The sequence below is a fragment of the Chelonia mydas genome, chromosome 5 (assembly GCF_015237465.2).
Source record: "Chelonia mydas isolate rCheMyd1 chromosome 5, rCheMyd1.pri.v2, whole genome shotgun sequence".
In the NCBI taxonomy this organism is placed as follows: Eukaryota; Metazoa; Chordata; order Testudines; family Cheloniidae; genus Chelonia; species Chelonia mydas.
This window is the reverse complement of record NC_051245.2, coordinates 78,246,616-78,368,511: the sequence shown is the minus strand read 5'-3', so window position 1 is coordinate 78,368,511 and position 121,896 is coordinate 78,246,616. Positions and strand designations below refer to the sequence as shown.

Genomic DNA, 121,896 nt, shown 5'->3' with positions numbered 1-121,896 from the left:
AATCTGCAGAATAACATGCACATTTCACACCCTCCATGTGTCTGTCCATATGTAGGGTCAAGCAGGCACACGTATGAACCACAACAAAATCCACATAAAGTGAATAGGGTGTAATGTATAATTAAGTTGTTTTATTATAGGGGGAACTGAACTTTATATTCTGTGTTTTAACCTTTTTACATACAAAAAAGTACATTTCTGGATTTGGGGGGGATGGTAGCAAAACTCCTCTACTGCTAACAAAAAGACAAAAAAATTATACCAAGGTACCCAGAAACAAATCTGTCCTCCTCAACAAAGAAAATTCAGGATATGCTAATAGCTAATTCAAGAAATAGGAACTGAGTGATTAAGAACTAAAGGGGAGGAAAAAAAAAAAACCAGGTAAATAGAGGCAGTGAAATGATTGAAGTACTGTGCTTAGTGTTAAATGAACAAATTAATAACTAGTCACTCACAACGACCAAAGCCATCAACTGGGGAGTGTTGAGAATGTGATCATGGTTTCATACGGGAGAACACTATACTGTTCTTAACCTCACATATTCATAAAACTATGCTAATATTATACTTGTTATGGCAGACATTCTTCAGATTTAGATATTAAAGGGCTGTGGTCAGTGTTTTAATCTGGTTTCTGATGGTGAGAAGCAATATAACACAAGGTCTTGCCTCTTGTGGAAAAAAAAATTATACATTATCCTCAGCTTCACATCTTATGAGGGCCTGATTCCTGGACTATAAACAATAGAAGAGTAATGAGCAGAGTTGTGTCGGCAGCATGATTTTAGAGCTCAGTACCACCAGAAATCAGTCTGAAATGATTACATATCTCCATTTCTACATGGAATGAAGTTCTATAATTAAATAGGGAATAAAAAAAGAATAATTGCAGAGCAGTTTTTTTAAAAATTTGCTATGCCAAAACTTTCCAAATCATTTCCACTTACTAGAGGCTGTGGTTGAGTAGTTCCACAGTTAATACAAATAACAGAGGATAGGAGAGAATAGTCTAATACAGCAGTTACTATAAGAGCATTTACTGTTGGTCTCTAAAAAGTGGCTGGCCAAATTATGCTGAATATCTTGTTTTCATTTATTGCATGACATTAAAAGATTGGAATGCATTTAATGTGTTTTTAGCTAACATAACCATCCTCTGGGTCCCAAAGAGATGTTAGGAAGTTGCAAATGCAAAAGTAGTTTGTGTAATTGTGAATGGGAGGAGAGCTGGCATAGACATGCTTTTTATGAAGATGTAGTTCACATTTGTGAGCCTCCCCTATTTAATAGTATCTGTGTTCTACCACTTGAATGCTTAGAAAAGCTGAACATCTACAAATAAACTATACATCATGATTAAAGACTACTGAGAATTGTTTCTGAAGGGAAAAAAAACACCACATCTGAGGCGATACCAAAAGATTTGGTGAAAGCAAATGTAGGCTTGGTTTTCAATAGAAGACATGAGAGCAGTTCTGGCAATTACTTTCCCATAAGACTAACTTCCATTGCTACCAACATAATAAAACAAGTTTTGAGGAAAAGTTTGAAGAGTAATGCTGGTAGAAATGGGGACTTGAGTGGAGCTGGATTTGCTTACACCAATAGTGCATTTGGTATCACTTTTTTGAACTTTTAGGGTGAAATCCTGAGTACTGTTGAAGTCAATGACAAAACTCCCATTGACTGTAATAGGGCCATGATTTCAATCTGAGGCCTTTTCTTCACTAGAAAAAGGTAGCGTGTGTATATGTGTGGAGGCTAATACCTGTTAGCTAACACAAAATAAAATCCTAGTGAAGGCAAGGCCAGTGTAGTGTTCACATGTTATCTCTTTGAGGTAAATCTGGGCTCTCCCCTACTGTGTACCTCAACTGACTAACACTCATGAAAATGACAAACTATATTGTCTACATGAAGATGTTACCAAATATAAGCTAATGTGGTAAAACTGCCGCCATCCTTTTGGAGCGCTCAGAAAATAAGGGCTTATCTGCATGGGGAAGTTGACTGACAGCTATTTTCCCCATGCAGGCAAGCCTTAAAAGAACCACAGGTGTAAAGCAGCATGGCTTTATAAAGACCAAACTTCAGCCAGCTAACTGGATAGCTTTTTTGATAGAATTAGTAAATTAGTTAATAAAGGGGAGACAATAGATTTAATATTTTGATGTCAGTAAAGCATTTGATGAAATCCCACTTAAAGTAATTCAAATTGGATGGCATGGAAACACTGGGATGTAGATCAGTAAACTGGCTAAAGGGTGAACACAAGGGGTAATGATAAATGGTAAAGTATCTGTTGGGAAAGGTGTCTAGTGGAGTACTACAAGGATCAGCGGTAGGTTTCGTCTTAAAATGTGGGTAACTTGTCAGTACCATGCTCTGTTTCAAGTTGGATACCATGTAGTGATTGTTTTAGACGTAGTTGTTCACATGAGAATCATGAGCCAGTGTCACAAACTGCATTCCATGAGAAAAAGTCAACAGTTCATCACAGACGTGTTGGAATTAAACATTGGTACAAAGTGACTTCCCTCAGCTCCAGCTTTTGTACAGAACAAGAAGACACTGGAGGATTAGCATAGTCCTTCAAAGTCATGGGCTCTACCATGCTGGTGGAACAGTTCCAGAGCCGTGTTTTGCACCATATACCAGGAACCAGGTACAGCATGTGTAGCTGTAATGAACTGGTTAAGCCACCTGTTAATTCTTTACTTTGGAAAGAACACTTAGTGCTATCTGCAGATGTATAGATAAGAGCTAGTTTTTAATTTTGCACTTGGCAGCACATCCAAATGATTGCTCTCTAATCTGCTACTAAGTACTGGTAAAGTGCCTTCTCAATGGAAAATTACCTCATCAGTATCATTATGTATGAAATGCAGTTGAAGGGCCCCTTCAATCTACAGTCCTATTTCCATGCTACCTACGTTGCCAAAGACCAGGAAACTTGTTTATAAACAACTAATGGAGTTTAATATGGACACTTCCATTTCGTCATGACTTGAGTAACTGAGGGACAGCCTTTCACTGGGCTTCCTGTATGACCAACAAGGGTGGGTTTTTAACTTCTCTGAAATAAATGAGTATGTGACTAGTAACCAGATCAATTCAACACAGTGGAAGACAAAGTGTCATGAACATAGGAAAAAGATAACTGCCATTAAACACAATACACAAGATGATTATGCACACTATTGTTTTTGTTTTGCTATTGTTACTTAAATAGGTACCTGAATATTAAGTGAAAGTTGTTCTGGGAAGGAGAGAGAGAATAGAAAAAGTGAGATGTATAGGTGGGAGAGATGTGCATAGCTACACCTTGGGAGGAGATACCTATAGGCTATATGACGTCTTGTAGTAGCTCCTTGTTCTTTCCATGATATATAGGAATAAACTCTCTATGGCAGGGCAACCTCAATGGAAGGTAGTGGTGTCACGTCTTTAAAACCTCTTCTCTGGTGGTCTTCCTAAGCTAGAATTTGGAGTGTTTCAGGGTGCACCATGTATGATCTAGTTATTTAGTAAAGCTTTTGCCTGTTTTTTAGTAAGAGGAGGTTTGCAGGGATGGGGAGGGAGGTTGTTAGTAAGCAACCTACTAATAGGCTATCATCTATTCCCACAATTTTGTGAAACCCTGATTTTACCAAAGTTCGTTCTTCCCTGCATTATAAAATTTCTGCTACAGGTATAGCAGCCAGCAGGAATTTGGGAGGAGCTCACTGATTTCAAGCCACAAATTTGAGAGGCAATAAGTAAGATTAGCCATTCTATGTATGCTAGTAAATTAAGAGTGTTAAATAAGGGTTCTGCTATTTCTCACCTGGCAAACTGCAATTAATGTGTAGCTGGTGAAATCCTTCCAAATAAAGAAGTCATTGTTACGTTTATAAAAAGCATATGACAGAGTGATAAAAGGCCCAGTTTGTTTGCTTCAGTTTCACTTCTAAATAGCCGTCCTTCTTTCATTATCTTTATTGCAGGCTATTCCTCCTTAATAACTTCAAACTCTCAATGCTCTTAAGTGCAGCAGGTCACCAGTAACTGCAGCTGACACGTCAGGTGATAAACTAATAACCGTGCCGAACTAAAGGTTCATCTAGAGATTATCAGATGACTACAAAATCTATAGCTATAAAGGTATGTCTACACAGCAGGTGGAAAGTGTAATGCCTAAAAATAATAACATACACAGCAGTACTGGCAGTGGCTTGGGCTAGTGGCTTGAGTACGTACTCAAAACAGTTGTTCTACAACCTGTCCCCTCTCAGATGTAGAAGGAATGTGATGAATATTCTCTTTCTCTCTCGCTCTCTCACACAGTCATTTCATGAGCAACTCTGATAGAGATGTAAGGCCCAAGGCAAGGGCAGAAGGGTCCCAACAGGTGGACAAAACCCAGATGGAACAGACAGGTGAAACTCAAGTATTCTGCCTTAACATACCTGGCAATAATCCCACATGTTTTACTGCAGCAGGGGATGATCTGATCTTTATTGACTTGACCAGGTTCAGAGCTGTGAGATAGAGGGCCTACATGTTCTTACTAAATGAACCTTGCAGAGATTTTATGGGCCCTTTCCCAGCAGCTCTCTATTTCCCAGTCTGGGGAGAGCATTGCACCGTAATTGGCACTTACACAACACCTTTTGGCTCTAATCCCATAGTGCTATTGAAACATTTATAACGCACTCTGGAATAATGGTGGATTACTTCACAATTTACCAGAAACTGAGACACAAATGATTTGCTGAAGGCAGTGTGCAAGTGACACTCCCAGGATCAGAAGACAAGTATGAGTTCTGACCTTCACCCACAGCAGAGCAGTGCAGCGCAGCACTTACTTCTCCTGCATTAGAAAGAAATTAGGTTACTTGGATTCACCTTACCTTGAATTGTGCCATCTGGGTTAAAGAGACAAGAGCTACCCAGAGATCCTCTTCACCCACCTTGTATCTCTCTAATACAGCCACAACAACACTACAAACAACATGTAGGTTAAAGGGCAGCTAGCAGCCCAAAGACCTATTAAAATAAATTTGGATTACTCCTTTACTGCTGCAACTGTTTGTTCTGGTCACTGTTATCTCATATATGTGCTTAGGGAACAGTATGGTTAGTGATAAATCTTTAGCTTACCTGCTCTCCTTCCTAGTCTTCTGTAAGACTTCATTCAGCATATTATAAATAGCCCCACAGAGCTTTTTCATAGCAAAAACATGGCATACTTGCAGTTATCAGGGAGTAATAGATCTGCTGTGTTCAGTGAGTGGCAGTAGTTGCTAGGAAGTTCTCTTGATTTTATAGTACCCAATCATCAGTTTTTAAAGGCACAGTTCTTCTATTAACTGATACCGAAAACACTACTACAACTTCAGAGTAAACAGATCTGTCTGGTGGGCATGAGGCAGGTGTTGGGGGATATAGAGCCCATTTTCATGTTATGTCAAAACAACAAAACAAAGCAGAAACTGTTCCAGGCTGTTGTGGAACTAGCATAGGGGAGGGGAAAGAGAATCAATCTTGCCCAATTACCCCATCAGTTCTGTAGATGAAAGCTATGGAAATTCTTTCAGTCCTAATGTACCTGAGGAGGGGATAGACACAGGCCCTAGGAAAGTCCAATAGGCCAGTTTGCATTTATAACTAGAACTCCAGAAGAAGTGAGGGCTTGTGTATGCATGAGAGAGCGTGCTGGGAAGCTGCTCTGTGTTAGGCTGGTATAATGTGAGAGCAAAGGGTTATGTCTAGCTAGGCACTTATGTAAAATTAATATTGACAGCTCTGTACTATGGATCAACCTATTCTTTACTTTACATATTCTTTACTTTACATAAATAATTGATGTCATCTTACTTCTTAGCTATTGTTATATTAGCTTTGACTTTTTGTGAGTTTCCTGCCCCAAGTACTGTAAATCGTTAGCAATTGTTACTTGCTTTAGGGTTATGCATCCTTTTCAAGGGGCACCATTTCCCCCACCTGCATGGGTGTGAAGTTGACACCACATTGAATCCTTATGGACCATCCTCAATCCTCATGCTGTACATTATTTCATCCCCAGGGTGAGGATAACAAGTCCTTGCTAGAAGAGTACAGTAGGCAGTCAAAATTTTTAAAAGTGGCTGATGGTTTTGGGAATGCAGCTTGTGACATCTTTAGGGGTGTCTGATTTTCATAGGAAGTTCAACACTTTCTGAAAAGCCCCTTTTAAAGGTGCTTCAAGTTGGACTCCTAAAATCACTAGTCACTTCTGAAAACTTGGGCTTCTCCATTACATTTTTCCCCATGAAATTTGTAGGAAACAAAATTACTCTGTAGAGAATTCCAGCAAGTGCATTTTGTATCCATTTGTTTGGTAAGTAGTGTAGTCCTTCTTCCTTGTCCAACTAGTTTGATTTTAAAATCTAAAAGACACCATAAAAACCTCCTGATTAGCAGTTCGTCATCACTAAGTTCAGTAAAGATCTCTTCCAAAGTGGGTGTAATCAGAGCTTGCCTAGTATAAAACCCCTCCCCACCGCACTTGCTGCTAATTGGTAGAACTATTTGGTATGGTCTTCAAAATAAAATCAGTTGACCCTGTTTCTGAGGCAACTTTTCTGTGCTTTGTAATTTCAAGAATTGCTTTTAATTGATACCCTCTGCAAATTCAAAGTCAGCTTTTCAGTTGGATGGAGTTACATAGGCAGTTCTGTATAGTCTCCACAAGGTTTAAAAGACACCAGGTTTAGGAATATTGTTCAGATGTATTTGAACACAGACTGTGATAGTCTTTTCTCCATCCTGGGCTCTGCTTAGAGGGCTCTCTTTGAATTAAATAGGAGGCATGTGGGCACATCCAAAGGCAACATTTGGCCCTTAGATCTAGATAATGAATTTTTTTTTTGGACAAATAGTTAATTTGCCAAAACATGACTTGAAACTTTATGTGAATTTGACCCAATTAGTTCTCCCTGGAAAAAACTTATTGCAGGCCGGCAAAATAAGACCGAATGTATTTTCCCCATTTTAACTTTTAGCCCAGGGGTTAGGGTATTTGCATGAGATATGGGAAACCCCAGCTTAAATTCCCTCCACAGAGCAAGGACTTGAACTCAGCACTGCCCCCTCCCAGGTGAGTGCCTCAAAATCATCACTAGGCTATAGAGTCATTCTCTTGTGCTGTCTCTCTTTGGCCCACTGAATGTGTAGGTAGGTCCACAAAGTGGACCAGCTTCAACAGGAGAGATTGAGAGCAATGCCTTAAAACAGGCTATAGCCTGGTCATTACAGTGGTCACCTGGGAGACAGCAAATCTGAGTGCTAGGCACAGCTCCAGAGGGGGGGATTTAAACCTGGTCTCCCACATCTCAGACAAGTACCATAACCATGGCCCTAAAGGTTATAAAACAAACATATACTCACTGTTATTTTGCTTGCCTGAAACAGACTTTTCTGATCTGCAGACAAATCCCAAACGTTTTCAGCACTAAACCAAAACACTGATTTTTTTTTTTTTGCCCAACTCTACTTAAAAGTTGCCTCAAGAGGCAAAAAAATTTAGTACAATCTCTGTTGTGACATCTCTCCAAGTAACGTCATGGAGAAATCTATTACCAGCATTGGCACACAATTCATACTGCAAACTCTGAGGCCCAGGTCTACTGCTGGCCTACAGCTCTTGTAGGCCAGGTGTTTCCAGGGACTGTTGTGGGATGGACCAGGCTGTGTTAGGGTGAGAGGAGATCAGACTGGGGAGATCCAGTGTTTTGGCCATTCCTCACTACCATAATCCTCAGCAGCGGAGTCACATTAGGACAGCTATCGGCAGTGTCCTAGCTTGCACTAGGGGCTGAGCCAGCCCCTGGATAAGGGAGTTGCCTCTCCTGTCCCTTGCATTAAATTCTCTGGTGGAAGTCAGCTACTGCCCTCCATTGCACCCATGCAACTCCACTGACCTCACAAGTGAGGGCAGAATTTGGCTCATATTTGGGAACGTGAGGTGAAAAGTTGTGTGTGGAAATATCTTAAGATGTTTATCAGTTTGCTCAACGAGTAATATTTATACATCTAAGTAAATATGAAAGACCTTCCCAGAAACTTTACAGCCACAAAGAGTACATTCAGTGGAACTTCTGCCATCTGTGTTTCGGGTGGGATGGAAAGTGGCCACTTGAGTGTGGAACTCTAACTTCCAGCATGCTGAAGAGCCAAGCCTTGTGGTGCTCTCTTCACTGTGGTGTGTATTTGTGGGGAAACCACATCAACCTGAAACAGATCCACTGAATGGGAGAAGTGCCCATGTGCACCATATACGACTGTCCCCTGGGTCAGCTGTGCAGATCGCTGCACCTTGCCTACAGGCTGAGGGCGACAGAGGCTTCTGTCCCACATTCTTCAGGCACAGCTTTTCCCAAGGTTCACAGCAACATGTTACAAATATTGGCCAGATCCTCACTGGTGCTAGAACTAGGGGTGCTGGTGGGGCTCCAACACTCCTGTGCTTGAAGTAGTAAGAACCACCACATGCATGGTTTCCATCAGCAGCATCCCCACTATAAAAATTGTTCCTTCAAATCCTCAGCTGGTGTAAACTGGCCCTGGTGTTACATGGATTTACAGCAGCTGAGGATCTTCTCCAGTGGCTGGAGATGAGGAAAAATGCATCCACACTGAGAATCTGAATGAAAGCCTTCAATGGAAAGACTCTCATGGCCTGCATTAGGCTTTTGATCAGGCCCTAGCTGCATTGTGTAGTATGATGTATTAGAAGAAGGTTTGAAAACAGATTCTGGAGGCACAAAACAGATTCAGAGTAAGAGCAACATTTCAGATTGCAAAAACCGGTATCAGCTTTGTTTATGGTATAAAACTAACTGCCACATGTGGAATGTACAAGCAAAATTGTAAGCACCAAACTTTTTAAAAGTTTATTTTTTATTAAACAAAATAAGGTACATTTCACGGAAATGATTATAAAAATACATATATAAACATCTGTTTACTTACAGGCTCTATCTTATGCTACTCTAAATATTGCCTCATGAAAACCAACCAACCAACCAACTTGGTAAACCAAAGAGTTAAAATCAACAGTTACTTCATCATTTAAGGCTCTGTGAAAACAACAGAACAATGTAACAAGAGGGACACCTATTTTTCTTCTGTTCACTCCAGTAGAATAGCTTCTGTCATTGTATTTTCATTAACTTGACAGTTCCCATTGTGTAAGGGTGATAGACTCTGTGGGATCTTCCGTGACCAAATTAGCTATGGGACTCCCAGTAACGGGAACTGCACAGCTAAGACCTCATGCAACCCTTTGAAAAGCTGACAGTGTGTTAGCACTGGAGGGCATCATGAGCAAACTGTGTTACAATGATAGATTTAAAATATACTGGAGATTTTAAACTGTGCTTAGGTGGCACACTGGGCTGCTATCCTTGTAAACAGTTTGCAGAAGCTACAGTTCATAGTGGGTGGGGTATTCTGTAAAAATTGTGAGTGATTGCATAGGGCTTGATCTTGTCATCTACTGGGCGCTTAATTTCCATTGAAGTCAATGGGCCAGATCCTCAGCTGGCATTAAGCTGGTATAGCTCCAGTGAAGTGAATGGAGTTGTGCTGATTTACACCAGCTGAGAATCTGACACATAAGGAGAAGAGTGCACTCAGCACCTCAGAGAATCAGGCCCAGAGAGACCAGACATGAAGTTGTTTGACACATGCATAGATTTTGGGGAACTGGGGCAGAAGAGAAGAAAACTAAAAATGGAGGGTTTATTCATAACTACAGTAATATTAGAGAGACAGGTGTCTCTCTCCAAAAGACAACAAGCATTTGCACATGATGGTTCTGTAGCTGTACATCCAGGACCAAATTCTGCTCTGTCACATCCATGTAAATGGAAAAACAAATATCGAGATAAAGGGAGTTACTCCAGATTTACACTGGAGTAACCAAGAACAGAATTTGTCCCCAAACTATAAAAATCACATTGTGTCTACTGATGTGTGACTAGCAATGGAAAGACATTATTGTCAGAATACACAGATATATTTTATTGCACAAGAATAAACCACTCTCCACATTCTTGAGATAGAGGAGCTACTGCAGGAGTCTAAGTGTGGCTTTAGATTAAAAAAACGGAACACGAACTCCAGCCTGCAGAGTTCACTGCAGTGTTTGATGCTGCTTATCAGACGCAGGAGAATGAGGTATGAAGTAGCCCAGAACATGAAGGTTTCAATCACCATCTTCAAGTAGTCTTTGTAAGTTGTTTTGTATCTTAAAGAAGAACAGAAGGTTCAGATAAACTTACTTCTTATTCACACAGTTAGAAGACATTCTTCAGTGCAAGTCTGAGTGCACCAGTTAATTCTGGCACTGCTATTTATACCCTTTTAAATGGTTGCTATAATGAAGTCAACCCAACATCCATGTGTATCAGCCAGGTACAGAGCTGTCTCTTGGGTACGGCAAATCAGGGCGACTGCCCTGGGCCTCATGCTTTGTGGGGTTCCCGCACTGCGATAAAATTGTGAGGAGGCAGGCGGGGAGGTGAGGCGGGAGGGTGAGTGGGGTGAGGAAGCGGATGGGGAGGTGAGCGGCAGGCAGATGGGCAAGGAGGAGCCCCCCTACCAGAACCTTCCCCCAGTGCCTCCGACCTGCCAGCGGGCCCCGCCAATCAGCGTCTCCCCCTCCCTCTCAGTGCCTACTGCCTGCCGGGGATCAGATGTTTCATGGCGTGAGGAGGCACTGGGGGGTGGGGGGGTGGGAGGGGAGAGGAGTGAGGGCACAGCGTGCTTGGGGGAGGGGGCAGAACTGGGCAGGGAAGAGACAGGGTGGAGGTGGGAAAAAGGTGGGGTGGAGGCAGGTCCTGGACAGAGCCAGGGGGAAACACCCTCCCTCCTCCCGGCAGATTAGAAACTCTGCACCTTTGTCCCGGGCCCGCACCCTCCTAGGGATGGCCCTGGCCAGGTACAAATTCAGTTGGAAAGCTGGAACTGAGGTGGCAGGACTTAGGAGCACTTTAGGTAAATTCCGTAGCTGCCTAAGTTTGAGCTAGTGAAAGAGCAGGGCTACTCCATGAAGAACAGTAAAGTTGGTAAAAAAACAAACAAACAAACAAACCAAAAAACCCAGTAATTAATTTCATTAAATTTTTGAAGTGATTTATCAATATGTTGTAATTTTTCAAAATTTCATAATTGATCTTTTTTGATAATTGAAAAATGGTGACCATCTTTATAGGTGGCCAAAATCTCAAGAAAACATCTACAGAACTTTTATCAAAGGCTTTGGGTTTTTCAAAGTGGGAAATTCAAAGTGTTTTGGCAAGCTCAAACAGGACAGGCTTCCCCCTCATCCTATGGACAGTAGGATACAATCTACAGATCATGAGGTAAAACATTCTATGCTCCAGAAATTAGCTTAATCCTTTAAGTAGAAGCAAGGTGGCAGCCAGCACCAGGGAGAAAACACCGGGCTCTATTCTCTGCCCCAGCTGCTTTGTGTTGTTGAAGGCAGTGCAAAGCAGCCAAAATGCTACCCAAGGGAACCATTGGATGTTGCAAAGCTGGCTTAACCAGCCCTGTGTCTCCTGTTTCTCTCCCCACTTCAGCATAAGGCATGTCAAGGTGTTCTGCCAGCGCCTCAGCTGCCGTAGCCACTGGCTACAGATAGTGTAATATGGCGCTGCCTTAAGGCTGCTCTAAAATTATGCCATGTCCAGTCCAGCCCCCAGTTGACCCAGGATCGGGGAAAGTTACCTTAAAGCCACATTATCATACCTCACTCCCCTCCCCCACACTTTCCTGAGGCTCACCAAACAAACACTTGAAGAAAAAAACGTGGGGATGGGTTCACTGAGGGAAGGGAAGAAAAAAATGAAGTCTGCTTCCAGGTTAATATATACAAATTTATCTAGTGCTTGCATTTCAATTTTATCCCCTTCTCAGAAGAGGTGGAGGAGTCAACGGGGATCCTGGGGCTCCTTTATGTGAGGCACACCAGTCCTTTTGGTTTTTAATTTCAAGCATTTGTCTGGTGCATACATCTGGTACGTTTGGCAATCATACTGTATGAAGCCCATCAAAAATAGTCTAGAAGTGCTAGATACTGTGGTACTAAGCCAATGGGAATTCAGTGGCCGACAAGTGTGGAAATCAATAGAGCTGGGAGAACCACAAGATCGCATTCAAAAGAGGTCACTGCAACAGGGTCAAATTCTGAACAGGCTTTTTGAGAGTAGGTTTAAGGTCAGACTTCTGCAAGTCTATGGGGAAGATGTGATGAGGAGAGGAAAGCATACATTAAGTACAGGTACCAGAACTAACTACTTTCCTCATTTAAAAAAAAAATTGTAACATCAGAGCACAATGTCAATCCAGCAGTAAAATTTTCATAAACCACAAACAGCTCATTATTTCATAATTATTAACTTAGGTACTTGCTAAGGTTTAGCAACTCGTTACTGAAGAGTGCCAGTGCTCGGTTAAGAGAGGTGTGTTGGTATGCAACAACCTCTGCTCAGAGGACACTAGGACCATTGTGTTGTAAATTGGCAGCAATCCAAGTGTGAAAAGAAGCATAGTTAAGGTATCTTTAGGGGTTCAATTCTTTTGGCCCCAGTTGAGCAAAGCATTTAACTTTAAGCATAGGCTCAAGTCCCACTGAAATCAATGAGACTTCAGAACATGCTCATGTGCTTTGCTGAACTGAAGCATTAGTCTTTATGTGAGAAATCCCATTGTAATGATTTGGCCTGTGTACTTGGGTCAAGACTGCAGAAGCAGTCTCTGAATATATCTTACCATATAGTGAATAATCTCCTCTCACTCACTAGTTTTAAACTAGTAAACATTGACTCTGAAGTCAATGGAATGACTTCAGATTTACACTGAGGAAAGAATCAAGCCCCATTTCCTTGGTAGCAAAGTTGTTCTGAAACCTTTGACATATAGCTAGCACTGATATTAAGAAAAGGAGTACTTGTGGCACCTTAGAGACTAACAGATTTATCTGAGCATAAGCTTTTGTGAGCTACAGCTCACTTCATCAGATGCATTCAGTAGAAAATGTGAATGCATCCGATGAAGTGAGCTGTAGCTCATGAAAGCTTATGCTCAAATAAATCTGTTAGTCTGTAAGGTGCCACAAGTACTCCTTTTCTTTTTGTGGATACAGACTAACACGACTGCTACTCTGAAACCAGTGACATTAAATAATCTCAGTGACATGCAACCTGAAAAGTTTGCTCTTGAAAAACAAACTGTATTAAAGACCTTGGCAAGCTATCAATATTTTAGAAACAAAAACTCATGTGATTTTAGTATGTAGGAATTCAAATAAAGGGTTATTACAGTAGAAATACAACTTACATGCTGTGTCAGTGGAAAAAAATGAAACACCTTAGTTTTAATTATCAGTTTACTGCACTTGAAATATAAATGTAACCAATTGAAAATATACCTTCCTGCCTACCCTTCTTTTGTTTGATTTTCCAGCTGGGGAAAGCAAATACATTTAGTTCTGCAATTAGTAAATGGAAGAGAGAAGAGGTCATCTGCAGGGAACAAATGGCTGGTGCATTCATGTTACCAAGCAGCAACAGGCTATTACTAAATACCCACTTTGTAGGTGAACACTGGCATTCCAGCAGCTTTTATTGTTTGGACAAAACAGACTGAAGAAACAGATCACCTAAGAAAGGTAATATCAAAAGTCTGTTGCCTTACCAGCCAAAAATGAAGGTCATTAACTGATCATAAACACAACAAATCACTGGAGGTTTCAGAGTAATTAAATGGCAATTGATCTCTCAACCTCTCATAAGGGAGCACTCACATATACTAACACAGGTGCTCGGGCTTAACTGTTAATTTATGCCATTGTCCAAGAACCATCTCACCTCAGGAAGGTGGTGCACACTCTTCCAGAGATGCTGTTCTGAGATCTACAAAAGCAAATCTTTCCCAAAAACTTTTGGGAAAGACAAACATCAGTGGTTTGACAAGGACCTGCTGTCCTCATTGTGTATGCTGAGTACTGGGCATTTAAGTACTTGCCTAATTTTATTCATCTCAATAAATTACCTTTTCCAATTTTATGAGGTTAGCTGTTAGTTCACCACAGAGGGCATCAGCATTAATTTGCAGATGGGATCCCAGGCCTTGTTGCACTGGCTGGCTGTTAAACAAAAGAATGAGATGTGAAGGAGAAAAGCAAAGATGAGGACATGTAATAGAAATTTTATATAGAGAGCAATGAATGATTTGAATGGGAACATTGTTAGTGCGATACTTATTTAGCACAGTATTTCTGTAATGTAATTTATGCCCCCAAACTACATTCTTTACCAGACTAATTCTACAGAAACCAAGATGGAAATTAAGCATTTTTATTAGTAAAATCCCTCTGTAAGTATGCTTGTGTCTTATGACATGGATCCAAACAAAGTGGGGGAAAAAAAAAAAAGTGTGGAAAGTGCACATTAGGATCACTCTACATCCTTTAAACGTTTGGACCACATTGGAATGACTCTCCCTCCATTATCAAAGTGATTTGAAGGGGCCATAACAGTCTCACACAACTCTAAATAAGGGAAAAACCAGTGGATGAACAGCTTTCCAGACATTCCAGTTAAGGATAAGGCTTTTTCTCTTCTTACGCCTTTAAATTAATAATCAAGAGCCTAACTCTGCCTTCTGATAGATACACACTACCCCCACTGTCAGTGGAACCTGCAGAAGTAACTGAGAGCAGAATTAGACCCTAAATGGTGCAATAGTTTCTCTAAATGGCCTGGAGTGTTTTGTCATGGAATGTTTTGTCATGGAGGACTGCCTCAGGAAAATGGAGTTAGAAGTGTAACATAACTTGACCCAAGAGATTGGGCCCTTTCAATACTTTGCAGACAGGCCCACCCATTCTGGGTACGGCACTGCCTTGTGTTAAGTTTAGCTCTAGCTTTTTGTTGCTTTCTTTGGCTGCTTGCTTTTCAGGGGTGCTTCGCCAGAGGGCCGACTGTGTCAACATTTCCGGGTACAACACCTGCTGCTGCAGTTTTGCATGCTGGTTTACTATTTGATTTTTAACTGTTTTTTGCATGCTAGATTAGGAAGGTTCACAGTCACATGAGGGAGAGAATATAGTCCACTCTTGAATGTAACGCTAAATAAACTAGTCAGTTTCCCCTATTATATCCACCTGTGAACCCCACTAGCTATGGTTTTGGTGCAGTGACTAGGCGTTGCTATGTCTGGGTAGGATAGTTTCTGGGGCTTAGACCAGTGCTGGGTCAGGAGCCGTAGCTGAAGGAAGTTGTGCTCTGCCCTGCTGTGGAATAACTATTTCTTCTCTAATTGGCTCTCTTAAGGACAGCTATCTCCCTCCTGCTGGGTCCCATTCCTTCCCTGAGCTCGGGAATCATGTGCTTCCAGCAGACAGAGTGTAGGAGGAGCCTGGGGAAAAATCTGTATTGTCAGACTTTCATAGAGCCCCCAGCTGCTCTGTGCTGAAGACCAGGTTGGCTCCCGACAACAGGTAGGTGCAGAATGAGGTTGGCAAAGGAAACGTTATTTGATTTTGTTTATAAAAACAGCAAAGAAATGGGGCCTGGAGAGGGAACTATGATGTAACGAGGAGCAGGCCCTGTGTTTGCTTAGGTACCTCAGGAGGGTCAGTGAGTTGCTTATAAATATACTATGAACCTCACTGCCTTTTACCCAGGATGATGAATGTATATTTGGAGGGTCCGAAAGGTTAATCCAAACTCTCCACGCACTACTTACTTTTTATTGCCTTTTCCATTAACTGAGGCCATTGTTTTGGTGCATGGAAATCTATTTTAAACCACCTGAAAGTGCAGATGAGAGTTTATTGGTGTTTGGGGATTGTGCCTTCAATGGCTGAGATTACCAGACAGAGTCTGGATGGGGCACCGTGAAGCTCTTGTTAAGCACAGCCAACTGGAAGCAAACACAGAATAAACTTGATCTCTTGCAAGCTCCTTAAGCACTGAATGATCCCTGAATACCACAATGGCTGTACTAGAAATAAATGCTTATTAGATCTGACGTCTTATATGTTTTTAGTGCAATATAGTCCTATTCAGAGTACATACTAGTCAGTAAGAATAAATATTCATGAGTTAGTGGATTAGGTTATTGATATTGACATTAACATTAACTGAATTACTTGTATTTTCCTAAAAAGAAAAGGAATACTTGTGGCACCTTAGAGACTAACAAATTTATTTGAGCATAAGCTTTTGTGAACTACAGCTCACTTCATCGGATGCTGTAGCTCACGAAAGCTTATGCTCAAATAAATTTGTTAGTCTCTAAAGTGCCACCAGTACTCCTTTTCTTTTTGCGAACACAGACTAACATAGCTGCTACTCTGAAACCTTGTATTTTCCTAGCTGCTTCTCCCCTTTCCCCATTAATATATTTTACAGTTTAAGGCTAGGTCTGCACTTAAAAGTTTTGCTTGGAGACCTATGTCAGTTAGGAGTATGGGGAAAAAAATCAAGTCCCCTACCAACATAGCTATGGTGACAAAGCCTTAGTGTAGGCACAGTTATAATGACAAAAATGTCCTTGAGCTGGTATAGCTTATTTTATTTGAAAAACTGGTATAAGATATACCTGCAAAAAGACCCAAAAAACAACCCCACCCCCCCATCTATATAAACTATGTCCCCAGTACGGGGGTTGCCAATATAATTATACCAGTATAGCTATACCAGCAAACCCCTTCTAGTGTAGATCAGACCTAAATCTATGAAGCAAGAAAACAGCCACTGGGGACAAATTTTTCCCCTGACCTGAGCTCTGCATGCTGCTGCAACATTGAGGTAATGGAACTGGGCCACAAGGGTCATGGGAAAATTCCCCTAGCGAACGCACAGCAGACATAAGTGGCCTTAACAATTTCTGGTGGAGGGGGCAGGCCCATAGTGCACAGCAATATGGGGGGTTCCAGCCTGCTCTGAACTGTGTAGCAGTCTATAGGTGCCCTTCAGGAGGTTGCTGTAAATTAAAGGACTTTTTGCCTACTCTAATTTATGCTGATGATGGCCACACTGGTACTCAGAGCAGTCCAAATTCTTGAGGGAGTAAACCTTTTCCTTTCCTTTGTGCTACATCACAAAATGGGGTACTGGTGCAGTAGGAGGGGTGTAGCCTGAAGATGAAGGTAGCCCAAACCTTCAGGAACCCTCTTCCCCACAGTGCACACAATCAGACGAACCTGCCTGCAGGTTCTGACCTGTCTAAAGCAGGGATCTCAAACTCAAATCACCACGAGGGCCACATGAAGACTAGTACATTGGCCCGAGGGCCGCATTGCTGAAACCTTTTCATACAAAGATACAAAAGCGCCCCCTTCTGCCCCCTGCCCCGCCCCCACTCCATGAGGGCCTGCCTCTTCCCTGCCCCCATTCCAACCCCTTCCCCAAAGTCCCGACCCCCTCCCTGCCCCTATTCCAACCCCTTCACCAAATCCCCACCCTAGCCCCACCTCTTCTCCACTTCCTCCCCTGAGCGCGCTGTGTCCCCGCTCCTCCCCCCTCCCTCCTGGAAAGTCTTAAATGCCGCCAAAGAGCTGTCTTGGGGACATGGTGTGCTGGGGCGGAAGGAGGAGGAGGTGGAGCGGGGGGTGAGGGGAGCTATGCTGAGCCACAGGAAATAACTCGTGGCCTGTGGGCTGTGTGTTTTAGACCCCTGATCTAAAGCTAGCCAGATAGCACCTGGAGAATACAGATTTCCTTTGCAGAACAGCCAGTTTCAGGAACTCTGAAATATGCCTCTTTGAAGGGAGGGTACAGTCCAGCTCTAGATTGTCCCATAACACCCTGTGTCACCTTTAGTCCCAATTAACTGAAATTTGCTTAAATCCAGGTTATACCTAAATTCTCTTGAAGTACTTTTACCCCAATGCTCCTGAGAAACAGAAGAAGTTATGAGATGAGACTAATGCAGGCTCAAGAACTGCATAGCACTAAATTGTTGTCAATTATCATGAGGTTTTGAAGAAGACAGGTGTCCAGCAGGGCTTAGTGTGTAAAACAGAAGATTATTATTCTCCTTTAAAAATGATGTCTTCTTACTCATTAATATGGGAGGCAACAAAGGAAGCCATGGAGACTAGCCGTTCCTCCAGAACATTGATTTTATATCTCATGTAGAAGGTAGACAGGACTAGGACACAGACACTGCAGGGGAAAAATAAATGACAAGACAGCTGCGTTAGTTGGAACATAGTACCCTCAGACAGATGTATCTGAAAAGAAGTTTGATAATACTTGTCATTTTAAAAATCAGTGAATAAAGTTATTTGTGCACTGTACAATTCCAAGCATGGGATTTTCAAAGCTGCCTTAGAGCATTGGACTCTCAATTCATCTGGTGCCCACATGTTTCAGGTAGCTTTGAAAAATCTCATCCTTAGAGTCTACAGCAGTGCTAAGTGTTATTTGGGTGGACATTTATGTAGTGTTCTTAAACTTAGCTGTCACAATCACCACAGAGGTTTCTCTAGGGCATAAGCTAGAAAATCCACCCCTACCCTGGAGCACTTCTTTGAGCAATTTAGAAAGTTTACAAGAAATGGTATTCTTCTGCTGGCTTTTATGTAGCAGAACACATTTTACTGTAAAATCCTATTACTGGTACACAAACAAGGAGGAATGAAGAAACCCACTTTTAAACATGCTTCTAGTTTTACACTGGGTGGGGGTGCAACTCCATTGAAATCAGCCCTGTTGTAAAACTGGTGTAATAAAGGTATGAGGAGACTCTGATGGTCTTGGTAAAGAACTGTTCACTTACAGAACTGCATAGATAACAAGTATGTGGTTCAGAGACAAAAATCTGTGGGACTTCACTCTGTGGAAGAATCCAAAGGCTCCAGTCTGGCCTGTTGTGAGAAGAACAGAATTATTTTGATCAAACTGGACTGACGTAGCACAACAAAAGAGACTTTGCAAATATGTGGGAAAGGATGTAAACAGTAAGAGACAGATACCCTACTGATGTAAATTGGCCTGCACTTATGTGGAGCTACACCAATTTATACCAGCTGAAGATCTAGCTTTGGTTCTTTACCATTTCTGGGAATGTTCCTGCCTGTTCCTTCAGGCATATGTTTACTGCATAGGTCTGTATGGATAGACTTTGCTTCTGCCTTGGCAACTTTCAGATGAGTCTGGGTCTCAATGACGTGATAATCTGTCAAAAACAAGATTGGATTTTAAATTAAATGAAGCACAAAGGAAATGTTTAAGGTAAGCTAAGACAGAGTTTCCCCCAATATGAAGATCTGAAGGGAAGCCCTTCTGGGATCTGGATACAGGTGGCTTAATTAGAAGATTCATCTTAAGAGTTTAGTACAATCTGCATAGCAGTTCAACATATTTTACAAGCTTAAAAAAAGCCGTGGTGAAATGCTTTGCTATAATGTATTCAAGTTTCAAGTTCCTTTGGCAAGTTTAAAGTTAGATGGCAACGCTCATGAGCGTTGCCGGTTATCAGTGAAGAACATGTACAAATACTAGACACAAATATTCTATAGTAGTGATCCAAACCACTGCAGTAGCAATATCATGAACTTTAGGGCATTGGATCACTACTACTTTTAAAAAGGGTAGCTCCAATAAACACACTTGCTTCCTAGTATTCTAAAGGGTGGCTCTCTCTTTTTTATTTAATTAAAATTAAAGTTTTGTTCTTGCAATTGAGTTCTCACAAAATCTGAGTACTTGGAATTTTAAGAACTTGGATGCAGGCATGTGTTGGGCAGAGGCACAAGTGTGTCCACTATTCATTTTTTGTTGGAGGAAAGCAAAAAGGAAATACGGGTTTTTTTTTTGAAAATTACTCTCCTATCTCCTCTTCAAGAAGGTACAAACAAATATTTAGTCCTAAAAGAAGGTTTCCTATATTATGAGTGGAAGTGACATGTTGATGACATGGTTACTAATCCTAGAACCTGCCCTTTTGAAACCAAGAGCACTGAAAATAATAGCTTGCTATTTTGGTAAAAACCACTATCAGGTCAATGTGACTAAATCACAAGTTCTGCCATTTAGCCACACACTGACCAGCCATTCTCTTTGACTGCCAATTTATTTTGCTGGAAATTGGATGGTAGTTATATTTAGGAATCCAATTAAATTAATTCTATTCAGTTCAGGTTCTTATAGCGTACCTGTAACTGTGGTATCTGAGTATGTCGCAATGATGCATTAAGCTAGTTTTTTTAAAAATGGGATGCTGGGCTTTTACTTGTGAAAGCAGGTTAGAGAAGTGCACTTTGAATAGAGTGGTACAAGGAAGTTCTTAGTTCCTGCAGGACAGAATTCTACACTCTTGAAGCAGCCTAGAGAATGCAAGTATTAGAAAAGCTGGCCATATAACTGGGGATATAGCCATACTGCCATGGAAATGTGAGCTGAAACTGAAATGTGTTCAGCGGGTGGTAGCAACACAGCAGTTTAGTTGTTGCTCCGTAATACCACCAAATAGTCATTTCAGAAACCCACGTGGTAAACGTGGGGGGGAAGGAGGGGGGAAATAAAACTTTGTGGCAAGTAAAAAGCCCTGCTAAATTAAACCTAACCCAGTTAATAGATTCATAGATTCTAAGGCCAGAGGGGACGATTGTGATCATCTAGTCTGACCTCCTGACTAGCACAGAACAGTTTCCCAAAAATAATTTAGGCTATTCTAAACAAAAGAGGATTGATACACTGCCTCATTTGAAGTTACTGTTATTAAAATGGCTTTTCATAGGATACAGATAATGATTTGGAATTGCAAGTTGGAACACAGAATGGCCCAAGAGGTGTAAAATAACTTAAGTACTAGACACTCAGGGCACATTGGCACTACTTACACTAGTGTAACACAGCAGATTTTTGCCTTATTTCTTTAGATTGCAAAGATTGACACTCCACTAGTCCCATTATAATTAAAGGATGCAACAAAATCCTCTCTGCCTCCCGCCTTCCTCATGCAATGTTTTGGGATGACTGGTTACAGAAAGCAATTACATCAAGCAAACACAGAGCTAAGGAAGGATAACTTTGTATATATTGAGGCATTCGCAGATACTGTTCAAAGAACCTTGAGTGAATAAGCTCATATGGCCAAAGCCAGCCTCTTCTAATAAAATGGTGGAAAAACTGAAACATCTGCGATACTTCCCAAGGCTTCAAGGATACATAGTTTTTGTTTTGTCTATCTGGCACCATGACACAAAAGTACATATTTACTTAAACTTATATGGGATAAAGCAGGAATTCAGCTGTTCATATTAGGAATGGATCAGCAGAGAAGGAGAAAGTTACATTGCTACTTGACATATAAAACTGAAAATTAATGCAGTAGACAATACTTCATGAACTTAATCTGGTTTCCTGTACAAACGCATATACAAATCACCCCAGTCACTAGAAGTGAAAAGTAAATTAGGTTCTTGATCCTAGGAACAGAGTTTAATGCCCTTAACTCTGCAAAGACAGACCGAGCCTCAGGACAGGAGACCAGGATGGCTGCCCTGAGTGCCAACATTGCAGGGTGGCAAGTTACCATGCTTGGGGGCACAAAAAATATTTTATGCCCTGTGCGACAAAAAACATAGGGCTGGCCCTGTACAAAAAGGCTTACAATGTAAGTGCAAGTGCTTCACTTTGCTTCCCAGTGTGAGTAGATAGACACATGCTAGCTCTGCTTGAGCGAATGTGCTAGAAATAGCTGTATAGCTGGGGGTGGCAGCTTGGACTAGGTGCCCAAATACATACCGAAGGGGTCCAGGTGAGTTTGAACTCGGGTGGCTAGCCTGAGCCACTGCCCGTGCTATCAGGGCTACATGGCTATTTTTAGCATGCTCGATTGAGGAGAGCTAATGCATGTCTTGTCTACTCGCCCTGGGAAGCATGCTCTCAGCTGGAGTGTAGACATACTCTGAGAAACCTAGCAAATGGGAATACCAAGTAGAAATAGGGAAGTGGTCTTATCTCTATATACGGTATTGCTGAGACCATTACTATCTATCTAAGGTGGTTATATATGTCCCATTACCATAGTAACTGAATGCCTCATTCTTTAATGTATTTATTTTCACTCCATCCCTGTTAGAAATGCTACTACCCTATTTTGCAGATAGGGAACTGGGAAATGAAGTCTAAGGTCCCACAGGAAGTCTGAGGGAGAGCAGGGAACTGAATCCAAATTCCAGTCTAGCACCTTAAACTGGATCATGCTTCCTCTTGCTAGACTACTGGGTTCAGTTCGGGTGTTCAGACTTCTAAAAGGAGGTTAAAAGATTGGAATGGATTCAGAAAAGAGCTACAAGAATGATTCAAAGTGTGGAAAATATGCCTGAAGCAAGAGTAAAGCAGCTTGATCTATTAGCGTATTTAAAAGAAGGTTAAGAGGTATCTATAAGTACCTACATGCAAAGAAAGTTTTTGATAGTAGAGAGTGCTCTAATCAGCAGACAAAGGGATAACACCGCCCAATGGCTGGAAGCTGGATGTAATGTTGAAGGCCTACTTATCTTAATTTATCCATCTTCTGTCCTTTCCTCCCCTCCACCCAAACCACACTTTGGGAAAACATGGTATAGATCTTCATAGTATGATACTTCCTCTCCATTCCTAAATGATTTGATGGGGAATGTGGATATCTAAAGCATGGTCATTAGGATCCGATTTAGCACCCACTGAAATGAATGGTGCAATTCACACCTCAGAACCATTGCTTCAGGCTGCCAGCAGACTTCGGCAGATGTCGTTGCCTTGGTTACACTTGCATTATGTTCTGAAGGTTTTCTTCACAACCCGGGATAGCTAGACACAATTTTTTTAAATCAAAGCTGAGACTCTGGAGAAACTGAGACGTCCATCTGTACTCTCAAGGCTAAACTTTCATGTCACCTGACCTTTGGAGGATGTACCCCACATTTTGGAAAACACTGCTCTAAATACTTTCAGTCTTAAAATATTGAGATTATGCTGACCTTGGAAGTGTTCTGATTCAGGGGTCTGAGAGCCGGTACTACTAGACTCTTCCAACTCTTGTCTCCGACGGTGCACTATACCATCCAGATCTGAGTAGTCTTCATTGAAATCCTGAAGGGACGAAAAAGTCATGGAAAAGAACAGGCAAGGCCTAAAATTATGAAGATTATTTGTTTTTACTCCATTTCTTTGGGTTACCTGTATCTGAAATCTGTACCAAGAGCAGCAGAAATTAAAAAGGTGTCACTCTATAGATGAAGAATTTAGTATAGCTATAGCTTGAACTATTTGGTTATTGACGGCAGTGCACGTCAGTTCCTGAACAGCAGCTTTTCTTCAGACCAACGAACTGACCCGGCATGTAGGGGAAAGTTTGCAAGTGGAAGCTTTGAGAAGCCTGTTATTCTGCCTTCAGTGGCAAGGGTAGCCACTTACTGCAACTCTAAATTAGCACAGATGATAGTGAAAGACTGACTGCTGGAAATATAGGCATGTGGAAAGGAAGAAAAATGCAAGTCAGTGCACAGCCCACATACAGACCTTAATAACGGGCACTGTTATATACACAGAGCACATATACAGACATCACATCTATTCATGCATCGTTCTTGTGGAGAGAAGATTACATCTGTGCTGGTATCGCTGACCATTTGCAGTTTAGTCAGAGATTTCTGAGGTGACAGAACGTGTGTGTGTCAAGCTTTCCTTCAGTTTGAGACATGAGAAGAGTTTGGACAATTTGGACTTTAATAAATGGAACTTTATCAAAAGCAAAATAAACCATCTTACCAAAGACAGGGTCATAGGGCGATTGGCCCTGAAGCTGTTTTCGGGGGAAGAAGGATTGGGACTGTTGCCAACACTTATATCCTGAAAGGCAATTTTTAAATAAATAATAATATTTATATATATAATTATAGTTATCTAATTGCTATTCTTTAAAATAAAAAGCAGTCATAAGGAACATAACTGAGCTTCACAACTTCACTCTGTCAATACTTACCTCTAAGTGTCTACAGACAGATTTTAATAGCTTGTAGGTTGTGTCTCTGGAGAGTAAGGAGACAAATATGTACTGAAAGACAAAAGTAATAATTTACATAATTATTGTTTGAAAAAAGATATTTTGCACAAGTTTCATCTTATCAGTTATTAACAGGGTGCACTTGCTGGTTCAGCAATTACTTTCAAAGGCCTGCAGACAGTAAAGCATGGCCTAGAAGATATGAAGTAAAGAACACAGTTTAAGAGTTTTACAAAGAAATGTGGACAAGGCTTATCATAATTTGCCAAAGCCTGCAGTCCACACCCAGGTAAGATTCAGAAATTTTGCTTGGTAAGGACTATAAGAATAGGTGCAGTATAGTTTCCCCATCCCACTCAAATTCAGGGGTGGTGGTGGAGGGGGGGAAAATCAACTTGCCTTACCCTTCCCTCCCTGGTCAAATTATATTGAAAATCAGACCCCTTCCATTGATATTGTAGGAGTTCTCAGATATTTTTAAAAAGACAACAAAAAAGAAGAAACAATCCTGAATACTAAACATGGGCTGCTATTATGTTGGAACTGAATTAAATTAGATTGTTACTGGTTAGACAGGAGATCACCAAGCAGAGTCGGAGGTGCTGTAGGAGGTGGGGCTGCTGATTCAATAGATGATACTTTTCCCTCCAAGCCCTGCTGCCCCTGGACAGGCCTCCCTGCAGCTTCATAAAGGGCCCCCAAAATAGGTTCATTTCCTCAGCTGTTTTAGCTCCATCCTGGATTGCCATGTAGTAATCTAGGAGGTTTGCAGGAGCTGCTGGTGCCCTGCTTCTCTATATCCCTCCTCTCTCAGTACCCTGAAAAGCTGCATCTTCTGTGGGTCGCAGGGGAAATATGGTACTCTGGAAGATTGAAGCACCCCTTTCCCACAGGACAGGCAAAGAGAAGGTCCCCTCAGAGGGGTGCTTCAGGCTGTAGAGTTGGTCAAATCCTGCAGGGCTAGGTTTTGTGTAACACTAAAATGGCCACATGGGACTGGTCTGTGCCTCTATATTCTAAACAGCCACCTGTCAACTGCTCCCTCAAGATTCCACCATGACAAATTCTAGGAATAAGTAGAGAAGAAAGCAAGAGAGGTCAAAGATAACCCCACACTTACCCGGTCAGTGACTGTTGCTATGACCAGAGCATTTGGCACCAGAAGGGCAGTTTTGGTTTTCTTTATTAGTGTTATGGAGAGCACAGGAATACTAATCTGAAATGAAATGATCACATTGTTAGAATGCCAAAATAATATAATACTTCAGTTACCTTATTGGTTATATACAAGTAGCAGTTCGTGTGAAAACCAATCCACTAACATAGATCAAGAATGTTGAAACACTAGCTCATCTTTTCCAGGGCCTCGTTTTGATTGTTACACACAATAGGTGTGGGTTGAGGTAAGGAACTCTATTTTTTTTTTTAATCTCGCTCAAGTGTAAATGTTAATTCATCAGCTATGTTTTACTCTAACAAAAGTTTGTGAAGCATGTAGGAAACAAAAGCAATACCCCTCCCCCTTTCTGGGGTTTAGAGTTTTCAGAAGAGGTCTGAATTTATTCTAATTTTGCAGAATATGTGGGTCAGCAAACGGTGTAAAAGAAGCAAGGTCCCGTAGCAGACTATTTAGGAAAAGAAACATTCCAGAACATAGATTGCAGGAGATACAGGTCAAAGAATCAACATATTTCAAACTCTGCCCCACTACTTATACAGTGCCTAGTTTGTGACAAGCTGCTGAGTAAACGGTTCAGATCTTTCAGCATAACTAAAAGGATTTAGCCAACCCATGCTAAATATAAACACATCTCCATGTATGCTGTTCATCCTTTTTGCAAATACACCTGCAAATTATACTTTACATAGGTCAGTACTTTCAATACTTTTTCTTCCTATAGTTCCATACAGCTTCATTAGCAAGATCATATGCTTGATCACAAAGTTTGGTTTCTAATGAGGACTTCTCTTAAGTTTCAGGGTGTTTTAGTTCAGGAGTTTGGTATGGGCTCCACTTTGAAATCCCATATTACTAGAGAGAGCATGAAGGGCAGGCTCTATTTCCAATAAAAGACTGGCTGGTAGCAAGACAGACAGATGTGATACTTTAGGCTATACAGAGGATGGAATGGTCACCCTGTTAGAATTCCTGTTATTTACACTTCTCTCTGGACTCTGCATCAGTCAGACTAAGGGTATGTCTACACTACAAAATTAGGTCTATTTTATAGAAGTAGATTTTATACAGTCGATTGTGTACATCCCCACTAAGCGCATTAAGTCGGCAGAGTGCTTCCTCAATACCGTGGCTAGCATCGACTTACGGAGTGGTGCACTGTGGGTAGCTATCCCACCGTTCTCGCAGTCTCTGCTGCCCATTGGAATTCTGGGTTAAGCTCCCAATGCCTGATGGGGCAAAAACATTATTGCAGGTGGTTTTGGGTACACGTCGTCAGTCGCCCCTCCCTCCCTCCGTGAAAGCAATGGCAGACAATCGTTTCACGCCTTTTTTCCTGGGTTATCCATGCAGACGCCATACCCTGGCAAGCATGGAGCCCACTCAGTTCACCGCTGCTGCTGTGAGCATTGTAAACACGTTGCGCATGGTCCTGGAGTATGTGCAGAACCGGGCTAAGAGACGCCAGCACGAGGACAATTGTGAGGAGGATATGGACACTGACTTCCTGAAAGCACGGGCTGTGGCAATTGGGACATCATGGTGGCAGCGGGGCTGGTTGATACAGTGGAACACTGATTCTGGGCCCGGCGAACAAGCACAGTCTGGTGCGACCGCGTAGTGTTGCGAGTATGGGATGATTCATAGTGGCTGCGAAACTTTTGCATGCATAAGGCCACTTTCCTTGAACTTTGTGAGTTGCTTTCCCCTGCCCTGAAGTGCAGGAATACCAAGATGAGAGCTGTCCTGACAGTTGAGAAGCGAGTGGCAATAGCCTTGTGGAAGCTTGCAACGCCTGACTACTACAGGTCAGTCGGGAATCAATTTGGAGTGGGCAAGTCTACTTGTGTGGACTGCTGTGATCCAAGTAGCCAATGCAATCATTGACGTTCTGTTATCAAGGGTAGTGAATCTGAGAAATGTGCAGGTCATACTGGATAGCTTTGCTGCAATGGGGTTCCCTAACTGTGGTGGGGTGATAGACGGAATGCATATCCCTATTTTGGCACTGGACCACATTGCCAACCAGTATGTAAACCGCAAGGGGTACTTCTCAATGGTTCTGCAAGCACTGGTGGATCACAAGGGACATTTCACCGGCATCAAGGTGGGATGGCTGGGAAAGGTGCATGATGCTTGCATCTTTAGGAACTCTGGGCTGTTCGAGCAGCTGCAAGAAGGGACTTACTTCCCAGACCAGAAAATTACTGTTGGGGATGTTGAAATGCCTATAGTTAATCTTGGGGACCCAGCCTACCCCTTGCTCCCATGGCTCATGAAGCCATACACAGGCAGCCTGGACAGTAGTAAGGAGCAGTTCACCTATAGGCTGAGCAAGTGCAGAATGGTGGTAGAATCTGCCTTTGGATTTTTCAAAGCTTGCTGATGCTGTTTGCTGACTAGGTTAGATCTCAGTGCAACCAACATTCCCATTGTTATTGCTGCTTGCTGTGTGCTCCATAATATCTGAGAGAGTAAGGGGGAGACGTTTATGGTGGGGTGGAAGGTTGAGGCAAATCGCCTGGTGCCAGACAGCAGGATGATTAGAAGAGCACAGCTAGGCACACTGCGCATCAGAGAGGCTTTGAAAACCAGTTTCATGACTGGCCAGCCTACGGTGTGACAGTTGTATGTGTTTCTCCTTGCTGCAAACCTACCCCCTTTGTTGATTTTAATTCCCTGTCAGCCAACCACCCTCCCCCCCTTCGATCACAGCTGGCAAAGGAAATAAAGTAACTATTGTTTTGAAACCATGTATTCTTTCTTTATTAATTTTTTTTTAAAAAAAAAGTGAGATAACTGACAAGGTAGCCCGGGTGAGAGAGGAGGGAAGGACAAGGTCACATTGCTTATTGTAGCCACACTACAAATCAAAACTGTTTGAATGGCAGCCTTCTGTTGCTTGGGCCATCCTCCGGAGTGGAGTGGCTGGGTGCCTGGAGCCTCCCCTCCACGTTCTTGGGCATCTGGGTGAGGAGGATATGGAACTTGGGGAGGAGGGCAGGCGGTTGTACAATGGATGTAGCTGGGGTCTGTGCTCTTGTTGGCTTTCCTTCAGCTCCAACAGATGCTTCATCATGTCCATTTGCTCCCCCATTAGCCTCAGCATCGCCTCCTGCCTCCGCTCTTCGCGCTCACTTAATTCTTTCCTGGCCTCTGCCACTGAGTGCCTCCATGCATTAAGCTGTGCCCTATCAGTGTGGGAGCACTGCATAAGCTTCAAAAATGTTTTTTTTTTTTTTGCCTTCTAATCTGCGATAACCTCAGGGACGAAGATGATAGAGGGAGCATAGAAACATTTGCATCTGGGGGGAGCTAAAAAGGAAGAGTAAAATTTAAGATGATACATTTCTGAGAACAAAAGGGAGACTCTTTCACCGTGAATCAAGCAATTCACAGAAGACAGCACATGTGTTTTAGGTACAAGATCGCATTTTGCCTTTTATATTGAGCGCCTGCCGGTATGGTGACATATCACAAATGGCTGGGCAACAGAATTCGGTTTTCAGGCAGCCATGGTAAGCCAAAGGGTAAACGGAGTTGACTTCTTACAACTTCATAACCATAGGCGCCGACTCCATGGGAAAAATTGGTGGGTGCGGAGCAGCCACCGGCAGCTCCCCGCCCCACCAGCTCACTTTCACACTCCGCTCCACCTCCACCCCTGAGCGGGCCAATGTGTCCTGCTTCTCCTCTCTTCCTCCCAGCACTTGTGCTGCAAAACACCTGTTTCGCGTGGCAAGCCTGGGAGGGGGAATGCAGTGTGCTTGGGGAAGAGGTGGGGCCAGGGCAGGGATTTGGGGAGGGATCCAACAGGGGCAGAGAGGGTGCGGAGTCGGGGTGGGGCCAGGGTGCAAGCACCCACCAACACCAACAAAAGTTGGCACCTGTGTTCATAACATGTGGGAATGGTTTCAAACTGCAGTGCCATCCTTTCCCATAGCAAGGAATGGCGGTTGGTTTCACATTTAAAAGGAGGGGCCGCACACACCTCCTGCCACCCCACTGCGTGGCTGTTCTCTGGGATGGTCCTTTTTAGCCAAACACAAACAACCCAGCATGAACAGCGTCCTTTTACTGTTCCCTTACAAAAATTCCCCTATTTCAACCAGGTGACCATGAATGATATCTCTCTCCTGAGGCTAACACAGAAAGATATAGACTGAATGTTGCTTGAATACAACCAAAACCCAGGACCATTCGCTGCCATGCTTTGCGTTGCAATGATTCCAGACTTCTTGCTACTGGCTTGGTGTGGTAAAGTGTCCTACCATGGAGGACGAAATAAGGCAGCCCTCCCCAGAAACCTTCTACAAAGGCTTTCAGAGTTTCTCCAGGAGAGCTTCATGGAGATGTCCCTGGAGGATTCCCACTCCATCCCCAGACACTTTAACAGACTTTTCCAGTAGCTGTACTGGCCGCGAATGCATCCCAATTCTTCAGGGAAAATCAAACATTAAACACTATTGCTTTTAAACCCTGTACTGTAGTTACAAATGTGCACTCACCAGAGCCGCCTTCTCCGGCTTCAGGGTCGGGGATCCCGCCTTGGGAGGGTATTGGCTCCAGGGTGAAGAAAAGGTCCTGGCTGCTGGGGAGAACGCATTCACCTCTTGCCTGCTGCGCATTCTCCTCCTCCTCTTCCTCATCCACAAAATTCTCCTCCCTGTTGTGTGAGACTTCCCCCTTTTAGGTGTCCATGGACAGTGGTGGGGTAGTGGTAGGGTCCCCCCCCTAGAATGCCATACAGCTGATCATAGAAGCGGCATGTATGTGGCTCTGACCCGGAGCGACCGTTTGCCTCCTTTGTCTTTTGGTAGGCTTGCCTGAGCTCCTTGACTTTCATGCGGCTCTGCTGTGTGTCCTTGTTGTAGTCTCTCTCAACCATGCCCTGTGAGATTTTGGCATATATATTAGCATTTCTTCTTTTTGATTGGAGTTCGGCCTGCACAAATTCTTCTCCCCATACAGCAATCAGATCCAGTGTCTCCCTTTCAGCCCATGCTGGAGCTCGTTTGCAATTCTGGGGGGACTGCATGGTCACCTGTGCTGCTGAGCTTGCCACGCTGACCAAACAGGAAATGAAATTCAAAATTTCCTGGGGCTTTTCCTGTGTACCTGTGAACTCATCGGAGTTCAAAGTGCTGTCCAGAGCAGTCACATTGGAGCTCTCTGGGATAGCTCCCGGAGGCCAATACCATCAAATTGTGTCTGCACTACCCCAAATTCGACCCAGCAAGGTCCATTTTAGCACTACTCCCCTCACCAGGGAGGGGTACAGAAGTCAATTTTAAGAGCTGTTAGGTCGACGGAACGGGGTTGGTTGTGTAGACGCATTCATTTTAAAATCGACCTAACTCGGCTAAATTCGACCTAACCCCGTAGTGTAGACCAGGGCTAAGACATGCGAGAGATTAGGAGAGAGGGGAATGTATCTAAAATTTGGCTAATAAATGACCTTTCATAGCACTGAATTGAAAGTATAGTACTGCAAATGAAGAATTATAATAAATTGAAATAGGAGACTTTATTTATGGAATAATCTATCATCTTTTAGTTGTTAGCTTCTGTTTATGAAGGGCCTCTAAGGAAAGCAGTACTGAGACATGAAATGGTCTCTCATTATGTTTTGGCTAACCTGCCTATCATCACCAATGCTTTTGCTTATATTTAGCCTGAGTATGAAATTTTGTCATTCACTATTTTAGGGATGGCTAACCAAATGGATACTCTACCCTCGCCCTAAAGGTTAGAGAAGAGGTCAAGGCCACTTTGATCAAAAGCCATTGCTAATAAGTTTATTGATAAAAGAGATGGGCCTGAATCAAAGCTTCATGTTCAAAACCCTTGAAAGTTTGGGAGGCTTGGATCCAAAATTTGCAACTCTGGCCCACCTCCAGTTCTCAATTTTGTGTGTGTGTATACATGAACTTCTACTTTGCCTGCTTACTATGCTGTTTTCACATCAAGACCAGAATGCCTCTAACCCACTTCTTTAAAACTCTACTGAAAATTGCCTGTCTACCTCAACCTGCTTTCTTTACCTTTCCCCAGGGATGCTAGAACAATTTGTCTGGTGTGTGTGCTGAGAGCCATTGAACCAAACTGTAAACCCTGTATATGATGTAACCCACTTCAAGCCAGGGGGTGCAAAAGCCCCCAGAACTTCTAATTCCAGTACCTATGCCTTTACCCCTTGTTTGTATCATATGTTGTGTAGTTAGATGGTAAGAATTTCTGAACAGGGCTTTGTTTGTAAATTTTTTCTGGAAAATGACTCCATATCAGCATTATCAAATAAATATATTTAAATAGAAATAGGTCAATTAAAAAGATATTCTGCAAACTTCATCAAATAGAGTCATTCCTACTGTGCTAAAGTTTAATGAAGTTTCTGCTTCATACTATTTTGGTGGCCGATATTAGCTGTGATATCCTAGTTCAAAAAGAGGAAAAAAAAATCTAAGTGGGATGGAATACCCATTTCCTACACTCTTATGCCAGCAATTGTTTATCAGGGAGAATCACTGTGAGACCATTTCACTTCTACCCATCTGCAATACTCACTGTCCAGAGGACTGAAACTGTGGACAACTTGGAAAAAAACAAGTAGAGAACTACGCAGGACAACCTGATATTGTGATTCAGAAGTGTGATTCACTCTTGGGAACCACACTTGTAGTTGTTGCACAGCCCAGAAGAGGGCCTGCTAGGCTCCAGTACCAAGATGTGGCTACCTGGAGAGGCACCAGGAAGAAGCCTGCTAAATCATCATCTTTTGAGGTTTAAACAGCATTGCAATAAAAACCTGTTATTTATTCAACAAATAGGGCTTTGCTACTCAGAACAAATCAGTCATACCAGAATTCGCCACTTATACTTCATACTCTGAGAACTGATTAGTTGAAATAGCTACCTTTCTCAGGGCTTAAAATAATACTTTACCTTATAGAAACAGAAGTTAGAGATAGAAAACATCCATTAGATTGTATAGTCCAGCTCCTTTTCAGTAAGGAATTGTTTCTTATGACAAGTTTTCCTGGTTTTGGTCAGACTAGTTTTAAAGAGTTCCAAGCAATGGAACATTATTATATTATTCCTAATTACATTTCCTATTCTCTTCCCCTTTTTGTTGTTGGCACCTGTGAAATATTTGTAGGCTTATCATGCACACATACAGGTTCATTAGCTGCTGCTTAGCAAAGTTATGAATGTTTATTTTAAGTCTTTTCTCGTAGGTCAGTCCTTCCCGATTGCTAATCATCGTTACTAGTCTCTGAATTCCTTCAATTTCTCAATATCTTTCCAACAGGTAACTTTGGTGCAGTTGCATCACAATCATATACAGAGACACTGTATAGCCCCACGCACTATGATGGGATGTTTCTGTGTCCCATATGTCGCCCCCAAACTATAATGTATTTTGAAATCATAACACATTGCTAAATGTCTAATTCTTAACTCTCTTTCCGCATTACTGACTTCCCAGGTTTATCCCTCCCATTGAGTGCGTGTCAGATTACATTTCCTCATGTATGTTAGCTTGCATACTTTAAAGCTGAACTTCAGTTTGGGCCAAAATCTGCCACTGATACTGTTGCTGCGCATCAGCTTACTCTACAAATAGTCTCATTAATTTCAATGGAACTACTTGCCAAGGAAGTTTGTACTCAATGAGCAAGGGTGGCACAACATGACCCTTTTGTTAATTTCAGCTTCCTTATTTGCTCTCTATGGCTGTTATTAAACACTTGTGCCATTTCCCCATTCATGTCAAAAAATTAACTATGACTAAAGCAATCTATTAATTCACAACAAACAATAACTCAGTTACCTAAGTCATGTAATAGCACACCTTGCAAATGCAATAAGCTACTATTATGAACCACAATTTATCATTCTTTAAATCTATTTTACATTCTGAAAAAAAATTCCTCCAAATATCAGGTGTGTCCTATTAAGGCCTTTGACCTGATTTCCTTCCTGGGCTGATAACTTTTTAATCTGTTTCTCTAACTAAGTCAAAAGGTATGGCATCAGCACCCTAGTAATTATAGGACGAGGAAAGGGTGTGCATCTAAATCTGATTCTCATTCAAGGAAATGTACAAGTATTTTACACGTTCAGAGCACAGTATTCCCACTAAAAAGAACCACCCCCCCAAAACTCAGCTACACTGATTTGTTTCAGTGGGAACCCAAGGACAAGGAGTCAGGGCAAAATTCATGTTGAAAACAGAAATCTCTTCAGGCAGGGACCTTCTCTTATTATCCATATGTACAGTGCCTAGTGTAACAGGGCCCAAGACGTACTTGGAGCCTTCATACCTTGATATACAACAACTAGATTAACTTCAAACATGAAAATCTGTTTCCCAAAACAGCCAGTACTGGCTACAGGGATAAGTCTGTACCTCCACAACCCATCTCTCCCCTTCCCAGCATACCCACAGGCAAGAATACAGAGCACTGGGTCCAGTGGCCTCCCTCAGTCACTCCACAGAGGGAGTAACAACAGTGGTTGGGAGAATGTGTTTCCCCTACCTTCCCACACCTCCTCAACTCCCAAAACATACCCCGTCAATTGTGCTTCTCTGCTTTGTCTCCTCCCTCCCCATTTTATTTCTCTCTTCTCTTCCACTTCTACCCAGAGCGTCCCCCCAACACCTCTAGATTTGTAGTGCAAGTAATTATAAACAAACATTAAAAAATATTCAGACATGGAACAAACAAGATGTGGGCTTGTCAGTACTGTGATCACTGCATATTGAATGCCTTCTCTTGCTCTCCTCCCCAACTTTGACTTTGGGCTTTTGAGACTGCACACAGCACAATGGCTGACTGGTGCTTTTGGGTATTACTGCAATATAGTTGTTAGTGTTCAGTAATGCTCAGGCAAGAAGATAAAAGGCTTAACACCACTGGTGCATATTAGAAGAGTGTCAATTTCTAGAAATCACCAAGATCCCAGAGAATTTCATTGCTTTTTGTACACAGAGATGCTACTAACCTTGGTGTCTTTACCAAAGACCTTGGAATGAAAACAAATCCAGTTTTCAGATATAAATAACTTTCCTTGATACAGAATTTCTTTCTGTAGAGCACAGGTAAAACCTATAAACATTAAAAAGAATAATAAAAAAGGGAAATAAGGACAATCCAGAGAATTACAGACCAGTCAGCTTAACTTTGGTACCCGGAAAGAGAATGGAGCAAATAATTAAGCAATCAATTTGCAAACATCTAGAAGATAATAAGGTGATAAGTAACAATCGGCATGGATTTGTCAAGAACAAATTGTGTCAAACCAATCCGATAGCTTTCTTTGACAGTGTAAAAAGCCTTGTGGAGGTGGTGGTGGTGGGGGGAACAAAGAGGGGGAAAAGTGGTAGATGTGGTATATCTTGACTTTAGTAAAGCTTTTGATACGGTCTTGCATAACCTTCTCACAAACAAACTAGGGAAATGCAACCTAGATGGAGCTACAGTAAGGTGGGTGCAAAACTGGTTGGAAAACCATTCTCAGAGAGTCGTTATCAGTGGTTCACAGTCTGCTGGAAGGACATAATGCGTGGGGTCCCACAGGGATCAGTTCTGGATCCGGTTCTGTTCAATATCTTCATCAATGATTTAGATAATGGTGTAGAGAGTACACTTATAAAGTTTGTGGACAATACCAAACTGGGAGGGGTTGCAAGTGCTTTGGAGGATAGGATTAAAATTCAAAATGATCTGGACAAACTGGAGAAATGGTCTGAAGTAAATAGGATGAAATTCAGTAAAAGGACAAATGCAAAGTATTCCATTTAGGAAGGAACAATCAGTTGCGCACATACAAAATGGGAAATGACTGCCTCCGAAGGAGTACTGAGGAAAGAGAACTGGGGGTCATAATGGACCATGAGCTAAATATGAGTCAACAGTGTAAAGCGGTTGCCAAAAAAAAAAAAAAAAAAAAAAAAAAGAGAGCAAACATCATTCTGGGATGTATTAGCAGGAGTGTTGTAAGCAAGACACGAGAAGTAATTCTTCCGCTCTACTCCGCGCTGATTAGGCCTCAGCTGGAGTATTGTGTCTAGTTCTGGGTGCCACATTTCAGGAAAGATGTGGACAAATTGGAGAGAGTCCAAAGGAGAGCAACAAAAATGATTAAAGGTCTAGAAAACATGACCTACGAGGGAAGATTGAAAAAATTGGGTTTGTTTAGTCTGGAAAAGAGAAGACAGAGGGGGGACATTATAACAGTTTTCAAGTACGTAAAAGGTTGTTACAAGGAGGAGGGAGAGAAATTTTTCTTCTTCCCCTCCGAGGATAGGACAAGAAGCAATGTGCTTAAATTGCAGCAAGGGAGGTTTAGGTTGGACATTAGGAAAAACTTCCTGTCAGGGTGATTAAGCAATGGAATAAATTGCCTAGGGAGGTTATGGAATCTCCATCATGGAGATTTTTAAGAGCAGGTTAGACAAACACCTGTCAGGAATGGTCTAGATAATACCTAGTCTTGCCATGAGTGCAGGGGACTGGACTAGATGACCTCTCAAGGTCCCTTCCAGTTCTATGATTATTCAGCACCTATAATACCTGCAGTCCAGCTAGGGTTGCCAATTTTGGTTGGGATGTATTCCTGGAGGTTTCATCACAGGACATAATTTTAATTAAAGATTATTTTTTAATTCCTGGAGACTCCAGGATGATCCTGCAGGATTGGCAACCACAAGATGAGCAGAGGTGCTTTAAAAATATCCTGTGCTATTCATAAAAATAAATTAATACATCTCTTTAAAGCACATGAAAGAGTTAGTTATGCACAGAAAAATCTTTAGAGCTCAAACCTTCATGAGTCTGAACTCTGATAAACCTTCAAGGTATTAAAAATGCATTGTAAATAGGGATGAGACAAATGAGTTAAGAAGAATTCAGGAAGTTTCTTACACATTCTGAACTTAAATGTAAAACCTTCCATTGAGGAGTACAGCAAGATACACACTGTGAAAAAGCTTCCAAAGTACCTTACACAATGACTTCCACTTACTTCCTATGAATACATTATGCTCATTTCAGGTTACCACATATGGAAAACAAGAAGAGTTGTTGGGTGTGTTAGCCACTTCTCTCTCTAAACCCACTAAATACAATATGAATCCTGTAGATTAGTCCCAAAGCAAATTGAGAGATGCACATTTGAATAGGATGTGTTTAATGTTACGGCTACAGAACAATCCCACCTCCCCCATTTATGCAGTGTATGCTGACCACACACTGAGTTGCTATGCCTTCTTTTAAGGTGTTGTCACAAGCTGTGCATCTTTTGTGCTCCGATATAGTTATGGCTATATATAAAAAACTTTAAAAGTTTAACACCCTCTCACCCACTACTTCTCTTACCAACACGTGAAATTTAAAGGGATTGGGCTTGATCACTGTGTATTTCCAGGTAATAGGACACAAAGTTTGCCAGAACTTTAAGAGTTTTACATACTTGAATGTCTTCAGAATTAACTAGTCATTTGGTCAGTTCTCTCAGACCTCTACTGTAGGTTTTGGTAATATTAGTGAGCAGTAACCAAGCAGAATGTGTAAATCTTGGTTATTTCTATTTGGAAGTGCAAAAGAGTCACATCACAGGTTATGATTCACAAACATCTCCTCACAACTGAAAACAAAGGAATGATGTGTTTAATTCTACAAGATTCCCACTGGATCACTGAGTAGATGGAGGAACAGGCCTTATGAATATAAAAATCCATTCAGCTAAACTGCTCTTATAACAGATGTTCTAGATCCACTACGTAAATGAACAACTGACAGCTTCCATTGTCCTGTCATGGATTCACTTTGCATTCTGGGACAGATAAAACAATGGTGTGGTACTTACTTTGCTTCAGTGGCTCTGTAGTTGGGACATCCAGAAATAGCTTGTGATAGTGAGCATTTGCCTTGAACTAAAATTAAACAAACACAGAACACATTTTGGTTATTCCTTCATTAAAATATATTTACCCCCCTTAATCTGCACACTTGCTTTCTCCTTTAGCATCCTCTATACCACGGGTGGGCAAACTTTTTGGCTTGAGGGCCACATCGTGTGCAAAACTGTATGGAGGGCCGGGTAGGGAAGGCTGTGCCTCTCCAAACAGCCTGGGCCCTGCCCTCTATTTGCCCCTCCCACTTTCTGCCCCCTGTCTGCCTCCCTCAAAACCCCAACCCATCCAATCCCCCCGCCCCACTCCTTGTCCCCTGACCACCCCCTTCCAGGACCCCTACCCTTAACTGCCCCCCTGGAACCTCTCCCCCTATTTAATCTCCCCCCATTCCCTGACTGCCCCCCGAACCTCTGCCCCATCCAACCACCCCTGTCCTCCGACTGCCCCCTGGGACCTCCTGCCTCTTATCCAACCCCCTGGCTCTGGCCCCAGCCCCCTTACCATGCCGTGCTGCCCAGCCAGAGCCAGCCCCGCTGCCCAGAGTGCTGCCTGCGTGGCGGCAGGGGAGGGGCCGGGGGCTAGGCCTCCAGGCCAGGGGCTCAGGGGCCCGGCAGGACGGTCCCCCGCGGGCCGTAGTTTTCCCACCTTTGCTCTATATCTCAGATACTATGGTGATTAGTGCTACAGAAATGCAGTTAAATGAATAAATACCCTCCTTATTCTCAAATTCACCAGTTCTGGAAGTAAAAAATTGTCTTATAGCTCTTCTTTTAAACACCTCAAGAGAAGAGAGCTCAATGGATATTTTATCTGTGTTTGTACAACCTTTATACAACAGAAAGATAGCACTAGTTTTAGTGGTGTGAGAGTGGTACATCCATACTGAGCTTTTCACTAACTTTACAGAGAGTCCTCCAGCTCCGCTGTCTGAATAAAGCACTATCTTCTGCAGAGATGATAGAGAAGGAGACACTAGTAACTCCATAGTTAGAGCTGAATTTTCTTCTACAGCTGTACCATCTGTATGTGATGTGAAGAAATTCACAAAGGCAGGGCAGGAGGGGAAACAACACTACTCAACTCTGGGGGCAAAACTACATCCAAACTCCAGCTTAATCAGAGGACAGCAAACAAAAAAAACCTCAAAGAACATTTCAAAGTGAGAAATATAGGTTCTAGATGTTGCCACATGAGCGTATCTGCACCAGTAAGTAGATGTGTTATATTTAGAATAGATATGCAAAGGGCAAGGGAGACGAGAGAGAATATCCCATGGGTGAACTTTTCCAAAAGAATGACATTCTAAAATCTTTTGAACTAAACTGGAAAAGTCATCTTCTGCTCCTGTTAAAGATTGTGCCTTTGTCTCAAATCCTCAGTGGCTGTACTTGGTAGTAAGGCTTCACCTTTTGCACTTACCATGTTTCACTCAATCTCAAAGGCACTGTAAATATCATTACAGTACAATGAACAGTGCTGTTACTGGGCCAGACAATGATAGTATAGTCATTTACTCTAACTAAAAACACATGTTATCTCTATATTACCTGATTTGAGGCATGTTTTTTCCTTTCAGGCTTGGAGTCACTCTTGATATCTGTTGTCAGGAGGGGGCTGTCCACACTGATCTTTGTCCTGAGGGTAAGAAAACATTCCTAATACCATGCGTAGTGTCATTTCATTACCATCTGGATGTATATTTCTGTCTATGCACATATTCATCCTTTATTAACTGTCATTCTTATTCTCCTCTTGATGACAGCAAAGCGGATAAGGATAGCTAACGTCAATTTCAGAACATGGCAAGTCTCACAGATCGATGAAAAACCTTTTAACGTTAGAGGGAATGTTCATTTGTGGTTTGGAATAAATTAACTACTGTTCATTTCTTTTGTATACTTTGTTCACCTCATAGGCAAAGACTATGACTTTTCTTTGGAATAGAAGAAGAACATGAGGATGCCCTTACTGGGTCAGAACAGTGGTCTATCTAGCCCAGTATCCTGTCTTCTGACAGTGGCCAATGCTCAATGTTTCAGAAGGAATCAACAGAATGGGGAAATTATCGTGTGATCCATCCCCTGTCGTTTAGTCCCAGCATCTGGCAGACAGAGCCTTAGGGACACCCAGAGCAAGGAGTTGCATCCATGATCATCTTGGCTAATAGCCACTGATGGACCTATCCTCCATGAATTTATCTAATTTTATTTTAGCCCAGTTATAGTGAAGGCCTTCATGACATGCCCTGGCAATTAGTTTCACAGATTGAAGTACTTGTTCACAAAATGCACAGTCCTTATATATGTTTTTAACCTGCTGCTTATTAATTCCATTGGGTGATCCCTAGTCCTTGTTTTAAGGGAAGTCATCATGTGTGTCATTTGATATATTCACTATTGGATTCAAAGCTTGAATGATGGTAAGAATATTGACCCTACCAAAAAAACAAACAAACAAACAAACAAAAAAAAACAAACAACACTGTACAGGGACCGTCTGGTAAATTTTTCCTGGGACAGAAATGTCGGACTGGAGAGGTGCAGATTACCGTGGATATTCTTGTACTTCCTCAAGAGTTTTACATGAAGAAGCTGGGAACACACAGTATGTGCAAGAAGATGCAATAGGCTCATGTGTGTTTGCCTCGTAAGCAAATTTGTGATCCTAGGTTGGTTGTTGCATTGGTCATTTAAGGAACAGGCAAGAAGACAAGGCATTAGGACTTACATCCCCTGGTTGTGAGCAAGTCATCTAGCTGTTTGACTGAGATTTTAAAGCCATCACAGCCTTTGTTTTGTAGGAGTTATTGTATTCCCTGCCACCCAAACTCTTTGATTTATCTTTTTTATAAGACCTAGTATATCCTGCTACAGATATTTCTATCATTGAACTCTGTTTCCCTGTAAGAATGGTGTGACTGAGGGGCTGAAGAGACAGAAGATTCTTACCACAGGGATCCCATATTAGGGCTCAGTTATACCTTTGTCATGAGCAAAGGACTCTACAACATTGTGCTGCACCAGGAGTAGCCCTGGAGCCAGACACAGCCTGGCTCCCAGTCTCTCCCTGTTCTGCAATGGAAGTAACCTGCACCAGGTCTAGATTTGTGCAGTGTACTTCCCCTGGCATGCCAGTATAACTATGCTAGCTGGTGCACAGAAGGGCTTTGAAGCCATGGTTCTGCCCACTACCTACCTCATTCTGTCCTCTCCCACCTACTTGTATAGGAGGTTGGATGTAGGAGCCCCAAAGAGGTTGCTCTTCCCCTGAAATGCTCCTTTCTGTGTTCCAATAGCTGGCACAAGTGAGCATCAGATATCCCATTTATTCCCTTGTGCAGGTGCACAAGCAGGGCCACAGTCAGGACCTTATGTGTACTAAATATTTATCTTGTTTCTCACCAGTTTTCTGGGATGGGTCTCAGCAATTTTTATTGCTGCTCAGTTTCTGTTAGTCAGTTTTCTGACATTACCTAGTGGCGCCAGCTTTTTTCCGGTCATCAAAACATTCAGCCTCACTAGTAGGGGTCTGTGGCAACAGGCTGGGTGATTTTCCACCCTTCTTTTTTTCCTCTGCACCATATTCTCCATCTGAACTGGAGAGAGAGAGAGAGAGAGAGAAGTTCCCTTTATCTGAGGGTCAAAAAACAATAGCCACTACAAACTGACCTAAAAAAGAAAATTGTCTGCTATGTACTTCAATCATTAATTTTAGATTTTAACATATAAAGACTTTAACAATAGGTATTCTTGTATCTTTGTCCATACTTGGGAAAACTAAAAGCAAAGTCTCCACTCTTGTTTACTTAGAACTTTAATCTAGTCAGTCTTTTCCTTTCTGTCATACTAACATAGAAACTTAAAATAACCTTCTAGATCAGCTAATGTCTACATAGCACCAGTCACTGTTGTATCCAAGTTCTCCTTTGGAGATTTTTACGGTTTTGAAATTGACAAAAGTCCTCCCCCTCCCCCCCAATTTTTCTGATCAGTTCTATAAATAGCTAACATAAATAGATAGTTTTTTCTGTTAAACCCTTTCCATGATATGCATTTCAAAAAGTTGTCTTGTTTCCTAGGATGCAGCAAAATGCACAAAGAGTGTCTCTATAAAGTCTTATCAGGGCATATGGTAGAACCCACCAATAAGCCCCAAGTTAAAGACAACAGTAAAAGAACACAGAGCAATTTCAAAGATCTTTGTGAGGATTCTCACTAACATGCGGGAAAGTTTCAAAACAAAAACCAACCAAACAAAACAAAACCCAACCCAACCCCCCTATCATTTTGAGAAAAGCACCAATCTAGCTGAGGGATAACTTCAAACCCTACATATGAATGTGGGACTGCTTTGTTTTCTCGAGCAGTGTTCAAATGTCGTACTTTATAACGCTTTCAAAAAAAGCAAACAAGGAGCCTATCTTGTTCCTTGTACTCAAGTATACAGCAACAGCTTTTAAAAACCATTTAATTGGGAAATTTAATGCCAGCAGAGCTATCAAAATATGAGTATTCAATGTAGAGTACACTTTAATGCAAAAATATAACTATTTAGTACACACTGTTGTTTAGTGTCCTGGAAAGAATCTTCAACCACAGACCTGATATCATCTGAGCAACATGAGCTGTAGTACTGAAATTCTAGCAACGGGGGAAAATGACCAGAAATTAAAGTGCTACTATCACACAATCAGTCATGTTTGTTTGTGGTTCCAAGTAGTAAAGGAATAAATCTAAACTAAATGAGTTCAGTGCTTCATTGAGTCAAGTAGTACAGGGAGTTAGAATTTTTTAAATTTTCTAATCAACCTACAAGCTATATGTTGTGCTTAACACATTCTTTATAGCCAATTATAATAAAAGGAAAATCAAGTTAAGGCAGAGTTCCTCTTAACTGGAACCAACAGGTCCCATTTGACCCTTCAGTCACTACTTACTACAAAGTTTCCATGAAAGCCTTTTTATTGCATTTTATTTTGAATGCGAAGAAGCATCTGTCAGGTTTATGAAGGTGACCTAGGTCACAATATAGGATCTGTGTTTAACAGCCTGCATATCAGACTGAAATCCATCTTTCCCGTGGCAAACACACATACTACCATACTAATTAAGTTATATAGTAGCCAAATTTAAACAAAAACACAACCCTTTGCAAAATTTGCCCTGATGCTTAATACTATCCTAGATTTTTTTAATTATATATGTGCTCATGGGTTCAAGTCTAAAGGCAAAGGAGGAGGCTGTCCAACCATCTGTATTTTTAAGCCTCTTTCCCTGTCCCCATCCATTGTTTAAAAAACTGTACTATTCCACCTTGGAAGTTGATATTGATTTTTTTTTTTTAAATGAAAAAGGTATCAGTTGAGGGTAGAATCCCCTGGTATGCATGGATTTTAGTTATAAAGTTGCTTAGGTTTTTTAGTAAGCTACCACATACATCTCTTATTTTGGGGATAAAATCCTAGAAAGATTAGACATTTGCCAACAAACAGCAAGGAAAATAAGAAGGTATGGTAAATGTTGAATCTGTCAACATTAACTGTGTTCCTTAAAAGTGGTCCTGGATGACCTCAATTTTCAAGGGACCTCTCAGTGTAGTATTTATAGATCTGTATGCAATTTTACAATGGTTATACAGATGGCAAGGCAAACACAGTCCAGACCATCAAATGTCATTGGATAATGACATTACACAATGTAACTTCAATTAAAAGTTTTGGCAGATATTTTAATTACTATACCAAGACCAAGGCCATGTCATTCATATTAGCATCGGCCTTCTCAGACTGACTTCAATCTCATATTTTCACTTGGAATTGCACAAAGAAATCAAGAGAGCATCTATGTGATGTTGGCTGAGTGAGGTCAGGAGAGAAACATTGCAAAATGCTTGTGCAAATCTCAGCCAACAACTGATTACCAATGTTTATTTTCTAGGACACAAATAATCAGAGTCTTATACCTTATTTACACTGGGATTTATAAATTTGAAAGCTTGAGAGAACACCCACCTGTTGAGCAACCAGTCCTACACCCAGTGAATTTAATGCCTGTGAAAGAGATACCAAATTGACATTTGCTAAGGAAAATTCCATTTACCCACAGAACAGCCAAAGCACAGGGATCAACACAGCAAGTTTCCACACAGTTCCACCAATGGGCACCAGTTTTACCAGAGGTAACAGCTTTCAGTACTCTGATCTAACCTGAACCAGCAATCTAGAGGTGTTGGGTAGCACAAACCTTTTACATCAAGAACCCAAACCAGCAGTTTTGTTTAGTTTGAGGTTCCAATAGGCATGAACCTCAAAGAGGACTTTGGTCAGGCCCTGGGATGCTCCCTCCCACTACAGACCAGGTTGTGGCTATCTTACGGGCACAGAAGGGCCTAATGGTCCTTTAGCCACTTCTTATGATGGCTTCAGGAGGTAGTCAACTGTCTCTCCCCCCCCCAATGCTTAAGCTTCCCAAGAGAAGTAACTTGCTAGAGAGGGAAGTAGGCAGTGTTGGGATTGGGGAGCGTGGGTGTGCACACACCTTGAATTTAAGTAACCCTTTACTGGATGTAGGATTGTTATTTATATTACTGCCATGTTGAGAGGCTCCCGTGGGAATCAGGTTCACACCAGACTGGGCACTGTAAAAACTATGTAAAGAGGTTACAGTGCTGCTTACAGAGCAAGTTGACAGGACTTTAGTGACACAAAAGCAACAGGGAAGGAAAGATGAGGAACAATGAAGCATCATGCAGTTATTCAGGATTTCTCATGGGACTCAACAAGATAAAGAGAAGCGGTTAAATCTCTGCATAGTATACAAATACCCTTTTCACCTCTTCCTTTCTCCTGTAACAACTCATAAGAGTTCCTGCCCAAATCCTTTACAATCTTCAAATCCTTTACAACCTATGATCCATTGAGTAGTTTTGGTTCCGTCTTGTTTTATTTTCTTTCAATTAATCCCTCCTCCCTATTTAACTGCAGAACGGTGGCATAAATGATTTCACACCTAAAATTCCCTTTCCCTGAATCGGTCCGTCATTCAATCCCTTGCCTTCTCTCCCGACAGCAACTCCACCATACTATGTTATTCCTGTTACTTGTTCTGAGGGATTTGGGGGTGAGCTGGGCTCAGCCCAACCTGTTCACCTTCTCTCTTCACTGCATCTCTAAAAGCAACCAAAATCCTTTTTCCCCCTCAGGCCTTGCCTCCAGGAAGAAGAGGGAGAGTCCTGCCCATGTATGGATGCACCTGATTAAAGTAAAGAAGTTTAAGCAGACTCCATTCCGGCAAATGTGTGTTCATGGGTCACAGCTACAAATGCCTTCCTACGTATGCTTCATATATACGCTCCACCAACACCACTGCCACATTCACCTAGCTCATGCAATCAGAAATTCCGTACAAAGGAGTAAATCTTCATTTCCTCTCATATGAGCCTACAGATACCAGTTCGCTAAAGCTGAAATCTCTGGAAACTAACTCATCACAGCTGTAAAATATCAGCAATTGCGTGTAATTTCTCTGCCATTTCAGGCGCCTTAGACATTGGTGGCACCTTAGTCCGTCCAGTTCTCTACCTGTGGCACATAGCTTAGTTTCCTGAGAGTCTCCTTTCAGTTGTTGGATTGAGTGTGGTGGCCTGTTATATACAGGAGATTAGACTTAGATGATCTAATGTTCCAAAGTTTTGCAATTTGAAGATTTCACCTGAGGCTAATAGAGCCATTTTTGAGAGAAAGTAGCCCACTCCACCTCAAAAAAGACAAAAAAAAAAAAAAAAAAAAAAAAGGTTAGGGTAGGTGTCATTTTGCTTAACAGGATTTTCATGCAAGCGGCCCATTTTTTAAATATCAAGGTGAAACATCAAGATTTTGAGTTTGTTGTGAATATATACATTTAAACGCACAACTCTAACGCTAATAGAATATCTGCTTCAAGATGAACATGCAAAAAAAAAAAAATCTACCTACTTTTCAGACACGCCACCCCCTTAAAAAAAGAAAAATCACTTTCAGGTTTATTATGGCACAAAGGAACTATATTTTAATGTTGGATAGATTCATCTTCACTGATGAGTCACACAATTAAAATGACAACATAAAATTAGTGACATGAAAAGGATATGAACTCTGTATATTAGAAAAACAGTTGGTTACACTACAGAGAATAATATACACCAAGAATGGAACTGAGGAATGTAAGATTAACTCACAGCAAAGGAAAAAAAGAGCAGAGAAATATATTAACAAAAAGCAGTGTACTGAATGTCTCTCTAATGAAGTGTACTGAGACACATCATTAGTCAGCACATTTAAAAAGTCATGGGAACTAGATCTTGTCTCTTTTATACACTGTATGTAAACGCAGAAAACTAGTGACAGATCTGGGAGCCCAAGTTCTTTATGCTACAGAAAGAAAGTTCCTTTTGAACTCAAAAGAATGTCTTCTGGATTAGAACATCAGCCACTCAGACTTGTAGCTAACCTATGCTGCAAAAATTGTATTAAGTTGATTACAATACAATTTTTCAAAGGAAAACAAATTCAAAGAAAGCTACTATTATGAAGTATAATTGCTACTAAAAACCTCTGGTACATCCTGTTCCCTTTGCACTCACCAAAGGCCACTTTGTTTTTTTTTTTTGGCAGATGTTGCATGAAAGTTGCTTACAAATGTTCAGTGTTATTTGACCAACAGGTACGTTAAAAGTTTAATAATAAGTGGCGTTAATGCATTAATTAAGTGTTCTGAGAAAGGTCCAATAAATTTGTTTTTTAGTTCAACACATAATTCAGCAAAAATGAAATAATCCCTAAAACACACAAAAGCGTATTATGTAGATTCTTAATATTCTGTAGGTTTGCTCATATTTCCTAGAGTGGCTATTCTCGCCTTCCAAGTCCACCCTCTCTTGGAGATCCAAAGCTATCTTAAGTAGTGTCCCACTAGCTGCTTGTTTAGTAAGCTGTCTCATCCATTTAGAGCAGAAACATGCTGCTTGGATGACCAGTTCTGAAACTCCACCACCACAAAGGCTGCCATTTGTTCACGTGCAGTGTTTGTTCAGAATTAGAAAATATTCAACAGATTAGAAAGCGACTTCTCCGGTTTGCAATGCCATAACACCTGTCATAAATATAAAGGGAAGGGTAACCCCCTTTCTGTATACCATGCTATAAAATCCCTCCTGGCCAGGGGCAAAGTCCTTTTACTTGTAAAGGGTTAAGCAGCTCAGGTAACCTGTCTGGCACCTGACCCAAAATGACCAACGAGGGGACAAGATAATTTCAAATCTGGAGGGGTGGGGTGGGGGAAAAAGGCTTTTTCTGTCTGTATGATACCTTTGCCGGGAACAGATCAAGGATGCAAGCCCTCCAACTCCTGTAAAGTCAGTAAGTAATCTAGCTAGAAAATGCATTAGGTTTTCTTTGTTTTGACTTGTGAAATTCGCTGTGCTGGAGGAAATGTGTATTCCTGTTTCTGTGTCTTTGTAACTCAAGGTTTTGCCTAGAGGGATTCTCTATGTTTTGAATCTGACTGCCTGTAAGATTACCTTCCATTCTGATCTTACAGAGTTGTTCTCTTATCTTTTTTTTTGTTCTTCTAATAAAGTTCTGTTTAAGAATCTGTCTGGGTTTTTTGGGTCTTAAAAATCCAAGGCTGTCTGTGCTCATCTTGATTATTCTCAAGCCTCCCCAGGAAAGGGAGTGCAAGGGCTTGGGGGGATATTTTGGGGGAATAGGAACTCCAAGTGGCCCTTTCCCTGATTCTTTGTTAAATCACTTAGTGGCGGCAGCATTTTACCTAATCCAAGGGCAAAGACTTTGTGCCTTGGGGAAGGTTTAAAAACTTAAGCTGGTAGAAATAAGCTTAGGGGGTCTTTCATGTGGGTCCCCACATCTGTACCCTAGAGTTCAGAGTGGGGAAGGAACCCTGACAAACCCCCAATATTTTGACTAGTTTTGAATCCAATCAGTTCTGTCTTGAATGCTGAAAACATTGCCTCTAAAGATAGACTGTCAGGGACTGTCTGTCACTGTCTACCTGTTACCCAGGTTACTCTTACTGTTTTGGATATTTAAGGACTTCCTTTGCAACAGCCTAAAGAGATGCTGTCTACTGTTAAATTTAATCTGCCAAGTGAGTAATGTATGGTACATCGTCCCTGGCCCATGTCTTTATTGGTTGGTGTATGATGAACTGGGAAATATCTGTATTATTTTTATGAATATGGTGCATGCAACTGTGGGTATGTCTGCACTGCAATTAAACACATGTGAGTGGCTGGTGTCCGCTGACTTGGGCTTATGGGGCTCGGGCAGTAAAACTGTGGTGTAGACTTTTGGGCTCAGGCTGGAGCCCGAGCTCTGGGACCATTCCCCCTCACAGGGTCACAGAGCTGGCCCGACAGTCTACACTGCAATTTTACAGCCCCAGAGCCCAAGCCCAAGTCATCTGACATGGGCCAGCTGCAGGTGTTTAATTACAGTACAGATGTACCCTGTGTGTTTTGTTCTGAGGGGTTACTTGATGTGGTGTTGTTAAAGGGACCAAGCAGTGAAAGCAAAACGACGACACAGGTAAGAGTCCTTGAGGAAACCATGGGAAGCTGTTTATTGGGGAATACCTCCTACCGAGCTCCAGCCAAACTAAGAATGATTTACTCTTCCCAAGCCTAGGCCTAGGATCAAACAAAGATACTAAATCATTACAACACACAGGGCCTAGAAAAGAGGGGCTTTGGGTGAGCCAAGGGGGGCTGCCCAGCAAGAGCTACTGGCATACAAGGAGAGACAGAGAGCATGCTGCAAGCAGGAGAGTGTGCTATTCCCAGCCAGAAATGGAGGTAAGTAGGCTAGATGAAACGTACCAAAGCTTTCAAGGAAAGGTAAATATAGGGAAAATATATGCATACAGCTTTACTGTTTTTATCCTTCACTTTGCATGCTGTGTACTTGGATAAGAGAATAAATAAATACCTTCTTTTGAAGATGCTGGCTCTATGTCCCTGTGAACTTGTATTGTCACAGGCTGATAGAGAAAGAAGGTTTACAGGTGCCAAACCCGGTTGGACTTGTTGTGTTACCATGTTTGGTACTGCTGTTTAGAGATCCGGACCAGAGCAATTGAACAATATAGTTCTGGCCAGATATGGGTGAAAAGAGCAAGCCAAAGGGGTATATGTCAGAAGGACTAAAAGAGAAACTGCATTTTGACCTGTAACCATGACAGCTGGCACCCTATCTTTACTAGATAAGGATGTGGTGAGTCACACTGAAGCAGACATGCCACTAACACCATATAAAATCCATAACCATGCTCAGCATTTAAAAGGAATAGAATCTGTTTATTCTGAACTGTCCTGTTGTCTGGAGTTAAACATCTAAGCTCTGTAGCGTACACCTATCCTGCTTCTGGGGCATAATAAACACACAGGTATTGTGATTTTGACAGTGATTCAGAGAGCAAATACTATTGAAACATGTTCACAACTCCAAGCACAATACACCTGGACTAAGAGTGAAGAAATGAAGAGCTGCTTAATGGGGCAAACAAGAAGCTAAGTAGACCAATGGTGTACTCAAGTGGATGGAGTAAATTTAAATTTAGAACACAGTACTCTGGCCAGTACATACAAAAGCCCAAAATTGAGCATCTGATTTTGGAAGGATACCATTTCAGTTGTATGCTGGAGGGGTAAAGTTGTCAGACATATCTTTATACACGTGAGGAGAGAGTGTGTTCAAAGCTTAAGGAATTCAAGAACGCTACAACTGGGGGTCAGCTTGTTATTACAAGTGGATACAAAGCTAAAGATAGTGGATGCTCTATTCCAGGGGTTGGCAACCTGCGGCACACGTGCCAAAGGTGGCACGTGAGCTGATTTTTAGTGGCACTCTGCTGCCAGCCAGGGTCCTGGCAGCCGGCCCTGCTCAGCCCGGTGCTGGCTTGGATGGACGGAATCCTGGGCTGGCAGCGGGCTGAGCCAGGCTGGCGGCCGGGACCCCAGATCTGGGGTTCTGGCCGCCGGCCCCTGCCAGCCGGTATCCCGGCCACTGGCCTCGTTCAGCCTGCTGCTGGCCCGGGATTCTGTCCATCCAGGCCGGCAGCCGGATGAGCGGGGCCGGCAGCCGGATGAGCGGGGCCGGCAGCCGGATGAGCGGGGCCGGCAGCCGCCCGTGCTGCCATTCTGGGATTTCGGCTGCCGGCACCGCTCAGCCCGCTGCCAATCTCGGGTTCTGTTGGAGGGCCCTGTAAAATTTATTACTGGCATGCAAAACCTTAAATTAATGAAGACTTGGCACGCCACTTGTGAAAGGTTGCCAACCCCTGCTCTATTCTTTTGTAGCAGACATTAATGGTCTGCATATCTTCAGTCCTTTTGAGAGCAATGTTAGAAGACTAATTCTCTCATTATAGAAACAACTCACTGAGCCAAATATAAACACAACAGTGACTATATTTGAGTTATACCCTCTGCCCTCCCTCCAGCTATCCCTCTCTCTTTTACCAGATCTTCTGAACACCATTGTTTTGCTCAGTGTCAGCCCTTCTCAGCAGTCTGAGAATGCACTGGGCCTATGATTGACTGCATTTCCTGACAGGCATTGCAATGTGTGCCGCAGGTATATTTTGCCTATGAAATGGCTCTTAGGATAACACAGAAGGGATTTGGGGACATTAGCACTGCAGAGTTTGCTTTTCCTCACTGCTGGTGGTTATTTTTTGCTACAGATTATATTTGTGAGGGTGAGGAAGTAGAGTTATTTGAATATTTATTGATGTATTCTCACTTTGCAGCAATACCTTTAAACATAGCAATATACAAATTTGGTTTGAAATTTTGGTATCCTTATATAGTATTAGAAAATTTGAATACATTTTAATTTTAAACAAGTAATGAATTTTGTCTAATAAAACAATTAAATTGTCTAGTCATTAAGCATGGACTTACACCTTTTACAACAGCAAAATAAAACAAAAAGGAAAGGTATCTTATTTTATTGAACTTTTTTAGCCCAGTGGATAAACACTTCACATAATAACCAGATCAAGTCTCACACCATAGTACCTCAGCAGACAGCAGTAAGGTCATTGTGACATTGTGGACGTCATTAGCATGTAAATTCTCAGTTCTTAAATACCATCTATTATTAACAGGCAGTATTCCCTGTCTAATCAAAGACAGACTGCTATCAAGTTCTATGGAAAAATAGAAACAAATTCCTTGTGCCATTAAGTGAGAGGCTAATATTTTATAAAAATAAAGAACAGAACAAACCAGGAATGTAAGCCATTCTGGTTGTTCTATCTTTCTTCAGAATGTCCCCAGTCCATCTGTCCACTTCAAAAATAAATAAATAAAAATAATAATAAAAAAATCACTCCAAAACCTCACCACTGCAACTTTCCGGCTAGCCTCAGCAGAAAGTCCAAGGACAGAGCACTATTCCCGAAATCAAAACAAGGCCAGATCCTGTGGGGCAGCCAGGCTCCTGGTGGAGCTGAGAGCCTGCACTCTCAGCTCCCCACACTGCCCCCTAAGGTCAGTGGAAGTGCTCCTGGTGAAGATAAGTGCCACCAACAGAAGGCGGGTAGTGTGGACATGAACCACCGCAGTAATTACTGTGGTGGCTGTAAATTGACCTAATATAGGTCGACTTAAGGTTTTAGTGTAGACATGCCCTAAGTTTTATTCAAGATCAAGAAAGGGAGGGATGAGGCACCTGGAGGTCTGAGCTTCCAATTCTCTTCTGCCAAATTAAATAAGAGAAAAATGCAGTTGCCTGCAGAACCTGCTAACAGTCATACTTACAATAGGGACTGACAAATATTCATGGTTTATGAAAATCCATGGCTGCCACCTAACAATGCAGTCATTTGTGGGCATCGTCACAGGAGCAAACAAGTGAGGAAACGAAAGCTTGACTTCACCACTGGAAAGTCTTCTTCACATGACTGTGAGCCAAGTTTTCAGATTTAGCTGTGCTTATGCAAGAGATTTGTGGCACGAATATGGTAGGTTCTTCTATATCCTTTTAGCAATGGTTAGTTGTACCAGGTGCTTTTAAAAATACAGATGCAAGGAATTCTTTTTTTTTTTTTTTTTTAAACTTAACATATTCAAAGAATTTTAGTGAAAAAGTCTTACTGGCTCCCTTTTTAAAAATGGTATAGTTCAGCACTCACAGTGAGAGATTAGGCTGCTAGATGCAGTGTAATCAGGATCTCTTCTCTTTTACAGCAGTTTTTAGAAGGATTCTGTTTTGACATCAGAAAAGGAGTACTTGTGGCACCTTAGAGACTAACCAATTTATTTGAGCATAAGCTTTCGTGAGCTACACCTCACTTCATCGGATGCATAAAGTGGAAAGTACAGTGAGGAGATTTATATACACACAGACCATGCAAAAATGGATGTTTACCATACACATTGTAAGGGGAGTGATCACTTAAGATGAGCTATTATCAGCAGGAGAGTGTGGTGGGGGGAGAGAAAACCTTTTGAAGTGATAATCAAGGTGGGCCATTTCCAGCACATTTCCAGGAGTTAACAAGAACGTCTGAGGAACAGTGTGTGTGTGTGCGCGCGCGCGTGTGCGGGGAAGAAGGAATAAACAAGGGGAAATAGTTTTACTTTGTATAATGACTCAAGCACTCCCAGTCTCTATTCAAGCCTAACTTAGGCTCAAATAAATTTGTTAGTCTTTAAGGTGCCACAAGTCCTCCTTTTCTTTTTTCAGAGTAGCAGCCGTGTTAGTCTGTATCCGCAAAAAGAACATGGCTGCTACTCTGAAACCTGTCATTATGTAAAGTTCTATAGGTTGGACTCGCTGGAAGTAGGCAATTGTCTACTAGGCAATTGTCACCTGTGTATCTTCTTCCCTCAGGTGAGACTCTCTTGCTGTTTTGTCAATGGAAAAAGGACAACGTTTCTGTAAAGGCCTCTGGCTTTTTACCTTGTTTGTGAGAAAGCATTGAGTATTTCTCTCCATTTCATTCAGCTATTGCTCCCTGAAGAGCTTTCTTTCTATGGAAAATACAGAGGCCGACAGAAGCTGCTGTACTTGGCTATCTGCCTTCTACATCCTGAGCAGAGCTTCTTGTGCAATATAGCATTTGATGAAATAGCTCTGGCAGAGAACTTAATTGTATCTGGAAGTTGTCAAAGAATACTGGTTAAGACAGTTTTTTTCTTATTGATTTTATCTTTGAAGGTTGCTAGACCAAGCAACAGCTCTTCTAGCATAAGGGCAGGCAGTAACACATGCCTGCATGGTAAATTAAATTTATACTTTCTTCCTCAAGGGCCTGTCAACTCATCTCTCTAGTCATGGGTGTGCAGAGTGGGAAGAGTCAGCTGAGTGGCAGTATTAGATCCCACTGCAACATCTGCTTTGGGAAGCTGTACAGAGTTCATATAATTTATTCTTCAGAGAGATATAGAGCAGCTTCCAAATGAGAGCAGTTTTGTATAGCTTCTCTGATTAAGCACAGTAGGGTGGGTTTGGTTCTCTTGGTAACTGCCTGTTGACAATGAGGATCTGTTCTAGCCTCAGGAAGGCAATGTACCATTATTCCAACTACAGGATAGAAGCGTTTGTGTGGCTGGGGTGGGGAAGAGAAAAGATATTGGTATTATATTTGGACATCAACTGGCAGATATGACACTCAGAGGTCCTGTGGCCACTATTGAACATTAGAAGAGAGCCCCAATTATAAAGCTGCTGTCGGGGCTGTAGGCAGCTAAGTCTAGTGGTTGGAGCAGGAGTTGGAGTCAGGAAGTTGAGCCAAGAGTCAGAGGTGGATTCGGAGACTGGGGAAAGGATCAAGAACAAAAGCAGGAATCAGGAGCAAGGAAGGCAAGTAGGATTCAGGAGTCACACAAGAAGGCAGGGTCCAACGTAACAGCCAGGTAGAGCCCAGTTGTGGAGACAACTTCCTGTGGGTTTAAATAGGAAGCCCAGTCAAATCAGAATTCATGGTGTTTCTCCAATCAAGCCTGGGAAGTCCTCCCCGAGGTCACTTCAGGTTTCATTGTCTCTCCTGCTCAGTAGCAGCAGAGAGGCAAAAGTCAACTGGGGACCCTGTGGACACATCTTGAAGACCTGTAGGGTCATGACAGTTGCCAGAAAAAATTCTTCATAGACAATCTGTGTGTGTAAGAGTAACAGTGGTACAAAAAGGGTTGGAATCCTGTTATTTTAGGAGTTTAGTCAACGGGACTAGCTGGTGTAAAGCACAAGCCTACACAAACTCATGCTCCTGTATGTGACATACACAGTAAGAGGAGATAAGATGGATGATGTAATAACTTATTGGACCTGCTTCCGTTAGTGAAAGACAAGCTCCTGAGCTACACAGAGCTCTTTTTCAGGTATCACATAGTAAGACACAGACAGACAGCTTTGTACTTTTGTGTGTTGACAGTATACATGACCTGCGGGGCAACCAGGGTAAATTTACATGGCCTAATTTTCAGGAGTACTCAAGAGCCACAACTGCAAATGAAGTCAGACAGGTGCAGGTGCTCAGCACTTCTGAAAATCAGGTCCAGAGCATGCATTATAGGCAAGGCTGGGAGCACCGCCTATTAGTAATATTGCCTAACACTTCTCATTGTAAAACCGTGGTATCAGTCGCTTATAGCTTTGGCAAACTGTTTCAGCTGAAATTGTCTATGCCAGGTATCTGCCTAAGGTGGATTCATTTCTGGGAAAATTTCAGACAAAATAGTTCACCCATTTCCAAGACTAAGGCTAGGAAAACACACATTGTTTTCTCCCTATAAAATAAATCAGACCAGCTTAATTCTAGTGTTTCCTAAATTGAGGGCTTGCAACCTTAAGTAATGTTCTTTTAAGTGTAGTTTTTGCATGTAGTATAAGAGAGGATTATGAACATGGTACTATTGATCAGAGGACACTAAACCCTTCCATTGCAAAGTTCCAAGCATGTAAGTGTAGTATTGATGCACACTTAAAAAATAGAAAAGTGAAGAGCAGACATTTAACGGCTACTGAGCCTAGCTGAAGATTGACCAGGTTAACTCTTCATAACTAGAAACACTAAATTGCAGTCAGCTGCCAAAACCCTTCACAACAAAATCAACACACACCAACAACCCCACGTATACAGAAAGAGATGGGAGGAGGGTCTTTACCACAGTTTCAAACTCTCTACCCCTTGCATGGCCCTACCTCACACAGCTCAAAGTACCGTGTACTGCCACATGAACGTCAGCAGACCAGGGCCCCCCATTTTTTCCTTCTCCCAACCTGTAATTATTTATCAAACAGAAATTGAAGTGAGCTGTAGCTCACGAAAGCTTATGCTCAAATAAATTTGTTCGTCTCTAAGGTACCACAAGTACTCCTGTTCTTTTTGCGAATACAGACTAACACGGCTGCTACTCTGAAACCTAGAAATATTTAAGTTACCAATTATTATCTACAGTATACATATAATTTTATCTGATATGCATTATGACACTCTCTCTCTACTCCTAGCAGCACACAGTTTTTATGTAATTATTTTCTACTGCTTTTGGAAGCACTTGTTTTTTATATTTTCTCTCAGTATTAAGGAATACTTTTGCTTACCCTACCTGTAATGCCCTAAAAGACCTGCACTCATTTTTAAGTTAAAACCCTTCATTTCTTAAAAAGTCTGGTGCACCAAGATTAGCAAGACAAAATGTGTCCTGTGCTGTTATCATTAGTGCATGGAATGTACCAGCTAATACTAGAACCTACTACTCCAGTGTACTAGGTCACAAATACACACCACATACTGTGTTCAGCATAAACCAATTATGTACTGTTTTAACTGATGTATTGTCTGGAGTTTTCTATCCCAGACAGATTTAGAGACCATGGACCTGATTCTCCCTTCAGTATAAATCAGAGTGGCTCCATTGAAGTCAAAGGAATTAAGTATATGTGAAAGGAGAATAAGGCTCCATACATTACATACAATGTGAGAACCAGATACTTATGACCACAAGGAATTTGCATCATGACATCAATGACAGGAATGCCAGTTTGGAAGCAATTTAAGGAATCTTGATGTGTTTAGGAAGAGCTTCAGAGAACAACTTGTCTGAGGACTATAGAGAAGAAAAAAGAGTTTAACGTATGAAATGATGGCGTAAGATACTTTAGCTCAGCATTTCTGGGGAAAACCCCATCCCAGAACCATGGACTGTGAGCTTGGCACAGAGGCATGGTGAGAAGAGAGGGATGCTTTTTAAACACCACAGGAGAGTACACATTGGTTATTTCAATGTGCACACATTTAATGACACTTGTTGAAGTACCGTAGTGTTCTAGACAGATAGTTACAATTACATTTCATAGAAACAGCAACAAGCCAATCCCCAAACAGAGCTTCCATATCTCAGATCCCACAAAACCCTCAACCCCACAGAGCCTCACACTCCTCAGCCATCCCCCAAGTGCTGTTTTACAGACACTGGCTCTGACAAATGCCCCAAGATTAGCGAAGGTAGATTATTGTGGACCAACAGGCATGGGGATAGGACCAATTTCCTGTTCAAGGGGCCCCCAAGGAGTCCAACCAGCAGTCCTCTCTTACAAACCAAAGTACCTCCAGTTGGAGTGCCTCTGCTGATTGTCAGCTGCACTGCTTGGGTACATGGAGTGTGGGGGTGGTCTCTCTTACAGACAGCTCCCAAGCTACTGGGGACACAGGCCATGGTGAGCACACTGCCTCAGAGAGCTAGGAGCAGCCTGATGGAGGGTTTTGAATATCAGTTGGATTGCATATTCAGTGGGAAGCCAGCACAGATATTTGAGCACGGAGGCAGTATTACATAATTACTCCTTTTTTAATAATTGAGATCTTCTTTCACCATATGGAAATTTGTAAGATTAATTATTATTTAGCAAAGCATCAGAATGGTCCAGTGATTTGGGCACTAGCCTGGGACTTGAGAGACATGGGTTCAGTTTTATGTCCTGCCACAGACTTCCTGTGTGATCACTTAGCGTTTCTGTGCTTTGGTTTGTTCTCTGTAAAATGGGGATAAATAGCACTTCCCTACCTCATAGGTTTGTTGTGAGGAGAAATACATTAAAGATTGTGGGGTACTCAGATACTATGGTAATGAGGACTATATAGAGTCAGAGTGTTATCCCACCTGTGTATCAGGAAACCCAGGTTCTCTTAAAATTGAAGCTTTGCCAGAAAAGCTTATGGGAAGGAGAGAGAGAGAGAGAAAGAAAAAACAGGTCTGATAGCGTTTTAAAAACATGATCTAATGTCATAAGGATTGTATTACTTGCTTCTGCAAAAACACAACATTACAGAGTTTCAAGTGACATGAAACCCTTTGATGGCAGGGTTTGTTTACATCCTTTGCACTCACAAAGTCACACACTTCCACAATTAATGTGACACTGATCTTTTATTTTTTTTTTTTTTAAATATGTTGTCTAGTGCTCTGAGAGTTTTCAGAAATCAGATAAATAAGGCACCCAACTCCTGCTTTAAAAAAATAAAAAGATTGCTGTAGTAAAATCAAACAAAACACCCTTAAAAGGAGTGTCATTTAAACTACAAATGTGCACTTGATTTTATGTGCTACTGTAACTAGAAGAGGATCTCACAGGTATCTTCTATTTAGACTCACACAGCCTGGTGCAGTCCAAGTGTATGTATTTAGTCTAAAATTCACGTATTATTCTATGCAAAAAATTACTATATGATTAAGAAACATAGGTCCCGATTCCACAAGTAGATCCACGTGACCAGACCTTCGCACCATAAAAAGCACCATTGAAATGAATAGGTATCCACCAAAATGGATCTGTATGCACAGTCAGGGCCATCAATTGTAAGAAGTCAGTAAGCTCAAGAGTGATTCAGGGAACTGCCCCTCATTTGTATGGGATATAGTTGCTCCCTGCCTCACATGGGAACAGTACTGGGTACATGGAGCCAGGCTCATGCTCAGAAGAGCCTGGCCTGCTCTGCTTGCACTGCGCCCCGAGACCCCGCTGGCTCCCCCGGCTCCTCTCTGCCCCCTGGCTGGACCCCAGGCATCTCTGACTCTGGGCAGTCTCTGCTTCCCACCACCTGTGGGGCCCCACCTGTCTCCTCAGAGCTGAGCCACCTGGGACTGGTGCAGAAGCCTGGCCAGTCTCAGCCAGGTGTGTGTGGGGGGGACCAGTGTGGGGGGCTTGACTGGGCCCCTCCAGGAAAGTGTGTCTTGAGGGACCCTGGCTGATCGTGCCACACCCGAGGGGACGGACCAATTCCTGGTCCTGGGACCAGCCCTGGTGGCTCAGCCTGGCAGACACAGTCATCTCCCAGCAGGGCCAGTGAGTGCAGCCAGGAGACAGAGCATGGGGGAGTGGTGAGTCTGGGGGCGGAGGTGGGGGTGCTGGGCTGTCACAGGGCAGGGCAGATCTGTGTGTTGGGGCACTAGAGGTTCTGTGGCAGGGGTGCTGGGCAGTTGTGGTGGGGCTGTGGTCTGGGGTGGTGTTGTGCAGGGCGCTGTGCATTTGTGGGGGGGGGGGTCTGGGGGGATGCTGGGCATAGTGGGTCCAGGGGGCCTCTGGCCATAGGGAGTCGGCAAGTGTTGGGCGTGGGGTGCTGTGTGGTGTGACATGGGCCCACCTCTGAGGGGAAGAGGCACGCTGGCAGCACAGGGCCAGGTGGGCCACTGTGCATCTGGCAACTGCCAGTTTGTAAATAGTGCCCCTCCATTAGGCGAAGTGGGGCTGCGCCTCCATGTCCCATTGCCCCTGGCTGGCCCCTCGCTCCGGGGACTAACCTCCCCCTGCCATGCTCCATTGCCTCCATGGGGAGCCCACAAACATGTTTGGCCCTGGGCCCACAAAAGATTAATCCGGCCCTGCATGGGAAGGGGGAAAATGTGGAACATGCCTCTTTAATTTCTGAAGCATTGCCTAAGGAACAAGTTATTTCTACCAATGCATTTCACTGTGGGGGGTATTTTGGGAGTGCACCTGTTTGGATCAGAGATACAAGTGTTGGAAGTGTTTACACCTTTCCAAAAAAAAAAAAAAAAATGAGATCGCTGCCTTTCGTGTTCTCCATCCTCCTCAAAGTGTTTACAGGACTGAGACTAGAGTTGGCTGGAAAAAGGAACGATCCTCTTGTGAGAGATTTCAGTGGGTTAGACAAATAATTTAGTTCCAACTCCAGATGAAAAGTCAAAGATTTAAAATTTTTCACAGGTGGGAACATTCTGAAAAATTCCATTTTAAGAGAACTGAAACTGAATTTTTCAGCTTTTTCCCAGCTCCATAGACAGCTGCTTTTCTGGTGCCCAACTCCCCAGGAAGTTGGAGTCATGCCCAGGCAGGATGACCCGCTTTCTTGCCTATGTGGTTTCCATCAAAAGTGTCGGCACACTGTTTAGATTCCATCAAAAGAGCATTTTCTGACAGGTGAGTGTTGTGTTGGAAAATTTTTAGACCAGCTCTAATCATGATCTGTGATGGGTAACTGGGAACTGTAATTTCCAACAAGGATGAGGCCATAAGGTGCAAAATTCAAACTCTTCCAAATTCAGGTTTCTTTGTATCTGGATATTTGGTTTGAGTAGACCTCTAATCTCTGGGTGGCATGTGAGTAACACTGTTCATATCTTTCTTCAATATTTTAGTGCAAAATAGGGCATCAAGTATTTTCAACTTGTCAAGAATATTTTATGTTTGAAGGATCTCAGACTGCTTCACAAGCTACATACATACAGCACACAGGAAATGCAGCCACCTGTCAGGCAGTAAGCAGAAGCTAAACAGTATACAGCACACTGTACAACCTTTTGGTAGGGAAGGACAACATGGGAAATTTTGACCAAGAAAACCAGAGCAAACCACCATAAGCAAACTCTATAAGTACCACCATGAGGTCTAGCATATTCAGGCAAAACAGACAGGAGTTCAGTTTTAACTGATAGTGCTCCATGTGGTTTGCATCATCAGTTATACATGGAATTATGTATATGTCACAAATTACTTATCTATAAAAAGCCATACAAGGATCTTATCTTGAACTAAACAGAGTGGGGGTAAGGCTAAATAGGGAGGGGATAAAGAGCATATTTTGAAATAGTGAAAGATCAGTGTGTTGTGTATGTATTATTAGTTCTTTGGATTCAAAAACATGTAATTACATAAATATATTGAGGAGGTAGGGGAGACGTTCAAACAGCACCCAAAATGATGGTTGAGGTGGGTTCTTCTTCTTTCGTAAGTGTTAACAAGAAATTTTAAGGAGGAACTCTCTAATGCAAAGTTAATAAAAAAATTGAACTTGTATATGAACTCAAGTTCTAGTCCTTCTGGCCATCACTGCGTATACACACACAGAGTCTTCCTTTGCTTTTTTTTTTTTTTTTTTTTTTTAAAAGGTTTCAGATAACATTTTCAAAAGCGCTCAAGGAACTTAGAAAACTAAGTCCCAAGTGACTTTGGATTCTAGTGCCATTGACTTTCAGTGAGGCTTAAGAAAGGCTTTTGAAAATGGGACTTAGCTTCCTATGTTACTTAAGCACTTTTGAAAATTTTACCAACATCTTTCTCCACCTTCTGCTCGCACCTGTATCACAGACATTTTAACACAAGCATTTTTTCCATAGTGAAGAAATAATTATGTAAAAAAAACATCATGAAGGCATGATTTAAAAGAAACACCAACCCTTTCAGGAGGGACACATTTCTAGCCAATCTCACTTATTAATGTTGTATTTGTAATGGCCATTTTATCTTTAAAGCTTTTCCCCCTTTCTAAAGTAAGCTCAATATAAAAAGATCACACACTATACAAAGTGCAAGAGCCTTCAAAGATTAAAAAGAACAAGAAATTTAAGTTTGAATGAGTTCCTGGGTATCACTGCCACTAAAGGATATAGTTAACACAGATTACAGAGCTGGAGATACTGATCTTTAGAGCCCTGCGCGGTTTGTATCCGCATCCGATCTGCAAACATGATCCGCGGATATGCACATCCGCAGATATATGCAGATTTGCAAGGCTCTCCTGATCTTTATGCAATACGATTTTTCGGTCCATTTTCCATAAGTCAATTGTTATTACACCTCCCCCACCCCAACTTTGGGATCAAAAGCAACATAATCCCTCCCTCCCCTTAAATACGGAGTACCACTAACTTAGGGGAACCGGGGAAAAGGGAAGCAGCATTTTGGGTACCCCAAATGAAACTCTGACCTTTCACTTCAGCTCCATTTACAGATAAGGAGCCACATTCTAGTATGATTTACACCTGTGTAACTGTACCGAAAAATCAATGGAATTATACCAGTACAAAACTGTTCTCAGGGGAATCAGAATCAGGACTATGGTATGCTGCCTGCAAACCAGCATAGACCCCATAAAGTGACCTGTGCTTTCAAGGAAACTCACAACAAGATGCTTAGAGGTTTCTCAGTCTGGATCTAATCATCGTTCCATTACTCTGAATGAAGGTGAACTTAACCTTCCCCAATTTCCTGTTCTGAAGCTGGGGGAGGGGAGAGATTCAAATCACTTTTAGAAAACAAAAGTGAAATAATCTAAGATAGTACATCATTGTTACTTTAATGACTAGACTTTGTACAATACAAGCTTTGTTGAAGGCTCCCACTGGATACAAACTTGAAGATAAATTCTGGCAGGCAGAACTCTGGTGACAACATATACATATATTTACAATGTTCCTCAGATAGCATTCTAGTCTCCTAGCTTTAAAGAAAGGCAGACTCAAGTTCTGTTTAGCTCTAGTCGTGGTCTTTGAGTTACAAAACTAGTCACGTGTAGTTGTACTATAAACACTTCGCAATTGGCGTTCAAATACTTTCTTAATTTCACATGATCAGACCGAGCCTGCATTCCTGAAACTTTGTAGTCTCTCTACTACGTTCCAGCGCTAACAGCTGTAAAAGGAAACAGCAGAATCATCAGGCAGCCAGTATCAAAAGTTAAGAAACAATGTAAAATTTGTACAGGAATTTTTCCTTTTGATACTGTATAGATAGTTCAGCACAGGCAACAGGCGCAGAGACTTTCCACGCAATACATCGGATACTTACAGGAGCAGGACACCTTTGTTTTCCCTTTTATTGACAGCCCTTACAGGTTTTAGTTCTTCCACATCAGACTGTTGTTCAGTCATGAGCACCGTCTGCAGAAAGCTCTCTGTGAGTATCCGCGGGTCTCCTCCTCTACCCCTTACTACCAACAATTGAAATAACTCACTCCAGCTTTTACCTCCCTCCCTGTCATACAACTCTCTTTTGAAACTCCAGAGAGCAAATTAAGCCCAGCTCTTTGTCTTTGGCTAACCTGAGCAAGCTGAAACTGGTCCTATCAGCGGGACCCAATGGTAAAGGGAAGGCAGAAGAGGGAAAGGGAGGAGGAGGAAAAAAGAAAGAAAGAGCAGAGACCTCCTTTTCTCCACCCCACCACGAGTTGGGGGTGGGCGGAAGGGAAGGCGGGGAGAAAGCCTGTTCAACAAGTCTTTCTGGGAGAGGAAACTAATGAGCCAAGCAGGTGAAAACACGGTGATAACAATTCACAGCTGCTTTGCTTTTTAAACCAGATATTTATTGGAATGAAGCTATAAAATAGGATTTAATGATGTTAAACATAATTACAAGCACTGACTTTATATAACTCAAGATGTGAGTTACATAAAGTGACACAGCACTGAGGCAACACACACGTCTTTCTAGATTACACCAGGCAGCTAGTCTTTTACACAACTTAAATTATTCAAACAGGATGTTGCCTCATCGGGTACTGCCTCCTGATTACGTTAAACAAAAGGTCCCTTTAATGTTTTATATGGGAATGACAACGACGACAAGAGACGCAAGTGGCTGTGCCATTAGCCCTTTGCTGCCCCAAAGAGCCAATTTTTGTTTATTTTCAGAGCAGACAATAGGCATGAAGCAGTGGTCCCAACCTGGATGACTAATAAGCTGGCCATGATGATTTATAACAACAGCAATAAAGTACTGCATTTTTATAGTGTTTTTCATCCTGCAGGATCTCAAAGTGCATCACAAAGGACACCACTGGTCTTGCAAATTGTTGTATCTGTCTGCATGGAGCTCTTTTGAAATCAATAGTGTTATGTATAGGTACAACAGTCTTCCCATATGTAACAAGTTGCAGAATCGGGCTTATGTACTTATGCATCATGAAGGGCGGCAGTCAGCCAGCAGGCAGTAAACTAAATAATAATTGGGAGTGGGAGGAAGGGGTAAGAAGTGGGAATATTGTTGAAGAACACTGGGACAAACTTCAATCTACATTTACAAAAAGAGACTTGGGTTCTTTACAGGTGGAAAAAAAAGAGCACATTTTGGTGTCTAAACAAGGCCTGAGAGGGGATAGGGTTTTATTTTCCTGCTTGTACATTAGAAACTCAGGTATCTCTAGACTGAAAGTTTTTATGGTGTCTGGAGAATGAGTGCAATGGTGATATCACAAAGGCTACGGGCTTGATCCTGCTCCCATTAAGTCAATGGCAAATCTCCCATTGATGACAATGGAGGATGATCAAGAGAGTGAAAGCTGAGCAAGGGAAAGCAAACTGTTTAAAATTCATTGTTTTTTGTGTGTTTTTTAATTTGAACATATTTCACTTCAATGACTAATTCACATTTTGGATAAAGGAAGTCTCTGTTGAAGTTCATCGCCTTTGCTCCTTCAATTAGCATTTTAGATCTCACAATATACATATCTGAGAGCTCTTAAGGTTCTCCTGCAAACCCAGGGAAGATCAAACTCTACATTTCTGATATTTCTAACATAAGCAAACATGGACATTTTGGGCACTTCTCATGAGACGCTCAGCACTTTCCAGGTTTATGTTCCAAGATTTACCTGTGATTGTTAATATAGGGAGTACCCTGAAGGAGTCTGCATATGTGCCAGTGGTGTGAACCCTCTATATTAGGATAACTCACTAGAGCTGATGTTTTCACCTATACTGGCTCAGATAAATCTGTTTTCTGCTTCTGTCTAGCAACACTCTAGGTTGGCATGGGAGCCCCAAGAAACCATCTAATGTCATGCAACAAATATACAGTAGGATCAAATGTCAGAACCCCCACTTGTACTCAGCAGGATGCTATTGAATTTGCAGGCAGAGAGAAACATTAAATGGCAGCATCTCACACAGGGGCTTCTGCATGCTACCAATGAAATATAAATGAGAGTATCAAAAATATTCCAGATCTCTGATTGTATTTCATAATAGGTAACAGGCCCAGGTAGAAAATATATATAGTATCTTTACATAAAATACCATAAGTTTAAAAGTGTGGATTGTATACCTATTTACATGTATATTATAAGGACTAAAATAAAATAAAAATCCCCAACAAAACTGGCCCAATTTCATTACATTTAAAATGTATGGTATAAATACATGTTTAAGCCTGTATCAGAATCACCACCCCTGATCCTATAGAGTCATCGAGACTCCACACAGAAGAAGAGGTCTTTGCTAGTGGATCCCAGAGTAGGATCTGGACATTTGTATGTATTTCAGATTTTCTTCTTTATGTAGTACCAATACAATTCTCAGCTGAATATTGTCTGATGATGGGTGAAGCCTACTGCAGGGTTTCTTATAGCTTCCTCTGAAGCATCTGGTACTGTCCATCTTGGAGAAAAGATTCTGGATTAGATGGACCACAGGTTGCCTATATAAAACCTTGGTCCTCCAAATACTTAATTTTAAGTATGTCTGTTGTTAAGGACTGGGGCCTAAATTTCTAGCCATTACATATAGCTATTATATTATGATAGATTTTGCCCCATATCTCCAGGAGTAACAGACAGTGAAAAGAAATATGTATATTCTTCTGTGACTTGGCACCCTTTCCTGAAGCTCATCCTCATCTGAGTATTCTTACTGATTTCAACAATTGTTGTATGCCGTGTAGTTGTAACTCTGTTGGTCCCAGGATATTAGAGATACAAAGTAGGTGAGGTGATATCTTTTGTTGGACAGAAGTTGGTCCAATAAAGATATTACCTCATGTGAAGGTTCCTTCCCCACTCTGAACTCTAGGGTACAGATGTGGGGACCTGAATGAAAAACCCCCTAAGCTTATTTTTACTAGCTTAGGTTAAAACTTCCCCAAGGTACAAATTATTTTACCTTTTGCCCCTGGACTTTATTGCTGCCACCACCAAGCATCTATATATACAAACAAATATATAACAGGGAAAGAGCCCTCTTGGAAATGTCTTTCCCCCCAAAAATCCTCCCAAACCCTACACCCCCTTTCTTGGGGAAGGTTTGACAAAAATCCTCACCAATTTGCATAGGTGAACACAGACCCAAACCCTTGGATCTTAAGAACAATGAAAAAGCAATCAGGTTCTTAAAAAAAGAATTTTAATTGAAGAAAAAGTAAAAGAATCACCTCTGTAAAATCAGGATGATAAATACCTTACAGGGTAATCAGATTCAAAACATAGAGAATCCCTCTAAGCAAAAGCTTAAGTTACAAAAACAGGAATATACATTCCATTCAGCACAACTTATTTTATCAGCCATTTAAGCAATCTAGTTAGATATGTATTGGTTTCTGTTTTGTTTATTAGCCCTTTACAGGAGTTCTGACCTACATTCCTGCTCTGGTCCTGGCAAAAGCGACAGATAGACAGAGAGAACCCTTTGTTTCTCCCCCCTTCCAGCTTTAAAAGTATCTTGTCTCCTCATTGGTCATTTTGGTCAGGTACCAACGAGGTTATCCTAGCTTCTTAACCCTTTACAGATGAAAGGGTTTTTTCCTCTGGCCAAGAGGGATTTAAAGGTGGTTACCCTTCCCTTTATATTTATGACACCTCATCTACCTTGTCTCTCTGATTTCAACAAGACAGCTCAAGTGAGCTGCAAGATCAGACCACTTGCTGACTAGCCTTGAAAAAGTCTCTTAACCTCAGTTAGTGCCTTATTTTTCTTGTTTTTAAAATGTGGATAATAATGCTAACCAATCACCAAGGTTGTGGTGAAGATCCATTCATTAGTTAATATTTATACAACAGTTAGAAATGTAAAGTACTATGAAAGTACTGAATATTGTTATTAAATATTTATTAATCTAGTAAAAGAAAAGTTTCTGTAATAGAATCATAGGATGGAAAGAGGTTATCTAATCCAGTCCCCTGCACTCATGGCAGGACTAAGTATTAGTCTATGAAGTATACTATATGTAAGAATAACTATGCATACTATGAAGCTGTTACAGAATTCACACTTGCTGGGACAGAATGAGCTCTAGGATTCTGCAGGGAGATGCAAGGCTTCTGTTGCAATCTCATGCTGCTAGCCTGACCAGGTGAGGCTCATTAGCTCTAATCCAGAAGAATTGAAAAGGCAGGTGCCTCTCTGAGTAGAGAGGAAACAGAGAAGCTTGGGGGAGGAAAATCAATTTATGAATATACTTGTGGAGAAAGCATAGGATGAAGTTTAGGGTACATTTTGTAGCTGATTTGTTGTTTAATTTAATTTAAAAATAAAGGCAAATATATGAAGTGGTAACCTTTAGCCTATAGTCAGTGTGTTTAGATTGTTCAGAGTAAGGTGGGAATTTTACCTGCTTATATGTGGTAATTGGAGTGGGATTCTGGGCACACCCTACACTAGAGGAAAAATGGAACATGTCCTACAGTGGGAAGAGGAACTCAGCAGTGGTAGTCCAAGCCTACTACTGCCCTACAGCAATGGCTACAAGCCCAGGCTGCAGCCCAACAGGCTTTGTGCATGTGTGCAGTTTAGGTTGTTACATTCATGGCATACACAAAGAGAAGTTACATAAAATACTCTTTCTGAAAGGTTGCAACTTAACATGACTTTATTTTAGGCACCCAAGTCTGAAAATTGGTGGCCTTAGTTAATACCCTGCCTCTGGAATTATTTTAAATGTTTGTATGGATCAGCACATCTGGAAACAGAAGTGAAAGTGCCAATGTTAAGAATAGTTTCTCTCTAGGAGAGTATGTTGAGGCCAAATGGAAGAAGGAAGTTCCAGAAATCTAGTGAGAGAACCTGCTGTTTTGTTGAAATTTCAAAGCTAATTCTGGAGACTCTAAAGACCAGATTAAAAATCCAGGGCAAGATTCCTGGTTTGTATATATTGGTGTATCTTCACTGATGTCAATGGAGCTATGCTGATTTACATCAGCTGTGAACTTGGCCCCTGACCTTCCAATACTTAGACAAATGTAACCTTCATTTTTTGGAGGGTTTGTTTACACATTGAGCTGGGGGTGTGATTCCCTGCTCAAGAAGACCTACCTGCTCTAGTTCTGGTCAACCTAGAGTGCTAAAAATAGAGTATAGCCACAGGAACGAGTGGCTGCTTGCCCTAACTATGTGTCTTTGCTCTCAGATGGATACTACTCAGGGCAGCTTGTCTCTCCTGTTTCTTATGCTGCCACAGCTACGCTCTACGTTTAGCACACTAGCTCAATCAGAGCTACCGTGGGTATGTAGTGTAGATGTACCCTAAGAGTTGTCCATGTTGTAGGTAGCTACATAGCTTTCTGTATACAGAATCTTTAAACGTGAGAGATTTGTCTACCAGAACCAGGACTGTGAAACTGTTTAAGGAGCGGGGACTTAGAATGAGGGACGTACTCTGCTTTCTCTCTGGTGGAAAATTTACACTTCTTCTTTTCTAGAAAGGACGGTCCAGTGGTTAGGGCATTAACTTTTAATTGAGGAGACCTAGACCCTGCTCTGCCACAGATTTGCTGTGTGATCTTGGGCAAGTCACTTTTAAAAATCTGCCCCTTATTCTCTGTGCTTCAAATCCCCATCTCTAAAATGGGGATAACAATACTTCCCTAACTTACAGGGGCATGTGAGTATAGATAAGCTGAAGACTGAAGTGCTCAAATATCATAGTGATAGGTGCCCATATACATACATTAGATTTTTCTTAACCTAAAATAAACCATCTAGCCTGAATGTATATGTGGTGCTCTTTGCATAATGCCTATATGTTGTGATTTTGTATGTGTGGTGGGAGAAAGGGAATAGCTTGTGTCAAGGTCCTTCCCTGCTCTGAACTCTAGGGTACAGATAGGGGGACCTGCATGAAAGACCCCCTAAGCTTATTCTTACCAGCTTAGGTTAAAAACTTCCCCAAGGTACAAACTTTGCCTTGTCCTTGAACCCTATGCTGTCACCACCAAGCGTGTTAAACGAAGAACAGGGAAAGGGCCCACTTGGAGACGTCTTCCCTCAAAATATCCCCCCAAGCCCTACACCCCCTTTCCTGGGGAAGGCTTGATAAAAATCCTCACCAATTTGCATAGGTGAACACAGACCCAAACCCTTGGATGTTAAGAACAATGAAAATTCAATCAGGTTCTTAAAAGAAGAATTTTAATTAAAGAAAAAGTAAAAGAATCACTTCTGTAAAATCAGGATGGTAAATGCCTTACAGGGTAATCAAATTCAAAACATAGAGAATCCCTCTAGGCAAAACCTTAAGTTACAAAAAGACACAAAAACAGGAATATACATTCCATCCAGCACAGCTTATTTTACCAGCCATTAAACAAAAGGAAATCTAACGCATTTCTAACTAGATTACTTACTAACTAACAGAAGTTCTGAGACTGCATTCCTGATCTGTTCCCAACAAAAGCATCACACAGACAGACGAACCCTTTGTTTCCCCCCTCTCCTGCTTTGAGAGTATCTTGTCTCCTCATTGGTCATTTTGGTCAGGTGCCAGCGAGGTTATCTTAACTTCTTAACCCTTTACAGGTGAAATGGTTTTGCCTCTGGTCAGGAGGGATTTTATAGCACTGTATACAGAAAGGTGGTTATCCTTCCCTTTATTTTTATGACAGCTTGGAAATGACTTAGTGGAGAGGATAATAATTACAATGCTTTCATATTTTAAAAATCTGTTTCTGTTTCCTTGGAGGTTAGTCGGGGTAGCTGCTTGAAACTAACTTAGTTCTCATGTCTAAATTAATTAAAGGTGACTCTCTAGCAAAACATAATTTTTCAGGAAACCCAAGCCTCTGTGGGCTACAGCTTCAAAATTAGGCACAAGCTGAACAAGATGCTTGTGCTCAGATAAACTGGTGTCTGCAAACTAGACATTGGAAAATGTATTGCCAATCTCTGCTCACAAATAGGTGGTAGCACTTTGTTTCATGGCACATCATCTTATTCAGGAAACGGCTCTTGGCAAATTCTCAGTGCACGCCATTTCATTGACAAAATGCTATGTGACAGCCTTCATACAATGCCTTTTCATTAAAATGAAAATGTAAAATCTAGAATTGAAAATAATCCAGGCACCAGACTATATATATATATAAATCTGTGACCAGGTCTTGTCAGGGGAATGGTTGGTGCAACAAATACATTCTATAGTAACAGGTTTCAGAGTGGTAGCCATGTTAGTCTGTATCAGCAAAAACAACGAGGAGTCTTTGTGGCACCTTAGAGACTAACAAATTTATTTGGGCATAAGCTTTCATGGGCTAGAACCCTCTTCATCAGATGCATGGAGTGGAAAATACAGGAATAGGTATAAATACATGAAAAGATGGGAGTTGCCTTACCAAGTGTGAGGTCAGTCTAACGAGACAATACAATTAACGGTAGGTCTGTTATTGGGTGACTAGGGAGATTGAAGTGTTCTCCTACTGGTTTTTGAATGTTATAATTTCTGATGTCAGATTTGTGTCCATTTATTCTTTTGTGTAGAGACTGTCTGGTTTGGCCAATGTACATGGCAGAGGGGCATTGCTGGCACATGGTGGCATATATCACATTGGTAGATGTGCAGGTGAACGAGCCCCTGATAGTGTGGCTGATGTGGTTAGGTCCTATGATGGTGTCCCTTACCTTCTTGTCAACTGTTTGAAATGGGCCACTCTCATTACCACTACAAAAGTTATTTTTCCTCCCTTGGTATCCTACTGTTAATTGAACTGTTTCTTTAGACTGACCTCACACTTGGTAAGGCAACTCCCATCTTTTCATGTATTTATACCTGCTCCTGTATTTTCCACTCCATGCATCTGGTGAAGTGGGTTCTAGCCCACGAAAGCTTATGCCCAGATAAATTTGTTAGTCTGTAAGGTGCCACAAGGACTCCTCATTGTTTATTTTATAGTAAGGTATTTAGCATGGCCTCTGATCACAATGACACAGTTATATAAGAATGAGTTCCCTTTCTATGTTAAGCTATTGGATGTGCAGGTGCTAATGTGGCTTTTATTTTGATATTGTGGCAAGTCTTCTGACATAAAGGAGAAGGCACAGTGGAGCTTGTGTTGTTATGCAGTTATAATTGGTGCAATAAGGAAACTTTATAATAGGTGCAGTAAGGAAACTATGTGAAGATCAACTGCTGTCAGCAACAGAGACCTGCTGTTATTATATAAAAGTCCATATCCTAGTGTGTCTAATAGTAATTACATAGCTTTTAAAAAGTGCTCTTGGAAAACATAGATAACATTGTATTATAAAGCATAGTTCATGGCTATTTCACGTATGCTGTGCCAAGAAGCCTTACAGGCAAATAATAAAGATGTGTACCTGCTCCAAGGAGTCTACAGTCTAAGGTCTTGATCCTGACACTGGGTCTACTAGACCAGGGATTGGCAACCTTTGGTACGTGGCCCGCCAATTCTTCTGGATTAGAGCTAATGAGCCTCACGGTTTGTTTACCTGCAGTGTCAGCAGGTTTGGCCAACTGCAGTTTCCATTGGCTGCGGTTTGCCGTGCGAGGCCAATGGGGGCTGCGGGAAGCGGCGTGGGCAGAGGGACGTGCTGGCCATCCCTTCCCACAGCTCCCATTGGCCTTGCACGGCAGTGGGAGCTGCGACCGGCCGAACCTGCAGACGCTGAAGGTAAACAAACTGTCTCAGACCGGCCAGCGGATTTCCCTGGTGGGCCGCATGCCAAAGGTTGCTGATCCCTGTACTAGACCAACTTACATGATCAGGACCTAATCTGGATAAAACACAGCGAAGGATGGCAAACTAGAGTGGGATATAAGAAGGATGTGAGATGCAAGAATAAAAGATAATGAGAGGCATAAGGTCCTTTGTCTGACACCCTTGCTAACCCTGGCTTCTCCCCTCCTTTCTTCCCAGAGGGTTGGTGTAGTGCTGCTAGACCAGTGGCTCTCAACCTTTCCAGTCTACTGTATCCCTTTCAGGGTCCGATTTGTCTTGTGTACCCCCAAATTTCATCTCACTTAAAAACTACTTGCTTACAAAATCAGACAAAAATACAGAAGTGTCATAGCACACTATTACTGAAAAATTGCTGACTTTCTCATTTTTACCATATAACTATAAAATAAAACAATTGGAATATAAATATTGTACTTATATTTCACTGTATAGTATATAGAGCACTGTAAACAAGTCATGGTATGAAATTTTAGTTAGTACTGACTTCACTAGTGCTTTTTATGTAGCCTGTTGTAAAACTAGGCAAAAATCTAGAATAGTGGATGTACCCCTTGGAAGATCTCTGCATACCCCTAGGGGTATGCGTACTTCTGGTTGAGAACCACTGTGCTAAATGAAAGCCACATTGAACAGCTCCCCCTAATGGTGCAGTTTGTTTCCATTTAAACAAAACTGAATTAATATTGGTTTAAACATAGGATATAAATATTAATATACTATAAATAAGCACCTAGGCCCAAAATGTGGCCTCATATTTCCTCAGCCCTACATGTACTTAAAAGACAGTGAGCTATAAGATATTCTGAATGCTTCCGATAGACTTGCTGTGAACAGTGCTGCAAAGACTAATCTGTATTTATTGTACTTTAATTTTGCATCTGAAATATTAGATCCATACTGGTCTTTTTTTTTTCTTTACATTGAAAAAATTCTGATTTCTGAAAAAGAATCCTACCATGATAGGTGGTGACTAGAATAATGTTATTGACCATCCCAGGACAGGTCATCTTCTTTCTAGTATCATTCAGATACCACAGTCACTATTACACAATCTAGATTGTAAAAGCTGGAGAATTCATAACTAGAGTTGGTCAAAACACTTTCAAAGGAACAGTTTTCTGCTGGAAAATTCAGTTTTGTCAAAATCAAACATGTTACATGAATGTTTATTTTGACAAAAAAAAATTATAGGAAAGTCAAAATGATTCCTGTTGTTTTGTTTTGATAATGTTGAAATATCTTGGTTCCAATATCCATTAGATTCATTTTGTTTATACTTTTACATTAAAATAATACTGAAATATAAAAGTAAAAATGAGATATTTTGATATTATTGAAATGAAAAGCTTTGATGGTTTCAAAATGAAACTTTCCAGAATTTTTGTTCTGAAGAAACATAAAAAATTCTGCTTTTTTGTTTCAAGTTGGAACAATTTTTTTGGTTGAACAAAAAAACAGCTGTAGTTAGAACCCTGCTCACCAACGCTACTCTTACTGCTCAATAGTATATCAGGTATATATGAGAACCCCTTGAGTACTGCTTGCCAGTCTTCAGTCATTCATATAGTTACTATCTGAGATGCTGCTCCTGTCACAGGTGACACAGTTTTTGCCCATCCTAAATCTCATAATTAGAAACTCCATTACTACTTCTCTGGTACCTTTTAGAGTGCATCAGCAGGACCTACCCAATTAGTGGTCTAGATATCCGGCCCTGGAGAGCTGTTTGCTGTGTTGGGTAGACAAGCCCTAAGCTTTTACCTCAAGTTAGTTAAGAATATCTTTTCTGTGTGTATGTGCTTTTTTTTTTTTGTAGTGAAGATATGGCCTGAATTTCAAAATTTTGGCCACTCTAGCAAGCTAGCCTAGGCTTCCAGAAACTGAGTTCAAGGCCCCGCTCTACCACAAACTTCCTGTCTGACTTTGGGTAAGTCACTTAGACCTGGATCCACAAAGGGACTTAGGTGTGCAACACTCAGAGGTGGAAGATCCCTGTTCAAATGCCTTCTTTTCATCAGGCAGAGGGGGGAAATTGAACTGGGGTCTCTCACAGCATGGATGAGTACCCAAACTGCAGGCCTACAGTTTATAAGGAAGGCCTCCTTAGAGCACCCCTAATAGACTACAGGTTAGATAGGCAGAACAATCAATGCCTATCTTCATCTGGTTTGAGGATTGCACTGGGGCTTAGGTGTGAGATTGGTCTTGGGCGTCACTGCCTCAGGCAGGTGCCTGATGCCTGAGGCAGAAATTAGGCACCTTAGAAGACTTTTACAGCAAAAATTTAGGCACTGAGTGAGTCTAGGAGGCAGAAGAGTGGGGTTTTTGTGGATCTCAATGGCATCTAAATCTCTTTGTGGATCTGGGCCTCAGTTCCTCACCTGTACAATGGGCACGTCCCGACCTCACAGGAGTGATACGAGTCTTCCATGCATTTATTCTGTGCAGCATTTGGATACTACGGTAATGGGGACCATGTGAGTAGCTGATGTATCTTCTTTTCCTCTTTTAAAAGAAGGTTGATGTTTGAGTGGGAAATACACATTATCATTCTGCACCTTCATATATAGAGTTGAAATACAGTAGTTACATCAGAAAATAGAAAGATGCCACATTATAGTCAATAGTGTAGCAGCTTTTGGAGCTCCCTCCACACCCAAGACAATTTAAACCAGGATTTCTTGTCTATACTGGCAGCTTCTAATGAGGGGTGAATGGGGCTTAAAGGAGGAGATTTAACAGGTGGGGATATTTCTTTAAAGAAATAAAAAGCCTCCATGGCAGTTGCCTCTTTTTCCTCCCCCAGCCTCTCTGTCTATTGTAGTAGTGGAGAGAAGGGAGAAAGTAAAACTTCAGGGCAGCACTATACAGCACAGTCAGGAGAGGGAAGAGCTGGCAGCATCTTCAGCACAGTAGCACCAGATAATGCAGTCCAGGGAAGAAGAAGCCTCCAGTTCTTAATCCTCCTTATCCTGAAGTACACAATAGTGCAGAGAGCCACACATGATCACGGGATTCACTTTTCAGTCCTCTTTGGGGGCTAAGAACTCTAGTCCCAAAGAATCATGAGTCCTTGACATGCATCCTCTTTGGCAGGGGTCTCCATCACAATGACAGGTAAAGTGATCTCTGAGAACTGGCCCAACAGCACATCGGTAGGTCAGACCCAGGTTCCATTTTTCCCAAACTCCTGGCAGGTAGATTATTGCAATAAGGATGGTACTATTTTAAATGCTCATATTTTTGCAGCTATGAGGGTTCACTGCATGCTTTCATATGTGGGTTTTTTTATATCTCTGACTATTAGTTTTGAGAAACCAAAACCAGGCTGATGATGTTTTGCAAAACCGAAACAATGAGGTCTTACAAAACCAAAACCATCCTGGCTTCTGCTCATCCCTGTTAAATTGTTAGGTACAATATAAGAATATTTAGTATTCGGATTATGTAAAGGAGAAACTAATAATAGTTTGCAAAGTATGTGTGTCACTCCCTTCTGGATTCCAAGGGAGGAAAATAGTGGACCCTGCGCAGACAACTATTAATGCTGTGTTACTAGTTGTTTGCACAGGTCCACTGTTGTGTGTGCCACTGCCGTCCATAGCATAGGTGAAACATGATATACAGTACACAGAAACAGCCAGAGTTGTGCAAAGCTTAATAGAAGTGTTTGAGGCAGGAAAATTTTGGGAAATGCAACAAATAGGTTAGAAAATGCTAAAAAGGACTAGTGGAGAACCACAGTGAATACAGTGCATAAAGATAGGGGGGTGTGTGTGTGCCCAACTGCCTATGTCACAATACAGCAGTGGCCAGAGTCCTCCATAACACTGCCATGAAACTTTACAGAAGAATTTGTCTAGCACTAAACACTAAGTGCCAAGGTAAAATCGTGATGCCTGGAAAGTGTAAGGCAAATACAGACCAATAATTAAGAAAAGAGCCATATTTTTTGGTTGTCTTGCACACGCTAACATCCACTTAGAAAAGTCCATGGATAAACAAGCAGTGACCTGTAAGTACCCTCAAAGTAAGATGTTTAAAGCCAGCCAGAGAAGCAATATGATCACCAGATTATGCTTGGGGAAGGACCTGAACCCAGGAACTCCTGGGTCACAAGGCCCCATGTACAGTCATGTGCTGTGCTCTCTTCCATGTAGGAATTCTCTGTAACTTGAAGTCTTTAAATCAGGATTTGAGGACTCCAGTAACTCAGCCAGAATTTATGGGTCTATTACACAAGGGGAGGGTGTGTGTGAGGTTTTATGGTCAGCAATGTGCAAGAGGTCAGAATCTAAAGGATATTTCACAGAATCCTACTATCAGGGTCATTTCAAGGACAAAGATAAGATTAGATAAAGACTTTTCACTAAGCTTTACACATGTGAGACATGGTCAGGCTCTAACCACCATCACAACCACACAGATATAAAAATTGTGCTGGCAAGACACGTGGAAAGATGTTGAAACAGCAGCACGACTTCTAATTCTATCACACATGCTAAAGAGACACGCCTATTAGGCATACAAGCAAGTCAGTGAAGGGTTGTGAAACATCTGCAAGTCATTTAGCATACAAAATATGTACAAAAGACACAAAGTAAGTCAACTATGCACACACTCATAGTCAGTATATGTGCTGTTCCCTGTGGATTGCCATAAGAAGTCAGCAGGTACGACTATGAGACATAAACACTATTATCCACAAGTGGAAATGTGCATAAAATTAATCCCACAGGCCATCACACAAGTGCCTTCTCACAGTGATAAACACATAATCAAAACCTTACACCCATATCATCAGCACTTCTCTACAAAGGACCCACAGGCATATCATACGCCAAATCCATCCTCTGGTAAGGATCAGTACAGCATTGTTATCCATTTTATAAACACTCAAACTACTTGTATAGTATGCTTTGCCCATTAAATGTCATCAGCACTACAACAGGTTAGTTGGGTTCTTCTTTTGACCCACCTTATTACGTACCAGACAGGGGAATACTGCAGAGAGATTCTAATTGACCCCTATTGATTTACTGTAGCAAGTGCAGCATGTTAATACCCTCGACATAATAGAGGTCTGAGTGGCCTCTGAGTAATCCTAAGGGAGGAACAACTGCGTTTAGTAAGAAGGATTGGACTGATGTTCATATTATTTGTTTGAACCTCCACAGTATGTTGGGACAGCTTTGTGGCAGGATGCTCACAAACTCATCTGACGCAAGTGGCTGAATAGCAGTTTAATAACATTCACCCAGTATGGAGTGATAGAGAGACCTTTATCCTGAAAGTGGGATAAATCACAGCACAGTTTTCGCTACAGGCTCAGCCAAGTTCACATAGCTTGTATAGTTTTATTGAATTCCTTTCTTCACAGTCATGCTTAACAAGCATGAACTGCATGTCTTCTTTTTTCCACAGCTCCTCCACTTCAGCTTATTAAAATATATTGCTCCAGTTCATATGATGATCCCACACTACAAAAATATGGATTCCCTCCGTCTCGCTGATGTCCTCCTGGATGTTATGACTCCTATCATTATCATTACCTGTGGGCTGATCCTTCCTTCTTTTATGAGGCATGTCAGCAGAGGTGCTCTCCTCAAACTGTCTGCTGTTTCTCTTGGTGGATACCAACATCAATGCAGTATCCATTCTTCCTTCTGGGTAAAGTTCCTTCTTGTGAATAAAACTCAGCAGTGTCTGGATTTCAGGCCCAAATACAATATGATACCTGAGGTCTTCTTGGAGATAATTACCTAAATGACAGGTTCGGGACAGCTTTATAGTAATAATAATAATAATACCCAACTCTTACAGACAGTGAAACTTCTGCTAATAAGTTTTTGTACCAGGTGAAATACTGGCCCCATTGAAATCAATAGCAAAGCTCTCACTGACTTTAGTAGGGCCAGGATTTCTCCCATAGTGCTTTCTAATCATGTCAGTTAAGTCCTTGCAGATCATGTCACTCAGTGTTTGAGGGAAACTTAGTCTGTGAGGACTACAAATATCAATCAAGAATTAGGAAAGTAGATTATGAAAAAAATATGTCTTCAGTGTATATTGTTGTATCCTTTATACCTAAAGTTCAAAAATCTCATCTTTTAATCACAGTGGAACCCAGCCATTTTAACCTGTCTTTCTTTTATCCAAAGACCTTTTCCTTTCTGCTATTACTACTACTTATTTTTGTTTGTATTAGAGTAGTGCCTAGAGGTTGCAATCAACGTCCGAGCCTCACTGTGCTCGGCTGTTTATATATTTATAGTCAGAGACAATCCCTGACCCAAGGAGCTTAGAATTTCTAAATAAAATAAATAAAAAAGACATACAAAGAGAGGAAACAGAAACTGAAAGTAAGGTGACCTATCCAAGTTCACACAGCAGATCAGTGGCAGAAGCAGGAGTAGAACCTAGTACAGAGGTGGGCAAACTATGCCCACGGAACCATCCTGCCTGGCCCTTGAGCTCCCAGCTGGGGAGACTAGCCCCCGGCCCTTCTCCTGCTGTGCCCCTGCAGCCTCAGCTCGCCATGCCGCCAGTGCTCTGGGCGGTGGGGCTGTGAGCTCTTGCCGGGCAGCGTGGTGGCGTGGCTGGCTCCGGACAGGCGGCGCGGCTGCCAGTCCTGCTGCTCTGAGTGGCATGGTAAGGGGGCGGGGGGGGGGGGGGTTGGATAAGAGGCAGGGGGTCCCAGAGGGCAGTCAGGGGACAGGGAGCGGTGGGATGGGGCGGAAGTTCCCGGGGGTGGTGTGGGCGGTCAGGGGACAGGGAATGGGGTGGTTGGATAGGAGTGGGAGTCCCGGGGTGCCTGTCAGGGAGCGGGGGTGTGGATAGGGGTCGGGGCAGTCAGGAGACAGGGAGCGGGGGCGGGGGGGGGGCATTGGATAGGGGGTGGGGTTCCAGTGGGGCAGTTAGGGGCAGGGGGTTGTGGTGGTCAGGGGACAAGAAGCAGGGGGGATTGGATGGGTCAGAGGTTCTGAGGGGGGCAGTCAGCAGGCAGGAAGTGAGAGGGGGTGGATAGGGGGCGGGGGCCAGGCTGTTTGGGGAGGCACAGCCTTCCCTACCCAACCCTCCATTCAGTTTTGGAAACCAGATATGACCCTCAGGCCAAAAAGTTTGCCCACCCCTGTCCTAGGACCATGTTGCCTCTCTTGCTGCTGTAGTGATTGTGCTGCGGTTATAAAAAGGATCCTATCCTCATCACAAGTTATTTTCTTATGTTTCCGCATCCAACCAAGCCAGTCATGCCTGTTTAATGACCTACAATGACTTTAATTGGATGAGGCTATTATTATTCATTTATTTGTTTTTGGTAGCTCCCAGATTTTTCTAGATGTCTAGGAAAGGAGGTTCCTACCATGAGTTGCTCAAAGTGTAAGGAAAAACTCAGAATGAGGAAATAATATATGAAAATGAATTGCATATATAACAATGAAAATGAATTTTTGAGTCAGCTCCTCCCTGTTTTTACAGCAGAGAAGACTGTGGATAATAAACTGTTCTACTGAACTATTTATTTCATCTGAGGCAGAATTGGTCTCAAACTTTTTTTTTTGCTTTTGGAACCTGTAAGAAATGTGTCTCAGATATAACAGGCCACATCAGACCAATGCTTCTCCTGGAGAAGTTTGGTGTGTTAAAACACTGTGAACTGTTTCACTGCTCAATAAGTTGTCATAACTGGGCTGCAAAGACAGCACATGTTTAAGATGAAAGGTGGCCCCTCTCTTTACTGCTTCAGTTTGTCTGAATGATGCCTTGGCAACACAACGGAGTGGGTTGGGCTGGTCTCTGAAGGATACTGTTATCACTACGAGAACTTCATTTGTGTTAAGTGAGAGTTTACATTCTGAACAAATATAGGTTTCAGAGTAGCAGCCGTGTCAGTCTGCATCCGCAAAAAGAACAGGAGTACTTGTGGCACCTTAGAGACTAATAAATGTATTAGAGCATAAGCTTTCATGGGCTACAGCCCACTTCATCGGATGCATACAATGGAACATATAGTAAGAAGATATATATATACATACAGAGAAGGTGGAAGTTGCCATACAAACTGTAAGAGGCTAATTAATTAAGATGAGCTATTATAAGCAGGAGAAAAAAACTTTTGTAGTGATAATCAAGATGGCCCATTTAGACAGTTGACAAGAAGGTGTGAGGATACTTAACATGGGGAAATAGATTAAATATGTGTAATGACCCAACCACTCCCAGTTTCTATTCAAACCCAAGTTAATGGTTTCTAGTTTGCATATTAATTCAAGCTCAGCAGTTTCTCACTGGAGTCTGTTTTTGAAGCTTTTCTGTTGCAAAATTGCCACCCTTAAATCTTTTATTGAATGGCCAGAGAGGTTGAAGTGTTCTCCTACCGGTTTTTGAATGTTATGATTCCTGATGTTAGATTTGTGTCCATTTATTCTTTTGCGTAGAGACTGTCTGGTTTGGCCAGTGTACATGGCAGAGGGGCATTGCTGGCACATGATGGCATATATCACATTGGTAGATGTGCAGGTGAACGAGCCCCTGATGGCGTGGCTAATGTGATTAGGTCCTATGATGGTGTCACTTGAATAAATATGTTGACAGAGTTGGCATCAGGCTTTGTTGCAAGGATAGGTTCCTGGGTTAGTGTTTCTGTTGTGTGGTTGCTGGTGAGTATTTGCTTCAGGTTGGGAGGCTGTCTGTGAGCGAGACAGCCAACATTCTGTTCGCTTTTTTGACCGCCGCTGCACATTGAGTGGATGATTTCAGAGAACTATCCACAATGACTCCAAGATCTCTTTCTTGTGTGGTAACAGGTAATTTAGACCCCATCATTGTATATGTATAGTTAGGATTATGTTTTCCAATGTGCATTACTTTGCATTTATCAACATTAAATTTTATCTGCCATTTTGTTGCCCAGCCACCCAGTTTTGTGAGATCCTTTTGTAGCTCTTCGCAGTCTGCCTGGGACTTAACATCTTAAGTAGTTTTGTATCATCTGCGAATTTTGCCACCTCACTGTTTACCCTCTTTTTCCGGATCGTTTAGGAATATATTAAATAGGACTGGGCCCAGTACAGATCCCTGGGGGACACCGCTATTTACCCCCTCCATTCTGAAAACTGAACATTTATTCCTACCCTTTGTTTCCTATCTTTTAACCAGTCACCAATCTATGAGAGAACCTTCCCTCTTATCCCATGACTGCTTATTTTGCTTAAGAGCCTCTGGTGAGGGACCTTGTCAAAGGCTTTCTGAAAATCTAAATACACTATATCCACTGGATCTCCTTTGTCCGGATGCTTGTTGACCCCCTCAAAGGATTCTAGTAGATTGGTGAGGCATGATTTCCCTTTACAAAAACCAAGTTGACTACTTCCCAACAAATTATGTTCATCTATGTGTGTGACAATTTTGTTCTTTACGATAGTTTCAACCAATTTGCCCGGTACTGTAGTTGCCAGGGTCACCTCTGGAGCCCTTTTTAAAAATTGGTGTCACATTAGCTATCCTCCAGTCATTTGGTACAGAAGCTGATTTAAATGATAGGTTACAGTTAGTCGTCCTGCAATTTCACATTTGAGTTCCTTCAGAACTCTTGGGTGAAGATCATCAGGTCCTGGAGACTTATTAGTGTTTAGTTTATCAATTTGTTCCAAAACCTCCTCTAATGACACCTCAATTTGGGACAGTTCCTCAGATCTGTCACACAAAAAGAATGGCTCAGATTTGGGAATCTCCCTCCCATCTTCAACAGTGAAGACTGATGCAAAGAATTCATTTAGTTTCTCAGCAATGGCCTTATCATCCTTGAATGCTCCTTTAGCATCTCGATCGTCCAGTGGCCCCATTGGTTGTTTAGCAGGCTTTCTGCTTCTGGTGTATTTAAAAAATGTTTTGCTATTACTTTCGGAGTCTTTGGCTAGCTGTTCTTCAAATTCTTTTTTGGTCTTTCTAATTATATTTTTACACTTCATTTGCCAGAGTTTATGCTCTTTTCTATTTTCCTCATTAGGATGTATCTTCCACTTTTTAAAGGGTGCCTTTTTGCCTCTCACTGCTCCTTTTACTTTGTTGTTTAACCACGGTGACTCTTTTTTGGTTCTTTTACTATGTTTTTTAAATTGGGGTACACATTTAAGTTGAGCCTCTATTATGGTGTCTTTTAAAAGAGTTTCCACACAGCTTACAGGGATTTGACTTTTGGCGCGGTACCTTTTTAATTTCTGTTTCACTAACTTCCTCATTTTTTGTAGTTCCCCTTTCTGAAATTAAATGCTACAGTGTTGGGCCGCTGCGGAGTTTTCCGCGCCAGAGGGATGTTAAATTTAATTATATTCTGGTCACTATTACCAAGCGGTCCAGCTATATTCACCTCTTGGACGTGATCCTGTGCTTCACTTAAGACTAAATCAAGAATTGCCTCTCCTCTTGTGGGTTCCAGACTAGCTGCTCCAAGAAGCAGTCATTTAAGCTGTCAAGAAACTTTATCTCTTCATCCCATCCTGAGGTGACATGTACCCAGTCAATATGGGGATAGTTGAAATCCCCCATTATTATAATTATTGAGTTTTTTATTTTAATAGCCTCTCTAATCTCCCTGAGCATTTCAGAGTTACTAACACCATCCTGGGCAGGTGATCTGTAATATAACCCTACTGCTATATTCTTATTTTTCAGGCATGGAATTACTATCCATAGAGAGTCTATAGTACAATTTGGTTCATTTAAGATTTTTACTTCATTTGATTCTATACTTTCTTTCACATATAGTGCCACTCCCCACTAGCACGACCTGTTCTGTCCTTCCAATATATTTTGTACCCTGGTATCACTGTGTCCCATTGATTATCCTCATTCCATCAGTTTTCTGTGATGCCTATTATATGAATATCCTCATTTAATACGAGGCACTCTAGTTCACCCAACTTATTATTTAGACTTCTAGCACTGGTTTCAAAGCATTTTAAAAACTTGTCATTTTTTGGCTGTCCCCTATTGCATGACGTAATTGAAGGGGACTTTTTTTCATTTGACTGTTTGTCATGAGACTTTTCTAAAGTTTGGGGGATTAGAATGTAGAGATTTTAGAGATAAAGGTCAGCTGTGAAGTTCAGATCTGCACTGCTGTTGCCAGTTATTCGGGCCTATACAAATTGTTCCAGCACCCCTGCCCACAGAAGGGGCGGATGAGAGGATCCACATAGCAGTGGACCCTCTGGCCTTCCCCTTTTTGTTTCCTTCACTTGTGTAAGCTCCTCCCACTCCACCCCTGCTCAGAGAAGAGTGCATGCCATGCCATGCCATGCAGGAAGCTGTACACCCACTGTACAGTCCGCCCGGCATCCAGAACCTTCACTGGCCAATGGAACCACACTGATAGTGTGGCGATAGATAGTAGTGCTGCTTGGGAGACCTCTGTGACTGCCGAGGAGGAGCTGGATTTGGCACTTAGAATATGAGCTTTTCCAGTAGAACATTTTACTAGAGAGCCTTTATGAAATGTCACATCACACAAGCACTTTTTGCTATTATGCAAATTTAAGAATTTCTCTTAAAACTCAATTTAACAAGCACTATAAAGTTGCCCACAGGCCATAATGCTTGAGAAAATATTTGACCTACTTCCCAGTTTTAGTACACTTTAAATCCACTTTGAATTCAAATCCACTTTTACTTTCTAAATAATACTTGCACCCTCACTGGGCTGGCATGAGGCTTAATGACTGCAAAGAGCTTTGAAATCCTCAGATGGACAATGCTATACAAATTCAAAGTCCTACTTATTATTTTTTAATTAGTCTTATTATTGCTATACAAAAATAAGGAATTGTAATCTCATAAATCTTGTGCTCCCTCATAAATTCCCCCACATGGCTCCCTTCAGACTAACTCCCGCATACCAAGTGCAGTCTCTAATCCAACTGTAATCATTATCACTGTGTGCTTTGCCTTTACAAATTAAACGTCTTTATTAGGGTTTCCAGCAGTGTAGGTGTTATGGTGCCATCCCACTCTTTTGCTGCTACTCTCGCTCCAGATATAAAATAGGTTCAGAATGCTCAATCAGTGTCTGAAACATACTGAGCTTACCTCATAAACACTGATCCGATGCTATCTGTAAGGCTGAGTGGAGAGCCATCACCAGGCTTTGGGAAGCTGTTCTGATTCGCATAATGAAAAACCGACTTATCCTGGGAATGCCTTTTTCTCACCATTTTAAGGGAGTTAACTGCAGAATTCAACAAATTCAGCCGATCTCCAAAGTGATCCTTTAAAAGCTCAGCCTTTCACTGCGGAAGGAAGTGCATTCTTGGTGTGAATCCAGCTCAAGCTAGTTTTTTTTTTTTTTAAAGATCTGTTAATAAGTAACATATTAGCATGACATCACAAGCTGGTTTTCTGTTTGTCCACAGTGGTGTGTCCATACTGTGTGGTGTGATATGACTTTAGAACTTATTACTACTAGTCCTATTCCCTAGCTTGTATATACTACTTTTCATATGTAGCTCTAATACTAATAGTAATAATATTCTGCCATTTAAATAAAGAAAATGAGGGCATATAAAAGAATTGCATTTTTTCAAATAGTATTTCTTTGACAAGGTTAGCATCAGAAACAAACAGAAATACACTCTAGCATATGGACTATTTTAATGGATTATCAGCCTAACTCTAATTACCCAGAAGGAACAAGGAAGTATACTTTATATACTATATGAGCTATTATATTTAAATCATTTTGCATATCAAAACTATTTTATTGCACACCCACATTAACATATGTATATATGTGAGTATAATTATCGATATATGTAAATGTTTTAAAGTGAAGACATTGCAGCTCATTTAAATATGGATAAGCCTTTAACATTCAAATCACCAGATAACAATGAAGTATGAGCAAAAACAATGAGGAGTACTTGTGGCACCTTAGAGACTAACACATTTATTTGGGCGTAAGCTTTAGTGAAGCTAAAACCCACTTCATAAGATGCATAGAGTGGAAAATACAGTAGGCAAAATATATATACACAGTACATGAAAAGATGGGAGTTGCCTTATCAATTCTAATGAAACAATTCAATTAAAGTGGGCTATTAACAACAGAAGGAAAAATCACTTTTGTAGTGGTAATCAGGGTGGCCCATTTCAAACAGTTGGCAAGAAGGTGTGAGTAACAGTAGGGGGAAAATTAGCATGGGGAAATTAGTTTTTAGTTCTTGTAGTGACCCATCCACTCCCAGTCTTTATTCATGCCTAATTTGATTGTGTCCAGTTTGCAAATTAATTCCAGTTCTGCAGTTTCTCGTTGCAGTCTCTTTTTGAAGTTTTTTTGCTGAAGAATGTACGAGCAGTTTGCTTACCCTTTCTTTCCAGAGGCAGCTGACAGCCATTAACTGCAAGTTGCACAGTTTCCTGTTTGCTGAAGATGGTGGTAATGATTGTATATAAGAAAACTATGTACACGGTGAAAAAGTTTGTTTTAAATATAACTTTTTTAATCATCCTGGACAAAGGCCTCAGTCGATGCAGACAGACCCTTATGCCTGTACCGAGTCCCTTTACCTTCAGTCTGGATAGAAGGGTCCAGCTATGAGGATTCCATTGCCTGATGGATTCTAAATCTATGCACCTGACTTCTTATTCTAAAGTTCCATAGACAGATTGTTTAACAATGCAAATGGTAATGAATTTGGACTATTCAATCAAAATAAATGTTGTTTAAATTATGATGATTTTCTGTACAATTTACTTTTGTTTCTTTGTGTAACTAATACCCCCACCCCCCAGCCTCTTAGTTTTAGAAAACAAAAATCTGTTTTGTGATCAATGTGAAGCAAACTGTAATTACATCTACTAGAAATGACAGAAAAAACAGAGGGAAAAACAAGCTATGACAACACCATGATTATCACCACAAGGGAGGAAGCAAAGATCAATACAAACCAGAACATCCCTTTGGAGGTAAAAACTCAAAATCATTAAAAAAATATTAAAGAAAAGATAAGGAAGCTAGGTTCACTGTGATACAAGAAAAAAAAATATGAGAAACAGAAATACATATCAAACACAAAATTGGCATGTAAAAAGATTGTAGATAGAATTTTATGAAATGAAGTTTTAAAAAATGAGTGAAATCTATACTGTTGATCTCCTTAAATATTATCTGTGCAATAACAGACAATGATCGCCCCCAAAAAAGGAAGTTATTTTAAATTTTCTGCTCCCCTGAGTTAAACTTTCTGGAATTCCAATGAGTTAGATCTTTTCAGAACTATATTTTACATCTTTGAATTCCAGCCATCCAGATCTTTTAGTTGCCCAGGGTTCTGCTGGATGGAATTGATTTACAATCACCGGCTGATTACCCATACTGTATCTCTGCACTTTATTCCTCTTCTTGGAAAACAAACAGATAAAAAGGTACCCTTCAACAAACAGAGCAAAACCATGACAATGCCATTAGTTCTTTAAAGGAGACTAAAGTTTTCATAAAAGAATAGGGTGGAAGTGACCAAAAGAACAAAGCCATGGCCAATTCACGCCTTGTCATGGTTTAGCCACTTCTGTTTCCTACTCCTCCGAGTTCATTCAGAGGCTGGGTGACTGCTGCTGCTGCAGCTTGACAACCCAAGCACAGATGTCTAGCCTTGCCAAGCCCCAGAATTAAAAAATTGTGCATCAGGCAGGGTAAGCTCCTGACTGTTCTTCAGAACTGCTTTCTTGGCCAACCATCTTACTAGAACTGAGCCTGAGCCAGCTGCCTTTCAGCCAGAGTCCTGCTTTGCTCAGACATTTCATGCTTGCTATAGATCCATAGTGTTTGAAACAGTGAAATGAAGTCAACTCCAGTGTGGAATGGCAGTATTATGTTTTAGGTAACAGAAGTAGGTGACAGGTTTCAGAGCGGTAGCCATGTTAGTCTGTATCAGCAAAAACAATGAGGAGTACTTGTGGCACCTTAGAGACGAACACATTTATTTGGGCATAAACTTTCATGGGTTAAAACTCACTTCATCAGATGCATGGAGTGGAGAATACAGTAGGAAGATATATATACACAATACATGAAAAGATGGGAGTTGCCTTACCAATTCTAATGAGACAATTCAATTAAAGTGGGCTATTATCAGCAGGAGGAAAAAATCACTTTTGTAGTGGTAATCAGGGTGGCCCATTTCAAACAGTTGACAAGAAGGTGTGAGAAACAGTAGGGGGAAAAATTAGCAGGGGGAAATCGTTTTTAGTTTGTGTAATGACCCATCCACTCCCAGTCTTTCTCAGGCCTAATGTGATGGTGTCTAGTTTGCAAATTAATTCCAGTTCTGCAGTTTCTCATTGGAGTCTGTTTTTGAAGTTTTTTTGTTGAAGAATTGCTACTTTTATGTCTGTAATTGAGTGTCCAGGGAGGTTGAAATGTTCTGACTGGTTTTTGAATGTTATAATTCTTGACGTCTGATTTGTGTCCCTTTATTCTTTTGCATAGAGACCGTCCCGTTTGGCCAGTGTACATGGCAGAGGGGCATTGCTAGCACATGATGGCATATATCACATTGGTAGATGTGCAGGTGAATGAGCCCCGAATGGTGTGGCTGATGTGATTAGATCCTATGATGGTGTCCCTTCAATAGATATGTGGACAGAGTTGGCAATGGGATTTGCTGCAAGGATAAATTCCTGGGTCAGTGTTTTTGTTGTGTGGTGTGTAGTTGCTGGTGAGTATTTGCTTCAGGTTGGGGGGCTGTCTGTAAGCGAGGACTAGCCTGTCTCCCAAGGTCTGTGAGAGTGAGGGATCGTCCTTCAGGATAGATAGTAGATCCTTAATGATGAGCTGGAGAGGTTTTAGTTGGTGGCTGAAGGTGATGGCTAGTGGCGTTCTGTTAATTTCTTTGTTGGTCCTGTCCTGTAGTAGGTGACGTCTGGGTACCCTTCTGGCTCTGTCAATCTCTTTCTTCACTTCAGCAGGGGGGTATTGCAGTTTTAAGAATGCTTGATAGAGACCCTGTAGGTGTTTGTCTCTGTCTGAGGGATTGGAACAAACACGGTTGTATCTTAGAGCTTGGCTGTAGACAATGGATTGTGTGATGTGGTCTGGATGAAAGCTGGAGGCATGTAGGTAAGTATAGAGGTCAGTAGGTTTCCGGTATAGGGTGGTGTTTATGTGACCACTGCTTATTTGCACTGTAGTGTCCAGGAAGTGGATCTCTTGTGTGGACTGGTCCAGGCTGAAGTTGATGGTCGGATGGAAATTGTTGAAATCCTGGTGGAATTCCTCGAGGGCTTTTTTTTCCATGGTTCCAAATGATGAAGATGTCATCAATGTAGCGCAAGTAGAGTAAGAGCGTTAGGGGACGAAAGCTGAGGAAGCGTTATTCTAAGTCACCACATGAAACATGGAAAGCCAGTAGTGTACACAAAGCACAATGACACTGGCATAGACATGTGAACCAAATGTAATGCGTGGGATAAACACCATGAGGTACTAGATCAGAGATGAGCAAACTTTTGGCCCAAGGGCCACATTGGGGTTGCAAAACTGTATGGAGGGATGGGTAGGGAAGGCTGTGCCTCCCAAACAGCCTGGCCCCTGCCCCCTCCCACTTTCCGCCCCCTGACTGCCCCCCTCAGAACCTCCGACCCATCCAACCGCCCTTGCTCTTTGTCCCCTAACTGCCCCCTCCCGGTGCCCCCCATCCCTAACCGTCCCCGGGACCCAACCCCCCATCCAACCCCCCTGCTCCCAGTCCCTTGACTGCCCTGACCCGTATCCAAACCCCCGCCTCCTGAAAGGCCCCCCCCCGGGACCCCATGCTTATCCAACCCCCCCGTTCCCTGTCCCCTGACCCCTATCCACACCCCCGCCCCCTGACAGGCCCCCCAGGACTCCCATGCTTATCCAACTCCCCCTATTCCCCGTCCCCTGATTGCCCCCTCCCCCAGAATGTCCGCCCCATCCAACTGCCCCCTGCTCCCTGTCCCCTGACTGCCCTCCGGGACCCCCTGCCCCTTATCCAACCCCCCAGCCCCAGCCCCCTTACCATGCCAATCAGAGCAACATGTCTGGCAGCCACACTGCCCAGCTGGAGCCAGACACGCTGCCGCTTTACCTGGCAGGAGCTCACAGCTCTGCTGCCAAGAGCGCTGCCTGCGTGGTGGCGTGGCTGCTGGGGAGGGTGAACAGCAGGGGAGGGGCCAGAGGTAGTCTCCCCAGCCGGGAGCTCAAGGGCCAGGCAGGACGGTCCTGCAGGCCAGATGTGGCCCGTGGGCTGTAGTTTGCCCACCTCTGTACTAGATGATGATTTGTACCATGGGTATCAGTAAAACACCAGCCACAACTACATCCAACAACACTAACAGGAGCAGGCCAGCTGCAATATAATTAGGCTTGGAAGGATTAAGTTTTCATCAATAAATGTTGATAAATGATGATTTCACCGTGCACACACAAACTGATGAAAAAATATTTCCACCAATAATAATCAAAATTCACAGATAGGCAAAGTAAGAGTTGGACTTGAGGATATTTACTTCATATATTTTGACATGTGCTGTTGACAATTTGTGTTTCTATGGTTATAAAGCTTTAACTTTTTGAATCACGTCTGACCCCCCCACCTAATTTCCTGCAACTGTGAAAATTTAAGTAGAAACAAATAGAAAAAATGCTTAAAAATAAAACATTATTCATCAAAATTATATTAAAAAAATCAAATTCTGCCAAGCCTAAATGTGACAATACAGCAAAGAGGTAGCAAGGAGACCTGAATTTAATTCTTGATTCAAAGAAAAATTCTCGTTAACTTCAATGAGTTTTGATCAGGGCCTTAATCAGAGAGCAGCACAACCATGACTCAGACAGTCCTGTACAGCGACAATGAGCCCAGCCTGTAGAGAAGAAGCACAGGAAAAAAACAATTAAGAGAAAAACTGAGGCACCTACACCAATCAATAAACACAGCTGGAACAAATCATGGGTTTGATTGCTTTGATTCTCTGAGGAAGTGGATAGAGGAGCATTTATAGAGACAAAGAAAGAGAAGGAGCTAAGCAGGCCTAGGAAATTCTAGAATGCTTAAAACCTTTCCTTTCTTCTCTTCCACAAGAAATATTAAAATTTTTCATTTTTCTTCCTTTGGTGCCTACAAGCCCAGTCAGAATCATGGCATCATTGTGCTAAGCATTGTATAAACATATTGTACTATACGGTCCTTGGCTAGAAGATTTTATCATCTAATTTTAAAACAAGACATAACTAAGTGAGTTTAACAAACAATAAGAGGGAGGACAGGGGAGACAATGAAAAGATCACTTTGCTGCATAATAGCACATACCTTGATAAATCAGACTGAATTAAATGGGTGGGGAATAACTTTATTTTAATAATTATTTTGTTGTTTCCCGTTGCTTATCTTTTTAAAATTTCTGTTTTTACTAGAAGAATCCCCTTCCTCCAAATCTCTGCTCTTGCCTGTTTCTATTTTTTTAAAATGTATCTTAAAAACTCCTTCTCTATTCTATCATTAAGAAAATAAACAGACAAGCAGACAAAATATCACATGGAGTTCCCTGGCTATCACCTTTTCTTCTTGACCACGGCCCTCCCAAAATGCAGTCACTGCTATTTCCTCTCAGAAATAATATCATATGTGTCTACAGACATGTACCAGACTTAAATTCAATATACTTGGGTTTCTTCCTGCTTCAGGGAGAAAGAACTTATAAACCCTATACATTATTGTTTGTTTAGTAGACTGCACCTTCAAAGCAATTGTCTTTTGATATGTACTGTTTGGAAAGGGTGTGCTTACCTATATTTTGTCTCCTTTGATTAATTTCCTAACTGCTAAGGCTCTCTCTTGGGGGATGCAGGAACTGTTGTATATCCCCCTTCCTACATACAGCACTAATTGCTATATCTACCAAGTGCATCGATTGAATCCAACTATCTCCCATCTTTCTGTCACTTACCACTTATCACAATTTACCACAGTCTCTTCCACTTCAGTATTTAGTAATTGTGCATAGTGCTCGGCCTTTGATATGAAGGGTGAGGTGGCCTAGCCTCCTTGCTGGTCTCGTTTGATTTAACGGTGTTAGTTCCAGGGCACTTTCGGAGAAGTGTGACTATGTCTACACAGCAAAGAAAGATCTGCAGGCTGGCCTGTCCCAGCTGCCTCAAGTCGTGTAGGATTTGGGCCTGCGGGACTGTTCCGCCGTGTAGGGTTCGCAGCTCGGGCTGGACCCCGGGCTTGAGGACCCTACAGGGTGGTCCAACCGCATTTTTTTCTTTGCTGCATAGACATATCCTGTGTGTTCAGAGTCTCCTAATTCCCATATACCACACTATTTCTTATACCTACTAAACACATTTATTGGTCTCTGAGGCTCTGTCCCCACCTATCGCTGTTCACAACAGCCATTAGCACATGTTTTTATCATATTAATTTTATAGTAGTAATTTTATGTGTAAGTACACGCATAGTCCTAACTGGGAAGGGCATGACAAAGGATAGAAAACCAGGCAATCCCTCTTTTCCTCTTTGAGGCCCCTTTGGAGTTGGTTTAGCTATTTGAGGATGAGCCTGAAAAGTGGAAAACCATTTGAGGGAATGAATGGGTTATGGGATTTGTAGAGATGTAGAACATTTCATTTCTAGGTCACTGGTTTAATTCTAACCAAGTGATTGGTGACAAGAAGTTGTCTCTGCTTCCTGCTTGTTCGGTGGCCAGTGTGAGATGTGTTAGTGTTCTCAACCCCGTCATTGGCTAAACCACCACCCTGATTGTCTCTAATTGCCACCTTTGTAAGCATTCCCAGGAAAGAGGCTTAAATGGATTGAATGACATAAAGACTGATTCCCTGTCACCTTTATTAGAACTCCTTCATCCGGAACATGATTGAGGCACATTGGTGGGGCAATGTATGGAAGCATGCACTCGTGCTGCTGTGTATTTTTGGGGGAGGATAAACATGGGACTTTAAACTCCACTCTGTTAATTGGCAACTAATGATAGCATTAAATTCACTTGAAAGATTGATCCATTGGTTTTCATGCCATTCATCCTCTTCCTTTGCAAGTTATTATTTATTTATTTATTTGTATTACAGTAGTACAGAGAGGTCCATCAGGGCCACATTCTCCTAGGTGCTGCATAGACTTAAGAAAGACAGCTTCTACCTCCACAGAATTTACTGTCTAGGTTTAAAACACTGAATGAACAAATACGTGAGGGACAGCGTGTAGCAAGAGAATATTATTTTTTTCATAGACCTGCTCTGTGCACAATTTGTAATATAATCAGAAGGATTCTTGAGATATAGACAGTTTCAATAAAAGCAGATTACTGTACAATACTTTGTAGTTTAAAAGAGAATTGTCAACTCTATTGTTTAAATTAGAAATCCATGATACACAAGTTATAGATAATCACAGAAAATGCCCCTTTAAGGTAACAATATTTAGCATTTCATCTGAGGAAATCAAAGTACATTACAAATATTAGTTAATGAAATACATGCCACCCATGGGAGGTAGGTGAAAAATATGTTGTTTTATCTCCATTTTACAGTTGTGTAAATTGAAGGACAGAGATTTAAGGGTGGATTTTTTCAGAGTGCTCAGCAGAGGTCTAATGACAATTCATTGACTTCAGTGGGAATTGAGTTGCTGAGTGCTTTTGAAAATCTTACCCTCTTACTGACTTGCTGAAAGTCACAAAGCAAAGTCAATGATACAAGTGGGAATAGAACTCAAAATTCCCACTCCTCTGCTGTGACCACAATACAGCACGCCTTCCCTTGAGTGACTACTTTGTGTCATGAATTACTGTAAAAAAAAGAGCTAAAGAGAAAGCAGAGCTCTTTTTGGCTCTGCTTTCAGTTGACAGCATTACTAGCAGGATCAGAAGCATAGTTCTGGTCTATTCATTTCTGTACAAATCCCTAAGGTGGTGGTGACAGGGGTTAGATTTTTAACGAACTGCTTTACACAGCTCCACTTTAATCTCCTAATGGCATTTTCCCCCCTAATCCCTTGCAATGAGATTGAAGAAAGATATAAAATAAATGAAATTAATGCTACAGAATTGGGAACTTGCAAGATAACGTTTGTAAAATAAAATAAAACACATTAATCATTAATATAGATTCCCAAACATTTTTACATAAGAAAGCATATTTAATCTTTGCATAAAAATCTGCTTTTGTGTTGCAAACATCATTTCATACTTTCTGGTGATTACACAGCTAATGGTTTAGAATCAGACAATATTTTCTTCAGTATAGGGTATTACTCGCTATGGAGTTACCATTTTCTATAGCAAAAATAGACTGGCTGGTAAGCTGGTATCTAACTCACCGGCAAATGGAATGGCAATATCCATCTTTTAAATTTAAACTTCAGCAAGGGGTGTGCAGAGGAATGGGACTTTTGAGTTCTATTCCCATTTGTATAATTGACTTTGCTTTGTGACTGTGGGCAAATTCATGATGATATGCCAGAAGACCTCAACTGGTTTATTTATACCTTATTGTCCAGGATAAAACAGTGAACTAAGAGTAATCAGTAAACAAAGTCTACAGTGTGTTTGTGTCAAATAGTGCAATAATGACAGGTAGTGTATATGTAAAATGGGACACAATATTGCCATGCTTGCAAATATTGTTTTGAACTACAGGCTGTTCTTTAGAATAATAAAATTAGCATTAAACTTTAAACTGTCTTCAGGGTAATCAAAACCAGCAGAAAATATTGAGACCTGTATTAAGAAGTGAGAGAAAAATCTTTTCCCCACACTTAATGAATGAGTCGACTAGATTTCTGTTAAAACAAGTAGTTCTGCATTCACTGTTTTGCCCCTCCCTAGTTAACAAACAGTCTGTTAGTGACTTTCTATATAGTTAAAACTAATGGAAAACTCTGTAAATAGGTATATTTGAAGAAATTAAGTTATAATTAGCAAAATTATTGATTTTTGTTAATGTGTTATAATTACAGCCAGAACCAGTTCTACAGCTTATGTCATTTTTAAGTAGTATCATTCTAACATTAGAGGTGACTCAACCAATCATTACCATTCCTCTTTAGGTAATTTATTATTTGTGTTACTGTAGCACCTAGGAGCCCTAGTCATGGACCATGGACCATTGTACTAGGAACTGTACAAACAGAACAAAAAGATGGTCCCTGCTCCAAGGAGCTTACATTTTAAGTATAAGACAAGAGACGACAGATGAATACAGACAGGCTGATGTCAATGAGACAGTATTTGTCAGCATGATGGGCCACTGCCTCTGCACACCAGCACCCTAGTCATTGTCAAGTTTTCTGTAGGCATCAAGGAGAGTTTTGAGGAGGAATTTGAAGATGGACAATGAGATAACTTTGTGGATGTTTACGGGAAGTGCCTCCCAAGCATGTGGGGGAGCATGGGAGAAAGCATGAAGGTGCTTGTTTGTAAATGTAACTGTGATGGCTTGGATCGCAGAAACCCCCTTGGGACTGCCATCTGATGTGCCAAGACTACTTCTGCTCCTGCTTTCCTGCCCTGTCAGCTTAAGACTTCAGTGCCCCGCCTGGTTTGAGCCAGACCTGCTAGCCTGCTGCAAACCCAGACCCAGGTCTGAACCACATCCCCTAACAGCTGTAGGCTTAATTGAAAGCAACTTAGGAAGTGTTCCTGCCTTTAACACTCAGATGCTCAACTCCCAATGGGCTCCAAACCCTAAATAAATCCGTTTTACCCTGTATAAAGCTTATACAGGGTAAACTCATAAATTGTTCATAAATTGTTCGCCCTCTATAACACTGATAGAGAGATATGCACAGCTGTTTACCCCCCCCCCCCCAAGTATTAATACATACTCTGGGTTAATTAATAAGTAAAAGTGATTTTATTAAATATAGAAAGTAGGATTTAAGTGGTTCCAAGTAGTAACAGACAGAACAAAGTGAATTACTAAGCAAAATAAAATAAAACACGCAAGTCTATGTCTAGTACGGTAATAAAACTGAATACAGATAAAAACCTCACCAGTTCCAGTAAGCTTTCTTTTACAGACTAATCTCCTTCTGGTCTGGGTCCAGCAATCAAGCACACCCTCTGTAGTTACTGTCCTTTGTTCCAGTTTCTTTCAGGTATCTTTGGGGGTGGAGAGGCTCTCTTTTTAGCCAGCTGAAGACAAAATGGAGGGGTCTCCCATGGGGTTTAAATAGACTTTCTCTTGTGGGTGGAGACCCCCTCCTCTCTCCTATGCAAAGCCCAGCTACAAAATGGAGTTTTGGAGTCACCTGGGCAAGTCACATGTCCATGCATGACTGAGTTCCTTACCAGCCAAGCCACATTCCTGGGAAAGCCCAGATGTGGATTGGTGTCTCCAAGCTGGCTTAAGGGCTTCTTGATTGGGCACTTACTGAGAATAGTCTTTTCTCAGGAAGCTGATAAACTGCTTCACTAAAGCCTACTTAGAATCAGACAAGTATACAGCCAATATTCATAACTTTGAATACAAAAATGATACATGCATACAAATAGGATTAACAGATTCAGCAGATCATAACCTCCACAGAGATATGTTACATGGCATGTGTAGCATAAACAGATTCCAGTTATGTCATATATATATATTCATAAGCATATTTCCATAAAGCCTTATGGGGGCACCGTCACAGTAACATGTAACACCGTCACAGTAACATGTGGGCAACAGAGGCTGGAATCATGGGCCAACTGGAGGCAAGCATTGACAGCTCAATAGCAAAGAAGAACTGATAGATAGGATGGGGATTGACTGTGAAGGGCCTTGAAAATGAACATCAGCAACTTATGTCTGATGCAATAGAGAAGAGGGAGCCACTGGAGGGATGCAAAAGGAGAGGTGATGCAAGGATTGTTTTAGCCATGTTGAGCTTGAACTGATGGCTAGTCATCCACAAGGAGATGTCAGAAAGAGAGGCTGAGATTTTAGTTCCATGCTGTAACTTTTTGTTTGAAATGAGGCAGTGGTGTTGAGGTTGACTATATGCATACGTCAAGAGTTCTCATTACTAGGTTACTTGAGTATTTATACACAAACAGAAAGTACACTGGATTAGCTCCATGCCACTGGGTCTGACACATCTGGTTTATCTCTCCTCCCAGCTGCATCCTTGATTCAAAGCACAGATGCGGCTGTACTTTTCCAGGGACAGAGTCTACAATTGCCATCTTGAGTTCCTCTTTTTCAATTCTATCCTAGATGCTCACCAATCTGGTTTCTGCCCTCTACACTTCCTGGGAACCACTCTTGCCAAAGTCTCTAATCACCTTTTCCTATTAAAATCTTGGGACCTGTACTCTGTCCTTATCCGCCTCGAACTCTCAGCTGTCGTTTCCCATTTTAGCTTTTGTAATTCCATTCTTTCCCAGCTTGCCTCCTACCTGTCGGGACCCTCCTTCCGCATTTCATTCAGTGGGTCCCCTCCTCACCTCTTCCTCTTTCAGTGTGGATTTTACAGGACTCCATCCTTGGTCCCCTCCTTTTCACATTCTATGCCTTATTGATGGGCAAAGTTATCACTTTAACCTGGCTTCAACCATCATCTCTACACCAATGACTACACAAATCTATCCTTTCATTCTGTCTCCCTCTGTCCAGTCCACGCTGTCCATGTAGGGATGCCAGTGCATCCTTGTTGAGTTTCATCACTATAACTGTAAGGAGAATTTGGACCATTGCTTTGTTGCCTTAAAATTTCAAAGTCTGCAGCATATTCTTGAAAGAAAATTGTCCTCCTTTCGTGCAGTAGATCTGTGTCTTATCTAGCCACATATATAAACTGGAAACATTTAGAAAAAGGGTCAGAATGAAGGATAAGAATATGATAGCAAGATATTCTGTGTGAACAATTCAGTGTTTTTTTTCCCCTAAGACTGCACAGCCAGGAAGTTAGTGAGAGACTGAATTCTGTAGTTAAGTAAAACTGAATTCTACCATCTGTCAAATCCTAAATATGTGGCAGACTAGCACCACCTAGTGGATTATAACTTTAACTTTGTTGGACTGGATGATTTTTGTCCCTCTTGCACCCTTAGGAGAATTACTACGGTACTTTCATTTTCAAAGGGCTGGAAAGAGATTTATCTGAGTGAAGCCCATGATAATAGGAGTCACATGACTAAAATCTGCAGAGGCCTGGAACTTGATATTTTGGTTCAGGAAGGTTTTGATTCACATGAGCTTCCCAGGTGCCAGGGGCCCATCCTGGGTATGCCTTGCTTGTCCACCTGTGAGGAGCAGCAGCCCTAGAAACTGGGTTTGTGGATTTCTGCTTCCATGCTGCCACCTAACAGCAGAAACACTTAACCGGTCATGAGTCTCAGGATGTGGCCCACAGAGGGCCTAATTGACAGGACATTCCCAATTGGTCCGGACATACTATTTAAGCCTGGGGAAGATACAGGAAATTTGACTGTTCAGCTAGGCGGAACCTCAGCTAGCTGTTGCTACAGACCCTGCTTCCTCATGGAGGTCAGACTAGATGATCATAATGGTCCCTTCTGACCTAAATATCTATGAATCTATGCTGCTCCTGACTCCTTATTCCTGACCTTAGCTTTTACTTCCTGGCTCTAATACCTGACTCGGCTTTGTCTCTTGCTTTTTACTTCTGATCTCGGCCTTACCTCCTGACACTGACTCCTGGCTCCTGATTTGGTTTTGACTCTGGCCCCTAGTTCCTGACCCTGGACTCTTCTTCCTGATGTCTGACTCTGGCTCTGTCCTGTAGGCTAAATGTCAACAAGCCAGCCTTGACACCACCCCAATGTGATCAGTAGTTTAGAGCCACAATCTGCCCATGGTGTGTAATTAGCTTGATTTATACAAAAATACAGTACCTGGTTATGAGCATGTCTCTATCCCAGCCTGCTCTAAAACAAGCTCTGCACAATGAGTGGAGTCAAAAACTCACCCCTTTCTGAAGTCTGGCTTATTAACAAATAAATTAACGATAAGGTAATGTAAAATTTAGCTAAAGACGTCTTCTGAAATTTGGGCTCCTCCCAGGGTTTCTCCCTCAGGACTGCTCAGCCTACATCCTATGTTGTCTTTCTCATTAATGAACCATCTTACCACTCAAGTTAACAGAATCCCCTTTCCCAGCAGGATCAATACCCGCTGACCAGTTGTTTCTGCAAACACTGCAGTCTGTTACACTGATGAAGAGATCTTATTTTACATCTATCCCTTCTCCTGCATTGTAATACATAAGAAAAGTCACTGTTAAGTAACAGAACAGTTCCAATGTTAAGATGTATGAATGTCTACCTCTGTATAATTTGGCTATATGTTACAGGGTTTATATAGGTGTGAGATATCTACATTACTCTTTCTATTAAGTAGACAAATAAATGGAGAAAATGAGTGTAGATTGTCAATACATGTGAAAGCTGAACAGCTGGTGTGCAAAATGAGCAATCAGCTTATATGTAAGTGAGGAAATCATTCCTTAGTCCAATAGCAATGAAATTAGAGAAGTAAATGATTGAGTCTATATATGCCTTGGGAAGCATCAATAAATAATAGAGATAAGCCCAAATTACAAAATTCAGATCTAGACTGGAGGTAAAATTGGTATCAGTGAGGTTAGAATCTGGCCCAGTATGTTTGTAATTTACTGGTGAAAAATGCTTGAAGGCTTCTCGGGTCTACAACAAAAGCGTATCTAAAAAAACAAAAGGGCAACGTGCCTCATAGAAAGTACAAAGGGGGATCAAGGGAACACATAAGCCTCTAATATAAATACACACAAACAATCTAGAAAACATTAAAAAGGAAATAACACCTGAGCTTTCACGCAGGGGACTTTACTTATAATTTACTTATAGCCTATATAGCAGAGAATTCTAGAATTATGAGGCCTCGATTGAGCACTACATCAGCACTACTCATCCTGCTAATTTAAGTGGCCTCATGGGGGAAAAGCGAAAAGAAGAACAGGGCTAATATCACAAAATATCTTCTGTAGGTATCCACTTAGAATTAAATAATAACAACACCTAGCTCTTCTCTAATGTTTTAAATCAGTAGATTTCAAAAGTGCTTTACAAAGGAGGTAAATCTCACTTTTCCCATTTTACAGATAGGGAAACGGAGGTACCAAGAGGCAAAGGGATTTCTCCAAGGTCACCACACAGACCAGTGGTAGATCTGAAACTAGAAACCAGGGCTTCTGATCCTCAAGCCAACATACTTTTAAGTAGGATATACTGCCTCTCTGAGTTTACTTCAGCTTGATCTGTTTTGGTTTTCTGTGAATGTTAAAGCGACTGAGTTTTAATGGCAAAAGTGTTCATGGAAAGCAAATTTTAAACTTGCATGCTCCAGTATTCACATTAGAAGTGGTGTAGTTTATAAGGAATGAGGCATTCATGACACAGCAGGGTAAAAGATTTAATAAAATCCTTCCTCAGAGCCCAGGCGCAGAGGCAATTAAATGAGATAGATAAGGATCTGACCCTAGCCTTTGTAGCTAGGATCACACATGCAATTATTTTGTGTCAATAACTGTGGTGATAAAAGGAAATTACAAACTAGTAAACACAGGCAGTTAATATAGTTTGTATGGGAGGTAGTACACTGCTTAACACAGCAGGATGAGGTATTTCCAAAAACCTCACCAGACCTTTGGCAAAGAGACAATTAAACAAGCCATATAAGGATCTCAGAGCACCCTTTGCAACTAGGACTACATGTATCATTATCATGTGTGAATGCAATGAGGAATTAAATGTAACCTCTACACTGAGCACCCTACAATAGCCTCATTTTTCTAGGAACGATGCCAGGTTTGTGTGGAGAAAGGAAAAGGATTTAACATTTTCTAAAATTCTGCAATTGTAGTTCTGTCTTACTCGCTTTCCCTGTAGAATTAAGGCTCTCGTGGTTTCTTCAAGTCCTCCTCCCGATAATGATCCAATCGAGGGAACTGCAACAAAACTATGAGACTTACACGGCCACTCTACGCAGCTGAAATTTCATATACTGAGTACTGAATGTTTGCAACAAAATGTTGGCGATTCATCCATAAAGTAAAGAAACTCTCAGAAAATTCATCAATTAAATCTGAAAGTAAATAATCGGCAGGCATTCTGGTAACAGAACATTGCCTAATAAATTATTCACTTGGCTCTGATGAATAGTGATGGCAATAAAAAAGTTCAGAAGTTATAAGCATTTTTTTTGCTTATACCCAAAATATCCTTTACTGTGCTATATTTATTCTGAACAACAACTTTCTGAGACAATGCTGAATAAACTCAAACGTAGTAATTGCCATATTGGAGCAGAATATTTGTCCACCGAGTCTGAGGATTAAGGTGTCCCCTGCCTCTCCTGTGGCTAATTGTGCAATGTTCGTACCTGGAGGCTTGTCAAGGTAAATCATGAGGGAAGTTATAAAAATTTCATGGTGAATCTGTCACTCAGACTGACTGTGTAGCAAGCAAAATGCTTGTGTAAAACTCAGCTTGAGCCTACATAGGAAATAACACTTATTTTGTTTACTTGGGGAGTAGGAAACTCAGAAATGGCTCATCAGGTGCTTTTTGTTGCTGCAGAATGGTTATTGAGTTTTTGCCCTCCATTAGCTTCATGTGCCTCCCAGGGTTTAACCTTTCAGGCTCTGCAGGAGGTTTTTTGAGCATTTGCCTCCCCGTATGCTACCGACTCAAGTGCAAAAGCCTCAAAATGTCAAGAGTTCTGGATATTAAATAACACACCTAATAACGATGGAATGAGTTACCCCTGTGATAATTGTGACAAATATCCAGTCTTGATTTTGAAACACAAGACTTGAGTAGGTCCTGAGAATTCCATTGCATTTCCTTGCAATAGAAAAAAAAATTGTGTTCAGTCAGAGAAGGAATTCTAGATCTAATATTTGAATTCAGAAAGAAAAATCACTTTTATGTGTATGCAAGGAAGTTGATGCTCGGATCACAAGCCCTTGGTGACAGTAGCTGCACAGCCAGTAAGTCTGCCTACACTTTGGAATAAATTTGTTACCATAATGAGCAACAATAGAGGATGCCTATTGTACCACATAAATTTCAGAATACGGTATAAGCTGAATGCAGGTCAGTGATAGTTCAGAAAATGCTGCCAAACTGCAGTCACAGGGGCCCCACTAATGCTAGTGTGAGGTTTACTTCCTACATAACACCACACTGCAGTGGAGTTTGAGACCTGCTATCTGTAGCTGAGAGCTCTGCAGGGATAAAAACTGGAGCCCCTGAAGAATTAGGCCATGACCTTGCTGCTGTACGCTGCCTCTTCCTGTTTAACATGAAATCTCCATCCACTATTTCCCTAACTCTCTCCACAGACACCAATTCTGGACCAGTTACTTACTCTCTCGCTAAATTAGCTCTGTGTAGCTTTCAAAATATAGGAGTGTGAGTCAGGTGGTGAAAGGAGTTCACACATTGAATTTTGGACCCTCCAAACTGTGAAATAGCTCAGATTGTTGTGTAAGGATGTGGGCATGGCTGAAGAGGCACAAATTGTCCTCAGTAAGCTGCAGGCTGCAGTTAACTCCAGGCTACGGTTGCTATTGTGTTACGGTTATGTAATGTTTAAATAAAAATAACTTTGCTAAATACACTTGTCATGCCTGAAAAAGAACATGACCAGACTGTAATAAGAGTTTGACACCCAGGGGTGCTGTCACATGGCAAGTGTCCACATACACTGAAAGCACTGGCTATAGTTAAACAGATATAGGCCCAAATCAAAGGACTTTGTAGAGGGCCCAGATTTGTTTGACCAGTCCTGATGCAGATGCATTGGCTTGATAGCCACTCAAGATTTTCCAAGTTTAGGGGGTGAAATGGATCTGCGGGTTAGTACACTAATTTTATTTCTGAAGATTTAGGTTCAGATCTGACTTATTTTTGTGATGGATAAAAGTGCAATAGCTTTGCTGGTTTCATCATTGTACCAATTTAAGCACTCAGAACAGATTATTCTCTATGATGGGACATCTTTGTGCCATTCTGCTGGTGCAAAGCTGCCCTAAAGCTGACTTAGTCAGACACAAAAGATTCATCCCAGTGTACGTTGCTTGAGCCAACTGAAGTCATGCACACGAACAGCATCAATATTTTTCTAGAGAGGGATACCCTCGAGCTCTTTGCACGAGGCGGTCTGTGTTTGAAGAGTAAAACGTTTTCTTCTGATTAAGTAATTTAAAAACAATTAAGAAAAACATAAAAAATTTTGTGGGGCAAGGAGGGAATATTGTGACTGCCTTTTCCTGGACCATGTCCAGAGATTTTCAGAGAGCTTGTTACGAATATAGTCTTTTCTTACCCAACATACAAGTATCTGACCTCATTGCAGACTACAACAGAATCTAGCTATGAGGGGAATAGACAGGAGCTGGGTTCAGCTTCTGATGTAAAAACCTGAGAGAGAAGCTTTGGGAGAAGAACTGTCTTTGAGGATTCCTTACCGTGATCTCCCCACATCATCCTTTTGGGGCAGGATGAAGGAGTTGTGGGTTTTCCTTCCTTGCCAAAATGGCTGTGGGGCTCTCCCCAAATGAGGCGGACCTCTGGGGATTTACAGAAGGCCATGACTATCTATGCCTTCTATATCAGCTCATTGGGACTCTTGGCTCCCTGGTGCCAGCATCTATTGGCAGCCCAATTGGGGCCTGCATGGAGAAGATAATATAGGCTGATTTCCAAGGCGATCAAGGAGAGATGATATGCCATGGCTTTAGCTTTCCCACTTCTCTTCACCAAGTCTCCATCCTGTCCCTGGTCTGCACAGAAAGGCCTCTACAGGGTTCAGACAGGTAGAGAGGGTGGTATGTGGAGGTGCGTAAGCACTTCTGCACAGAAGGCGAGGATTCAAGTGCAAAAGTTCCTCTTCAGGAGCAGATCTAGGGTACATGATCTGGTCCTATGGTCTCAGTATGGTTACAGTGATCAGGAGTAACTCCTGTGGAGTCGATGGAGTGACATCATTGTAAAACTGATGTAAGAATAGAATTAGGTTTTCTGTGTGAAATCTTAGCCCACTGAAGTCAATGGCAAAATACCAATTGACCTTAATGGGGTTAGGGTTTCATTCTCTGTGTTTTCTCTTGCCTGTCTTTCTGCTTCTTTCCCTCCGCTGCTACAGTTTTCTCCTCTCTTCCCTTTTTCCTGCCCTTTGCCGCAAAGCAGTCCACTCTGGGATATTGCGAGTATCTGTCTGTAAAGTCCTTTTGGTTTTTTTTTTTTTTTGTAATTTGGCCTTTTGCCTTCATTAAAGAGAACCTCAGTCCTCTGGGTTTTTTCCTCTATCACCAAACACTTGGCTCATCTGAGGATTCACAAATCCAATTAAGGAGAATAGAAGAAGAGTATTTGTAAATTGTTACCCAAATGTATAAATTATTTTCATAAACTGCAAGTACTGTACTGGCCAAGAAAACCAAAAGCGTGTGTCTGTAAATGGATAACAGCAACTTGAAACATTAATGTGGAACACCTTGCAGCACTGAACACACCTGAAGGCTATATGTATATGTGCTGATTAAATATGTGTGCAAAGGTCACTAACTGTACATCTCTTGTTTTGGAAACAAATTCACATAAATTACTATCAGCTATTTTTTTCCAGAACAAAATTCTTAATTGATAAAACAGACTGTCCATGACACGCTCCTGGTTTATTTTGTAATTTAGTCTGACATTAAGCAATGTATATTTGCTGTATAAATAATGTACTGTATTTGTCACATGCTTAAAGGCCTATCTGAAATTCCTGGCTTGTACACCGGTTAAGCGTTAACAGAAAATTAATTTTGTGGCTGCATTATACTGTAACAAATGTATATTTAAGACTTTTCCTCCTGAAAGCACAGAATGACACTTGCTCTCCCAGTTTTTTGTTACAAGTGCCTGAGGATGAAACTGTTCAGGTGTCAAAGCAAGTGAACTTTTACACTTTTAATTAAAAAGTAACTAAGAAATAAATTTTCAGTCTGATCTAGCCAGAAGTACACCAGTAAACTTCTAAAGGAGCCTATTAATTTATAAGGATCCATAATGCTTTCACAGTTTAACAAGAAGGTATTTAACATCTTCTTCTTTCATTCTGTTCCTGAGGAAAGTAGTTCTTCAGATATTCCTGTGCTGAAAATGACTTTTCACCTGTTGCCTCTGCCAGAGGCAATGTGTTAAAAGACTGAACAAAGAAATGCATGTTAGGAAAGACTTCAGGGTGCAACGATCTCATTATGGGCTTAATATCAAGAATGTAGCCTCCATGTGAAGAAAAGCAGAAGCATGTCAGAAAACTGTATGCCATAGTCAACTCCATTTTCAAGAGAGAACTATGGATTTGACAATGCTTGCCATATTAGTCACAGAATGAACTTCATTCCTCTAAGCAGAAAGCATTTCCCCCTGCTTGCTGTCAGTCAAACTGCAGCAGAACGCACAACAGCAAGAATGCTGTGAGGAAACTGGTCTTTTATCTCATGCTGAACTGTGGGAAATAAATCCAAAGTACATTGGTGCTGATATGTAATCTCCATGGCCTATTGTAAAGTCAGAGAAATCTGCTAGTTGAACATGTTTGCGTTTGGTCCTTCTGCTCTAGAGAACCTGAACTGGTGTTTTAAATTCACTGTGCCTTGCTTTCATTTTAGATTTCAGGCCATTCAATATCTGGAAGGTTAGACAGGCTGATGATGAAGATGGCAATGAGAACAGTCAACTGAACAAAGTCAGACAGTTTGGACTGCAGTGCTTGGCCAGGGGGTTCAGGACCAATGTTTGTTCCCCATAATCTTTCACCACATATTGAGATGCATGAGAGTAATTCATTTCTAATGTTGAACTGAGTACCTTTATAGTCACATGGCAGATCTTCCGAGGAAAAAGTTGCCACCGTCTTTTACTTAGCAGAGCTGATGCCTCTGCATTTTCTTAGTGATAGTTTCATGAAGTATGCCACTCAATTAAACACCCATGAACCATTTACACAGGGCCAAATCAGTTTTTGGCTCAAACACACTAAAAAGTCATCACTGGTTCAGATCAAATGTTGGGCAAAGGTGTGAGTTGAGGCTGGTTTTATCAGAACCAGTTTATCCATCCTGATTTCTAAAGTGTCATGCTGGCTCATCTTAAACTGGATCTGGAAAATCAACACTGTAACTGTGATCGTGATCTGGCCACGGTAACACAAGGAAAGCAAAAGCTCACAACTGTTTCCACTGTCAGGTCTGCAAGGGCATGGAACCAGACTGGGATGGAGCGGTTAGGTGGTTGGGGAGTGAATACAGCTGTGGCTGATTATACTACAGGGCCCAGCTGATATGCATAAAATGAGGAATAGGAACAAGAGTAGGGGAAAGGCTGGACTCAGAAAGTGGTTTAGCTGTCTTGCCTTACATATCAGTGACTGAGAATGGTGAGAACCTTTTTATTTTTGGATCCTGTGCATCCTGAAGGGTACTGAATGCTCTCACCTCCCCCGCCTTCAGTAGACTAGAGGGTGCTGAGCAACTTGCAGGATCAGACCCTAAGTGATTGTGCTTATCAGCTGAAACCTACTTATTCTGATTACCTATTAAATATCGATGATTGGCTACATTCTATACTCAGAACATTCAGACATGAAAGGGTACCGACTTCAAAAATAAATGTTGCTGTATGTCAGGAATCCTGGTAATGACTTGAATTAAAAGAGAAGTGAAAAATACATATTTCATAACTACAAGTATATGTCGTAGTTCCTAATTATGTAGCACAATCCAGTATATACTTGTACAAATATTTATATTTTATATGGGTTAGATTGAGCCTTTAGGCTCAGACCTGAACAAGGGATACCTTGTTGTTTCTCCCATTTGAGGAGCAGCCTGGGAAGGAATTGTGACTCAGAGTGGTCACAGAGGGAGGAGGGGTGTTACTGCAGTTCTTGAAAGGGTGCACCTAACTTGCCCCCAGGCTTGGTCAGCTACTCTGGTAGTGAGTGGCGGGTTGGAATGAGGGTTGGGGAGTTCACTCCTACTCACTGCCTGGTTGCTTGCAGGGACAAGTATCCAGACAGCAGGTGCAAAATCTGGATAAATTGAACAAGGGTTGAAGGGCCTTCCTCCCCTGCTTGGTGGAGTAAGACAAGGGCATAATATGGCTGTTATGTACGGTAGCACATTTACGTTATGCAACAGTGAAATGTAATGCCTGTTGAACTTATAAGGGTCATAGGAATTGCCATACTATATCAGACCCGCGGTCAGTCTAGTTCACTGTACTTTCTCTGACTGGGACAGGGCCAGAGCCTTTAAAAGAATGAGCAAGAAACTGTATGATAGATAGTTATGGAATAACTTACTTATAGAGAAATGTATCACTGTCTTGAGTTTGGCTTCTGCCCTGAAGTGAAGGGTTTATCTTCCTTCCAATTCCTATCTAATGTAACTGGGGGTATTCTCATTCTCATACTGAGCTGTTGGCCTCAATGTCTCGTGACCGTGGGTCCCACAGATGAATTATGTGTTGTGTGTTTAAAAAAAAAAAGTGTTTTCTTTCATTGGTTTAAATTTGTTGCCTTTCAAGTTCCGTGAATGTCCCTATTGTGTTTTGTGAGAACAGGAGCACCTGATTTGCCTTTTTTTCTATTTATGATGTTGTATACCTTTTATCATATCTCTCATGTCTCATTTCTAATTTAATTTCTAACACTGAAATCTTTCCAGGCCTCTAGTTATTTTTGTTGACCATCTCTGGACCCCTTCTATTTATTTCTGTCCTATCTTTTTAGATACAGAGTGACCAGATTATTATTATTTTATTTCTTTGTATTACCAAGGTGGCTAGGAACCCTAGTTATGAATCAGGATCCCACTGTGCTAGCTGCTGTAAAAACACAGAACAAAAAGATAGGCCCTGTCCCTAAGAGCTTACAAAATAAGTATAAGACGAGACAACAGATGTATGTAGACAGACCAATGCAGGAGTACAAAAATCAATAAAGCCGTATGGTCAGCATGATAGGCAATAGTCTCAGCATACCAGCAGCCATTTTGTGTGTGTGTGTGTGTGTGTGTGTGGAGCAAAGGAGAGTTCTGTGGAGGGATTTGTTAGTGGATCGTGAGTAGGGCTGTGTGTCTGTCATGGAGCTCACGGATTCTGTGACTTTCCATGACCTCTGTGACTTCTGCAGCCACTGGTGCTGGCTCAGGAGCTGCCCAAGCGGTCAGCCCCTGGGCCAACAGCAGCAGTTTGGGTATGGGAGGGGGCTCAGGGCTGGGGCAGGGGGTTGGGGTGCGGGGGGCACTTACCTGCGGGAGGGGGATCCCTGGCTCCCACCGGCATATCCCTGCAGCTCTTAGGTGGACAGGTCTGGGCGGCTGTGCGTGCTGCCCGCACCTGCAGGCACCTCCCCCGAAGCTCCCGTTGGTTGTGGTTCCAGGCCAATGGGAGCTGCGCCTTCAAAGCCGGTGCGTGTGGAGCCCTCCTGGCAAGAGCTGTGTGGACACACGGAGTCCAGTAGGGAGCCTGCGAGCCCCACCAATCCCCATCCCCAGCAGGGGTCCCCTGGGCCGTGCACCATGGCCTACCCCCTCCCCCCAGCACCAGCGGAGGTCCCAGGCCACTCCCTCCAGCAACCACAGTGCCTCCGGACCGCGCCCTCCCCTCCACCCCCCCCGCCACAAGCACCCAAGTTTTAGTTAGGGGTATATAGTAGAAGTCATGGACGGTCATGGGCCGTGAATTTTTGTTTACTGCCTGCGACCTGTCTATGACTTTTACTAAAAATACCCATGACTAAAATGTAGCCTTAATCACGAGGTATGGGGACACGGTATTCCAGCTGAGAGCATGCCATTGATTTACATAAGCTTCAGCGTTCATTTCTAACCCATTCTTTTTGCATCCCAACTTTTTTTTTTTTTGGATCAGTGGTAGGCTTTAAAGAGATATTTTACTGGGTTGCCCACAAACAACACCTGGGCTTTTTGAAACTCTAAATATATATCAGTTGCTTCTTTATTTGCTATCTTGCTGATATGCTCAAAGAATTCTTTTTGATTAGAGAGGCATGATTTCCCCCTTTTTAAGTTGTGAAAGGTGTGTATTACTATTTATCAGTATTATGATTATTCCCAAATGCACCAGTCAAGATCAGGGCTCCATTGTGCTGAACACAATACAGATGTATAATAAATGACACCCCATGCCCCATCATATCATGATAATCTAGGTGTTTTATAATTCTGTTTTTAATGACCATTTTAACTAGTTTTTCTGTTACTGAAGTAAGACTCCCTAATCTGTAAATCCCAGGACCATTCCTTGTATCTTTCTTTTAACTTACATTTACAGTTACATTTAAAACTTCTTAATCTTCTGGTATATTTGCATTTTTGCAGTTCTAAAGTCATGATTTTTCTTTTTTTTTCTCCCATGACAAACACCGAACTTTAATGTGATAAGAAATAAGATTTAGTGGAATATGATTTGATTTATTCAGATACCATTTGATTTTATAGCACCTTTCGTATTTCAAGTAGGTCAAATAAATTTACAAAGAAGCGAGTTAGATATTGGCAGGGGAGTTAATACATAGGCAAATCTAGCAGTCATGATGTCTTGGCAATAGTGCATACACAGGCCTGGTCTGGAATTCAATGGCACTCTGCATGGGGTCCACCTGTCAGATGGAATTGCATGATCTTAGTGTTTTTTTAAAAAAGAAGTCTTAATATTGTGGGAATAATTTTGTGTCCACGGTTACGCATGGAAGCCTTTAATTACAGCCACAGTTAAACCCAGGCAGGCGCCTGTTTGTCTGACAGTACCCAGAAATCAGGGAGCTAGACATCTAAATGAGTTCAGTTGCAGGCTCATAATTGCAACCCCACCATTGGAGTCTGGGTGGAAGCCCAAATAAAATTAGGTGCTAAAACCTGTTTTATTGATATGGGCATTAAAGCCTCCTCTCAGTAAAGGACAAAGGACTATTTTAAACTCCCACCTAGACCGGTACTGGAGATGTACAGAAAGTCCCTTGATTTAATATCTTAACCGCAGAATGATGCCTGCGTAGTCCTACAAGTGGCACTGTAGGTACTGCTTCTTAGTGAGACTGAGCCCTTGAGTGGTGCTTGAACCTATGACTTGATGGCCACAGGTGACAGTGATAGTAACAGAACCATAGTGTCACAACCACTATATGTAGATCCAAGTATGACTTGCAGCTCTATTATTTAATAGATGTAAATTCATCCCTCTCAGCTTCTCTTCTGCTGCTCTTTTTCGTCTCTGACAGTCACTATCAAAGCATCACTGGTACAGCATGTCCTTGGTTCAGTGCAAGGCCCTCAAGACAGAGCCTAAGTATCACAGCAAAACCAACAGCAGGAAAAGTAAGGACATTTAAGAAATAAAAAAAGGATTTGGACTCCATATCTAAAAGACCTAGTTTAAGGCTGAAAATTGTGTTGGAATCAGACGTGCTGTGACTTGTAAAGGAGCAATTCAAGCAGCCTTATATGAAATTCAATCCTTTTAAAAGCACAATTGACAGAAAACCCTGAGCCTGTCATTAATCTTTCTTATCCAGAAAAGGGCTAGATTCTCTTCACAGCACACTTGGCAGTCTCTTCATTGACTGACACAGATTGAGTTAGCAAGCACTGGAAAATGAAAGGCCATATCATGCTGGGACCCCCCAGTAATCCCATTAGCACAGTTTCTGCCAAGGGCCTGCCATCTTCAGGAGACATTTGTGCCACTTCCAAGGTGGCAGTAGGCAGCTTCTCCCATTGATTTCAATATTGAACCAGCAAGTGATGACCCATGCCATCATCAAAATTACAGAATGACAGAGCCTGGGAAATTGGATGGATGTCATGGGGCAGCTGTGTGCCTTTTCAGGTATCAGACAGGTTAGGACAGAGTGGAAAAGCTTATATTAAAAGTGCTCTTTCCAATATATCCTGGACAGTTCATGCACTTAGATTATACATGCTCCTTTTCCTCTTCCTCCTCCTCCCTGGCTCTATAGACCATGGAGGTCTAGAGCTGGGCGAAATAATGGATTTTTTAATTTTTTGGGGGTCTCTGGAAATTCCAAAAAAATTGAGAGAATTTTTCAGGTCGTACTGAAAACAAACTTTTCTGGAAACTTTTGGTGAATCAAAAATGTTTTTGTTTCAACCCGACTTGAATTTTTTCAGTTTGATTTTTTGGGCATTTTGACAAAAGCAAAGGAGGACTAGAATCACAAAAAGGCATGGGAGGGGAAGGAGGAAGTGGCCATCCTTATAACCTTTAGCCTAGTGGTTAGGGAACTCATCCAGGATATGGGAGACCTAATTTGTGGGTGGGGCAGGGCAGAAAGGCTAATTAAGCCATTAGCCAGCACTCACAAATAGGCACAGGAAGGAAGTGGAAGTGGGAAAGCAGGTAATAAGGGAAGAGAGAGATTGCTCTCTCCTGCTTGTAACAGAAGCTATGTATATTATGAAAGTGGTGGGAATACATTGGTAAATAAATTGCACAAGGTTTTGGAACAGCACAAGGGTCTCTGCATAGTTTGTAGACTGAGACAGAAGCAGGATCAAGATGGCCCTTTTACAGAAGGGTAGAGCCATAGCACTAAGCATTCTGATCAGTCCTTGGCCAGTGGAACAGCTCACTGGGAGCCATGTTTACTCCTGTAATTTTAGAGCAGCCCTGAAGCATTGGCTCCAGCATGGAAGGGATGTAAAGATATGTAATGCCATCTCTCCTTCAGGTGCATTGAGTTCATCTCAGGAGCACGTGAGTATTCAACCCAGAATCTGCAGAACTGAGGCTTTACTTCTAGAAAAGTTCTTAGCCCTCTTATGTTCAGAGAAGGGATCAAGGGAAACTGAAGGAGAGTCAAGATATGGAGGAATTGGAAATGACTAGGGAGCTGAGTGAGGGTAAAGAGGACAGAAGCCAAGAGAAGGGCCAGGGTTACCAATCTGTTCTGAGGCCCCACTATGTTTGGATGCTATAATTATCACATATTGCTAAAGACATTTGCTATTCTGCCTGACATAAACCTACTTGGGACTGTTTTTTACATCACTGTTGTGTACCTGAAAAACTGATGCAATATGGTGATTGAGGACTATTTGAATAGACTAGCTTCGATATTTCTTCAAGAATTGGCCCAAGAAATGAATTTTGCTCGTTTACATTAGGAGACTCAGGAAAGTTAAGGCAAATCAACTAGAGGCATGAAGTCAGTCTCCATAAGTTAAAGTGCATTAACCCTCCCTTATGTGGGTTATCCCTTATGTGGGATACTTTCATTCACGTGTAAAGTGGCCTTATTTCCCTTAATTTAATCTTCCTCCAAATCTTTTTTTTTTGTCGCAAGTCTGAATGTTTTAGATGAAGGAAATGTTTGTCTAGCTATTGTGCTTAGGAACAAATACTAGTGCTGAAATGTCCCCTAATCACAGTATAATTATGCCATCTACTGTTCTGTTTCTAGTATCACATATGAATTGTCTTGAAGTCTGTTCAGTGAGCACACTTAATAAACTGACAGGTAATTTATAGATAAGCTGCATTTCTATGGAAGTAATGTCCAACTTTTTGCATGAGGAAAGTATAGAATGCTTTTTTTTTTTTAAAGTACACATTTTAGTGAATCATTAAACATCATTTTCCTCATGCCTTCTTAATCCCTTGACAACCTTTTCTGTGACAAAGTTTTTAAATATAAATGTACCAGTTGGATTATTACTTTTCCCTTTCATGATTCAATCCCTGGAGACCAAGGTAAAATCCAGATTTGCAGAGAACTGCACATTAATCTGACTGGATTCTGCCCGCACGTGACATTGTAATGCAATACAGACCGCTCAGGTTCAAAGATCGCTGGGAGGAGAGTCAGAAGAAAGAGGTGATAGAAAGGAGACTTCCTTCCTCTGTTGCTTCAGGAGAACAGAACATGTGATTCTGAATTGCCTGAAATACAGGACATCCTGACAGAACTCAACTCATTCAAATGGCTACTATTCATAGGACACTGACTTCCTAGTTGATGGTTTGAATTTAAGTTAATACAAGAAAATGAATATATTTTGGCACCTCTTTGAAAATGTTTGGCACTTAACAGATTAAACTATTCCTCCTTTTAACATAGTGAAGAGCTGTATTTTCCAAAATGATGCCTTCCCTTCTCCCCACCCCCAAAGAATGGATGGCCTTGTGGCTAGGGCACGAAATTGGGATATAGGAGACTTGCATTCCATTCCTGACTCTACTTCCTTAGTGACCTTGTGCTAATCACTTAATCTCTATGTGCTTCAGTTCCCCAGAAAATGGAATAGTACTACTTCCCTACCTCACATGGAGATTGTAAGGATACAGTCATGTTTGTGAGGCACTGAAATATTGTGGTGTTGGGGATCATGTAAACAACTAGAGAGACAGAATGAACACAAACCATCTTAGAAGCTCTAAAGTTCCACCAGTTTTTCCTTTTAACCCCTTAACCCTCTATCCTCCCAGGGTATTGCTTCTGAGTCAGAAGTATTACTTCAGAATTATGTATGTCCCCAGTTCTGTGATCTCAGAGACTCATTATATAGTTTCTCAGCACCTCCTATCCCGCTGAAAAGAGCTCAGGACACAAAGGGCTAAGCTAAGCAGGCAGTATGCTCCACTGCTTGGAAAGTTAGATGTTCTGGATTCTATTCCCAGCTCTACATCTGACTTGCTATATCATCTTGGAGAAGTCTCTTAACCCTTCTCCTTTCCCTCCTTTGTAAAGCACCTTGGGATCTATGGGTGAACCGTGCTAAATATTATTATTGTTATAACTAGAGTCAAACTTGCGTCCCACTGGACAGGCCATATGACAGTATTTCATATGCTTTTTTGTCTGAAAGCTGTATTAACAGTGAACACATAACAGGGAGAATGCTATGATAGTGAAAATGGTAAATTTGGAAATACAGAGAAAGGGGGACTTACAGTAGTATCCTTGCAAATAATATTTTGGGATCTGTCTGCAATATAATGAATAAAATACTGGGATTAGCGGGAAGGGGAGCAAGGATTTTCATTTTGTGTTTGCAAACTCTGAGGTATCCTATTTTTGCCTTTGCTAGGATAGTGGAATAATGAAATACTTCTTACTTTCGAAGTTTCCTCTGAACATTTGTGGCTTGACCTGAAACATAGGTAATTCTTATACCATTCTTTGGACTATTGGGAAAATTAGCTGTGACACTGCACCCCATATTTGTTATGGTAATATTATTATGATAGGATTATGGCATAAGTATGCATTTTGTACAAGATAAGTCATGTGAGGTGTCATTGAAAAAGTTATGATTTGCTGAATATGATTATCCTATTAGTATGCATGTATCACTTTTGTATCTGAAGTTATAAATACTGACTATGTATATGTACTTCAAATGTAGTTACACCTGGGTAACGCCCACTACACAAGATGCTTTCAGTCTAGTTAGCTGGTTGGGATGGGCCTATTCAGGGCAATGAACCATTAGAGAAAACAATAAGCCTTACAAGAAGCTTATCTCCCACCTGGTGAGCCTTCCTGAGAACACTTGAGACAGCCTTTAAGTAATGGCTGCAATGACTCTTCAAGGACATGTGACCAGGACACATAATTCCAGACTCCATTTTGGGATGTCATTGTTTTTCCACAAACTGGTCTGGGAACCGAGCTTTGAAACAAAGGGCTCCCACTATATCCTAAAGCTATATAAGGCAGGGAGTAACATGATTTGTGGTTCTTCACTTCCCACACAGTAAGACACTGGGAAACACCTGCGAAACAAAGACTGAACTGAGGGAAGTGCTGGACCCAGGCTAAAGGGATTTCTAGCCTGTGTATGAAAGACCTGGAGATTCTAAGCTGTAAAGCAAGGACAGCTTGTCTCATAAGAATCTGCAGCCTGCCTGTCTCATCAGCCAGGGTGAGAATTTGCTAGTTTATATCTTGTCTTTCTAGTATCTTGGACTTAGTTTGCATTTTGTTTATTTACTAGGTAATCTGCTTTGATCTGTTTGTTATCACTTATAATCATTTAAAATCTATCTTTAGTAGTTAATAAATTTATTTTGCTTTAATCCAAACCAGTGAACTTTGACTGGAGTGCTTGGGGAAAATCTCTGCTTGGTTACCACAAGTGTGCATTGCTCTCTTCACATTGAGGGAGAGGCGGACTGGGTATTAAACCCATATACTGGCCAGATTTGACCAGAGCAGGACAGTACTGCTTTGGGGTCATAGGCTGAGCAGCTGGTGGTTAGAAAGCCTGCATATAACTGCAGCTGTGTGTGTCCCTACCTGTGTGAATGCTGGTGAACGTGCAGGCTGGAGGGCTTTGCAGCTTGTTACAGCAGCACAGTGTGAGAGGGAGCCCAGGCTGGTAGGTCACAGGGCTCTGTGGTACCCCAGTTCTAGGGGAACCTGTCACACTAGCATTTAAAAAAGAATCTGCAAACCCCAGTGCATTTTCATAGGAAAAATACACATAGAAGCATACAGCAAACCAGCCTCTGTATTGCAAACATATATATCAAAGCATGAAGTATGCCAGTCGCATGACAAAAATATCTTTATGCCAGCAAGCAATATCCCATTTAAAAAATTCGTACAAGAGCACAGAATAAGTCAATTTCTATTGCAAATATACATAAAAGAAAATGGCAAATCCCACTAGAGCTGGCCTGGGTTTAATGAATCCTTATCACATTGACACAGGGAGATTTCTTGGTGTTTAGGAAGCAGTCCCCAACTTCCCCAAGGAACAACAGGGGAATACAGCAAATAGGTAGGGGGCGGGGCGGGGGGAGGGAAGACTGCAAAGTAACAGTGAGGGGAAAAAGATCTGTTTATGGCTTAACTACTTCCTGGACTCATTACAGCTCTGTGTATATTGTTTATTGAAATTGTTCCTCTGAGGCAGGGTGACACCCATTATGTACCTGCCTCATGAAAGCTAGAGGCAAGATTTTGGATATCTATAGCTGATTATTCCAGACCCAGCTGCTGTTAAACAGACTCCACAGACCAAGTAAATGCTCCTCTGACCTATGAATCCAGGCCTCTCATGCACCCTGGATAGCGCTGCCTATTAACAAAGAAAAAGGGACCCACTGGCTTTCATTTCATGGAAGTTTCTGGTTTAATAACTTTTTTGGTATCTCTTACACTGGGAAATATCTCTCAGTTTTTTGTTAGACTAGGGGATTCCAGTCCAGATAAATACACTAAGAGAAAGAGGTGTCAGTGTCTCCAGAAAGAAGAAACATAACCCAATTGACAGAAGGGAGGGGTGGGTTTTATGGGGCTTTTCCAATGTGTTTTGGGACCACGTTAATGTATACGGCATGATCTTTTGTGATTCTCACTACCTATGTGCAGCCCTTGCCTGAGCTTTCAGAACCCCACACCATGAACTATATAGAAACTCCAATATGCTGCATGGTGTATTAATGTGAAATTAGAACTCATTGATTGTATTATAAGAGCTTTAGTGACTATGGCTTTGGTATGGAAATAAAGGGAAAATACCAGCATGACATAATTTTATGAAAGAGGCAAGATCATTGAGAAAATACAATTGCTTTGTGTTCATATTTCTCTCTCTTTCTCTTTAGTCATACAATGTCTTTTCCTACCTCCTGAAATTCTGAGTTTTATTGTATTTCCATTGACTGACTGCCAGGATATCCACTAATGAGAGCAGAGGGGATCTGGAGCTGGCTTAGTTGAACATATGCAATAAGCTGTTAGTAGCTTCAGCAGGTGCTTTTTTTCACTTAGACTCAATAGATTTGCCTTTTAAGAGGTATAGCCAGCATGAAAGAGAGACCTAGAAACTCATTGCATAGCAGGGCATGCAGGGCTGGCCTTACCATGAGGCGAACTGAGGTTGCCACCTCAGGTACCAGACTGTGGGGGCGTCACTAGGACCCAGAGTGTAGAAAATTGTATCTGCTGCTGGTGCATATGTATTCTCTCTGCTCTAGATGCACAAAGATGGTGGAATGGTGTGCTGGAGGAAGGAGCGCACAAGAGACATAACAGGCAGGCAGGAGGAAAGGTGAGAGGGAATAACAGAAAGCAGCAGGAGCTGCAGGGAGAGAGAGGAGGAGGAGCCCCTTTTGTACCTTACTAGCACCCCCAGGAGCCTGGACTGATTAACACCAGCTTCTCAGGGAGCTTCCTGTTTCCTGCTGCTTCCCTGAGCCCACTTGAAGAGACCAGGCAGTCAGCTGAAGTAGCAGGAGCCAGTTAGGCCCTTAAGATGGTGATATCTTCCCTCACTCAGGCCCTGCTACCAGCCTGCTTATTTATCCCCTTCAGTTGAGTGTTGAGAGCCACTATAGCTGGCACAGAACAGCAGTCATGAGTGAAAGAAGAAAACGACCCCAGCATTCAGAAAAAGAAAGAAAGCAGAGTAAGCTTTTCTATCTAAGCAGGAAGGAGCTCTCCTGAGATACACAGACACAAATGTTCACGGTGAGCTTTCTGACCCCAGTGAGGATGTGAGTGATGAGGAGATGCCTGATCTTCCAGTTAGTCAGAGTGCAGGTGACCTGGCAGCTACTGCAGCATCCATATCTCCATCTCAAATGGATGTAACCGTGCACGTTCCTGAAGAAAAGTGTAGATCAGAGAAGAGTGTGGTGGAGGCGCAAGAAACAGCTGCTGCTGAGTTTAGTTCCTTAATTCTAGATGATCTAGGACTGTGGACCCACTTGAGCAGTAGCCTAAGGGACTTCCTTGTACTGCATGGGCCACAGCAAGTGGAAAAACTTCATGTTCCCCAAAGACAATGAAAATAGAAGTTTCCATCCAACACATTACTGGCATGAAATCCCCAATGGTGACAAAGTGGAGAGTCCATGGCTTATGTACTCAAAAACACAGAATGCTGCATACTGTTTTTGTTGCAAACTCTTCCAGTCTAATGTTCCAGCCACATTGGGTTCTACAGGAACAAAGTACTGGAAAAATCTGGCTAAAAATCTGGCATGCCCTGAGAAGGCAGCAAATCACCAGAGAGTATTCCACAGGTGGAAAGAGCTTGAGATGAGACTAAGGTTAAAGGCCACCACAGATGATCAGCATCAAGAGAAGATTGCATCAGAGTCTCTTTACCGGCAAAATGTTCTGAAGAGGCTCATTGCCATTGTGAGAATGCTTGCTACCCAAAACCTAGCACTGCGTGGCACTTCAGATCAGCTGTATGTGCCAAACAATGGAAACTTCCTTAAAATTGTGGAGCTGATGGCTGAGTTTGATGCTATACTCCAGGAGCATCTAAGAAGAGTCACCACCCAAGAAATGTACACACACCACTACCTTGGAAAAACAATTCAAAATGAGATCCTACAGTTACTGGCAACAAAAGTCAAACAGAAGATTGTGGCAGCTCTGAAGTCAGCAAGGTATTATTCTGTTATTCTGTTATGCACACCTGACATCAGCCATATGGAACAAATGACTTTAATGGTGCATTTTGTAACAACAGAACCTAGCTGTCCCTGCAATGGTGATTGTCAGAGAGCATTTTCTAGAATTTATTAACATTGATGATACTTCAGGAGCTGGTATGACAAATGTGCTTCTTAAAAAGCTGGAAGATAGGGGAATTGTGATAGCTGACATGAGAGGTCAGGGCTACAATAATGGTGCCAACATGAGAGGAAAGAATGGAGGAGTGCAGACATGGATCCAAGAGTTAAACCCTCGAGCTTTTTTTGTCCCATACAGTTCTCATTCATTGAACTTGGTGGTCAGTGATGCAGCATCAGCTTTTAGTGAGGCTGCTGAATTTTTTAATGTAATTCAAAGCATCTATGTATTTTTCTCTGCGTCAACTCATCAATGGCAAATTTTGAAGCAACATCTGGGAACATCCCCTCTGACATTGAAACCACTGTGCCATATGATGGGAAAGTCGAGTGGAGGTGATAAAGCCTATCAAACACCAAATTGGGAAGATAGATGATGCCATAGTTGCCATTATGGAGGATAATGCTATGACAGGAACTGTTCATGGGAGAACAGTGGCAGAGGGAAATGGAATCACCAGAAACATACATAACTTCAAATTTCTGTGTGGCTTAGTGTTATGGCATGACATACTGTTTGAAATAAATGTTGTAAGCAAGAGACTCCAAGGTGTTGACCTTGATATATCTGGAGCAATGGAACAACTGGACAAAGCAAAGTTATACTACAGTCTTACTGATCAGATGAGGGATTTCAAAACGTTCTGAAGAGTGCACAGAAGTTGGCAGAGGAACTTCACACTGAAGCTATTTTCCCACCCTTTCAAGAATACAAGAGTCACCAAAGAAGAAGACATGTTGATTACGAGGCATGGGATAATCCCATAAGAGGCCCCAAACAACAATTCGAAGTTGAATTCTTTAACCAGGTGCTAGATTGTGCAATACAGTCAGTTGAAGAACGTTTCATGCAGCTCAAGGAACACAGTACATTTGGGATGTTGTATGATATTCCAAAACTCCTCACTATACCCAAAGAAGACCTACACCAGCAATGCAGGGCACTAGAGACAGTTTTGACACATGCACAATTGTGTCAAAATTGATAACATGCACAATATTGATGTGAGTGATTTAGGTGATGAACTGAAAGCCCTTTCAAGATACATTTCAGCAGGATCAACTTCAAAGGCTGTTCTGGAATATATGTGTACAAATAAGATGACCACCCTCTTTCCAAATGCTTTTGTTGCCTTCCTGTAACAGTTGCCAGCGGAGAACGCAGCTTCTCCAGGCTGAAGTTAATAAAAACACATCTACGCTCAGCAACGACACAGGAGAGGCTGGTCGGCCTTGCAACCATCTCAATAGAGCATGAGCTGGCCCAGACTGTGGACCTTCAAGAAGCAGTTCAAATCTTTGCAACCAAGAAGGCATGGAAAGCATCACTTTGATTATTGAAACAAATAAAAATGCCAGTGTTTACTATGCAGACAAGAAAAGTTAAATTGCTGTTCAGGCATTTTAAAGTTAAGTGTTACTTAAAATTTTTGAACAAGGCATTTTAAGTTTTTAGTTCTCCTTTATTGGGGTAGGTAGCAGAGCAGTACCACGAGAGGAGCAGAACAGGAAGAAGGCAGAATTGAGAACTTTCAAAGTTTTGGCCCAAGCGAGGGGAAAGGGGGGCGTCATTTGAGCTCCCCGCCTCAGGTGCCAAAATGTTGCGCGCCGGCCCTGAGGGCATGGGAAACGCTTCATAGTTTGTTTTAGAGACTGGTTGTTCAAATCTGAGCCACAAAAGATTCACCTGAACAAAATGAGCTTCAAACCAACGTTTTGCCATGACTTGCTCAGAGCAGAGGAAGAACTCCTCCTCCTCTCCCCAGCTCTGTTCCCATCTTCTGTACCTGGTGACGGTTCAAGTGAGGACTCTGAGCCAGGGAATATGCAATGATAATACTAGCAGTAGAACTTAGTGGTTGCTGTGGCTTTTTTAGGCCCTGATTTTCCCACCAATAGGAAGAGCAGCACCAGCACTAGACAGGGGAAGAAGATGATGTATCTCAGCTGGGAATCACCAGTTTGCCTCTACTCTTCTAAAGAAAGGTCTGCTTTCCCTGCCAGTTCCTCCTGCCCTCCTGGGCGAGAGAAACATGGAGAATTGTTCCCCCCCAACCTCCTCTCCAATACAGTGGAGGAGGCAGAAGGACAGACCTGAGTCTCCACCCTTGGGGCAACCACAGAGAAATAACCATATTTAGGTTAGGCACACACTTTCTCTTCCAAACTCTGTTATAAATGCAGCAGATGGTTAAAAATTTTCTAGAGAAGAAACTCTCTGCCCTCACCCCAATTTGTATTTCTTTTTACATCAGTAAAGATTCTCCATCTTGGTGAAATTCTTCACATTGGTAGAAATTGGAGTGGGGAGCATCAGGGATGTGTCCCTACTGAACTACATAGATTGCGCGTGCATGTGCACACAAACAAACTTTTGTTTGTCTGGCTATGGCCCCACTTGGGACACGAATTCCTTATAGATCCATTTTTTTCTTGTCCCCTTTCTCTGCCCTTTCTTGTATCCCATCGTTATAAGATGACACAATGTTGACACATACCACCAAGATTTCCGATGACAGCCAGTAAAATGGATGAGTTCCTCCTTCTATTTTGACCATTGATTACTGTGCTGTGATTTGCGATTTTTGTGCATACATGCTTAGAGCTTTGCAGCCAGAGTTTGTTGCAGGTGTTTGTGGAAGTTTAAGTTGGAATTTGAGGGTCTGTAGAAGTTTGAGACTTTCATTTTGTGAGCACTGGAAGTCAGTGCATTTGTTGCTAGAGGCTGTTGGTTTCAGGGAGCTGCTCCACAGCAGGCACAGACAAGACTGCATCATGCTTAGGGCAGATAGTGGTGAGGTGCCTCACAAACCTGGGTACTCCAGGGGAGCATCACAGTTGTCTAGTGGATTGGTCATAGGGTTAGGAGACAGGAACTCTTTAGTTCTTGGGGGTGGGCTGGGGGGAAGTCACTTAGTTACAAGTCATCAGTTTTCTCATCTGTAAAATGGGGATATTTTCCTACTTTCCAGGAGTGTTGTGGGGACTAAAGTGCAGCACAAACACTGAAAACTGGCAACAGAACCAAACTACAGAACACTGCATAGCAAGCACTTGTATATGAGAGACCTTACTGTTACCCTAAAAACTACCATAGGTTTGATCTGTACTATGACTCATGTATCAAAAGAAAAGGAGAAAAATACATTTCTGGAACTCTTTGACTTTCTCCTCAGGTGATGGCAGGCTGTGGTGTGTTCTGAATGTAACAATGTAGTGCCTGTAGCTCCATTTCAGATGCTTTCCAATATAAATGAAATTTCAGGATGCTCTGGCCTCTAAAGAGCTATTTAGAATTTCCAGGGATTGTATGTTCTGACAACAGACCCTTGTTTGTAAAGTTTTGGTGGATGATTATTCTTATTTATTCATGTTGCAGCAGCACTCACTGTTCTTGCTGCAGTACAAATACATACCAAAAAGACAGTTCCTTCCCCAAAGAGTTTATAATATAAGTAACATGAATATAGACACATGCATATAGGGGGATGCAGACAGATGAGGAAGCACAAAGAAGCAATATTGGTCAGAATGATAGACCATGGTCTCATCACACCAGCTGCCTAAACATTTGTCAAGGTTTATGTAGGCATCACAGCAATCACTGATTTTTAAGGAGGGATTTAGAAAAAAATTCTTTATTTGTGGTAAACAAAGATGTTCAAATTCCATCATTTGCACCCATATTGCCTCCCCTCTCACCCTTCCTCCTCAAGGGTCATCATGAGAGTTTGAACCCCTCAGCTAACGAGCTTCAGCACAGACCTCTACCACTTCAGCTAAAGGAGTAGTAATTACCCTTTATGAGAGCCAGCGCTAGAGGGGGATTTGACATAAACTTTGCCCGTGGCTCATGTAATCTACATGCTTTTATACAAGCATTTTAATTTCAGTACAAAGGAAAAGCAATGGAGAGGAGGAATAGATTTGTTTGAAGCATCTGTTCTCGGCACATCTGCACAGAGTAGAGCAGGAGACCCAGCTAGAAATGTCTAGAAGAGTATGGAAGTTACTAAGCATTCTTGATAGTTTGTCGTGAAGCCATATAGAAAGCCACCATTACCAACAGGCAGTTCTTCATGTCTTACACATCTTGAGTCTGAGAGCTGAGCCAATAAGAGCTTGGGGTGGGGAAGGTAAGGGGGAAATGTGTTATACAGGAGCTATTAAGGGTACTAGTGAATTAGCTGATGATGGTGCAAGGCCAGAAGGTGTGTCTGCTTTCATGACTGGCTTTCCACACCTGTATCATTTTGGCTACGGGCAAGATTTCCCATCTCACCACAGCAAGTCAGCTATTACCACAGGATAGAATGCTGCTAGCTAGAAGAATTGACTGACTAGGCTTTCTGTTTGCTGAGAAGACGGAAGACATCACAGTTTCATTCCAGTTCTGAAGAATCCAGGTGAATCCAGATGCTCTAGACTGAGAAATCATCTCTGAAGAAATTCAGGGAGTATAATGGGGTGTGTGTGTATGTATATGTATACCCACTAAGGCAGAGGAGGAACTTTGTCACTATATATATAAACAGTCCCATGCATACATAATTACAGTGATGACTCTGGAGTTAAGATACTTCTGATATTAATATAATGTCTGTGCTAAAGTAAAGAAATGTCAATGTTATGGTGAAACCCTACTTTGAGATCGAGATATAATAAACCAGACTTGCATGTCATCAGTGTGCACTGTATAAGCAACGGAAAATTTGTGAAGATCTGCATTTGAACAGATTGTTAGGTAGTAAGTCTACCTTTTCAAACAAAAGCGGGTAGCGTATTTCAATTAAAACATTTCATTGTTTGATTTTAAATGTTACTGTTTGTATATTAAGCAATAGCTTTGGGTTTGACTCTGTGTAATGCTTCCTGAAAAGACCGAACTCTGGCTTGTGCTTTAGCAGAGAATATACAGGAGATATAGGAAAAGTGCAGAGAGAAGCGTAGTACGCTGTACATGGCCTTTATAGATTTAACAAAAGTTTTTGACACGGTTAGTTGGTCAGGGCTTTATGTTCTGAGGAAGTTTGGTTGTTCACCTACATTGTTAAACCTTGTGAAATCCTTACATGATGGCATGAAGGCAACTGTAATGTATAAAACCCAAGAGTCTGACTCGTTTAACATCAATAAGGGCATGAAGCAGGGTTGCGTACTGGCTCCTACTCTGTTTAACGTTTACTTCTCAGTCCTGCTTCGACATGCGTTCTGTGATGTTTGAGACGGTGCCCATCTTAGCACTAGACATGTTGGAGGTTTGCTTAATGTTGCAAAGTTCAGAACTAAGACGAAGGTGAAGGAGATCAACATAAGGGACCTGTTGTTTGCAGGTGATGCAGCCCTTGTGGCTCACAGTGTTGATGCATTACAACGTCTTATTACCAAGTTCTCTGACTCATGCAAAATGTTTGGGCTAGCAATAAGCTTGAAGGCTGTTATCATGCACCAAGCCTCTTCAGAGCCAGTTCCAGATATCATCTTAGATGGCATTGGATGATGTTGATGAATTTTGCTACCTTGGCTCTAATGTTACCAGCAATGTAGATCTTGATGCTGAGCTCACTAGTAGAATCGGCAAAGCAGCCAGGAACTTTGATCTTTTGCAAGACAGAGCCTGAACAATAACAAATTGTCAACTAAAGTGAAAATCTGTATTTGAGACGTGTTTTAATCCTCTCTTCTATATGGCTCAAAAACACAGACAACTTATGCCAAACATACCAAAAGACTAAACAGCTTTCATATCAAATACTTGCATAAAATTCTTCGAATAAGATGGAAGAGGGTGACAAATGTGGAAGTGTTAAATCATGCTGGTATGTCATTCATGGCAACGTTGATTAGTAAGAAACTTAGTGGCTTGGACGTGTCAAGCAAATGCTGGATTACAGGATCCCAAAGAGTGTGCTGTACTCTGAAGCTTGTGAAGGGATGCTTGCAAAGATGACTTAGTATCCTTTGGTATCACTTTGGATGATTGGGAAAGGGGTGCAGAATGCCGCTTAGCAGAGTCAGCTTGTAGGTGGAGCAAGGCGTTGCAAGGCAGACTGGATCAAGCTTTGGGATGACTGGCGTCCGAGGAGGAAAGAATCTGCTGCTCAGCTTCAGAGCATTGC

The 121,896-nt window shown here is 41.7% G+C and overlaps 1 protein-coding gene across 6 annotated transcripts; it reads right to left on the bottom strand.

Annotated features, from left to right (window-relative positions):
* Nucleotides 1-8,907: 8,907 nt before the first annotated feature.
* GRAMD2B (GRAM domain containing 2B) lies at nucleotides 8,908-82,352 on the bottom strand. 6 transcript variants are annotated; one of them, XM_037901644.2, is made up of 14 exons: nucleotides 82,208-82,352; nucleotides 40,615-40,737; nucleotides 38,690-38,777; nucleotides 37,094-37,160; nucleotides 34,229-34,332; nucleotides 25,163-25,258; nucleotides 24,022-24,093; nucleotides 23,808-23,888; nucleotides 23,018-23,129; nucleotides 19,102-19,224; nucleotides 18,826-18,913; nucleotides 18,105-18,209; nucleotides 14,086-14,179; nucleotides 8,908-10,276 (listed from the first exon to the last, which is right to left on the bottom strand). In XM_037901644.2, exons 1-14 carry the CDS (start codon nucleotides 82,330-82,332, stop codon nucleotides 10,235-10,237), a joined length of 1,320 nt encoding a protein of 439 aa, XP_037757572.1. In that variant the 5' UTR covers nucleotides 82,333-82,352; the 3' UTR covers nucleotides 8,908-10,234. The 6 variants fall into 6 exon arrangements, with proteins under 6 accessions (XP_037757572.1, XP_007060922.1, XP_037757569.1 ...); XM_007060860.4 differs by lacking the exon at nucleotides 82,208-82,352 and adding an exon at nucleotides 61,231-61,708; XM_037901641.2 differs by lacking the exon at nucleotides 82,208-82,352 and adding an exon at nucleotides 48,124-48,274.
* Between the last annotated feature and the right edge of the window lie 39,544 nt (nucleotides 82,353-121,896).

What these genes read in the sequence shown, in the direction of transcription:
- GRAMD2B (XM_037901644.2), bottom strand. Translation starts at nt 82,332, where the DNA reads ATGGTGAGAAAAAGGCATTCCCAGGATAAGTCGGTTTTTCATTATGCG. An exon ending in GCCCTATGACCCTGTCTTTG is followed by an intron (nt 23,130 to 23,807) that starts GTAAGATGGTTT and finishes TCGTCCCTTCAG; the next exon opens with GATTTCAATGAAGACTACTC. An exon ending in CTTGTTATCTATGCAGTTCT is followed by an intron (nt 18,210 to 18,825) that starts GTAAGTGAACAG and finishes TTTCCCCTGCAG; the next exon opens with TGTCTGTGTCCTAGTCCTGT.